The 139,684-nt window shown below is 46.7% G+C and overlaps 14 protein-coding genes across 16 annotated transcripts; 7 read left to right on the top strand and 7 right to left on the bottom strand.

Moving 5' to 3' along the window:
- The first annotated feature begins 2,890 nt into the window (after window positions 1–2,890).
- Window positions 2,891–12,841, top strand: LOC136501029 (protein gar2-like). Of its 2 annotated transcripts, none has more exons than XM_066496518.1 (9): window positions 2,891–3,284; window positions 5,371–5,471; window positions 7,802–8,174; window positions 9,092–9,985; window positions 10,602–10,653; window positions 11,062–11,129; window positions 11,212–11,318; window positions 12,113–12,200; window positions 12,447–12,841. In XM_066496518.1, exons 1-9 carry the CDS (start codon window positions 3,156–3,158, stop codon window positions 12,711–12,713), a joined length of 2,079 nt encoding a protein of 692 aa, XP_066352615.1. In that variant the 5' UTR covers window positions 2,891–3,155; the 3' UTR covers window positions 12,714–12,841. The 2 variants fall into 2 exon arrangements, with proteins under 2 accessions (XP_066352615.1, XP_066352616.1); XM_066496519.1 differs by having other exon boundaries at window positions 3,151–3,284; window positions 5,366–5,471.
- A 19,465-nt stretch (window positions 12,842–32,306) lies between these two features.
- On the bottom strand, window positions 32,307–33,665 carry LOC136500205 (uncharacterized). The gene is made up of 3 exons (XM_066495578.1): window positions 33,540–33,665; window positions 32,865–33,454; window positions 32,307–32,745 (listed from the first exon to the last, which is right to left on the bottom strand). The coding sequence occupies exons 1-3, from the start codon at window positions 33,663–33,665 to the stop codon at window positions 32,307–32,309; spliced, it is 1,155 nt and encodes a 384-aa protein (XP_066351675.1).
- Window positions 33,666–39,313: 5,648 nt separating this feature from the next.
- LOC136502102 (uncharacterized) lies at window positions 39,314–39,862 on the bottom strand. The gene has a single exon (XM_066497583.1). It carries the CDS (start codon window positions 39,860–39,862, stop codon window positions 39,314–39,316), a length of 549 nt encoding a protein of 182 aa, XP_066353680.1.
- Window positions 39,863–42,159: 2,297 nt separating this feature from the next.
- On the top strand, window positions 42,160–43,263 carry LOC136500768 (zinc finger A20 and AN1 domain-containing stress-associated protein 11-like). Its single transcript, XM_066496195.1, has one exon. It carries the CDS (start codon window positions 42,307–42,309, stop codon window positions 42,796–42,798), a length of 492 nt encoding a protein of 163 aa, XP_066352292.1. The 5' UTR covers window positions 42,160–42,306; the 3' UTR covers window positions 42,799–43,263.
- A 4,718-nt stretch (window positions 43,264–47,981) lies between these two features.
- LOC136500722 (rab escort protein 1-like) lies at window positions 47,982–52,164 on the bottom strand. Its single transcript, XM_066496135.1, has 10 exons — window positions 51,294–52,164; window positions 51,093–51,212; window positions 50,804–50,903; window positions 50,308–50,346; window positions 49,937–50,153; window positions 49,767–49,842; window positions 49,459–49,654; window positions 49,252–49,332; window positions 48,687–48,789; window positions 47,982–48,336 (listed from the first exon to the last, which is right to left on the bottom strand). Exons 1-9 carry the CDS (start codon window positions 51,980–51,982, stop codon window positions 48,700–48,702), a joined length of 1,608 nt encoding a protein of 535 aa, XP_066352232.1. The 5' UTR covers window positions 51,983–52,164; the 3' UTR covers window positions 47,982–48,336; window positions 48,687–48,699.
- Window positions 52,165–52,749: 585 nt separating this feature from the next.
- Window positions 52,750–57,119, bottom strand: LOC136501034 (uncharacterized). The gene is made up of 6 exons (XM_066496527.1): window positions 55,215–57,119; window positions 54,834–54,919; window positions 54,573–54,673; window positions 53,857–53,914; window positions 53,679–53,772; window positions 52,750–53,557 (listed from the first exon to the last, which is right to left on the bottom strand). Exons 1-5 carry the CDS (start codon window positions 55,406–55,408, stop codon window positions 53,753–53,755), a joined length of 459 nt encoding a protein of 152 aa, XP_066352624.1. The 5' UTR covers window positions 55,409–57,119; the 3' UTR covers window positions 52,750–53,557; window positions 53,679–53,752.
- Window positions 57,120–69,940: 12,821 nt separating this feature from the next.
- Window positions 69,941–70,627, top strand: LOC136501019 (uncharacterized). The gene is made up of 3 exons (XM_066496510.1): window positions 69,941–69,972; window positions 70,083–70,275; window positions 70,364–70,627. The coding sequence occupies exons 1-3, from the start codon at window positions 69,941–69,943 to the stop codon at window positions 70,625–70,627; spliced, it is 489 nt and encodes a 162-aa protein (XP_066352607.1).
- A 32,918-nt stretch (window positions 70,628–103,545) lies between these two features.
- LOC136501916 (serine/threonine-protein kinase UCN-like) lies at window positions 103,546–105,274 on the top strand. Its single transcript, XM_066497432.1, has one exon. It carries the CDS (start codon window positions 103,630–103,632, stop codon window positions 104,944–104,946), a length of 1,317 nt encoding a protein of 438 aa, XP_066353529.1. The 5' UTR covers window positions 103,546–103,629; the 3' UTR covers window positions 104,947–105,274.
- Window positions 105,275–108,525: 3,251 nt separating this feature from the next.
- On the bottom strand, window positions 108,526–111,882 carry LOC136499049 (leucine-rich repeat receptor-like protein kinase PEPR2). The gene is made up of 2 exons (XM_066494754.1): window positions 108,969–111,882; window positions 108,526–108,866 (listed from the first exon to the last, which is right to left on the bottom strand). Exons 1-2 carry the CDS (start codon window positions 111,880–111,882, stop codon window positions 108,526–108,528), a joined length of 3,255 nt encoding a protein of 1,084 aa, XP_066350851.1.
- Window positions 111,883–114,892: 3,010 nt separating this feature from the next.
- Window positions 114,893–117,907, bottom strand: LOC136501610 (probable monogalactosyldiacylglycerol synthase 2, chloroplastic). The gene is made up of 8 exons (XM_066497126.1): window positions 117,569–117,907; window positions 117,194–117,366; window positions 116,829–116,990; window positions 116,540–116,681; window positions 116,196–116,420; window positions 115,944–116,006; window positions 115,765–115,839; window positions 114,893–115,457 (listed from the first exon to the last, which is right to left on the bottom strand). The coding sequence occupies exons 1-8, from the start codon at window positions 117,905–117,907 to the stop codon at window positions 115,197–115,199; spliced, it is 1,440 nt and encodes a 479-aa protein (XP_066353223.1). The 3' UTR covers window positions 114,893–115,196.
- A 1,530-nt stretch (window positions 117,908–119,437) lies between these two features.
- LOC136501822 (uncharacterized) lies at window positions 119,438–120,358 on the top strand. Of its 2 annotated transcripts, XM_066497354.1 has the most exons (4): window positions 119,438–119,717; window positions 119,827–119,994; window positions 120,105–120,179; window positions 120,265–120,358. In XM_066497354.1, the coding sequence occupies exons 1-4, from the start codon at window positions 119,556–119,558 to the stop codon at window positions 120,319–120,321; spliced, it is 462 nt and encodes a 153-aa protein (XP_066353451.1). In that variant the 5' UTR covers window positions 119,438–119,555; the 3' UTR covers window positions 120,322–120,358. The 2 variants fall into 2 exon arrangements, 1 of the variants encoding a protein (XP_066353451.1); XR_010770378.1 differs by having other exon boundaries at window positions 119,438–119,754; window positions 119,827–120,179.
- Window positions 120,359–120,567: 209 nt separating this feature from the next.
- Window positions 120,568–123,142, top strand: LOC136501821 (uncharacterized). The gene is made up of 3 exons (XM_066497353.1): window positions 120,568–120,704; window positions 120,964–121,079; window positions 121,745–123,142. Exons 2-3 carry the CDS (start codon window positions 121,058–121,060, stop codon window positions 123,016–123,018), a joined length of 1,296 nt encoding a protein of 431 aa, XP_066353450.1. The 5' UTR covers window positions 120,568–120,704; window positions 120,964–121,057; the 3' UTR covers window positions 123,019–123,142.
- A 5,378-nt stretch (window positions 123,143–128,520) lies between these two features.
- On the top strand, window positions 128,521–130,067 carry LOC136499242 (large ribosomal subunit protein eL31). The gene is made up of 2 exons (XM_066494953.1): window positions 128,521–128,686; window positions 129,515–130,067. Exons 1-2 carry the CDS (start codon window positions 128,598–128,600, stop codon window positions 129,792–129,794), a joined length of 369 nt encoding a protein of 122 aa, XP_066351050.1. The 5' UTR covers window positions 128,521–128,597; the 3' UTR covers window positions 129,795–130,067.
- Window positions 130,068–130,446: 379 nt separating this feature from the next.
- LOC136499241 (uncharacterized) lies at window positions 130,447–135,502 on the bottom strand. The gene is made up of 8 exons (XM_066494952.1): window positions 135,259–135,502; window positions 132,886–133,682; window positions 132,501–132,795; window positions 132,112–132,318; window positions 131,847–132,020; window positions 131,462–131,650; window positions 131,248–131,361; window positions 130,447–131,166 (listed from the first exon to the last, which is right to left on the bottom strand). Exons 2-8 carry the CDS (start codon window positions 133,647–133,649, stop codon window positions 130,825–130,827), a joined length of 2,085 nt encoding a protein of 694 aa, XP_066351049.1. The 5' UTR covers window positions 133,650–133,682; window positions 135,259–135,502; the 3' UTR covers window positions 130,447–130,824.
- Window positions 135,503–139,684: the final 4,182 nt, after the last annotated feature.

The raw sequence follows: 139,684 nt of genomic DNA, 5'->3' as shown, positions 1-139,684 counted from the left end.
CGATGGTTTTTCCGATGCTTTCTTCAAGGCGGCCTGGAACATTGTAGGCGACGACGTTGTACGAGTCTTCCACGCGTTCTGGGACCTTGATTTCAGGAGCCTTATATCCTCCTAAACAAGGCTATGATGGTTTTGTTGCACAAAACTACCACCCCAGCTGGCCTCAGGGACTACAGGCCGATTAGCCTCATTCACTCCGTCGGCAAGTTGATCGCCAAAGGCCTCGCTCTACGGCTGGCACCCTTCATGCCCAGCATTGTCCGGTGCAACCAGTCTGTGTTCATCCACGGCCGGCAGATACACGAAAACTTCAGAGCCTGGCTCAACGCCCGTCGCCACCCCACGGTGCTACTCAAGGTGGACCTGGCCAAGGCCTTTGATACTGTGGCGTGGCCGTTCCTTCTCGAGGTCCTCGAACACATCGGCTTCCCACAACGGTGGCGCAATTGGATTTCAGCGCTTCTGGGCACGGCCAGCACCAGGGTGCTCGTGAACGGTCGCCCTGGACGTCGGATTTGCCATGCATGTGGTCTGTGTCAGGGAGACCCGCTATCGCCGCTCTTGTTCGTCATTGTCATGGATGTGCTCAATGGGCTGTTTGCCGAGGCCGATCGTCGTGGCGAGCTTTCCTCGCTGCTGGGGAACGTAATCAAGCACCGCGCCTCCGTCTACGTCGACGACCTCGTCATCTTCCTCTCCTCGACTGCCAGTGTGTCAGGCAGTTACTGGAGCTCTTCGCCGGAGCCTCCGGCCTATCTACTAACCTGGACAAGTGCACCATGTCGCCAATTCGCTGCTCACACGACATGCTCCAGGAGTTGCTGGCGGTCTTCCCCTGCCGTGTCCAAGAGTTCCCTACCGTCTACCTGGGGGCGCCTCTCTCGCTGGTCAAGCTGGGACGTGCGCAGGAATAGGCAATTGTTGATAAGGTTGCGGCCCAAATTCCTACCTGGAAGGCGGGGCTGCTCACGAATGCGGGCCGGGCGACGCTGACACAGTCCACACTGTCCGCGATCCCGGTTCATATCTCCGTTTGCTGCTGCCTGTCGGCCAAGGCGATCGAAGATGACATCGACAAACGCCGGCGTGCGTTTCTTTGGGCTGTCACGGAGTCGGTCGCGGCCGGCAAATGCTGTATCACGTGGCCTATTGTTTGCTCCCCCAAGGAGCTCGGAGGACTGGGCCTGCCGGACCTCACAATTCTCGGCTTCGCATTGCGCTAACGCTGGGAGTGGCGCCGTCGGACGCCTACTGGGCATCGCTGCCGTCTAGGCCTGAGCGCAAGGTGGACAGCATGTTCAGGGCATCCGTCTCCGTCGTAATCGGTGATGGCGCCTCGGCGCAGTTCTGGACGGACTCCTGGTTGCCGACCGGCCCCATCTGTATTTCTGCGCCACGACCACCGCTGGGCTAGGGACATTTCGGGGGCTCCGACGACTGCAGTGCTCTGCGAGTACGTTGACCTATGGGATACCTTGGAGAACGTCCAACTATCGCCGCTCGTCTCCGACCGTTTCGTCTGGAAGTGGACCGCTGATGGTGTCTACTCCGAGTCGTCTGCGTACCGAGCGTTCTTCTTCGGCACCATCGCGTTGCCGAGGGCCAGGCTGATCTGGCGGGCTGCCGTGCCGCCCAAGCTCAAGTGCTTCTTTTGGCTGGCCCTCCATGGCTGCCTATGGACAGAGGACCGCCGCAGACGCCACTGGCCGCCTACGCCCTCTGCGATCAGGCCGACGAGACGACGGACCACCTACTCACCGCCTGTCCGTTCACGCGCCTACGAACGACTCAACACTGACGGTGTGGTGGTTGACAGCTCGGGAACAGCTGCCGCCCGCGTTCAGGCGCGCCTTCGACTCTGTGGTACTCACCGTCGCCTGGGTCGTCTGGAAGGAACGCAACAACCGGACTTTCAACAACGTCGCCGCGACGTCCTCACAAGTGCTCAATTCGGTTCACGACGAAATCAAGGCTTTTCCTCCAGGCTGGGTTTGGCGGCCTTGCGCCGTTCGTCGTCGCCATTTCTTAGCCCACGCCTCGGCTGGTCCTCACGTCGCCAAATGATTTCCTTTTCAATACAACCATGTAGCTGCGCCGTCTAGCCGGCGATTTCTGTTTGAGAAAATTTTGTATTTGGCCCTATAAATAATGTTCCTTTTTTATTTGACATCGAAACTGAAAATCTTTCCTATATGTCCTGAACTCGAGTTTTTCTTTCCTATTTGACACTTCCGTCAGTTTGGGTTGTTAACGGTGTCAAGTCCTATGTGAAAAGTCTGTTTTACCCCTAGAGTTTTTTACTAATCCTGGCATTCCATGGTTAATATTGCTATCTTTTATGAATGTTTTTATCTTAAACTGCAATGTTTCATAAAAGATAGCAGTATTAATCATGGAATGCCAGGACTAGTAAAAAACTCTAGGGGTAAAATAGACTTTTCACATAGGACTTGACACTGTTAACAGCCCAAACTGACGGAGGTGTCAAATAGGAAAGAAAAACTCGAGTTCAGGACATATAGGAAAGATTTTCAGTTTCGATGTCAAATAAGAAAGGAGCATTATTTTTAGGGCCAAATACAAAATTTTCTCTTTCTGTTTTGTGTTCGTTGTGCGCCTCGTCATCTCGACACGCGCTACAACCATGTGCTGACAGTCTAGTTTCCTCTTAATGAAGGTTTCAAAAAAAAACTTAGTATTTTTCTTTCGTAACATTTTAATATAAACAGTAACATAAGCCTAATTTCAGCGAAATCACCGGGGCCAAAATGTCAGATAAGCAGATGAGCGACGCCCATCAAATCGTGCTCAGTTTCCTGGCCAAACCACCCGTCCTACCTGGCACACGCAACCCACGCAAAGGCAACAGAAACCCACGACAAGCCCAAACAAAAACCCAATAAAATCTCGCCTGCCCTCTCGCAGTCCCGCCAGCCCCGTCGTCCACCCCAATCTCCACGCGTCGCCGCCGCTTGCCGGCGAGTCTATTCCCCTCCGCCACGTCGCCGAAGCTTCCCGCACCCCGCAGCGGTTCGGATAAGGCTGCCGCCCGCCCGCCACCCGCCCTCCTTTCGCCCCCACTCCTCTCGGCCCCGGGACCGCTTCCTGGTGGATCTAGGGTTGCGTGGGGAGGGGTTCTGGAAGCCTCCGCCACGATGGACGAGGCGGACGATGACACCCTCACCTTCAAGGTCGGCTTCACCGCCGCCGGAGAGGAGCAGTTCCGGGAGCTCGTGAGGGAGAAGCTGCGCGGGTTCAAGAGGGACGTGGACGACACCCTCGTGGTACGACTTCCTTCTGTCATCTCCTACTCGCTAGCTTCTGGTCTTGGCGGTTGATTTCGGTTGTTTGGGGACTTGGGTTCTCTGTAGCTTCAGGATTTTGGTCGAACTATTAACACGTAACAGTATGTAGGACTGGCTAGAATTCGAGATGACTTCTGCAAGTTACGCGACTGTGCCCTGTGTTTTTGTTCAGTGTAGCCCCGCATACAACAGCTATTGCTGGAATCATTCAGTAGTCTAATGCCATTGGATCTCATGGGCCTGCAGCTTTGCTATGTGATGGATGCAGTTTTTGTTTGTTTAGGCTGACTGCTGTCTGTATTTTCCAACTTAGTGTGCTCACTATGTTCACTTAGCAGGATTTGCAAATCAGGATGAATATGAAGTGTTTGTCTAATTGAAGCATGCCTTAGTTTGTACTGGTTCAGTAACTGTCATATTACTTGATGACCATTTTTATCAAACTGTAGAATGGATATTATTTGTTGCTGCTTCACTAGTCAATATTTTTAGTTGGGCATGCAAACTTGTTTGTGAATTAGCTCTGCCTCAGGTGGACAAATGTACATTACAAATCAGAGTGGGCAATCGGTTTAAACCGATGCTTCGGTTCTGTTGTTCGGTGCATGCGAACTTCAGTTTGGAGAGGATCTGAAACTGATCGGTCTGAGGATAACAGAGAAACCGAGGAGTTCGGCTTCGGTTTGTTCGGTTTCGGGGTTCGGTTTTCACCAAAGTTCACCGAGATTCAGATGTTCACCTAGATTTCAAAATCGCCTACCTGGTGGGTGCTGCCGTTCCTTGCAGGCTCGTTGGCCGTAGCTTGCTTGCGTGGACGACACTCGCCACTTGCCCATGCAGTACACTTGTTGCACTTACTGGTTCCATAGCCCGCACTGTCACCGCTGCCGGCCACTACAGTATGCCCTTGAAACACGCCGCCGCTAGCCATCGAACGAACGTGCTGCTGCGTGCTGCAGGTATCCGCAGCCAGCAAGGCTGAGCCTTGCACTTCTGATTTGCTGCTCTGGAGTGATTTTGTCCACTTGTGGAGGGATCAAGATTTGAGAAAAGAGAGAGATGAGGAAGAACAGTAATACGAGATGGGAGACGGCGGACGGCCAGAGTGGTTCACGAGATTACTTTTTCGTTGCTCGACTGGCTGTCCACTTGATGGGCCTTGGGCCAGGCCTGGTGTCGGTTTGATCGGGTGTTCGGTTCTCATTGTGTAAAAACTGGCACCGAAGCCTGAACCAATCCAAACCTGTAACCGAAGCCAAAACTGAGAACTGAAAAAACCGTTCGGTTCGGGTTATGGTTCTCGGCTCAAAAGTGCCCAGCCTAATTGGTTATCCAGTTCACAAGTGTTGCATGTTATCTGCGGTGTTTTTGATGCAACCGAAATGTAATACTTGTTTCAAGCACGGTATACCATGATAAGGTTGAATGAGTTTACTATCCTTGCGTGTTAACATATGCTATTGCTATGAGTCTTTACTACCTTTTCTATTCATCACAGTTGCACTATTCATATACTTTTAGTCTTAAATTAATACTATTAGTGAAGAGCGCTCAAACTTCCCTAGAAAACAGTGTTGTATGCAGTTTCACTGTTGGAGCAAAGGGAACCTATGAAAAGTCTGCTGTTATGCTTTTCCCTGTCTTTAGTGAATGATGAAACAATCCAGGTCTGGTGTTTGTCTTTTCTGAAGAAGCATCACAATACATGGATTACATTATTTATGTGTATACTTCCTCTGATTGAAAACAGATGCCATTTTATTCTTCCTGGAACTTCTAGTTCTAGATATCTTTGCTCTTTTCGCCCTTTCTTGATTTCTCATAAATAAATGACCCCGTTTTCCAGTGTAGATAAAGGGCAACAAGGTCATTCTACTAACTTTCTTAATCCTTGTGCACAACTCTGAAATGGCATTGTATTTTGATTTACTGGGAGTAATACTTTTGATTGCCGTGTACCAACTTTTGCAATCGTCATCATTATCTTATCCTAGTATTCGTTTTATTATGTTGGGATATTTCAAGGAAAACAATAAGTGGACCTCTTTTGCTGTCTTAAGTGCAGGAATATGTTACTATCATGCTCAAGAATGGAAAACATAAGGATCTCGCCAGTAACGAACTCCATGTATTTCTAGGGGATGATACTGCTGCATTCATTTCCTGGTTAGTACTGATTGCACAAACTTGCATTGTTCTTGTATTCTTTGTTTGTCAACTGCCTGAACCAGTTCTTGATGTATTTCACATGCAAATACTTTTCGTATTGTAATTGATAACTCACTAATAAGAATGCTATAAATAATGGTAAAAGGTTAGTGTCGGGTTCATGAACCCAGGGTCCCTCGGGGACCGGCTTCCACGCCAGGGCTCGGCCCAGGAAAACAGCATGTAGCTCGTGGGCCGGCACAAGAGCCTAAAAACACAACGGGCCGGAAGGGCATTCCGGTCCCCCGACCGGAAGGTCTACCCAAAGAAACTCCCGCTCGTCAACTCCTTCGGCCCACCTCTCCGACCGGAGCACTTGCTTCGGGCACCAGCCGCCTCTAGGCGGTCTCTCCGATCGGGAGGCCTGGCCCAAAACACTGCTTCCTACTCCGACCCCACGACTCCGACCGGGGACCCGTGGGAAGCCTGCTTACCGCTGTTCTCCGACTGGCGCGGCCAGTGCCGACTGGGGCCATCCGACCGAAGGCGTCCACTCGGAAGGGACCAGGGGCGAACGGAGAAGGCAGCGCACAAGTCAAACCACGATACCGGGACCATACCCTACACGCCTGCGGGAACCGTGCTCCTCAACCGCCCTGACACAAACAGTATTGTAGGCGCCGACATTTGTGTCTACAGTATTGTAGGCGCCGTTGGGCTCCCATACGGCAAAAAGCCTCCCATGCCTCTGGGCATCGATAGTGGGCGCCAGGGTTCACCGTTCCTGGTACTCGTGGTAAGGGCTCCTCACACAACAATAGTATTTTGCAGGTACCGACATCCACCCTTCCTGAAGAAGCCAACACAACCTCCCATGTGCACTTGACATTCTACAGTGACGTCAACAGTATTGTGGGCGCCTACCATCGGCTGTCCTCATCGGCGTGGGCAACAAGGCTTAGTAACATCCGTAATCTCCCCCTCTCACCTGTAGAGCCATCCCCATCATCTATAAAAGGGATGCACTCCCTCCAACAAAGGAGATCGATTCCCCAGAAGTCGACTCCCCCAAGTTAAGATTCACTAGATCGATAGTTCGCAGCTCCTCAAGCACAAGCTTGAACACCCAGCTTGTAGCGGACTTCCGGTCGTCCTCGGCCCTTCCGGTCGGACCCGACCAGGTCTCTCGTACACCCCACCTTTCTCCTTCTCGTTTGTAACCCCACTACAGACTTCGAGCACCTGGGCTCGGGAATAAAGTCACCGACCGACCCCGACTGGACGTAGGGCATGTTGCCTGAACCAGTATAAATCCTGTGTCATTGAGTGCTAGGCCACCTCCGATCACAACGTACAACAAAACTACAAATATTCATTAGTTGGTCACTTTCTGTACCGACAGTTAGCAAATGGTCTCCGCAATTTTAGCGTAGATATGACAAGCAACATTGTATGTGCCCTAGTATTTGGTTCACTATCCGATGTTCAGACAAATATGTTTACATTGAGCAATAAAAAATAAAGCTCTGATGCACCTTTCGAGTATGTGAAATGGAACTAGCAACTAACTGTGGTGGCAGCAAAAGCAGAGGTTTTGGCAAAGTTGTGTTTGACTTCGCAGTAGATGTTCTATGGTATTGATATATTTGTGATGGCAGAAAGCAGAGGCTTTGACAATGTTGTGCTTGCTAAATACTTTGCTTTAGGTATTCTATGGTATTTTTATATTTGTGATGAGAAACATACATTTGCGCTACAAGGGCCTAGTGAACGTTGAATACATTTTAAAGCTAGGCCACATGAATGGCTCCTTATATGTACGTAGCTTGAAAGTTTAGTTGAATCTAGGTACCTTTGCCTTGTAAACACCTGTTATGTCGAATTTTGGATCAGTCCTTATAAGTTATAAGCGTGATTGCTATTGAGATAATTGATAAATCCACTCACGAGAAGTACATCAATCATGAGAACGAATCCCCCACCTCCACCCCACCCACCCACTGCAACCAAAAGAAATATTTTTTTTCACACATTTCTTCTGAATTCATGCAGTGTATTTATTGAAATCACATTGTGGAGACTGCTATAAGTTTTTAACAGCAAATGGAAATGAGAACATCAGAACTACTTTTACTTTCGAAACTTACATAAACACGGATAAATGTGTACTCTCATCTTTCCCTGGCAAACAGTCCACGGTAATGCATATCTCCCAAGTTGATTCAGCATCATATTTCATATGCATCAGCAAGAATGGCTAGAAGAGAGAAAGATATTCTTGGTTGGCTTTCATATCATCTCGTCACGTGTTAAACGAATCTGCGACTCATATCGTTTTGCTTTTGTAGGTTGTGGGACCATCTTTCTTTAAATATGCACTTATATGTGCAAGCACAAGAAACTCAGGAGGTTAAGGATGATGAAGCCCCCAAAGAAGTATCTGGAAGAGAAAAATCATCAGATGTGCTCCCGAGAAGCAAATGTCAAACTCATTCTGAGCACACAATTGAATCAAGTGCAGCCAGTACTAGGAGACGGAATAAACGGGAATGGAAAGGAATTGGTCGGGAGGGTAATGAAAAATTTCCACTTCGAAATGTACTAACTGATATTCTTCACGGGGAGGAGAAAAGATCACAAAAGTCCAATGAAATACGACACCCTCCAAAACAACAAAACGGCAGAAAGCGTGACAGGGATGACGAGCCACAGCAAACAAAGGTGTGATGTATTACCTATTACCTAGGTCACAACTGCAAACTACATAACATGTTATGTTGTTGACAGAGTTGACGGCAAAGTTGGCAACATTGTGCTTATCTTTATATATTTTTTACTTTACCAATATCTCTGTCTGTTCTGTTCTTTTATGTCCTGCCTTTGCTCACATATTATTTATGCACTATGCCTAAGTGTCCATCTATATTTCTCCACTTCGGACTTACCAAGACGCTCTTAGCTCTAAATTAGTTGCAACTTGCAAACATGAGGTGGAAACTATAGCATTACCATTTTCCCACAATTAAGTCCTTACCAATTATTTATTAATTACCATTTTCCAACAATTAATTCCCTACCAATATTTAATTATTTATTGGCAACTGACAGACCAAATATTGTTCATCATGAACGTGCAATGTGAGTTTCGACAGTTTATCTTCAGTATAAGTACGCTGGGGTTTCTTCGGTTAGAAACAACCGACAAAGCTACAGTTCTTGTTAGTTTGGAATTTTGGAGAACTCTGAGTAGGCAGTCCATTTAGTTTATCTTGTAGAATTTCTGTGAATATTTTGTACCCCTTCTGTTTTAAATTATAAGTCGTTCTGTTTTTTCTAGGTACATTGTTTTTGCTGTGTCTAGATTTATATGTTATGTCTAGATACATAATAGAAGTTATGTACTCAGAAATGCCAGAACGACTTATAATTTGGAGTACCAAGTTTGGATAAGGAAATTGCTTGTTTGAACTGCTGACCGCTTAGGGATGAGCATCACACTGATTCTCTCTAAGCCCTTTATTGGTCCACTCACATATTTTCTCCTCTACTGTATTCTATTGCTCCTTACTTCAAAATTTACTTATACTATTTTAGGTACTATGACCTCTACAATCAGCCTTGTTTTCTTTTGTTAACAGAGAGACATCTCATCACGCCCCATGCTTGGTGGTGGTGCTTCCCGTCGTCTTCTACAGTTTGCTGTTCGAGATGCAGTAAAAGCTGTACAGCCAACCAGCACCTCTGCTGAACCAGCATCCAAGCGTCTGCGGTCTGTAGTCGCCACTACTTCTACAGAGAACATGCGTGATAGGAGATCAGAAAGATCTCAGGACTACCTGAACGATAGAAGATCAGAAAGATCTCAAGACAACTTGAGTGACAGAAGATCAGAAAGAACTAGGCCGATGCTACAGGTACAAGGAGCTGCTTTAGCTCTTAGAGCTGCAGCGGAAGCTGCTGCAGATTCTACAAAGGTTAGATCTACTGGAAGTGTTTTCAAGCGATTGGGTCAAGGGAATGTTGTGAAACAGCCATCTCGTTCTCGTGAAGAGAGGAGAGATTATGAAGATTTTGAGCCAGTTACGACCGCAGATGAACATGATTCCGATCTATATGTTAATAATGTGGAATCTGAAGAGGAATCTGGAGAGCTGACCATGGCAGATAGGGTAGCTGGAATGAATGTTGATTCGAGCTCTGAAGATGATATGGACCAAGATGAGGGGATTACAAGATACCAAACTTCTCTTTCACATGAAGATACTTTCTCACCATTTGCAGAGAAGAAAACTGTATCGGCACAATGCAATGTTGAACCAGAGACTCGTGCAATAAGTCCCTCAAGTGTGAATGATGAGGTGCAACCTGTTCCTTCATCAACAAAAACCGCAAGTAAAGCTGTGGCTGTTTCTGTTGATGTAAATATGGTGGAACCTCCCAGTTATGAAACACCAAAAGATGTTCATGTTGTAGAGAAGCCTTATGTTACGCCCATGAATTCAAATGCCACCAGTGTGGCTACCAATGCCAAAGTAAGCAGCCTTGTATGTTGAAAAAACAAGTTTTATGTTTAAATTTCTTCCCACATCTTGAGTCACCCATTTTCTTGCATTTCAGTCAGGTTTGTATTATATATGCTTAAGATTTCTACCAGATGTCCTTTTGACTTTGGTGACTATAGATTTTTACAGTTCATAATCAAGTCCTAAGGCAAGGTTGAGCTTTTCCTTGGAACCTTTCCTTGCTAATTAGCAGTTGTATATGCTACTTCATGAAATGGCAGAGCAGTTGGGGCATGGGTAATCATGTAAATTCAGAATTGTTTATCTGATTTTCCAGTACATCTACTGAACTAAATTGGGGCATGTGAATGCTTGTTTTCATTTGCTTCCAGCAAAAGAAACATTGGATGGAAAAAAAGCAGTTGTTGGCATCTCCTATTAGTGTTGTATATGCTCTCAGCCATTAAACAAAATGGCATGTCATGTCATCTTCCATGCATATTGTTGACTATGATGTTCATTACTTTTCTTTTCTATTTCCTATGATCATTTTTCTTGTCTTGTGGGTATATGCCCTGGCAATTTATAGATGTATGGGCTAATCCTTGGGTAAATTTGCTTCTGACTGATGCCAACTTTCATTCAGGAATTAGGCCATGCAGAAGTTCAAAAGGATTCTCAGCGGTCTGCACCATCTGGTATGCCACATATATCTACTAATATAAGATCCACTTATGGTTTTTTTTCCTTTCATCTGCTGATCTGCTCATAATGACACATGCCAATCTTCCGTCTGGTTGACTGTATCTGATCGTTCCTGTTAGTTTTGTGTCAAACTGAAATGTGCGGTAATACACTATTTAGTCCACCATTTTTATTTTACCACATCCCAACTTGCATGGGATTAAAAACCCTTGTTGCTTTTCCTGCTGTAATATCACCTATGTTGCCCTTTCTCCATCATCTTACCTAAGAAAAAAAGTGCAGTTACTAGTACAGCAAAGTCTCTGCAAGTCATTGTTACGATCAATCATAAATAGGAATGGGTTAATCTGAAGACAGTGTCATTTTATCGCTTGGTATAATATATCTTGTCATCTTTGCAGTTCCGGTTTCCTATAGTACAGCGCATCCGACGGAGGATGCAGATTCGAGAACGCTTTATGTTAGCAATGTGGGTATTTATGTATTCTCATCACCCTTATATTATTTTGTGCCATTGGATTATTTTATTTACCTTGTCAAATTATTTGAAGGTTCACTTTGCTGCCACCAAGGACTCATTATCTCGCCATTTCAACAAGTTTGGTGCAGTGCTGAAAGTAGTCATTGTCACTAATGCTGCAACGGGCCAGCCAACAGGGTCAGTTTAATTTTAAATTTTAATGCTTATTATAGCTGAGGCTAGATTTGTATCATGCTATTTATTTTACCTGTACCAGAAGAAGATCTATAATTTTAGGAAAGTGAAATTACAAAAGATCTTAGCATAACTGATACATTATACAATCACCACACCCACCAATTCCTATGATGCTAACACCCTTGTTTCATGCTGAGATTAACTTAGTTCTAAGAGAATAATGTGCATTTTGTCTCTAGATAACCAAAAAAAATCTGATAAACAATAAAAGGAAAAGGGTCAAAACTCAAAACAAAATACTCCCTTTTTGGAAGTAATTTGTTTATTAGGACACTGGTAAGGTTTTCAATATGACACATTTGTATATTTGCAAGTTATAGCAGTAGATAATTTCCCAATGGCCAAAAATGCGAATATGATCTGTCAGGACATTTTATACCATACTACACTAAACTTCTGAGTGTTTCACAACAACAACAACAACAAAGCCTTTAAGTCCCAAACAAGTTGGGGTAGGCTAGAGTTGAAACCCAACAGAAGCAATCAAGGTTCAGGCTGAGTGTTTCAATGAGCATTAAATTTATAATAATTGATTATATTACATAAGCCCCTCTATTTGATTGCTCTTAGCAGATGTAATTTGTGCAGTTCAAGTTTGAATTCTTGAATTGATGTTTTTGAGCTGAATTATGGTTGAATGTCACTGCAAGGGACGTAATTGTGAACTCAGAAATATTTGTATATTTCTTGAAGAGAAGTAGAGAACTCAATGAGTCCTTTCTGCTATCATACAGGTCTGCCTATGTAGAGTTCTTACACAAAGAATCAGCTGAACGAGCGTTGTCGTTGAATGGCACCTCATTTATGACTCGTATTCTCAAGGTATGATTATTCTTTATCTTTTTGAACTATTTTTTAGACTGCCATTTGCACTTTTCTACCAATAGGCATGGCATTGTCTAACATGATATGCGGGTAGAGGTTTAAATTTTATATAGATGATAGTTCTCTTGATTGGTGAAGTTTTATGTTCTTATACTGACATCTTGTTGCTCCGCTCAGCGTAGTTTTAGATTCCCAGAAACTAATGACTAAGGTGATGTTTGGTTGCTTTTCCTTCTAATGTAGGTCGTCCGGCGAAGTTCTCATGAAGCAGCTCACTTTTATGGTTGGCCTGGCAGTGGACGGTCATCATTATATGGTAGGCATGGTAGGATGGCATACCCAAGAGCTGTTCTCCCCGGTGGTTCCTTTAGAGGGCGTGCTCCGATGAAAGCTGGCGCTAGAAGTTTACAGTGGAAACGGGAGCCTTCAGGCACTGATTCAAGTGCAGGTGCGAAAACTGACATGAGTGTGCCATTTTCCTCTGAACAGGTGCTCCCACCTGCAACATAGGGGAGCATATTATAGCTGGGCTGATATAATGAGAATCGAATGGTATCTTTTACTCATCGCCCCTAATGGCTGAATATGGACAGCAAGCTGAGAAGATTGTTCCTTCCTGCTGCTCTGTACAAAAGAAAGTCCAAAAAAAAGCATGAAAATGCAAAAAGCTAAAAATAAGAAAATGTGGGGGAGTTTGGCATCAGAATATGAAAAAAAAGGGGCAGACCCAATGCCGGAGGCTCCCACATGAGTGGGGTCTGGGAAAGGGAAAAACCGAGGCAAGCCTTCCCCCTGCAAAATCTGCGGAGAGGCTGCTTCGAACCCATGACTTGGTGACTCAGTAAGACAGCTCTCACCACTGCACCAGGCCTGCCCTTCTAGCATCAGAATATGACTATTCTGATAATTGGATTTGGTCCTCCCCATATGCAAGTAGACTGACAGCCTGAGCAATATTCTATGGACTCCAGCAATATGAAAGAGGATTCACATTCGAAATAATCACAACTTTTTGGTTGTGTTGGATGGAAGATGCTTATTAAGTAGAACAAGATGGGCAGATTTTGGACGAGGTATTTGGTGACAATCTGGGCATCATCGATGTATGCCTCAATTGTATAGAAGTAACCTATCTATTTGTACCCTTATCTGAATCAATTTCTTTCCCAACCAAAAAAGAAAAAAGAAAAAAAGGAAACACAAAAAATGTGGTGTTCTCTTTTTTTTTTTTTTTCTCTCAACATGAACTGTTTTATTTATTGTACTGATAGTTGATTTTTTAGTTGGACATTCATTTCTTGTCAAACGGTTTAACAATACTTTTTCTGTGTGGTCTATAATGACTATTGCATTTCCAACACTTCATGTTTTAAGTCACAAAATCCTGTGTCTGATGAATGCAGTTTAATCTCGTGATGTCGTGCCATGATTCTTATAGATTTATGGCTGGGCATACCAGTTCGAATCTTTCTTGCATATTATATGCTTTCATTCAAGATGCAGCTACTCATGTCATCAGTTGTATATAGCGAGCCATTAGTTGTTTACTGACTAGTGGCCCATGCTTGGGGAAAAGTAATTTGTTGGAGGTTTTATTATAACTTAAAAAGGCTGAAAATTATATTGATGGCCTTTTCTTCTTTCTTGTTTCTTTGGAATCACAAAGAGCGTTGTGTGGTGAACAGCTTTGGCTCTCGGATGGTGCGGGTATGGTTGCGTAAGAGCAACCGTTATGCATAATGCATTTCTGTACTCTCAAGTATTCGAGTCACTTTAGGTTTAAGTATATGGACACAGGATATATTTATATACTTGCTATGTAGTCCAGCTACGCCTAAGCCCCCGCGCCATGGAGCTGCAGTTATCATATCGTGCCTAATTAAAACCGTAGGAGAGACGCCGTCCACACGGTGTGACGCCCCCCCTCAGCTCTCGGCTTAGTGCTGCTGAACCGTGGAAAGTTCCTGCACTAAGCACGTGAAGCGTGTTGCGTCGTGCATTAGCGTCACCGTTCGGGGTTAAGGAAAAACAGCCCGCGGATAGTGGTTCTCCAACGCAGCCGAGCGTCACCGTTCTGTCATCACGGGAACATAGGTTATGCTGGGGGTGCCTTGTGGACGTCTTAAAGCTAATCCAGTTGCATCATGGGTGATAAGTCATGGACACGGCATCAAACCAGGCCTGACATTTTTTTGCCTTGAGGTTTGACGGGTACGCGTGCCAGGAAAAAATATCGAGGGTCAACTAACACCACTTCGTGAGTGAGGCTGTTCTCGGCTGGCTGTTAAACAGTCGCTGCGGCTAGCTACAGCCTCACTCGCGAAGGTGCTTTTGCAAATAAGCAGCTGTGTGAACGTGTGATACATGCCGGGACAATTCCGTCTGTTGGTTCATTTTCTTAAAAAACGCATGGTAAGTAGCAAGCAGTCGCTGTCGTGCACAGCACCAGGGCAACAAATTCAGAACCTAAATTAGGGCTATTCGCTGCTAATAAAAAAAGGGACCATGCTTAGCAGCTGATCTTTATTTTTCTGGCCAAAGGATTAGCAGCTGATCTCTCTGCACCCTCTCACTCCAATTATTTTGCACCGAGGGAAGTGAATGAAGCAAACAAAAAAAAAAAAGACGATTCTTTCTTCCCCCTTGTGGCGGCCGGCTAACATGGTGATAGCAGTAGACGCATGTGTCGCGGCTCCGGCGTGGCTGGGATACTGAAAACAATATCACCTTGGATTTGGTCTCGCTGGCGTGGGGCCCTCCTCACTCACCTCCCCTGAACCTTCTTGCATGCGTTGCGTGACACAGCTTAGCCTTTACTGTAGGTGCGATTTAAGGATGCGCTCTGCTGATAGAGAGACGCCTAAAAATCTCGCTGCTGCTACAAGTACCAGAAGAAGAAAAAGGTGGCGTCCATTTGAGGGGGTCACGTCGTCCCGTCCTTGGAGAAGACGAGAGATAAAATAAATAGACCCAAATTGTTTTTGCAGGTGAAGGATTGGATTGGATTGGATTTGGATTTGGATCCTGCTGTGCTGTGTGGGGGCAGCGGACAGCCCACTACGCCACGCCCGCTATAAACAACACACAAGCCAATCCCTACGCGGTGGTGAGTGGTGACTCGAATAAGCATTTGGAAGGGAATACTACGAATTAGTTTAGTCGGCACTCGGCAGGTTAATAAAGCTGAAGCTGAAGGAAGCGGCAGCGTGGGACTGTTTCTAGAAAAAAAAAAGCGTGTCACAAATACCAGGGCTCCAAGTGATGATCGAGTCGATTCTGATCACGAACCTGAAGATGCTGGGAGTGTTCAGGGAAGGAAGAGGAGTCGGAAGCCCAACCCACGCGTCTACAATTCTTATTTCCTAGGCCCATGTAACGGGCGAGAAGGAGACCAGCTGGCTCCTTATGTATTGCGTGTTTCCGAAGTTGAACCTTGAACTCGATCTGAGAACTGAAACCGCGCCGTTGGCGTTGGGCGTCGGCGGTGGCCGGAGTGTCGATCGTATCGAGTATCCCCAAACTAGTTATCCTGGTTCTCCTAGTTTGGTTACATAGTGCTGGGCCCGGGGCCTTACAGGGATGCAAATGAAGCTTGTTTATAACGTGGCACTAGTGTTTGCCGTCGTATATTACAAGAGAATGGGTGGCATCCTGTGCCGCAGTACTGTACATTCGACGTTTGCAGCCTCGTCATCGTCACCGTGTTTAACGCAGGACCGATTTCCGTGACTGAGTTGCGGCACGGCCGGCTCGGGAAACCAGTAGCACGGCTTCGATTCGACGTGCCGGAAAAACGGTATGATTTATTTCGTTGAAACGGTACGGCGAATAAGTTTGAGTGGACAGGTCGCCGACCGCTAATCACGCAACGCAACCGAGCAAAACATATGACTGCGATGCTGCTGCATATACACGGGACGGGACGGGGAGGGGAGGGCGCGGGACGGACCACACCACACGCGAGCCCAACCTAGGAGTTGTACGTAGAACGTAGCGTACTCCTACTAACCACCCATGGTAAACGTAAACCTGCCCGTGCCGACTGCGGACTGCTCAACCCAAAGCTTAATTAAAAAAACCACTACGAGGCTGTTCGGCTGGCTGGCTTAGGTCCTGTTTGGTAGGGCTTTTCTATCGATTTCAAGAGCCGTTTGGAGCCGTTTTCTATCAAACGGAGTAAAGTAAAATAGTTTTACTTATGAAGCCCCTAAAAACATGTTCTTACAGTGATTTGGGGTGGGATGGAGCAAAAATAAAGTGGTTTCTCCCGGCTCCTCCTTCAGGCCCCTAAAAATATGCTCTCACAGGGAAGCCATTTTGCCAAACGGAGCTGAAGCAAAAAAAAAAAATATCTTCACTAGTGAAGTGAAGCCCTGTTAAACGGGGCCCTATTCACTCACGAAATCACTGTTTACGTCCTGCCAGAACAGTATTTTTCTCTCACAACAATCAGCCGAAAGAGTATTTTTCAGTCCTGCCGAACAAGCGGTGTCAACTGTCAACAGCGGTGGTAATCACGTGCCTAGTTAGTGGCGTGCTGGCGCTAGCACGCACAAGGGACATGTGGGGTTACGAAGCAGCTGGGCTGCTGCTGCGCTGCGCCTAATGCTGATCCGTCAAGCCACAGCACGGGGCGGGTGGACAGCGACCGCGGTGCATCCGGGAGACCGGCTTCTCCCGTGCGGCCGCCTATGACAAGCGGGCGGGCGGCGGGGCCGATGGTTTTCGTTCGGCGCGGCTGCCTTTTTCTCCCTGCGGTTTTGTTTCGGGTGCGCCGGGGGCCGGCCGGCCGGTCAGCTTTGGGCGGCGGCTTGCTTGCTCGGCGGCTCGAGGGGAGGGGCACGGGACACGGGACACCAATCAGGCAAGGCGGACGGGACGTGGCGCCTCTACCGCCTCGCCGTATGACCGTAGATCTGCCCCCTGCCTGCTGCCCTACGTATACGGCGGCTCGAAGACGAAGAGGCGTGTACGGCCACCAGCAGCAGCCAGGGGATCGTTTGTTTTTTTTACAGCACTGCCGCCGATTACTGCAACGATGTCGACCGTGCCGCGCCATTTCCAGAAAGCCAAACGGCTTCTCGCGGCCGCGGCCTCTTTTTTGGCCGAATCTGTCTATAAAGGTGAAAACAGGTTGCTTCATCTAGCAGCAGCTGAAACTACAAGGCTCCGCTCCCTCCAACGTACCGGTATGGTCGTATGGACGGTGTCTCGCGAATGTTCGCTGCACAAGCACGACAGAACCAAGTAGGTGCGTGCGTCCGTACGTACTCCCTCCCTCCGTCCGTCCGTTATTCTCTGCTCTTATCGTTTTGCATTTTTGTCACAACTTTAACTAGATTTGTAAAAAATGCATGCAACATTTGTATCTCTAAATAAATTTATTAAAAAAATTAGATTCCAGGATCTATCTATTGATATCAATTATACATCATAAATATTAATATTTTTTATAAAAAAATTAATCGAAGTTATTTATCGGGAAACGAGGAAGACAGATATTTAGAGATGGAGAGAGAGTACCTCAGCGAGCTAAGAGCAAATATTATAAGGGGCTGACGTGGAGGAAAGAGGGAAGAGAGAATTGAAGCAGGTTGTAAGCTTACAGCCGGCTTATGCACAGAAAACAAGAAGTTCTATGAGACAGATAAGTAGGAACTATTGTAAGGAAAGATCACTGAACAAACCGGGAACCCGAGACTACTCTTGGCTCTCCAGAACAGTAGTACACTATGTTAGTTTCATATTCATTCATATTCATCAGATCGGGATACATCATAATAGGAATACATGTTCATGATTCACAGTATATACACAAATCCTAATACATGAACTACAGAGACATAAAAAGGAGAAAGGGGATAGGTGGAGTATGAAGTCGCAGACCATCGAAGGCCGTAGTGGTCGGAGCAGTCGGAGTGGTGGAAGCGCCGGCCGGGGTCTCGTTCGCAGATGCCATCTGCGCGCCGGCAGCGACGTTCGATGGAGAGAGGAGTCGGTGCAGTGAAGTGGTGGCGCAGTGGAGACGGTGGCGGCTTCCCGTCACTGGCTACGCCCCTCTCGGATCGGGATGGGGAATATCGGTGGGGAGTGGCGGCTCAGGTGAACCTCATATCAAGAGCCTGCTGGCTCCCATCTTTATTTATAGCGCAGTGTGACGGGGGCCCACCAACCATGTAGGGTTGGGCGCCCCCGATCAGGGCGCGAGAACCAGGCCCAAAAGGCCGTTGGGCCTAACTGGTGGGAGATCAAACCTAACATTCTCCCCCTTGATCTCTCATCTTTTCTTCGTTCTTTAATTTCATACTCAAAACTTTCAATTCATATTTTTCTTGCTTTTATCCTATTCCTTTATAGATTAGTGCATAGAGCTGTCTCATCGTCACAGCAATCAGAGCCGTTAGACTAACATCCACAACACCCCTCTCCGTATTGGAATGAAATTCTCTCTTGGGCCCTTCATATGTTCGGGAATCATAGGCTTTCCCTTAAACTCATGCCAGCTACGTGTTCTCTAAACACGTTGGATGGTAAGCCCTTTGTGAGCGGATCCACGAGTATTTTGTCTGTATTTATATGCTCAAGATTTATTATATGATCCCGAACTTTATCTTTCACAACATAGTACTTTATGTCAATGTGTTTGGCAGCACCACTTGACCTATTGTTGTGAGCATACTGTACTGCTGGGTTGTTATCACAATACAACCTCATAGGTTCATTTATGTTATCAATCACTTTCAATCCGGGTATAAATTTCTTCAGCCAATTCACCTGTCCCGTTGCCTCATAGCATGCTACAAACTCGGCATATATTATCGAGGATGTAGTTACGGTTTGTTTGAAGCTTTTCCACGATATAGCCCATCCTACGAGAGTAAATACATATCCTGACGTGGATTTTCTTTCTTCTCCCGCATAATCAGAATCTGAATATCTCTCTATCTGCAGGGAATCAGATCTTCTATACGTAAGCATGAGGCCTTTCGTACCCTGCAAATAACGTAGGACTTTCTTCACTAATTTCCAATATTCAATTCCTGGATTCTTTTGATATCTGCCAAGTAACCCGGTAACAAAAGCTAAGTCAGGCGTGTACACACTTGAGCATATTGTAAACTTCCAATAGCTGAAGCATACGGTACCGCTTTCGGTCAATTTCATATTGGTTTTTGGGACACTGATGTTCCCCAAATCTATCACCCTTGACTATAGGTGCAGGTGAAGAACTACACGCATGTATACTAAATTTCTTCAGGACCTTTTCTATGTATGCCTTTTGCGATAATCCTAGAACCCCTTTCTTCTGTCTCGGTGAATCTCTATTCTCAAAACGAACGAGGCCTCACCGAGATCTTTCATATCAAAGTTTGAGGACAAGAATTTCTTTGTTTCCATTAGTAGATTGATATCACTACTAGCAAGCAAGATATCATCCACATACAAAATTAGGAATATGTACTTTCCATTCTTGAACTTTGCGTAAACGCAATTGTCCTCAACATTTTCCTTAAACCCAAAACCTTTTATCGTTCTATCAAACTTCAAATACCACTGTCTTGAAGCTTGCTTCAATCCGTAGATTGATTTCTTTAGGCGGCATCCCATATTTCCTTTTTCTTTTACGACAAAACCTTTTGGTTGTGCCATATAAACATTTTCTTCCAAATCCCCGTTAAGGAAAGCCGTCCTTACATCCATTTGATGTAACTCTAAATTATAGTGGGCTACAAGTGCCATTATAATTCTGAAGGAATCTTTACATGAGACTGGAGAAAACATCTCATTGTAATCAATCCCTTCTCTTTACGTAAAGCCCTTCACCACAAGTCGCGCTTTAAATCTTTCTATATTCCCTTGGGAGTTATATTTTGTTTTGTAGATCCATTTACCACCTACTGTTTTGGCTCCTTTAGGAATAATTTCTAAGTCCCAAACTTTATTTGTACTCATTGACTTCATTTCATCTTCCATGGCCTTAAGCCACTCTGATGAGTGGTCGCTTCTCATGGCTTCTTCAAATGAGGTGGGATCATCCCCCATCTGAAATTCTTCTGTCTCATAAACTTCATAGTCATCAGTAATAGCTGATCTTCTTATTCTTTAAGACCTTCTAGGTGCCTCTGGCACTCGTTCCATGTTGGGCTGTTGCTGTTCTTCCTCATGTGCGACATTTGGTTTTATAGGTTCCTCAAGGACAGGTTCCTCATGTTCATTCATTGTCGCCACGGGAGAACTTGCAACAGGTGTTGGCACTATAGTGTCCTGCACTGTTGGCGCAACAGCAGCAGGTAGCGTGAAGAATGGTTCTTCAACCATCGGAGTGGGTACATGTACCCTTGTCGGGTACCTTAGAATGGGGTACCCCAAGCAAAACATCAAATGGGTCGCTAAAGTCCCATCTAAAAAAATAATAATAAAAGCTAGAAGGTAAGTCGTGGGCCCCTCACCCACCACGACCGAGCCCCCTGGGTCCTCCCCCTCCTCGCCTCGAGCCTCGAGCAGGAGGCCTCGGCATCCTGACGCAAACTCCGCTTCGTGCGAGGCTCCCTAGGGAAGGCCTCGGCAGGAGGCGCGTTCTCCGTATCGCGCGAGGCCTCTCGCGTGAGGCCTCGACAAGGAGCCTGATCTCTGTCTCGCGCGAGGCCTCATTCTCCGTGTCGCCCGAGGCTAGCTCGTCCGCAGCCCGTCGCCCCCCGCCTCGGTCAACCTCCCGATAGCACGTCACGTCTCATTAATACTTCAACCACTCCCGCAATCTTAGCCGGACGGTGGCTCAACGCCACAGAATGGCCGACGCGACCCGAGGTCGCATCAGCGCCATACCGGCCAGGACAGGGCACAGCGGGGGTTACCGCCCACTGTGTCCTAACTCTGTGTCTACGATCCGTGCCATACCGGCTGGGACAGGGTACGATAGGGGACAGGAATTACCGGCCACTGTGTCCTAACGCTGTACCCACGATCAGCCGCCTGCTCAAGGCCTCGGCACTGTACACTAGGGCCTCGGCGATCTTGGGGTTCGTGCCTGCCGAGACCTCCCCACCGCCGTGCAAGCCTCGGCACCAACTAAATCCCAGTCTCGAGCACAGTCTGTCCACAGTGGCTTGCACGTTCGCCGCCGTGTCCACTCCGAGGCATTCCCAGGGCTCCCACGACGCACAGGATCTGATGGGACAACCACGCCGCCCCCATACTCCAAGGACGAACCTCTCCTATGACCACGCCGCCACAGGAATAGGCCACAGGGCTCGGACGTGCCACCCCTATTGGCACGATGCTGCATAGTAATACATGTACTGTCCTTGTTCTCCCTTCAACTATAAAGGAGAGGACTTGGGCCACTTAGAAAGGGGAGACCGGGTAACACACAAACATGCACACATTCCAGCCGCTTGAGAGCAACGTCTCAGATAGCCCACACGACACCCCGCTGAAAGGTCCTAATGGCTAGAGGGGGGGGTGAATAGCCTAATAAAATTTCTACAACAACACTTAACCAAATGGTTAGACAATTATGAGGCGAAGCGAGTGTTGCGCTAGCCTACTCAAAATGCAAGCCACCTACCACAATTCTAGTTTAGATAGTGTCAATTCACACAAGATCAATGACACTACCCTATGTTAGTGTGCTCTCAAAGGCTAACTAAAGAGCCACACCAACCAAGCATGCAAGCTCTCACAATTAGCTACACTAAAGAGCTTATCAACTAGTTTGCGGTAAAGTAAAGAGAGTGATCAAGAGGGTTATACCGCAGTGTAGATGAATGAACCAATCAATAACGAAGATGAATAACAATGATGACCAATCACCTCGGAATCAATGATGAAGACAATGATTTTTTACCGAGGTTCACTTGCTTGCCGGCAAGCTAGTCCTCGTTGTGGCGATTCACTCACTTGGAGGTTCACGCGCTAATTGGCTTCACACGCCAAACCCTCAATAGAGTGCCACACAACCAACACAAGATGAGGATCACACAAGCCACGAGCATTCCACTAGAGTACCTTTTGGCGCTCCACCGGGGAAAGGTCAAGAACCCCTCACAATCACCACGATTGGAGCCGGAGACAATCACCACCTCCGCTCGACGATCCTCGCTGCTCCAAGCCGTCTAGGTGGCGGCAACCACCAAGAGTAACAAGCGAAATCCGCAGCAAACCACGATCACTAAGTGCCTCTAGATGCAATCACTCAAGCAATGCACTTGGATCACTCCCAATCTCACTATGATGATGAATCAATGATGTAGATGAGTGGGAGTCCTTTGGCTAGGCTCACAAGGTTGCTATGTCAATGAAAATGTGCAAGAGCTATCCCTTGAGCCAGCCATGGGGCTATAAATAGAGCCCCCATCAAATAGAGCCGTTATACCCCTTCACTGGGCAAAACGCGCTCTGACCGGACGCTTCGGTCAAACTGACCGGACGCTGGCCCTTAGCGTCCGGTTGCCCGATGGACGCCACGTGTCATCCCCTTCAAACGCTGTTCGTCAGATTCCAACGGCTACGAAGCTGACCGGACGCTTCGGTAAAACTGACCGGACGATGAAGCCCCAGCGTCCGGTCATTTCCAGTAAGCTCCCCGAGGCATGTTTTTTCGACCGGACGCGTCCGGTCCACCTTGACCGGACACAGACCAGCGTCCGGTGCTCAACCCTACCTACTGTGCCGTCTGATAGCTCGACCGGACGCAGCCTTTCAGCGTCCGGTCACTGAGTGACCCAGCGTCCGGTCAGTAGACCGACGCCAGCATCAATTCGATCAACTCCATTTCAACTCTAACTTCTTCACCCTTGCTCCAATGTGCCAACCACCAAGAATTTTGCATCCGGCGCAATAGAAAATAGACATTTCATTTTTCCAAACCCATCTCAACCCTGCAAACACCTTGTGCACATGTGTTAGCATATTTTCACAAATGTTATCAAGGGTGTTAGCACTCCACTAGATCCTAAATGCATATGCAATAAGTTAGAGCATCCAGTGGCACTTTGATAACCGCATTCCGATATGAGTTTCACCCCTCTTAATAGTACGGCTATCAAACCTAAATGTGATCACACTCTCTAAGTGTCTTGATCACCAAAACAAAATAGCTCCTATGGTTTATACCTTTGCCTTGAGCTTTTTATTTTTCTCTTTCTTCATTTCAAGTTTAAGCCCTTGATCATCGCCATGCCATCACCATTGTCATGCTATGATCTTCATTAGCTTCTTCTACTTGAAGTGCGCTACCTATGTCATGATCACTTGATAAACTAGGTTAGCACTTAGGGTTTCATCAATTCACCAAAACCAAACTAGAGCTTTCACCCGCCGAGACCTGGGACTAGTTCTCTCTCTCCCTTAGCTTGTAACCCCCTACTACGAGCACTTCGGTGCAAGGAATACAAGTTCGATCTCTCAGACTGGACGTAGGGCGCCGACTGAACCAGTATAAATCTTGTGTCTCTTTGCATCACCATCCGGAATCGGGAGCACGCAGAACAAATTCACTGGTCGGTTGAGGACCCCCCGGTCTGAAACACCAACAGTTGGTGCGCTAGGTAGGGGCCTCTGCGTGTCAGTTTCGTCATCCCAGTAGGTTCTGGATGACAGACCCCGTACGACCATTGCGTCTCGGCACCGTGGTTTGGTTCGAGAGCCTAGAGTTCATGTCTCTAGGGCACGAGTACGACATGGTACTCCTCGCTCCTTGAGCCCCACCATCCAATGATGAAGTTACACACCGGCAGCCCAGGCACAGGCGGCGCCTGGGCGGCCGCTCTCGCCGCGCTCACCAGGCACGACACGAGCAAGGCCACCCCGACGCTACGTGAACCCGGGGCGGCACGCCACTCCCCGCCGATATCCTACGACCAGTTGTTGGTATGGGGTCCCTAGCTGGGGACCTGTCTGGCCTGAGCTTGGACAAAGGAAAATCGCCGGTGGCTCACGGCGATGCCCAGTCGTCAAGCTCTGCTCCACCACTCCCTGAAGAACCGACCCCGGTGGAGCAGAATCTGGTGACGGCACCATCCCCATACCCCTTCGGGTTGAGAAATGCCGCCGCTTCTTACGCCTACGCATACGCTGCCGCTCATGAGGATCCCTCAGAGCGCTGCCAGCGCTTTGGTCTCGACCTAAGCACCCACGCCGACTCCTCAGATGAGGACAAGGCATGGCCCGGAGTGGATTTCTCTAGGCTCCACGACTCTGGGGCTTTGCGCCAGTTCTTGGCCGCAAGCGACTACTGCTTTGGTTACTCCGACTCCGACGACGAAGGCAATTACGATCCCACTCGCGAGTGTTTCCACGTCAGGCTCAGGATGCCGAGGGCAGGCGAAGAGGATGAGGGGGCAGGTAGCCGTTCCCCGCTTTGTCTAGGGGCGGGTGCCGCCACGCCCCCACACATTGCCCTGCCGGCCGCACGAAATGAGAACGTCGCTCTTGCACGACCTCAGCGCCCAGACCTAGAGCAGCTCCGTGAGCTCCAGGCCAAGGTCGAACAAGACCAACTCTTTCTGCAGCAGCTTCAAGACTCTCTCGAACAAGAACAGCGGGGCCGCGGCGAAGGCGGGGGAGCCCGACGGAGGGCCCGCGATGTACATCACCGCATCCACGCCGACGAAGGGAGTGAGAAAACCCCAGTCTTCAATTGCACTAGCCAGAACGTCGCGGCTGCGGCAATGCTAATCCGCGCAATGCCCGAGCCTTCTACCACGGAGGGGCAGCGGGTCCGCGGCGAGCTCCGCGATCTTCTAGAGACCGCTGCGGTTCAGCAGGTCAAGAGTTCCACCTCCTGATGGCACGGGGGCGCCTTGAACCTGCCCACGGCGCCGCCTCGGTAGGAGAGGGAAGCCCCGGCTCATCCCAAGCCCGACCGAGCGCCAATAGCCCACAGGGTCCCCATGCTTCTGGACCGCCTCGGTAATCGACGCGAGGTGCAGGGAGACCATGAGGTGGTCAGCAGGCGACGACGCCACGACAACGAGGGGCCTGCTCGGGGCTACCACCCACACCAAGGCGGTCACTACGACAGCGGGGAGGACCACAGTCCTTCCCCTGAACCGCCAGGCCCTGGGTCTTCAGCAGGGCCATCCGCGCTGCTCTTTTTCCCACCCGGTTCCGACAGCCGGCCAATCTCGCGAAGTACAGCGGCGAGACCAACCCAGAGCTCTGGCTTACCGATTACCGCCTGGCCTGCCAGCTGGGTGGCGTGGACAATGACCTGCTCATCATCTGCAATCTCCCCTTGCTCCTATCGGACTCGGCGCGAGCCTAGCTCGAGCACCTTCCTCCCTCGCAAATCCACGACTGGCGCGACTTGGTTAGGATCTTCGTCGGGAACTTCCAGGGCACATACGTGCACCCTGGGAACTCCTGGGACCTTAAGAACTGTCGCCAGAAGCCGGATGAGTCTCTCCGAGACTTCATCCGGCGCTTCTCCAAACAGTGCACCGAGTTGCCCAGCGTCGGCGATTCGGAGATCGTCCAAGCTTTCCTCTCCGGCACCACTTGTCGGGACTTGGTCCGAGAGTTAGGTCAAAATGTGCCGCGCTCTACTGCTACGCTTCTCGACATCGCCACCAGCTTCGCCTCAGGTGAAGAGGCTATCGGAGCCATCTTCCCCGACACCGACACCAAGGGTAAGCGGAGGGACAAGGCCCCCGAGGCCTCAGCCCCCCACCTCCCTAAGAGAAAGAAAAAGGGGTGCCTAGGGAAGCAGGAGGTCTTGGAGGCTGATCTGGTCACAGCCGCAGAACGCAAGAACCCCTGAGGCTTCAAAGGCCCCAGGCCCTTCGACGACATGCTCAAGAAACCCTGCCCTTACCACCAGGGCCCGGTCAAGCACGCTCTTGAGGATTGCACCATGCTGCGGTGGTACTACGCCAAGCTCGGGCTCCTCGACAACGCCAAGCAGAAGGGTGCCGGTGGCTAGGACGAAGACAAGGACGACGGGTTCCCCGAGGTATGCAATGCCTTCATGATCTTTGGTGGGCCCTCGGCCTGCCTTACGACGCGGCAGCGCAAGAGGGAACGCCGAGAAGTCTTCTTGGTCAAGGTGGCCACCCCCCAATACCTCGACTGGTCTCGAGAGGTGATCACCTTCGATCGAGATGACCACCCTGACCATATTCCAAATCCCGGGCAGTACCCACTGGTCGTCGACCCGATCATTGGCAACACCCGACTCTCCAAAGTGTTGATGGACGGAGGCAGCGGCCTCAACATCCTCTACGCCAACACCCTGGAGCTCTTGGAGATCGATCGGTCGAGGCTCCGAGGCGACGTCGCACCCTTCCACGGCATCATGCTAGGGAAGCACACACGACCCCTCGGGCGCATCGACCTTCCTGTCTGCTTTGGCACCCCCTCCAACTACATCAAGGAAGTCCTCACCTTCGAGGTAGTCGGGTTCGGGGGAGCCTACCATGCCATTCTGGGGCATCCGTGCTACGCCAAGTTCATGGTAGTGCCCAACTATACCTACCTCAAGCTCAAGATGCCAGGCCCTAGCGGTGTTATCACGATTGAATCCATGTACGAACATGCATACGACTACGACGTCGAATGCATCGAGTACGCTAAAGCTCTTGCAGAGGCCGAGACCCTCATCGCCCACCTCGACCAACTCAGTGGCGAGGTGCCAGACTCCAAGCATCGCACGGGGGCGTTCGAGCCCGCTGAAACCATCAAACTCATCCTAGTCGACCCCGCCTGCCCCGATGACCGAGCGCTGAGGATCAGCGCCACCCTCGACATCAAATAGGAAGCCGTGCTCGTTGACTTTCTCCGTGCGAACGCCGACATTTTTGCATGGAGTCCCTTAGACATACTGGGCATACCAAGGGAGGTCGCCGAGCATGCCCTGGACATTCGGGCTGGATCTAGACCGGCGAGGCAACGCCTGCGCCGCTTCGATGAGGAAAAGCGTAGGGCCATCGGTGAGGAGATATAGAAACTCTTGGCGGCCAGGTTCATCAAAGAAGTGTCCCATCCAGAGTGGTTGGCTAACCCCGTGTTAGTCAAGAAGAAAAATGGGAAATGAAGGATGTGCATAGACTACACCGGTTTGAACAAAGCCTGTCCAAAGGTCCCTTTCCCATTACCTCGAATCGATCAAATCGTTGATTCCACCGTAGGGTGCGAGACCTTGTCTTTCCTCGATGCGTATTCTAGTTACCATCAGATCAAGATGAAAGAGTCCGACTAGCTCGCGACTTCTTTCATCACACCCTTCGGCATGTACTGCTACGTGACGATGCCCTTCGGCCTTAGAAACGCAGGTGCCACGTACCAACGATGCATGACCTAGGTCTTTGGCGACAACATTGGGTGGACCATCGAGGCCTACGTAGACGACATCGTGGTCAAGACCAGAAAAGCCGAGGGTCTCGTCGACGACTTAAGAATAACCTTCAAATGCCTTAGAGAGAAGGGCATCAAGCTCAATCCTGAGAAGTGTGTGTTCGGGGTCCCCCGAGGCATGCTCTTGGGATTCATAGTCTCGGAACGCGGCATTGAAGCCAACCCAGAGAAGGTCTCGGCCATAACCAGCATGGGACCAATTAGAGACCTCAAGGGAGTGCAAAGGGTCATGGGATGCCTTGCAGCCCTGAGCCGCTTCATCTCATGCCTCGGCGAAAAAGGCTTGCCTCTGTACCGACTCTTGAGAAAGTTTGAGCGTTTTTCTTGGACCCTCGAGGCTGAGGAAGCCCTCGATAGACTCAAGAGGCTGCTCACCAATCCTCCCGTCCTGATACCCCCAGCCATGGATGAGGCCCTCTTACTCTACGTCGCCGCAACGACCCAAGTGGTCAGCGCCGCCGTAGTGGTAGAGAGGCAGGAAGAAGGGCATGCTCTGCCCACCCAACGACCTGTTTATTTCATCAGCGAGGTGCTCTCCAAGACCAAAGCACGCTACCCCCACATCCAGAAGCTGGTCTACGCCGTGGTCCTGGCCTGGCGCAAACTGCGCCACTACTTCGAGTCACACCTAGTGACTGTGGTATCATCCTTCCCCCTGGGCGAGATAGTTCATAACCGGGAGGCCTTGGGCAGGATAGCCAAGTGGGTTGTCGAGCTTATGGGGGAAACCTTGACCTTTGCGCCTCGAAAAGCGATCAAGTCTTAGGTCTTGGCCGATTTCGTGGCTGAATGGACAAATACCCAACTACCACTTGCTCAAATTCAGACGGAGTGCTAGACCCTGTACTTCGACGGATCCCTAATGAAGACCGGGGCAGGCACGGGCCTGCTCTTCATTTCGCCCCTCAGAGTACACATGCGCTACATGGTGCGGCTCCACTTCACCGCCTCTAACAATGTGGCCGAATACAAGGCCCTCATCAGCGGCTTACAAGTCGCCATCGAACTTGGGGCACGGCGCCTCGACGTCCGAGGCGACTCACGGCTCGTTATAGATCAAGTGATGAAGGAGTCAAACTGCCTCGACCCCAAAATGGAGGCTTACTGCAAGCTAGTACGATGCCTAGAAGACAGGTTCGACGGTCTCGAACTAAATCACGTCGCGTGAAAGTACAATGAGGCCGCCGACGAGCTGGCAAAGATGGCCTCGGCACGGGCCCCGGTCCCTCCGAACGTCTTCGCCAGAGACCTCCACAAACCATCCATTAGCCACACCTCGGCAACAGAGGAGGGTCCACCTGTGGAACCCACGATGAAGCTCGACGCTCCCTCTGCTGCCGAGACCCCCTCGACCGAGCCTGAGGTCATGGAAGTCAACGCCGAGCCTCCACAGACTGATCAGAACGTGGATTGGTGAGTCCTGTTCCTTGATTGGCTTGATCGAGGGGAGCTTCCTGACGACAGAACCGAGGCACGACGGCTTGCGTGCCGAGCCAAGACCTATGCCCTCTACAATGACGAATTGTACAGACAAAGTCCCTCAGGTGTCCTCCAACGGTGTATCAGTACCGAGGCGGGCCAAGCCCTACTTTGGGACTTACACGTAGGCGCTTGCGGGCACCATGCGGCGCCTCGGACGCTCGTAGGGAACGCTTTCCGCCAAGGATTCTACTAGCCAACGGCGATCGCTGACGCTACCAAGCTAGTACGCTCCTGCGAGGGATGCCAGTACTACGCCCAGCAGACACATCTCCTGGCCCTCGCCCTGCAAACCATCCCTATCACATGGCCGTTCACCGTGTGGGGGCTTGACATGGTCAGGCCTCTGTAAAAGGCCCCCGGGGCTACACCCATCTACTGGTATCAATCGACAAGTTCTCCAAATAGATCAAGGCTCGTCCAATCAATCGAATCAAATCCGAGCAGGCGGTGCTGTTCTTCACTGACATTATCCACAGGTTTGGGGTCCCCAACACTATCATCACCGACAACGGGATGCAGTTCACCGGCAAAAAGTTCCTGACGTTTTGCGACGACCACCACATTCGAGTGGCCTGGTTGGTCGTAGGACACCCAAGGACCAACGGCCAAGTGGAGCGTGCCAACGGCATGATCCTACAAGGCCTCAAGCCAAGGATTCACAACCGGTTGAAAAAGTTTGGCAAGAAATGGCTTGCCGAACTCCCGTCGGTCATCTAGAGCCTGAGGAACACTCCAAGCCGAGCCACGGGATTCACGCCTTTCTTCCTAGTCTATGGGGCTGAGGCCATCCTCCCCACCGACCTGGAATATGGTTCCCCGAGGCTGCAAGCCTATAACGAACAAAGTAATCGCACCACCCGAGAGGACGCCCTTGATCAGCTGGAGGAAGCCCGAGACGTCGCGCAACTACACTCGGCCAAATACCAGCAGAGCCTGCGACGCTATCAAGCCCGACACGTCCGAGGCCAAGACTTGAAGGTAGGCGACCTGGTGTTGAGGCTAGCACAGAGCAACAAGGGTCGCCACAAGCTGACCCTGCCATGGGAAGGACCGTACATCATCGCCCAAGTACTAAAGTCCGGGACCTACAAGCTGGCCAACGAGAAGGGCGAAATCTTCACCAACGCTTAGAACATAGAACAGCTACGTCGCTTTTATCCCTAAATTTCCAAGCATTGTATATGTCATTTCCCGAAATACAACTAAAAAGCGTTCTTTAGTTGGTCTTATTTTTCGAGGTCTCGGCAATACAATCAACACGACAAGGGAGACTCAGCTCTGCCTTGGCAGAACCAAGCCTCCCTCGGGGGCTAGATAGGGGACTCCCCCTAAGTCCCATGCACCATTCTTTAGTTGTTTTTCGCAAAAATTCCTACGCCAAGACTCTAGCAGGCTCTGACGAATCATTTATAAAGACTCCTCGGACCAAGGTCTGTTTCCTAAGCAAGAGGCCGGTAGAGTCGCGAGACGGCCTACGCCCCCGGGCTATGGCACTCCCTCACTACCTCTCACTCAAGGGACGGCTTAGGCCCCAAAGGGGTATTTTGCAAATGAAATCTGATCAGAAGCAACAGAGGACAAAGGCTCAGAAGCATGAGAAAAACAACTAAGAAACACAAATACTTCAGAAACAAGGGCCTCGATGGCCACAAACGTTATGATACAAAAATAACCCCTGTTCTATCTTTACATAGCCCCAGGGCCTAGATTAAGGCTCGGGGCCTTCAGCACCGGCAGATGGTAGGGGAGGAACCACCTCCTCTTCGAAGAGCGTTGCCAGCGCCGTGCCAGGGCCCTCCGCCGCCTCCATCAGCTTTGCGACCGCCGTGTTGGCCTCCTCGTCATCATCAGGTAGAACATAGCCATCACTGATGGCCGGGAGGTCGACGCCAAGGTAGTGAGAGGAGATGACGGCCATCGCCCGCTTGACACTCGTGTGCAGCGCCCCTCAGAGTCGCTCGCGCACCTGGCTGCTCAGCGCAATCAAGCGACTCCCAAGGGAGATGCCTGACTGAACCCCCTCGACTTCTAAGGCCTCGCAGGTAGAAAGGGTGGCACGTTTTAGTGCCTCGTGCTCCTTGATCTCATTGTCGAGCACTGTCTGCACCGTGCTGGAAGCCTCGGCGGCCCGAGTGAACTCCGCCTCTGACTCTGCACCGTGGAGACTAGAATGAGGTTGAGCCAAAGAAAAAACAACCCAAGTTAGGGATGGAAGCCCATGGGACTCACCTTGGCCTTCTGCTCCTAGCGTTGGGTCTCGGCCACCGCCCTGGAAACTTCACTCCCCAGCTCTGTGTCATACAAAGAAGTTAGGGAGCGAACATAAGGAGAAGGAAACGAAACAAGGGGACTGGAACTCACCCTCGACCGTCCCCCTCAAAACCATAGCCTTGATTTGTGAGGCCTCAACCAAAGCAAGGGCCTCATTCAAAGTGCCCTTGGTCAGCCGGTGCACACTCTCCTCTTCCCCCAGCTGCCCAGCGAGGGCCTTGCCCGAGGCCATTGCTTCTTCAGCTCAGGATCTGAAGGCATCCCGATCGCTGACAGCGCGGGTAAGCTCCTCCTCTAGCTCCTTGATCTGCACCGCCAAGGGGGCGAGCTGTGTCTGGGCTATAGCCGCCTCGACCTTCACGTCGGCACAGCGAAGGCGGAGGTCCTCCACCTCCACGCTTCGTGCCGATAGAAGCTCGTTAGCATCGGCAAGAAGGCCCCTCTGCCGCTGAAGCTGGTCCCAGACTCCCCTCTCCTGCCGGAGGAAGACCGACTTCCCAAGGGACCGAGTCTCGAGCTCCTGAGGAGGCAGAGCAGAGGTCATCGATTGCGACAAAACCGAGAAAAGAACAACGTCACGCGAGAAAGGAAAACACGAACCTGGGCGACTCTGGGCAATTCGTCGGCCACCACGGACAGCGCCGTCTATAGCGACTGCTTTGCCAGCTCGCGGTACTGCTTGAAGGTACTCCAGCACTCGCCCTCGGCCGTGTCCTTGAGGGCGAACAGAGGCTCCCCCTCAGGGTCATCCTGGCTCCGCCACAGTACCCGCGGGTGATCCCACCCGCGGGGCTCGGGTCGCACCCGTACGAGGGCCGAGCTTCCCTCGCCCAAGAGCGGCGCCAGCTGCTCCACGGCGTCGGTCTCCTCGGCGTCGACCACCTCCCGCGCCCGGGAAGTATCGTCGGAGGAGATCGGATAGACCTCCGTCTCCCGGGCGCTCTCCCGCAACAACGGCGGGCCCTAAGCCAAGGGCATGGCTGAGGCCTCCGCCGCCTACATCTCCGCCTCCTGCACAGACGGCCTCGCCGCCATCACAACGGCCATGGTGACCTCGGGGGCTCCGGCCTCTACAATCACGGCCTCGGTGGTCTTGGGGGCTCCGGCCTCCGCCATTGTGGCCTCGGCAGATGTAGAAATGCCGACCACGGACACTGTGGTCTCGGCGGTCGTAGGCACCGGGGCCTCCATCGCCTCAGCCTCCGAGGCCCCAGGAGCCTCAGCAACAAAGGGCACGATGGCCCCATCCGACCGTGTAGGGGCCGCCTCGGCAACCCCTCCTTGGGCGGCCGGTTCCTTTGGGTCAACCCTCGTCGATGCCGCGCCACGTTGGATGGCGGCTTGTGCCTCTGCCACCCAGTGGACGGAGGATCTAGGGCTCGCCTTAAGTGCCTTGAGGGGCGCCAAGGGGAGGTTGTCCATAGGCCGCTTCCAACTAAAGAAAATTAACCTACAGGGTCAGCGCGAGACCAAAAAAGCGAACGGAAGACACTATGACCCTGCCAAAAATACACTTACTTAGAACAGGGCGGCCCCCGCTTCGCCACAGCAAACCTCATCTGCAACAGCAGAGGCGGCGGCAGTGGCATCGCATCCATATCCATCGGTGCCGGTCGGTCCTCAGCGGACCTCGGCGCCCCTTCGGTCCTCTGTGGGGGCGGTGGCATTGCCTCCACCACCACCTGCTCCGCCACGGCCGCCGAGCCTACCGGGCTGACGGTGCGTTTGCCTAACGCTCGCGCCTCGGGCGTATCGGCCTCGGCCCCGGAGCGGGCAACCGCTGGCCCCGGGTCCGCTTCTTCTCCCCTTCCCAGGGGTGCCGGGCTGCTTGCCGACGCCCCGGGCACCACCTCCACGACATCAGGAAGGTGGTCTAGGGGACCTCGCCCTCCCTCACCCTTGTCATTCCCGTCCGAGGCCTCCGTCGACAATGATGTCGATGAGGATTCCTCCAACGGGAGACCATCCTTCCGTTGCTGACGGCGGTGCTTATCCAATGCCTCGCGCGCAAGGATGTGCTTCTTGCGCTTTGCCGCCTTAGCGTCCTTTCGCTTCTTCTGCGCGTCGGCGTGAGCACGATTGATCGCCCGCTGCCCCGCGTCCTTGGGAACGGGCGGTGGGGAGGAGCGCACGTCCCTCATCCCCTGAAGGAACGACAAACGCACATAAGGAAACAAGGGATAAAGGGAGATTGAGGAGGCTTAGAGGCCACAGCGGCACTCAACTTACCAGCGAAAGGAACCCCCGCGACGGTCGCATCGCGAAGGGGGTCAGGTTGCCGCCCCTCAACTTCGCATCTACCGTCTCCCCCACCCGACGGAGAATTTCCTCGTCGAAGAGGGCGGAGGAAGACATCCAGGTGCCTTCAACGGGCTCACCCGGCCTCATCTTGAACAACCGCCGCCGTCGAGCCATCAGCGGCAGCACCCTCCGGCGGTGGAAGGCAGCCACGACCACAGCGACCGTGAGGCCATGGCTCCACAGCCTCGCCAGCCCCTCTAGGAGCGGCTCCAGCTTGGGCTAGTCGACCTTCGGGACGCCCCACTTCCATTTCTCCGAGCAACTCCCCATAATCCGCCCAGTATAAGGGGGAAGTCCTCTATCATCGTTGCGGAGGTAAAACCAACTCGTGTACCACCGGCGGTTGGAGGACGCGAGTTGGGCCGGGATGTAGAGGTGCAGGCGGTCCTGACACACTTGGAGAGTGCAGCCTCCGGCCCTCGATGCCTTCCTCTTACCCAATGTGCCCATTGGCTTGGTAGTATGCCCCACCCGGAACAGGTGGAGCCACAAATCCCAATGGGGAGCGATTCCCAAATACCCCTCGTAGACGGCAACAAAGATAGCCGCCTGAGCGATGGAGTTGGGATTAAAATTATGGAGCTCCACGCTGTAATAGTGCGGGAGCGCCCGCATGAACCGGTCCGCTGGGACGCCGAGGCCGCGCTCATGGAAGGAGACGAAGCTCACGACGTAGCCGTCACGGGGCCTCGGCTCCGGCTCGCCGTACGGAGCAATGCACTCTGGCCTACTAGGGTCTGTCACCGGGCGGAGGAGTCCACCGTCGACAAGCGACTGGAGCATCTCCTCGGTGACGTCCGACGGATCCCAAGGGTCTGCCTCAACAACGACGACGTTGCCGGCCATGGGTGTGATGGAGGAATCAGGCGCGGCGGTGAGTTTTTCTCTCTCCCTCCCACACTCTCGCTTTTTCCTCGCTTTCTCCCTAGGCTCGCTCTTCTCTCTTCTTCTTCTCGGCACCCGCTGCTCTAGCGACGGCTCGATAGAGGCGGTGCTAATACAGGCAAGGTAAGACGAGGAGGGGCAAGATTCCTCAAGTATTTATGCAGGGAGGAGGCGAAATGAATGGGCGATGAAATCGGGGAGGTTTTCCCCCGTCCGGCACGATTAACCACGAGCCGATTTTGGCGGCCCACGTGCCCACGTCTCCCGCATTAAATGCGAGGACAGTTACGTCCCGTCCATCATGTCGCGCTCGGCCACTACGGCAGCAGGCGTCGTTTCGCCTCCCCATGAAACCGCCTCAAAAGGCGCCCCCCCATGGCCGAGCCAATAGGGAAGATATTTCCCGCGGCCTGTTCCTTTCATAGGAAGGAACCAGGCTCTGAGCCTATTACGATCCAGGGGTTCGAAAGCTAGACCCCAAAGGGTTTCGATAGCTGCCCCAGGATAACAGAGTCAGGGGCGACTGCGGGCGAGCCTATATGGGGACGAGACCCAAGCGAGCGAAATGCTTGGGACGCCCAAAGTCGTGTCCGAGACCAGTAGGAAAGTATCCGAATCGGATCCCACCGTAGGGAGGCACCGAGCCACCGAGGCCCAACGAACGGCCTCGGCACCCACTAGAGAAATCCTCTGGTACTCTTAGAGTGTGTCTCTAGACCGCTAGCCATCCCCTAACGAACAGGGTTCGGGCCTCCACTCGGACTACCCGATAACAGCTCACCGGAAGTGCCACCGCTCGTGCCCATTGAGGGTAGCGAGGCACATTCCACCCCTCCTTCCGAGCGAAAAGGAAGCGCGAGGGTCGCATAAAAAAGTCAGGGGAACCCCTGACGGCCTTCTCAGAGGCTAGGGGGCTCCTCCTACAAATATGCCGAGACCCCATGACCCAGGCTCGCGCCCAAAGGGGCCTCGGCAAACAAACCCTCATGCGCGAGGGGCGTATAAAAAGTCAGGAGAACTCCCGACGGCCCTCTCACGTAGAGGCTAGGGTCTCTTCCTGCAACCTTGCCAAGACCAGAATGGGCTCGGCAAACTAACCCTCCGTCCAAACGAAAAGGACATGTGAAGATCAGATGAAAGGGCCAGAACACCCAAGACAAAGACAAACAATCCAAAAACCGCGCTAGAGGTTTTGCTATAAACACGATAAAGGGCACCAAGCCCGTTACGGTCCAGGGGTTCAAAGGCTGGACCTCCAAAAAGTTTCGACAGCCGCCCTAGGGCAACAGAGTCAGGGACGACATCGGGGCGAGCCTACGAATGGCCCAGGCCCAAGCGAACGGTCGCTCGGGGCGTCCTAAGTCATGTCCGAGACCGGCGGGGAAGTATCTGAATGGGATCCCACCGTAGAGAGGCACCGAGCCACCGAGGCCCACGAACGGCCTCGGCACCCACTAGAGAAACCCCCTGGTACTCTTGGAGTGCGTCTTTGGACCGCTAGCCGTCCCCCAGCAAATGGAGCTCGGGCCTCCACTCAGACTACCCGCTAACAGCTCACCGGAAGTGTCCACGCTCATGCCCATCGAGGGTAGCCTGGCACATTCCACCCCTCCTTCCGAGCGAAAGGAAGCATGAGGATCATACCCAAAGTCAGGGGACCCCTGACGAACCTCTCGCTCTGTGCGGAGGCTAGAGGGCTTTCTTCCTGCAGCCTCGCCGAGACCCCCGCAACCCGAACTTGCGCTTGGGGGCTCGGCAAAATGCAATAAGAACTACTCGTTCAGACACGGAAACGAAGAAAGCCCCTGGAGGAGTAACTCCACTCCTCTAGGGGCTCGGGGGCTACACCCGGCGGGTGCGCTCGCGCGCACCCACCGGAACCTCAAAATACAAACCCCAATTCCTACGGGGCAGGTATGAACCAAGCCTCGGCAAAACCTCAGGGGGAGTGCACGCATTCCCCCCGAGGCCCAGGGGCTACTGTCAGGTACCTTAAAATGGGGTACCCCAAGCAAAACATCAAATGGGTCGCTAAAGTCCCATCTAAAAAAATAATAATAAAAGCTAGAAGGTAAGTTGTGGGCCCCTCACCCGCCACGACCGAGCCCCCTGGGTCCTCCCCCTCCTCGCCTTGAGCCTCGAGCAGGAGGCCTCGGCATCCTGATGCAAACTCCGCTTTGTGCAAGGCTCCCCAGGGAAGGCCTCGACAGGAGGCGCGTTCTCCATATCGCGGGAGGCCTCTCGCGCGAGGCCTCATTCTCCGTGTTGCCCGAGGCTGGCTTGTACGTGGCCCGTCGCCCCCCGCCTCGGTCAACCTCCCGACAGCACATCACGCCTCATTAATACTTCAACCACTCCCGCAATCTCAGCCGGACGGTGGCTCAATGCCACAGAATGGCCGACACGACCCGAGGTCGCATCAGCGCCATACCGGCCAGGACAGGGCACGGCGGGGGTTACCGGCCACTGTGTCCTAACTCTGTGTCTACGATCCGCGCCATACCAGCTGGGACAGGGTACGACGGGGGATGGGGATTACCGGCCACTGTGTCCTAACGCTGTACCCACGATCAGCCGTCCGCTCAAGGCCTCGGCACTATACACCAGGGCATCGGCGATCTTGGGGTTCGTGCCTACCGAGACCTCCCCACCGCCGTGCAAGCCTCGGCACCAACTAAATCCCGGTCTCGAGCATAGTCCATCCACAGTGGCTTGCACGTTCGCTGCCGCATCCACTCCGAGGCATTCCCGGGGCTCCCACGACGCATAGGATCTGATGGGACAACTACACCGCCCCCATACTCCAAGGATGGACCTCTCCTACGACCACGCCGCCATAGGAACAGGCCACAGGGCTCGGACGTGCCACCCCTATTGGCATGGCGCCGCATAGTAATACATGTACTGTCCTTGTTCTCCCTTCAACTATAACAGGAGAGGACTTGGGCCACTTAGAAAGGGGAGACCGGGTAACACACAGACACGCACACATTCCAGCCGCTTGAGAGCAATGTCTCAGACGGCCCACACGACACCCCGCCAAGACCTAGGACTAGTTCCCTCTCTCCCTTAGCTTGTAACCCCCTACTACGAGCACTTCAGTGCAAGGAATACAAGTTCGATCTCTCAGACTGGACGTAGGGCGCCGATTGCCTGAACCAGTATAAATCTTGTGTCTCTTTGCATCACCATCCGGAATCAGGAGCACGCAGAACAAATTCACTGGTCGGTTGAGGACCCCCCGGTCTGAAACACCGACAACCCTCTTCTCCTGTAGACTGATTTCTCGTGCTACCATGCTCCCCCTGATCATGTTATCCTTTAAGAACACAGCGTGTCTTGTTTCTACAATCTTCGTATGTCTGTCAGGACAATAGAAGTGATATCCTTTTGATCTTTCTAGATAGCCAATAAAATGACAGCTGACTGTCTTGGAGTCTAACTTTTCTATGTTTGGGTTAAACACTGTTGCCTTAGCCAGACAGCCCCACACACGCAAATGGTTAAGTGAGGGTTCCCTTCCTGTCCATAATTCATACGGTGTTTTAGGCACCGATTTGCTTGGTACTCGATTAAGTATGTGAATGGCGGTTTTCAGTGCCTCCATCCATAAACTAATCGGTAATGTGGAGTAACTTATCATGCTTCTTACCATATCCATTAAGGTACGGTTACGTCTTTCAGCCACTCCATTCTGCTGAGGCTCCCCCGGTGTGGAGTACTGAGCGACTATGCCATTTTCCTGTAGAAACTTTGCAAACGGTCCAGGAATTTGGCCATATGGGGTATGTCGCCCATAGTACTCTCCACCTCGGTCTGATCGTACTATCTTGATTTTCTTATTATGCTAATTTTCAACTTCAGCTTTAAATATTTTGAATTTATCCAATGCTTCTGATCTTTCTTTAATTGGATAAATATTGCCATAACGAGAGTAGTCGTCTGTGAATGTTATAAACGAATCATAACCATCCACACTTTTTACAGGAAAAGGACCACATATGTCTGTGTGGATTATTTCTAAAATTCTCATGCTTCGTTTGGCATCTTTCTTAATTTTTTTGACATACTTTCCTTTGATACAATCAACACATTGTTCTAAATCTGAAAATTCTAAGTGCGGGAGAATTGATTCCTTAACCAATCGTTCTATTCTACCCCTTGAAATATGGTCCAAGCGACAATGCCATAATTTTGAAGAGACAGTATCAATTCTCTTCTGCTTCTTAGTTACATTCGCAGATGGGGAATCATTCACATTCTCATTGCATACATTGTTCGGCAAGAGATAATAAATAAAGCTTGTCTTGTTAGAAGGCAAGACCAACACATTTATTATCAACCAGTATCTTACACTTGCCACCACCAAAATGGCAATCAATTCCATCATCATCAAGTTTTGAAACGCTTATCAAATTTCTACACAAAGAGAGAACATAAAGTACTTCTTTAAGTCTAAGTATAAAATCATTATTCAATTCTAAAGAAAAAACTCCAATGGCTTCAACATTGGCTTGCACTCCATTTGCAACTTTAATCGTTCTTTCTCCTCTTCGTAAGGTTCTCGTCCCACTTAACCCCTGTAAGGAATTTACAACATGAGTAGTTGCTCCTGAATCAACCCACTAAGTGGATTTATGATAACATAAATACAGGGCTTCATCTACAAATGTAATAAATTCATCACCTTTCTTTAGCAGAGATTTCAAGAAATCTAGACAATCCCTCTTGTAGTGTCCCTTCTTGAAGCAGTGCTTGCACTGATCTTTTTCAGCTCCACCATACCGCTGATTCTCAGAATCCTAGGGTTTCTTTCCCTATGAATTGGAGGAAGAGGCCTTATCCCACTTAGGTTTCCCTTGTGGTTTAGAATTCTTGCCATTAAAGTTCTTTCTTTTGTTATCCTTCACAAAATGAGCGGATTCACCCTGTGAGGACTTTATCCTCTCCTCTTCTTGAGCACATATTGAGATGAGTCTTTCTATGCTCCATCTTTTAGGCTGCATATTGTAGTTCACAATGAAGATGTCATATTCTTTTGGCAAAGAAGCAAAAATCAAATGAATCAAGAAATCATCCTCCTTCAAATTCATTTCCTTTAGCTTAGATGCCGTAGTGTTCATCTTTAAAATGTGCTCTCTTATGCTACCACCAGTGAATTTCTCATTCACAAGCTTCTTAATCAGTGAACTTGCTATGGCCTTGGTAGACCCAGTAAACTGACTCTTGATTTTCTCAAGATATTCTGTGGTAGTAGCACATTTAGGGATTGAGCCCCTTATCTGTTCTTCTATGGTGGCCTTGGCCACCAACAGACACTTGCGGTTGGAGAGAGTCCATTGCCTATGTTCAAGGTCATATTTCATTCTTATTTCAGCATGATCACGCTTTCAAGCAGCGAAATCAACGTCAGATTCATTTTCACCTCTCACTGGGTCCTCTAGCTCAGTAGAATACGGTGAGGTGATGGCAAAATCGACCTCTCCCAACTTAAGTTCCAATTCATACTTCTCCTGCCACACACGGTGATTGCTCCCATTGAGTGTCGGAATGTTGGCAATGTTCACAATGCATTTGCCTCCTAAAACCACACCAGAGCAAGTAAGAAACATTTATACATAAAATTTCATGCTTTAACTCAATGTTGGTCAAATTAAAACTTATAATTCATCCATGCAAACATTTTACATCACCGTTGGGCAGAAGTAAAATTAATGCATAATTTCTCATGGGTTAAAATTATAATATTGTTATTAACAATGTTGGTCAGAAAATAACAACATCATAATCTCATCAAAATTATCAGAAATTCATCACTTCTCTTAAAATTAAATTATCCCGTTGGTTCAAATTTAATCAAAGAGAACAATAATTATCATGCACAGCCGAAACTTAATAATCTTTCATATTATTATTTTCCAGAAGTACTAAAAATTCACTGTTTTCTGGGCAAAATATCATTGGATAAAAACTATGTCAAAGACTGCTTCTGAAAAAAAAACAAAAAAAGTTTCATCTTCTTCTTCAATTTTGGCCCGAAGGCCCATCTCGCGCACGCGGCCCATGCTCGCTCGCGCGCGCTGCGCAGGCTCCCCGCGCACCAGGCCCTAACCTGGGCCTGGGTTGGTATTTGGCGTGCCCACCTAGGCCATATTGAGCCCAGTAGCCGCGAGCACATCTGGTCCGTTCATCCCCATCGAACGGTTGTCCGTTTCCATCGCGGGATTAAAATCGCGTCGGCTGACACATTTCCAAAACCCTAACTCATTTTCTTTTCTCCCCCCCCCCGCCTCTCTCAGTGGCACAGCAGTGGCGGTGCCCATGGCGACCGGCCACCACCGGCAAGGAGGAAGGGCACCCACCGGAGCAAGGTACCCGCCGGAGTAGATCCGGTCACCCCGCCACTTCTTCTTCCCCCCCCTTCTCTGTTAGCCACGCACAGAGCAGCAGCAGGTGGCGGCCACCCATGGCGGCCGGAGGAGGGGAAACGGCGGCACCGCCGCAAAGCTTCTCGCCGGCGCGCGCGTTCGCCGAAGGCTGAGCGCGCCGTCGTCGAGTTGCCCTGCGTCGGTGCCCTGACCGGCGTCTGCGTTAGTCGGTCCGGGTTCCAGTCCCGCACGTCGGCGAGGGCCGACGGCTCGGTCTTTGTCCCGCGCGGTGGCGATGGCGCCAGCGGGATGAGGGCCCAGGTAGGACCCCATTCATCCATTCATGTTAGGGTTAGGGTTAGGGTTCGTTCATGTTCTTTTCGATCTGAAATTGGTTCAATCGTTCGATCTTTCTTTTCAATAAACCTGGCTCTGGTACCAATGTTAGTTTCATATTCATTCATATTCATCAGATCGGGATACATCATAATAGGAATACATGTTCATGATTCACAGTATATACACAAATCCTAATACATGAACTACAGAGACATAAAAAGGAGAAAGGAGATAGGTGGAGTATGAAGTCGCAGACCATCGAAGGCCGTAGTGGTCGGAGCAGTCGGAGTGGTGGAAGCGCCGGCCGGGTCCTCGTTCGCGGATGCCATCTGCGCGCCGGCAACGACGTTCGGTGGAGAGAGGAGTCGGTGCAGTGAAATGGTAGCGCAGTGTAACGGGAGCCCACCAACCATGTAGGGTTGGACGCCCCCGATCAAGGTGCGAGAACAAGGCCCAAAAGGCCGTTGGGCCGGAGATCAAACTAACACACTAAGCGTAGCATGGATCCAAACCCAAAAATCTAAAGGACACCAAATCCTCACCGTCCGTACCCAGGTCCACCTATGCACATCACGACGTACGTATCCCACACCCACACAAGGCAAGAAATACATGCGCACCCGCTTGCATCATTCACAGCAATCTCCTTAGGAGTACTTTCCAAGCAAAAGACCGCCTCCAACCAGTCCGGTTTTCACCCGGTAAGCACACGGGCCCAAAAGTCCGTTTGCTTAGCGGAGTCCACCCGTACGCCGTCCGTCCGTCCGTCCGCGACAGGCAACACACCGAGCCGAGACCCACAGGGGCAGCACCGCCGTTCCGTTCCGCGCCACGCCAAAGCCAGCGCGGGCACACCACACGTCGCTGTCGTGTCGCGCGTCGGCCCGGAGAACGCGTACGCCGCCCGTCTCCCTCCCTCTCCTCTCCCCGCGATAAAAGGGCCTCCCCTTCCCCCTCCTCCCCCACCCCATTTCCCACCCTCACCTCACCTGGTCGGCGGTAGCTTACCTGCCTCTCCGCACACAGGCTCCTTGCTGCCGCCTGCCGGGGCTTTACTCTGAACCACGCCGAGCCGCCGCGTCACAGCAACTTCTACTCCTCTCATGGCGCAGCGCGACAAGAAGGTGGAGGAGCCCACGGAGGTTCGCGCGCCGGAGCTCACGCTGTGCGCCAACAGCTGCGGCTTCCCGGGCAACCCGGCCACCAACAACCTCTGCCAGGCCTGCTTCCAGGCCGCCACGGCTTCCTCCGCCTCCGCCTCCGTCTCGCCGCCGGTGTTCCAGTTCGACGAGCAGCAGCAGCAGCAGGCGAGGCCGTCTGCGCCGGCGGTGTTCGCCGACCGGCCCGCGGAACCGTCTCCGTCCAGCCCGGCCCGGACGTCTCCGTCGTCGGCGTCGTCGTCCGTCAACCGGTGCCAGAGCTGCCGGAAGCGGGTCGGGCTCACGGGGTTCCGCTGCCGCTGCGGGGAGCTCTTCTGCGGCGCGCACCGCTACTCGGACCGCCACGACTGCTGCTTCGACTACAAGGCCGTCGGCCGGGACGCCATCGCAAGGGAGAACCCCGTCGTGCGCGCCGCTAAGATCGTCAGGTTCTGATCGGAGCGACAGCCAGCGGCGGCGTCTCCATCGGAGCCGGACGGACGGGCGCCGTACGGTGATCGGCGGTGATTCGGTGGATCGGTCCATCTCCCCTCTAGAATCCCTTCCTCTCTCTCTTTTTTACTTCCTTTGTTTTTCTTTTTCTATTGTTATTATTACAAGAAAAAAAAGATTAGAAGGTGATCGATCGAATCCATGGAGGGTGTTGAGAATTATTCCATCCATGACCCCCTGAGGTGGAAGAAAAGCGTTGGGAAAAAAAAAGAAAGAAAAGTCATGGGAGGCAGAGAAAGAAGGTGGGATGAAAAGAACAGTGCGATGATAATGTTATTGTAGCGGCGGTGGTTGGCCAGTTGGCGGGAAGCGATAGGGTTCGGTTTGGTGTGTTGTGCTGCTGCCTGCAATCACAAATCTCTCTCTCTAATATACATTTTTATACCTTGTATAATTATTTAAATTATATATGGTTGGCAAGTTGCCATATCGCCCAGCTCGAGCTACTAGTACAATATTCCATTCCATTGGTGGTGGTTTGTCATGACAGCTAAACCAACCATTCATGTGTTTGCGTTGTACCATTATGGTTGGATGGATGGGTTAGCTCACCAGCTGCTTGGTGGTGATTGGTACGTGCACCTGGACAGACAGTACACGGCCATCTAACCCCGTTCTTCTCCTCTGTTTCCGAGGCTTATCTTCGTCTCAGCTTGTGTGTAATCTAATCTAGTATCTAAAGGAGAAAAAGCTGTACTACTCGAGCTGGAAAAAGGTGCACCAGATCAATAATCTTGATGGGAAGTCTGATGAATATCCAGGCCAAGAACAGGAATCCTAAGTATACTTAGGTGCCGCGTGCGTCGATCGACGACGGCGACGGCGACCCCCCGCTTGCCGACCGGCGGTTGCGATTGCGAGTGAGAGAGTTCGCCCGACGCCCGCGGCCATGACGTCTCCGCGGTCGCAGAAAATCTGCATGCGCTCGCCTTTGTCTCCTCGCGGCCGGTGGTGGTGGTGGTGGTGGTGGTGGTGGAGGTGGAGAGGATATCTTCCGGTTCCGCCGCCGCGTCCACTTGCCGCGATGCGCAGGCATCATGGCGCACGGCAGTGGCACAGGTCGGCGGCCGCGCTCGGTGCTTTATTCTATTTTATCTTAGCGTCTCGTAGTGGTCGAGCAGCCACAACCCGCAATCAAAAATGCATGGCAGCGCCGGCCGTCGTGGACGCCACGCGGCCCAGGCTGGAACTGACCGCGACGGGACGCGAGGGATCTCTTTCGCTCGCCTTTCTCTTCTTCCGGGAGACGGAGACGGCGGCGCCGTGACGCTCGCGCCGCCTCCGGTCGGCCCGTCGTACTCGGTCGCGTCTGGCTGCTGCCGTTGCAGTGCTGCCCGAGGCTGGGCGAGCCGTGTCCGGGTTCACCGTCCTCTGCCTCCGTTTTCCGACGGTGATGACCTGTTCGGCCTCGCGACGGGTTTCAGGCCAGTATACATGAATGTGAATCTGCTGGAGTTGGACTTCCTCGTTTCTCGGCTCTTGGGCGCGCGCGGCTGTACCAGGGGTTAGAGGTGTGACATACAGGGTGTTTAGATACTAATCAAGGTTTTAAATCTCTGACTAAGGGTTTTAGCGGACGACCTATAAAACAGCTATAGTGGAGGCTAAATAGAGCTATAGCGGGCTATAGCCGCTAATTTATACATAAACACAAATAGCTTGATCAGCCTCAAACAGCAATAGCCGGCTATAGCGGGAGATTTAAAACCTTGATACTCATAAAAAAATAAATTACATAATACGTCAGTGATCCATGAGATAAATTTATTAAGTCTAATTATCAAATCATTGACTAATTAGGCTTAAAAAATCCGTCATTAGCACATGTTTACTGTAGCAACATGTTATCAAATCATATAGGCTCGGTCAACTGGAATGTGTATTATCTATATGGGAGATCTTCCAATCGAGAAGATCCATCGATCTGAGACGAAGAGAAAGGGCCAATGAGTACTAATTAGGTTTAAAAAATTCGTCTTGCAAAATAGTCTCAATATGTGCATTTAGTTTCGTAAATAGTCTATATTTAATACTCCATGCATATGTCCAAACATCCGATAAGACAGCGACTAAAGTTTAGAAGGTGGAACCAAACATCCCCCCATAGTTATACCTTATGCTAGAATAGATCCTACTCCGTACTATCTATCTTAAACTAACTAGAGTTTAACAATCCCGCTATTCCAAATTATAAGATGTTTGCTATGTACTCCCTCTATCCTTAAATATCTATCGTTTGCGCTTCCCAAGAAACAACTTTGATTAAATATATATTAAAACAATATTAATATTTATAGTACATAATTAGTATCATTAGAAAGATCTTTGAATCTAGTTTTTAATAAATTTATTTGGAGATACAAATGTTGCACTTATTTTTAATAAATCGAGTCAAACTTATGGCACGCACACCAACTATGATAAATAAAACGGGACGGAGAGAGTATATAAATATACACTATATTGTAGGAAAGTCAAAATATCCTATAATTGAGAACTGATGAAGTATTTAGCTAAGTTCATACAAAAGTACTAATCCTTATGACATTAAATAAGTATTGTTATTTTTTTTATAAAACATTTTTTATATTATACCTATTTAATGATATCATAAATACAATATTTTTCTATACTCTCTTTGCCCAGAACAAATTTCGACCATTAATTTCTCTTACAATATGCTGTCATTTACCAAAAGATGAAACTTATATCAGAGACACTTTGAAAATAAGTGTATTGATGCAAATTAAAGCTTATGTCAAACTTGTATGTAATTTGGCTAATTGTTGATCGAACTTTATAAAATTTGACATTTTCTTTGTCAGGTAAACTTTTTTTTTTCCATTATGAGATGGTGGCTCTACGTTCCACTGCTACGCGTTTTCACCGAACATCGTATTCAACGGTTAGCCAAATTTGTACGTTCCTTAAATCCTTACAGTATGTCACATTTTTTCGTATACAGTAATAAAATTTGACTCCTCGTGTAAAATAGCTTTGGTTAGAATTAGTTTGGTTTTACTTACTTAGGCGAAACCTAAAACAAGGGACCTGTCTAGTTTAAACTCGAGTGTTTTAAAGGCAACCAGCACACGGGTGTTTTGTGCAAAGAAAACACATGAATTCTAGGAACCAAAAAACCGTGTGTTTTATTGGAAAGTAACACACGATTTTGGGCAGCCTATGCAACAGAAGAGTGCCAGCAGAGAAAGGAAAAATCATTTATTTTTTTTCTAAACTAGCACACGAAATCCATCCAGAGAGAAAAACCGTGTGTTTTAGGAGGAAGTAGCACACGGATTTTGTTATAGTTGTAATTGTGCAAGTCAGCCCAGAAACCAGAAAACGAAAAGGCCCTTGTTATCAAGTCACAGGCCCATCAGCCCAGCAACAAAAGCACCTACTTAGGAAAGAAGCAAACCCCACGCACAACAGATCGACAGATCTGTTCGTGAGGAAGACCTATGCTCTGCTCACGCAGAGCAGGGGAAAAGGGGGGAAAATCACCAGATCCAAAGAGACTAGGCTCACCTCAACATCATCCAAGGTTAGTACACCCCAGATCCAAGGATTACATGTGTTAGATCCCTGCAATATGTCCTCATCAACAGACAAATAGAACTCATTAGTTTGCAAACCAACATACAAAGAGCACAATGCTGCTTAGATTTCCCTACTAAATAACAAAGAGTACAATGCTGCTTAGATTTCCCTACTAAATAACTGGTGGAGGAAGAATTTGTTAAAACAAGTAGTAAATTAGTGCTGGAGAACCTCCAGGAAAACAACAGAACAAACAGAACCCAATCTCTACAAGCACTTTTGCCGGCAAAACACAGATATATCTTATGCATCTGCTATATTTTCAAGTAACAATTTACAATATGGATGGGCACTCAGTACCAAATTTTGACCTGACAACATCAGAAGGGATCAAGAAATGGCAAGAAGCCATACAGTTCATGTACCAGACTACCTAGGTACTAGTTACTTTAAATAATAATTTACCCAGTGCAAGTAGACATATGTCAATGAGTATATATGTTAAAATAGATGCAGGCGGGACAGTATGCATTTCCAAATGCTATGTTCACAAATCTATCAGAGATCAGTTACAATGACACAAATGAGCAATTACTTGAGGTAAAAAATCACAATTCATAGATGCATTCAAAAATTAATAATATCTCATAAAAAGCAAAATAAGTACTCAGATGCTACCTCTTTTTTAATGAAGCAGAATAGTATGTATATGATAACAAGCAGAGTTGATGATTATCCAACATCAATGAACATGGCTAATTCATATTGTAAGGTTCATAAGTCAACCACCAGTCTACCATGGACAGGGCTAAAACGGGATATCCTATGCGGATAAAAACGGGATATCCCAATAAATATGGAAAAATGAAAATAGTAAAAAAAATTCGTCATGCATGTTTTCAGAATTACCAAAAACAGCAAAATTGAAAGCAGTCGGAATGATTGTCAATACGAAATCGAGCGAGTTAAATGTAGAAATTGCTATGGGATGGACCAGGATTTATCCCTACCACTTTTACCCCTATCTCCAACTGAGTGCATCACGGGGCTATGAACAATTGAGCCCGCCGCCGCCGCCGCCACAGAAGCAGAGTAGGTGGGTGGAGACAATGGCGACGCAAACCTAGAAGAGCAGCCCCTGGACAGCGCCGCCAGCATCGTGCACGTACGACCACGACGCGCAGAGCGGCGCGGACTCAGCGCGACATCTCCATCGGCAGCCGGGGAGCCGGGACGGATGCGGCTACACTAGCAGGAAGCTGAGGCGAGGCGAGGCATTTGGAAGGAGAAGCAGGCGGTTGCGTCCGGACACTGCAAGCCAGCACCGGACCTTTCAGGTCTAGGATGTGACATGTCTCATACACCAAGCGAATTCATGATTTACGCATAGAACCCAGATTCTTATTTGACATTCAATTCTATTCTCAACAAATTTAAAAGGTGGCTGGCAGTTTCCAGATCTCAACAAGCCTGTACTCGGGCAGTCGAGCATCAGGCATTTAGATAATTAGATGAACCGTGCTAGGAGAAAATACTACAGGCCAAGAAAAAACACCCGAGCCGAAGACTGGAAACACCCAAGATGAATAATTTCAGCATTTTAACTCCAGGAAAAGACATGAATGTTGAGTGTACATTTTCGTTCTCGACTGTACAATGATTTAGGATGTTTGCCGTAAAACATCATTGCCTGTAACTCCATACACAGCAAGTGCTGAGGCACTAGTAGTAGCCCATTTGCACAGCGCATGTGTAGGGATGCATTTACCAAATGTTAAACGCCGGGAACAACCGCATTCCTGCCTGTAAAAGTTTTTCCTACTGATGCCAGCAGCCACTTCAACGTTTTAAATCCAGCACGACGGTTCAGAGGACGCTAAAAGGCACACTGTAAACAGATGATGATGCCTTCGTTCACATTCGGTACCGTAGAAGTTGCTGTCCAGCAAAAGCGAAAGCAACAAATGGTTAGTCCACATAGATATGATTCCTACAAATGGTGTGTGCGCTTTATTTTGTCAAGCTCTTGTTGTAAACAGTTAAGCACACTGGCTTTCTTATTTTGTACTGGTTATGGACTTGTTATCAAGAAATTATGAAAGACGGTAAACAGTAAATATCTCTAGAATTTGGAGTTTTATATGTAGCCAGATAGCTCCTATCTCTATTTTCCCCTCAACAATCAAAAGAGTACAGGTTCATTTGCAATGATTTTGATAGTTTTTCATTTGCAATGAGTTAAAACATGAGCAAAGTAGTGCAGCTTCCATATGTAAAGATTTCCATACCTAATGAATGATCTTACTCAGCAGAATCAGAGTCATCATCAGCATATACAGCAGCTGACTTTTTAGGCAAGAATTCTTCATTAGGACAAATATCTGCGAATAACTACAACAAAGGAACCATAAAACGAATTAGTCAGATCAAGGACAAATCATATTCGATGTTATGTGACATCTCAATATATCATGCTACCATAGCCGTAGGTAGTGACTAAAAGAAACATTAAATATATACTAAAGCTATTTACAACATAGTGTACAAAGAAAAAGTTGGTTGTTACAATCATGGATGGAACTTGCACCAAAACAAAATGTATATAAAAGTTGCTCCTTCAACGTGAAAGCAGATAAAATAAGCCATCTGATACTAATAAGAACAATTCTGAAAGATCCATGGTGATTTTTGTCCTACTCCCACCGTATTTTTTCTTGTCGTTAGGAACTTAGGACAAGCTGCTTAGCTCAAGTTAGTATTGAGCATCTTGTTCTAACGACAAGAAAAAATGTCTGGAGGTAGTACTTTTGATGCAGGTACATTCAAAAGAAAATGCAACATGCAATGCAATACCTTTTTTGATGAATCCAGTATACTCCGGTAGTCCAGATGTTCATCAGGTGTAGGGCACGACAATAAAGAACTAGATGTTCCCTGATTTGTAAGACAGGACAGTGAACTTTTAAGGGAAAAAAATGCATATACACCAGGACAAGATAGGTGTTCTTCAGTACTCAGACTACATGAATCCAGCCTATAATGGTGATAAAAGAAATTCACCTCCGTGATCTCTTGAACATACACACAGCTCCAAATTACTGTCGGCTTCAAGTCCTCATTATTTTCACTAGTTTCCTCCAAGTGGCCTTCCAAAGAATCTGAAGCCTGTGGAGCGAATAGAGCATCTATTGCCTTTTTTATGCATTGTTTTCCAGTAGAGGTATCAGCACACGGGGTAGACAGATACACCATAAACCTAAAAGCGAGATTGACTTGTAAGGTAAGCTATTAGTCCTGGGGGTAGACATAGCATGTGCATGCTAAAACTGACATTGTTGAATGATATGATGATAGAATAAATAACTTACATTCCAGGAGGGCATACTGCTAGATTGCTGCTCAACTGAAGACCCCGTATAGCTGCAATCTGCTGCTCTTCTAATGCTAAATGAAGAGAGGGAGTCATGTACTCAAAACAGATATACATTGCTACATCAAAGAAATATGGCACAAACAGGTAATGAGTATCAGTTCTTACATTTCGGTGGGAAAACAATTAGAAGATTTGATGAATCCTGTTTCACAGATTTGCTAATTATGCATATACCCCTCGCAACTTTTCTCAGCAAGTTTGAGTCTGAACCATCAGATGGGGCATCCAGAATAGGGACTTTGTATGACGGGTCAAGTATCAACTGCTGGCACAAAATATCCTGACCGGATGTTAATCTGGCACCTAAACAATTCTTCCTTTCCTGATCCAGGGAAATAAACAATTTCAATTTATCGATGAAGAAGTGGAGTAACAAAACAAAATGGTTACACAACTTTCACAAATAAAGTATGCATCCTCTGACGTGTGAAATAAATAATGAAGTATGAGAAAAATAGCACAAGTTTGTATCATACCTCATCCATAAGAAGTGCAGATATTGGCATCCGCAACACCTGAACAGATATTGGTAAGGCTACGTATGAGAAATGACACAAGTTACTTAAAAGAAAGAGGACATAGGTTCCGTTTGGTATTGCGATGTCTTTTCAAAAGTGATTATTTATTTTATTTCTCATTTTGGTTGTTAGTTTTATATGAGAGCATCTTTCAAGGATCAATTACAACAGAAATCACACTAGGAATGACAAATATTCCTCTTACTAGATTCCACAGCACAGCAACCACGCAACCGCAAACAGAGCCATAAAGAAGGTGCAGCAGCCATTCAGTCAGAGACTTGCCGAACACATGGAATATTACATCGCCATTACCACACGTTTTCGTCCCAATCAGATTGCAAGTAAGACTATTGGGATTAAAGATGCTACAATCACATGACTGTCGACGAAAACAATAGCAAGAGCTAGAAGACAAAAATCATTGCGCAAATGTTTGTGAAGATCATCTTACATATAGTGCACCCTTAACAGCAGCGCAACGACAGAAAGCTTGAGTCAGTTCACCATGCCCATACATCGGATAAATGAAAGCACGTTGTGCATTAGCAAACCTGGTACAACAGAACAAGCAGATGTAACATTTCAGCAGCATAGCAAGGTACTTTAAACTTACATGCTTGACTACATACATCTCTGCAAATAAATGAAAGTTGATTGGTTGCTCAATAAGGCATTTACATAATAATAGAATATAATGCTTTCCAAAGTGGAGAAGGAAAGGTTCAGGCAAGCAAAGTGACCTCCCAATGGACGAGGAGTATAGAGCAATGGTCTGGATTCCCTCTCTCGTAGTCAGCAATTTCTCGCAACAGTCAGTGTCTTGATCATAATCTGCCATTGCAATTGCATAGAGCACAACCCTGTAAACAAGGCACAGATGTCAATCTTAGTAGTCATATTACTATAATAACTAGAGTAATCTCAGTTACGGACGCCCTTACGCTCTCATCTTGGGTGGAAGCTGCTGTTTCTTGAGATACTCAACGAAGGGGAGGTCCAGATCTTCCTCGGATATCTTATCAGAAGCTTCTTCACCCTCAACGTCCTCATCGGCAGCAGCAATGTGTGCCCGCACAAGCTCGAAGAACCTAAACAGGACGGTCTTCTCTGTAAGCTTGAGGGTGGCGGCGTCAAGGAAGATGGCCTGCCGCGAGTCCGGCACCGGGTAGAGCTGGCCCTCCCAGTAGAGGAGACTGCGCCCCTCCACGCTCTTGAACTCCACATGGTGGCTTCCCCCCGACCTCAGGAGAAGGTCCACGGCCTCGTCAGCGCAGTACAGCACCCTGGGGCCGACCAGGTCGACGGTGAATCGCCTCGACGGCTCCGGTGCCACCCCCGAGGTCTCGATCTCCGAGTAGATGTTGCGGCGGTGGAGATCGACAACGGTATGCGAATCGTCGCCGGAGGGGGAAAGGGGAACGGAGGAGGGGTCAGGGGAGAGGAAGGAGGGCAGCGGGACGGAGGAGTAGAGGGAGCCGTAGAATGGGTTGGGGTCGACGTGGAGGACGGTCTTCCCGGCGGCGGCGCAGGCAGCGGCGAGCACGGATTCCGGGAGGCCCGTGCCGCAGATGACCACGTCGAAGGAGGTGGGCTCGATGGTGGGGTAGTCGTGTGCCGGAGCTTCCGCCATGTTCTCCGATGAATCTGGCTGGGGATCCCACACGGAGGGCTGCTATCCCGTGCAAACACGGAGGCGCTTGGTAAGGAAGGTGAGGATTTGCCGCCTTCGCTCGCAAGCAAGCAGGAGAGATTTGCTGCAACGCGACTTCGGTGGGCAGGCGGCGGGGAGATTTTCGGATCTACTGCCTCCGTCCAAAGAATGTAAATCTCCTTTTTCTTAGGGTAAGTGTGAAACTACATATTTATTCCTCCTTCAACGTTCTCTTAATAAGTAGAAATTATAAAATAATCAATGCATTCTAAAATGTTATTCTCATGGATAGATAAAGTAATGGTATTTTAACATGTGGGTCCTATTAGAAAAGTTAGTCTCATGTCTATAATTCTATTCTTTTTTAGACAAGATTTGAATTGCAAGATTACGTTCTTTTCGAGACGGAGGGAGTACGGCCGTGGAGCGACATGTTGCTTGTGAATTGACGTGCTGGACTCTTAATTTCCTTCCGGATTTTTTTTATGTTCTAAAAAAAATTGATGAACTATGCTACATATACTACACCAACTGGTCAGGGTAAATAATAGGATCGTATTAATGAAGGAAATCAAGTGACTATACTAATGTTGATACTACATCTGTTCAGAAATGTAAATGTCACTTGATTTGGTGTTAAGTTTTTCAATCTTAAAATTCACATGATAAAAATAATGCTATTAAATATTCATCGTAAACCATATATCATTTTATTTCAAATAATTCATTTTTACAGATATCGATGGTAATAAAACTTGAAAAATGGGCTTCAAACAAACTCAAAAAATTTGAGAAAACACATCACAATTCACACTGCCAAAATATATTTACTTATGTTTCCAATAATCAATTGTAATAGTTTGGCGACGTATATCACTTTGAAAACCATATCCAACAGGGAACAACGGATCGTAGTCAGCATCTCTAGCATTTATAGGCAACTGATCCATAGACCTAAGCCATGTCACAGGCAATGTGCCCACAAAATCATGATCTCCAAAATGGCAATCGGCGATTCCCATGCCCTCAGTTCCAGGTAGCCCGGCATCAACTAGTGCATCATCTATCTTCTCCAGAACTTGTGGCTCGATAAGCAAGGGCCTTCCAGATATAACAATCACTAAGGTTGGGATTTTGCTTGCAACACGGGTGATAAGGGTGGAGCCATCAAATGGAATGCTGAGATCAGTCCTGTCTCCTAATAACCCTTCAACGTATGGAACCTCTCCAACCACAACAACTGCATAGGAAAAGTCCCCGCTTTCAATTGTAGCTTCTGTTGGGTATTCCTCATACACCAACTTCTGTTTCCACTCCCAAATATTCTTTTATGGCCTCCAATATGCTCGTACCAAGAGTTATTTTTCCATTGCCGCCACTCCATTTTATCGTCCATCCACCGCACTGATATCTAATATTATCAGCATGTGTTCATGCAACGAGTATTCTTTTTACATTCTTCGCCAATGGAGGGAATAGTTCTGTCTGAGTCTTGCCATTTTTCAGAAGAACCAAAGACTTTCGAACAGCCTCACGTGCTAGCAGCCGATGTTCCTGAAAGGTTAACGACCTAATTAAGATATAGTGTGTTGTGCGGTTGATGATCTTCACTGCAAGATAATTCCAACAGAGTAATGTGAACTATTGGCGGAAACAACATGGAACGACATGTTACCTTGCATCCAACAACGTTCAGTAGAGATGGGTCAGAAAATGGATGCTCAAAAACTCTAGAAATGAACTTGACCCTCAGAATGTGCTCCACAGCGCTGTGACAGTATGTATTTGATTACCAGATGTTCCATAGATGGTGAAATGAAAAGGACAGTGAAAGTCATATTTGGCTGACTTACATCTAGATAGGTATTCAATCAGCCGCCTGTCAAGATCAAAGTGCTGGCATAGAAGTTTCTGCAGAAATATATAAGCATGCTATTAACCATCTCTGACAAAAGCAATAACACATAGTACGAACACGTCAGCGGTACTTGATGTAGCCGAGTTTTATGCTGAGCCACTTAGGAAGACAAGATTGTTAACTGAAGTTTCAGAGGTTCTATCATTGATGCCTCAATCACTTAATATGTTCTCTCATCAATCACTCAATAAGTTTATCTCAATCCCAGATGTTGTCAGGCTGCAGTGAAAGTGAATTAGAGTGTCAGGCTGTATTTGGTATTGTCTCCTTCGAGGGCCATGTTTCATTACTTCACTTTCACTCATTGATCTAATGTTTAATAAAGCTCACCAGATAAGCTTATCTTTTCCATTTCAGGCACATGGTCATCTGTTAACCATCAGTCAGATCTCCAGTCACACCAACAGTATACACTGCAAATCTTTTTTGAATAAAAAGCTCTCCAAAAGTAACAAACATACACTACAAAGTCTTACTATGCTTACGAGCAAAATAATTAATATTTTTACAAATATGCACATAATTTTTAAATTGCGCCAATAATATTGAAGTCTGCTAACGAGCATGTTGATCAAAACAACATAATCCATAAAAAAGAGGAAATGTAAGACACTTATCTAAACCATAAGCATGATGAGTGAGGAAAATAACCTTAGTCACTTTTGGCACAAATACTTTTGATTCACTTGTGATTTCAGGGAACCGAGCAACTTCAGTCGTCTTGTCAAATAATATATAAGCGGGAAGATGATCTGTTCAATGAAATCCGGCAGATGGAATGTAACACATTTTAGAAGGAAAAGAACTCAGAATATGGTCAGTGCAATCAAAACTGAAATGCAGAACTCTAAACCACCAATCCACACAGATAACAACATACGTAGATAAGAAAAAAGGTTAAAAGAAATTTACCCCACATGGATATCCCAAACTTTGCTGCAGCATTTGGAAAGTGCCCAAGGTCAATTATTCCAAAAGAGATGTTCTTGTTGGAGTATCTGCATTAATAAAATAATAATAAACATGAGCTACCTGTTTATTAGGATAAAATGAAGATACATGGTAGTTCCTTGAAGTGATTTGAAGATATTTATTGGGAAACGTTAGTGGCTTAATCAGCACAACAGTGTAGGGGCATGAAAGGGTTTAGGACAAAATGGAAGAATGGCATGAACTATTGCCCAACCTCTAGAACACAAAGAGAATTTGTGGTAAAATGCTACGCAAGATACATTACAAAGCATGGAAACTTCACAACGGAGTAAACATTCAACATATTTAACAATTTCTTACATATTAGAGAGTTCAGGCAGAACACTGCTTGCTTGTATACATGTCGCTGAAAATGAAGTTTGGAATTCAACCTGTTTACATAAAAATAGCAATATAAAGTCATATACATTAATATAAACGACTGATAAGATTAAAATCACCCTCCTCACTCTATGAGCTAGAAATTTAGAGGGCAGGACTTCTGAAGAACTCATAGAAAACTCGCACCCTAATTGAAAGGAAAAGAGGAGTGATCAAATATTGATATTAACTCAATAAAAATTACAAACTATATTTCATTCGTATACACTATAGAGTTATGTTCTAAACAGTATTTCATTCAGCTGCACATTTGTAATAGCTATTCAGCTGGTTGTTGTCAAACTGCATGCAAATTCTGCACAGGATCCTACTTGTTTTGAGGAATGTACAACAAAGAGAGTACTGCAGAAAGGGGAGGGGCACCATGGCCCCAGAAAACCACTGAATGAAAAATAGACTACGTAAACAAAGCAGGCTAGTTATCTGTACAATTTTTTTTCTTGAACAAATCTGTACAATTTTAAGAGGCTTAGAAACTGACACAGGACCCCATTCATTTCAAATACATTAGAGTGGCACACAATTATAGCTGAAGGTAACTCAAATCTTGCACAAACGACAAATTACGCAGGAATTTGCTGGTGAGTGAAAGTGGGCAAAGGCAAACAATGAAATTCGATAACACATCTCTACTATAAGAGACCAATCCGAAATACGCTTAGTCCACTCAGAAATTTGCCCCCACAGAGATGAATTTTCCTACATCTACCCTAGTTCATGCATCCAAAACATCCCATCCTATAGAAATAAATGGGTCAGATCTATTTTTACGGAGCTTTGCCATCATCCCATGGCCAAAGTTGTTTCGGTGGCGAAGCCAGGCTTCAACGCACCCGCCTGCGGGCTTCGGCCACGTACAGTCACAGCACGCAAAACCAAATCAGCGCCCCTCCCAAATTTGCTGCATGCAAAATCAATGCACTCCCAAATTGGCGGCACCCTTTCCATCTTTTCTTTTCTTTCAGCAGCTCTCGCCGCCCATCAAATCGCATCGTCGCCGTGGACGCCAGCCTCGAGAACCCATGCACGTCGCTTCGTCTCGCTGGTACGGCTCCGAGCTCCTCGGCATCACCGCGTCGCTTTTCCGGGCCGCACCATCGCCGTCTCCGGAGGGGGACGCTGCCAGTGACGTAAAGGCCAGGAGACGCGGCAGCGGGGGACCTGGACCAAGCGAGCGCGACGGCCGCCGCAGTCGGGACCTCCCCTCCTCCATGGCCGGTGGAACTCAGGAGCAGGAGCCCGAGACGGACCTCCTCCCACGCGCGAGCAGGCGGCTTGGAAGACAGCGAGGAAGTCGTGGCCGCGGGCGTCGAGGATTTCGTTGCGGACGCCGGCGGGCGCGTGGGCCTCATCCTGCCCACGTCCTCTCCTCCCCCGCGGCCCCGCCTTTGTCCTCCGCCGCGACCCCCAGGCGTGCCGCCCCATGCGACCACGAGGATGGATGCCCCCCGGGCCATCCTCCGCCAGTCCGCCCTCACCATCCTCCATGGCAGCCACCAGATCCACCCGACCTCCATCATTCACACCATCAAAGAGGGAAGTGTTGCAGCTGCGATGGCCACGGCAGAGGCGCAAACCCTAGCGCCGTCACAGCGCCCAGAGGTGGAGCCCCTCACGCAGCTACCATCTCTCGTGAACGCGCTGCCGCCTCTGTACCTTTGGCTTCCTCTCTCTTCTCCAAGATCATTACGGTGATTGAGTTCATTAGCTTCTTTCTGGTGTTGCTGTATTCTGGTAAGAAGCTTATGAGTGTACTAACTTCCTTTTCTTTTCCGATAGGCTACATAATGACAGTAATCTGTTTTACTTTCGTCGTAGATATATGGGCACCGTGGTGGATTCACAGGTTGGTCAAGAATCAAGATAGTGAGTTTAATTTATACCTGTGTAGCTATGCTGGCATTCAGGATGGTGTCCCTACCTAATTGCTGGATTCAATTTATTTATGTTTACTACACTATATGATGGAATTGTCTAATTCATGATTTAGAGTCTTTGCCGGGAGCAAGTAGTACATGTCATTATCATGTTCTGTGGGATGTGAACAAATTTCCTGCTGATGGTGCTTAAAAAATTCAAGCAAATTTTGTTTGCATGTTGCAGGTAATTTTCGGCAGCTGTGATCCCCTTAATTTTCAGACAAGTTAACTTGTTAATTCCTTTTGAACTATCTTTGAGTGTGGCTGCAATTACTTGGCTATAGATCAATTTTAAATTTATATTTTTTAATTTATGAACTGTGCACTGAATGTTGCTACCTGAATGCCAATTAATATGGTGACTTTATAGGTGTGATGTTAAAAAAAAGTTGAGCAATAAACAACCTTATATCTTTATCCCTTTTCTTTGATGGGTTTGTGAACGAAACCCTTTGCACCATCAACAACTCTTCAAGTTGGGTGTATGTGTCAACAAATTAGCTAAAAGTCTTTGGTTATTAGCTTGCTAGCTTCTACAGGATGTAAGTTTTCTTTCTTTCAGAAAATGATTTTTTTCATATTAGAGCAGTAAGTAGATAAGTTTCTCGGTATCTTGAAAAAGATTGTTTGATTATCGTTGGAAGAAAGATGGTATGATTCTAATGCTTCTATAAAACTGCTGTAGGTATTTATCTGTTGTAGTTGTAGGTATTGATCTGCTATAGTTGTAGGTATCATTAGTTAAGAACTCTACGTTACTTGTCTATTCTGGTTTTGCACTTTGTTATTGCTAGACAATAAAATCTGCAAGTGACTTTAGTTATGCTTGGTCCTTTTGTATAGTGGCAGCTCTTTTTTTTAAGGGAAACAGGAGGGGTTGCAAGGTAGTGGCAGCTCTTCTACATCTCGATTTCTCTGAAGCAAAACTTCCTCTGCGCCCCCGCCTCACGAAACCGAAGCGGCATCCTCTGAGAACCCACGGGGATGTTGAACCGGCGAGGGCGGCGATGCTGGAGCACGTTGACGGCGAGGCGGAGCAGGACGCGGCGGCGTTGCACTTCAAGGGCGGCGCGACGAGGACGAGCTCGGCGAGGGCAGCCAAGGCGCTGCAGAACCGCGCGTATCGGTTTCGCGTACAAAAATATTGTCTTTTTACTTTTATCGTAGCATTAGCACGGGCATACTACTAGCGCAAAATAAAGTACCAGCCAAAATCGTGATGTAGGCTCTTCAGTTACCAAGGCTTTCCACTGCAATGGGGTCAAATGATTTGAGTGGCCTAAGAAAACAAACCGTGCAGTTGAGAGCTTGAGATTAACACTAACATCACAGCCATGGAGAATCATAAATATTAAATCCTACCTGAGTAAACGGAGGAGGATGCAGTACATTAGATGTTTACGAATGTCAGACCTAACAATAACCAAAATACTAACAAACCTATGACTACAACAGGATTAGGAAAACAAGGAGGGGCAAGTAGTAGTTCACATCCAGCATGTCGCATATCTCAGCCCTACGGAAGCTGTATTATTGTGCTTTCATGTTTTGCATAAGGGCGCGTATAGCCAGTATTGACCGCTGGAGTGTTCACCTGATAAGCCTCAAACTTCTTCTCAGAGTATGATCTACAGATGTTGCAGGACAAAAAATGACAATGCTTCCTGCATACACGGTGATCGCTCTTCCTGCCTATAGAGGAGCCCTAATCAGGGAACTACCCTTATCGGACTCCATACATTACAGATACACAACACAAATAATGATGAATAATTTGAGAAAACGACGGGCCAAACTTACAGTAGAACTAACACACCTTACATAGTCCGGACTAACAATTACCTGACTAACAATTAGTCAGCTAACAATTAGCTTGATTTTTGTTTAGAGCCTAAACTAATTGTTTGTCCGGATTGTCGAGAAAAACCTATTTTGCCCCTGATTAAAATTAGGGGAGGTGGGAAAGGAAAGAAATAAGGGGTATTCTAATCATTGCACGATGTGTTGGATCTACCGGTCCTGTTAGTTTGGTTCCCCTGACTAATAGGAAAACAACTAATCCACCGGTTGGCTAATAATTACTCCTCATGTTTGGATGGAGAGCATCTCCAAGAGTTCTCTATTTCTTCTTTTAATCCTTGGTTTTTAGAAAGACCAGAAAAGACTCATAATCCATCTGACTTGGGAAATCACTTCCGCACCCGCGTAACTTTACGCGCTCGTCCGCTCGCGCGGATCCGCCTCCCTCCGCGCGATTTCTTTCTTGGCGCCGTCATTTGCCGCGGCTGGGAGGACCAGAGGGCCGAGCCCATGCATCGTCTAGCGCTACTACTCGTGTGGCAGTCCATAATCATAGATTGGGCACTACAATGCAACCTGCGCTGCTGCAGCTGCACGAACCGAGGCGCAGCGAATGCTTGTTCCGTCTATCTGCGTCCCACAGCGTGCCTCTGCCTCTTCTCAGAGATGACTCTGAGCACCGGCACATGGCTGGCACCAAAATTTACTGTGCGCGAAAAAAAGAGATCGCGAAAAAAAACCAAATGAGACCCATTTTTTATTTTTAGAAATGAAAAATTAGGTACTATTGGAGAAAGCCTTCTTTTTTTTCTCCCAAAAACTTTTTAGGAGTTAAAAATATAGAGTTTTAGAAGAAAAATTTAGGAAACTGTTGGAGATGCTCAAATCAGTGAGCTAACAATTAGTTCCATGGATCTAAAGAGGGCCTAATTTTTAGGAATGAACGACACCCTCCCCTGGACGAACCATCCTAGGATTTAAATTTGATAAATCCACCGATGCAGGACAAGATTTTAGCAATATCACAGTGTACGAGTAATTCAGATATGTTGAGCAAGGGTATAGTAGTTACATAGAGAGTTAATATCTATAGATACCATCCATGTAACTAGGAAAACCTTCTTCTTTAAAACATTGTTCCATTAGTATCTGCAATTAGTAACTCAATGAAGCTGATCAAAGTACAACTCATTCGGCATGGATAGCCTTGACAATTCTTAAAGTCACAGGGAAAAAAAGGTCAACACAAGATTAGAGAACATGGCAGCCATCCCCAAGCTCCAGACAGTACGAATTTCGCAAGGAATGAAAAAGAATACAACCTAACCAAACTACCTAAAGGAATTTCAGATTGATCAGCCACCGGCAAGGCGCGGAGGCCTCCACTCTCCTGCAGGCTCTAGATTTGGCGCTCTACGACGGCAAGAACCACAACCCAGCGACCCAGTTCCGGCCCCGCAATAATAAGTCAGTAACTGGCCGGGAAACCACCCCTAGAGAACAGATCACAAGCAACTCATGACCGCACAAAACCATAAATCAGAGCAAAGGCGAAGCCTTTGGGGAGCAAGGGCGCGAGGGGGAGCCGAATCCGGTGTCAAGATCGCACCTTTGCGTGTCCCGGCGGCTGCGGCGACGGAGGAGGGAGGGAGACGACGCCGGAGAGAAGGATGCACGAGTGCTGCGTTACCAGGCAGACGCGAGTGCCACAACGTTTGTGCTCGCCGACCTAGCACGGCCATTCAGGGCTAGATCGCCGCGCTCGATCTGACGCGGCGACACCCCTCCCCCAACTTTAGCAGGCACCGTGGTGACGGGGATCACCTCGAGGCCACCCGGCACCTCAACTCCCCCCCCCCCCGGTGGCACCTCACCCTCCCCCCCCCCCCCCACCCCCCCCCCCCCCCGCCCATTCGGCGCTAGATTGCCACCGCCGTCCGATCCATCGCAGCGACGCCCCTCCCCCGGCACCCCACCTCTTGTTTTTTCGGAAGAAGAAAATGGGGTGAGGGATTGGAATCAAACCTGTGCGGTGTGGTGTGCGGGGTGCGTGCAGGGGCGGAGGGCGTGCGTGGGGATGGCATGTCGTGCGTGAGATGCAGCCAAGAAAGGGAAAACATAATACCACAATAATATATGTATGAGTGTGTGTTGTATTGTCATCACATATATTACAAAGAACTTGATAGCAATTTAAACATAAATGTTTCTTACTCCAACAAATTATATATGCACATATTTGGGCATCTCAGGCATTGTAGCAGTGATAGTTTAGTGCTTCTTATGCACAGACAAGGGGCTATTTAGGTGCCAATGTGCAATGGCATTAACCTTAGCCTGACCTGAAATAGAATGTACAGACATTAGGATAATGGGGCTTCCGAAATACTGTAGTATCCCAACAAATGTTTTAGGTATGTACAGAAAGTCCAAAACAAGTACAGAATTTAATACACTAAAGAGTATGTATTAACAGAGTGCTAGAGGATGGCTGAAAATTCTACAACACTAAAACTACACTGTATCTTGAAAAGAGATTGCACCAACACAGAAAACCAAAATCACTCCAATCTCTAGTAGTTTTCAAGCAACACAAAAAATGCAGATAGTGTTGACACTGTACTAAACCAAGTCCATCACTCTAATCTTCACTATAATCAATTAGGAGTGGCCTGACTAATCCTAATTCCCTTTTGACCAAATGGCCTGACTAATCAATTAGGAATTCCAATTCCCTTTTCAGACATTTCGCAGCAGTTCAAAAACAAAATCAGACTTAACAATCAAGCAATTAGGACATTGGTTAACAGGGAAGCAATTGGGACATTGGATTTACGGGCAAACAATTAAGGATAAACATGGAACAAAGCCATGGTGACACTGATAGCAATTGTGCTCCTCAATAAGTGATCCCTAAGAGCAACCAAAACAACATCCTAATCTGGAACTAGCAGAACAACAAGCAATGCATCAAAACGAGATCTACAAACAAACCATATCTGCTCTAAATCGACAGGTACAGACACAAGGACCTGACCAACATGAAAAGGAGGACAATCTCACCCACAGCTCATCGGAATGCAGGACGAAGAAGCTTCGCCCCACCCACCGCCTGAGCGAGGCACCACAGCACAGTGGGAAGCGAAGCGCAAGGAAAGCGCCCCCACCCACAACTCCGCCCCACCCGTTCCCTGCCGCGGACAACCTCCAACCCACCCGCCGCCTGCCATACAACCTCCGCCCCACCCACCGCCTACGCGCGGTGTAAAAGCTCAGCACCGGCGAGGAAACTGCCAGCGCCACCGTGCGATGCGGAGAGGATTCGGCTGCAACCTAATCCTCAACCACATCCGCCGCCGCAACCAAATTGACAAACACAACCCAAAAAAACCCTAAACCCAAACCAAATCGGAACGGAATCCAACAGATTTGAGACCCAGCAATCTTACCAACACAGAAACGGGATCGAATATGAACCTCAACAACGAGTCCGAGACGAAGAAGAACGAGCCGGAGCAACTGCCGCTTTCGCCGATCAAATCGCCTCCAGCGCACCGGGAAGCAGCTAGTCGACAGGTCACCGAGCAGATCAACAGGAGGAGGCGCCGCTGCCGCCGATACACCGCCTGGTCACCGCGCCGGGAGGGAGAGGGTTGCCGTCGCCGCGATGTGAGCGAGAGAAATGGGACGCGACCCCTCGGCTACCGCCGGGAGGAAGGCGATGTGAGCGAGAGAAATGGGGGAGCCACGCGACCCATCGGATACCCGGCGCGACTTCCAAAATACAAACAGTAGCAGTGGGACCCACGCATCAGCCAGACAACGAAAGGGCACCTCACTCTCCACCAAAACTAGCGCTCCCAGCCCTCTATCGCTAGATGAACGCAGCAAAAAATCGTGTGCTGCCAACAAAAGACACACGGGCATCAGATAGCAATTCCGAAAACAAGCGGTATTCTAGAACTGAGTAAGCACGCGGTGTCGCCACTGCCAGCGTGCCACCAGTGTTTTACAGCGATGAGCGAGGGAGGACCACGTGACACTGGTTTACATTATTTATTCTCCAGTTTCAGGAACCAGGAACATACGTGGTCTGGTCCTAGGCTCCTAGCACACTGGTTTAGCGGAGGCTCTGCCTCTGCGATTAGTCTGTGAGGCGATAATGACCCAGGATGGGAGAGAGGGGCCTAACCTAATGGTACGGCTAACTATTCGTGGGCACAGCCGCACAATCGCAAGCACAAGCTTTCTACTGATCCTTATCTTTTGCTCGCTCGCATGTCAAGGACGATGATGGGTGACAGAAAATAAAACAAATACCTGAGTCCACCTTGACGAGTTCAATGATTTGGACCCATGGAGGGATGCTCAGGGCCAGGGGAAGCCTTTGGGACAGCCCGAAAGGGCAGGTTCCGTGAACCTTTGCTGTTGCTCCACATCTTTCCAATTGCCATCGCACCCCCCCCCCCCCCCCCCCCCCCCCCCCCCCCCCCTTCTCTGATTTGATGTGGCTGTTCCATTCCACTTCCATGCGTTTTCCCTGGTAGTATGCTACTGCTACTTGCTAGTAGCAGGAGACTAGATTGGGCCACTGGAAAAGGCTTAGATGCTGCTAGAAACAGCATAAAATTAAGCTACTAGGTACTGGCACTTGTGAAAGAAGCGGCCGCGGAGTGGAAACGGACTACGACTTTGCGAGAGCTCCCTTCTCACACTGTGTCTTTCAAGTTCCAGTGCGGCCATTCGTAGCCGACTGGCTCGGTCAGTGAACCATCGGTGCCTCCTGCCGTCCTGCGGTATATGCATCTTTTTTATTTTTTAAAGAGAGGCAGCCCCCATCTGTTTTAAAGCACAATTGAAGGGACCGAACGAGAACCATGAGAACTAAGGGGCCTGGTGAATGTATACGCATAACAGAGGAACGGAAAACACACGAATTTAAAAGGATTTGGTGTTTGAAATAAAGGAATACGAGTAGCATAGAAATTTAGGGGTTAGTGATAAACATGATTACTTAGACTAAACAAGAACTTTTGACAAATATTTTTCTTAAACAAAGGAATATGTGAGCACGAGTGTCTTCGACTTCGTGAAGGAATGAAAAACAAGACATAGTAGTGGATGTTTTCATTCCTGTGTAATGTTTTCCAGGTGAAAAGAAGACTTTCTTTTGGAACGGTACAGCTCGTTTCTTTGATCCAAACGCCACATGAGGACGGTCACCATATTGTGGCGTGACGAGACTTAAATTTCAAAAAAATAGAAAACCCTTCAATACGATGTCGGATGAAGATAATTTTTATATGTAAATTGTAGACCTCGATGATATCTACAACTTTATAGTTTTAATTTTTTTTTTCATTTGAGGACAGTAAGATGCTCGAAAAAATAATATAAAATTTCAGCACCATAATAATCGCCTACTAGCGCTTGCCGCATTAGAGCACTAATATATTATTTATATAGAGTTAAATAAAAATACTTTTTATACCAAAGTTGTAGCTCTCAATGAGATCTACAATTTTGTAGTTTTGAGTTTTTTTATTTGAGGACGTTAAGATGCTCAAAAAAATAATATAAAATTTCGGCGCCTCCGGAAAATAGAAAACCGCTTTTGAAACCAGCCGAGGACCAAATTTGTCCGGTTTTGATAGTTGGAGGGTGTTTCTTAACCGGTTTCGTAGTTGAAGGTTGAAAATCGAACTTCGGCGCGAGTTGAGGGTTGTAAAGTGTACTTTACCCTAAAATAAATGTTGAAACTTGACTGTTTTTTGCATCGAAAAATCCTTCAAACCCTGCTCCTCCGCCCTCACTTGCTCTTGCACTGCCCCAGAGGATAGGAGAGGAGAACCCAGCCCAGCAGCACGTCTCACGGACCCAAGGCGATCCGACTCATTACGGGCTCTCGAGTCTCGGCCCAAAATAAAAACTCTTTTTCTAGAACCAAACCCAATTCGTCGTCTCGTCACGGACGCCAGTGCAGTTGCAACGGCGCCCACACCCCGGCCCGGCCTTGTCAACAACTTTCTCCAGAGGCTAGCTTCACTAGCAGGACGCGTGGGGACTGGGGAGCCGCACGGGCGCCAGCACCGGCCAACGGTCCACGGCAAAGCATTTTGCTCGGTTCGCCCGCTCGCACCGTCGCACGTCACTCCCCGGCGAGTAGCGACTGGTCCTCCTGTCCTACCTAGGCAAACGCCACGGCGCTGCATCAGAACGAAGATGCAGGCGTGCAGACGCCCTTGAGCCGAGGCATGGCGCCTGGCTGCACAGCAGACGTCCCTGCCCATCTTACGGCACGCGCGACCGGCTCTCGAGGAATCATCAATCGCCGGCAGTGCATTGCAGAGTGCTGCCGCTCACTGGGCCACAGATCGATCGAGGAACTGATTGATGTTCACAGCACAGGAGACAGGAGGTTCGTCATCCCACTGTGAAATCGACACGAACATGCGACGGACGGACACATGGACTGCAATGCATGCACGTAGTACTTACTCCTATGGTGGGCGGCCGCGTGCGGGTGCATGGGAATGCGAGAGGGATCTATCATTCGTGGCGCCGGCCGTCGCGTCGAAACGAGCTGGTGCTTCATCATAACCAGTTCATGTCATATGGTGATGCAAGATGGAAACACGATGCAACGATGCATGCATCCAACTCATCACCAAGTGCAATGCATTTCGTGTCGCTGTAACAGTGACAGCGACAGGCACCGTGCACGTACGAACACATGATCCGAGGGTATGTAAGCACCACTGCACCAGCTAGCACGATCCGTTGTACGGTCTTGATAGAAGAGCTGATTGCTAACTGCTCTCTCCTCCGCAAAAGAATGCAATTCTTGTTTTTTTTTTTGAAAAGTTAAACAATTTAAACTTTGACTAAATCAGGGTGATAGAGAAGACACGTGTGCCCTCAATAATCAACCACCTAAATCACAAATGATGCAATCAACCGATGTCCATGAATATGAAAGTGTTAAATCCTGCAGATTCAGACGGAGAAAAGAACAACTGTTTATGATTGTAGATGGATGGAGTATAGAACTCTTTATTTTCCTCTAAAAGCATCGTATTCTTTATTTTTATAGGTATATATAAATAAAAACTTCGACTTCGGACAAATTTATACTTGTGATTGATGAGATTGGAGGAAGTACGAGAACGTATCCAGTGTGCTCCCACCCCATGCTCCTGTGCTCCCATTTAAAAAACATCTAAATGTGTCAAAGAAAATCTAATAAAAATATGAATGGATACATGATGAAAATAAAATTATGTATTCATGTAAAGTTTGAGATGCAACAAAAATATGTACAATGAAGTAAAAAAATGAAACCAACACTTGAATAGCTGTGAACAAGTGTTGATTTCATTTTCTTACCTTTACCTCCTTGCATAATTTTTTTTGTCATGCCTTAACTTTTTTCATGAACACAGAATTTTGCAACATCTATGTATTCAAATTTTTGTGGAATTTTTCGGATACATTTGGGTGGCTCCCCCCCCCCCCCCCCCCCCCCCCCCCCCCCCCCCCCCCCCCCCCACCACCACCACCACCACCACAAATGGTAGCATGGGGTGGGAGCACCGGATACGTTCTCTGAGGAAGTACATCGGCTAAAATCTGCAGTACCGACTCCAGACGGTTAGATGGGTTCTCTAAACAAGTGCTGGTTAGTGGCACAGATGGGCAATCACCACCGTCTTTTCCCAGTTGCAAATAAAAGGCCCTAGCTAGCTAGACCACAGGCACACACAGCCTAGCCCTCAAAAGATAATCCTCATTACCAAAAGATAACAAAAAGGGAAAGAATGCACACTGAACCAAAACACACAGGTGTGCAGTGTGGTGTGCTCTGATCAGCTCATCAACACCTTTAGCACTCACTCATGTCCCCCATTACATGGCCAAAGAGGATTATTCAAATAGCGCCCAGTTACTAAGCACCGGCTTTGGCGATGAACGGTCGCATGGGCTGTTTCTGCAGTGGCCGACCGAGCCACCCATACAAAAATCTGAAATTTGGTCACTATTGCTTAGGCTTTAGGCCTTTTTGCACTGCTGGGCTAACATGCTTGCAACCATGCTAGTATACTACACTACAGTGCTACTAGCTTTAGGCCTTTTTGCATGTCACTTGGGAGTTGGCAATTGCATGCAGCAGCGACTGATGCTGTATGAGCAAATGATGTCCAACTGCAACCTAAGCAGGGGTCCTACCGAAACACTCATAAGAAAATAGACGAAAAATGCTTAACGAGTATTGCCAAAAAAAAAAATCCTGTTTAGTTGTTTTCGCTTTTTCAGATTGTTGGCGATCAGTAGGAATGTAGCACTACTACTTGATTACTGAAGTGACTGTGGTGAGTTTATTGTTTTAATTGCAGAGGGTAATAAAATATGTCAGGCCATTGTCCTCTGCGTTGCGCCGTTGCCTAGCATGTTAGAACCAGAGGTTTACTTTGCTAACTGATGATACCCAGGCACATGCATGTCTCATGTCCCCGTCGCTACCTCGCTTAGCAACAAATCCTACAAGTCTGTGTTTTGTTTTTGACACGGATAATGCCACGAGAAGAACCTTTTCTGACGCAAGAACTTGTCAACTTTCGTCACTCTGTGGCGAGTAAAAAATACTCACACTATCTACACTAACCTGTGGCTATGTTGGACAAGCTCAGAGTGATATGGAGAAGCACATGTCCAACCTTTGTCAAGGAAAACATATAAATGGTTGGTTGGTTCAAGCAATATGATCGATGCTTCATGCGTGTGGTGATGTTTTCGTTTTTCTACCCCTTTTCACCTTTCAGTTATCTCTCTAACCAACTATATTTTTGGCCGTTATCCGTTATATAAAACAAATTCATCAACGGTATAAGTACGTGCTCAAACGTGGCAGAAACGTACGTGCGTGCACTTGCACACAGAATCCAGAGCAATCATATGGGGGAGAATGTTTGGTTGGTGCAAAATCTTGTAGACGGCGGCCTGCACTGAAACATGCCTCCAATAACGACCGTGCGATCGGACATTCACGTCGTGGATCAACCAACAGCAACAGTCTTCTTCTCAAGGATGCCAAATTGCTAATAATACCATTCTTTTTCATAAACATACTTTGCAGATTCTAATTTTTAAGAAAGTCAGGATATTTATTTATATATTTATGTTGTAATATTAGATTAAATATATGATGACGACCACAGATACGTTATGTTATGTTACGTTGGTTCCTGTATTTGTAATGTCCGGGGACTGTCTTGCCCCGCGAGCTAAGTTTTTTTTTTGTTCTTGTATTTGTAATGTCTATCGGACAGAGCTTTTGAGTTTTTTTTTATTTTTTATTTATTTGGGATATGAGTTTTTTTTTGTGACTATTTGGGATATGAGCTTTTGAGTTTAAACTTCTTTTTTCTTCGTCTCTTTCGTAATACAGAGATGTGGAGATGTTTTTTTTTTCATTCAGGTTATCTTGGTGAAACCATCCATATTATATTTTTCGCCGTTATATAAGCAGCCATTATAAAACAAAATCCACCAACAGTAGTACGTGCTCAAACGTGGCAGATGTTGGGAAACCATAACCCTAACATAATTGTAGGCTCATATCAAATATACCCCTGAAGGGTTAAGACTATATAAAGGAACCTGTATCCATCTATAATGAAGAAGAGATACGAGTTCCACGATATTTGCTCTCCTGTGTGTTCATTTGATGTGCTGTTGGGAAGGGATACGGGAGATCATTTACAACTTCCTCACGTCTTATCTGCTGCGGGGAGGGAAGGGAACCGAATCAGGGATCCACAACACCGCCGTTACTTAACACGTCATCAGTACGCTCTACCGCTACTCATCAACGACGGTATGCTGTTCTTGATCCCGGTTGGATCTATCTGCTCGCAGATCAGTTTTACTTTTCAATCTAGATCGTTTTCCCCTGGCTAGTTTACTTGTTCTAGATTGAACTTTACAGTTTACCACGCGTAGTTCACCTTTGCCGCTGCCCTGATGGCAGTCATCACCATGTACGTGAACACTACTATGGTAAATTAGTAGATTTTTTTTCTAGCAACTAGATTATGACATCTAGAAGATGTAGATTAGTTCTGCTAGCTATCTAGACGAGCTCTAGATTTTTTTTCCTGTGTAGCAGATTCAATCTTGATGAGGTTTTCCTGTTCGGATACTACTTTTTAGAACTCAAGTAGATTGGTTTGTTTATTGCTAGTTTCCGTAATAGATTGGATCTTGTTTTTCCGATGATATTTTTTTACCATCGGTCTGGCACCTCTGACGTCGGCCAACCCGTCATGCTATGCTTGCACGCCGGCGTACCCCCCATAGTTGCCCAATCTAACATGACACGCATGCACGCTAGAGTATTTTCTTGCCCGTCTTTTTTGTTTTTTTTCTTTTTTCGAAAGATTTTCTCAAATATGTCTCTGGCAGAAAGATTTCAAAAAATAGACCCTGTTTTTGGCGCCATCGTCGTCGGCGCCAAGATATAACGGCATGGCGCCAGGATCATTGGCGCCAAGCCACTGGAGTCATGTGCTGACGTGGCAGGGCGCTTGGCGCCAGGCTCATTGGCGCCAAGCCTTACGCCATAGATCTTGGCGCCAAGACTCTATTCTTAAAACACCACCACTCTTCCTCCCCGAGCTATCCTCATTTTCTTCCTCCTTCCTCTCGGGTTTTCCCTTTCTCCACTTCTCCCAACCTCTTGAATCGACATATTGGACCGTAGAAAGTTGGATTTGATCCGTCGATCTTCGAGAGCCAGGTATCCTCTCACCCTTCCTTATTTATTTCGAACCAATTTGCTAAAGTCAATTCGTATTCTTAACCTATGAATCTTCACTTGTTATTGCTTCATGCACTTTTTAAAATTCGTATGTATTATACAACCGTAGGATGCCTAGGCGTGGAAAAGCTAGAAAACAAAGGTATGCGTCGATCTTTTTCATTACATGTTAAACCCTGGGTTTTAGGGTTTATTGTTATATGTTTTGTTATATTAGAACGAAATTTGTTAAACCGGAGGTATTGGATGTAGTTACGGATGGATGACCGAGAGTCCCTACGTCCCAAAGCCGCTCCCTAGCGGTGTGCCAATACACATGTGCTTCTGTGGTGATCCTTGCAAGATAGACATTTCTGAAGATGTGGCAACATATAAGCAGAGGTATTGGATGTGTTCCAATTTTGCATGGGAGCCTACACAGCGTCAGTGCCGCAGTACATTTATTGTGAGAATTTGTTATTGTTTATTAATTATTTTGTGTCATATGAAGTCTTGCATATTTATTGGTTTTGTAACAATTGCTCGTGCTGCAGACCCCTCCACTGCTCTGTGATTTTGAGCAGTGTATTGACACTGAGATCAAGGAGGATGACAAGCGGCTTCTACAAGGCCTGAAGGAGTGGGATGCAGAGCGTCCGGAGATATTAGAGAAGAGACGCGGAGAGGAGGCAGCAGAAAAGGAGCACAAGGAAGAGGAGGAAAGGAGACGTGTTGCTGCGTACAGGGAGGAGGGGGAGAAGAAGCTTGAGCGCGTGCGCCGAGCGAAGGCAACGATGGAGGAGAATCTTGATGCCTAGAAAAAGGGAAAGTGGCCTCGTTGCACTCAGTAGTTGGCTAGTTGTATGGTTTAATCATAGACAATGTGGTCTATGTAGTATGCATGTGTTTAATGTAATGTACTTTAGGTTAATCATGTACCTAGGGCATGTTCTGTGTTATTTAGTTTGTCGTCTTGTTATTCATACGTACTTTAGATAGATAATTTATGTATTTTGCTATTTTGAATACCAAAACTCAAGCAGTGCTAATTTGCTAATCCAAGCCTTATCAATAATACCAACACGCCGACTGATCCAAGATTAGCAACCTCTCTTTCTCTCATAGAGAGAACCTCACTGACGCATTCAGGGCTCCGCAGTTGAAGCGCTCCTACCATCCATATATAGGGAATACACACCGTCGGCTTGTCGATTTCATAGTATTGTCGCTTTTTTTGCTTGTGGTCAGTGTATTAGGTTTAATGTTGTTGAGGTAATAAAACTAGCTCTCAAAGTGCACATAAAACACAAGGAAGTACTGGATTTCACAATTGAACACGCATAACATAGAGCATGGCATGTCAGAACATGTACCAAACTAGGGCACATATGTCCTGTACTAAACCTAACATGCCTTAGGTAATTGAAGCGAACAACACGCACATTACATGGCATGTGAGAAACATGTATGAAACAAGTGTACATAGTTTCTTGGACTAAACCTAACATGCCTTAGGTAATTAAACCGAACAATAAACCTAACATGGATGTGGCACGTGAACATAATAGATTTGTTTTATCTAGTAGTGCGGCTGAAAGTGCATCTAGCCCTTTAGTGAGTTTTGGATGATTGAATGACAACACGATTAAAGGTCTAACATGTTTACTAAGTGTTCGACAGGAAATTGATTATCTCACAGATACTTGATGAAATTGTATAAAGCCAAAAATGATGTATTGTTGTATAAACAATCTAGTTCAAGCATAAGACAACAATGCAAATGGAATTCATGTGAAGGCTTATTTATTGTGGGATTTCAATGATCTATGTGAAAGCAAGCACGATAAAAGTTAATTAATGAGACATGAGGGATTGCATATGGAATGGTCTTATATTTGAAGCTTGCTAAATTGAAAAGAAAAAGACAACAATACAAATGAATGGATGATTCAACACAAGATGTGACTTGATGGCTTGAGATGGTGAAGATAGCAAGGAAAGGCTTCGAGGTACTAAGCAAGGGTGAAGGGCAAGCGACGGCTTGGCGGCCGAAGAACCTAGCTAGGGTGAAGAAGGAAGTACTTGCATTTAGTTGAGGTACTAATCAAGCTGCGACGGTCATATTGTTGTGGAGGATCAAACCTATATTGGACAAAGCATTGGAAGTGACTTGATGCATTTAGAGTTATTCATATTTGATGAATGGAATCAAGTCACGTGCTCAAGATGGCTATGCTCAAGTGAAAAGATCAATATCAACATGATTGGCACCCTCACTTGATGAAGATTGGAAAACACGGCTTTGGTTCAAAGAGATCAACTCAAAAGGTTTAATTTCCTTCTACTTTTAAATTTGAGTTAATAGGAATGCCGTACTATTAAGAGGGATGCAAGTTTAGGTGGTCTGAGGAAGATAGAGTGCTCAAGCATAATAACTAAATCAATAATGAGACACTCTAGCACTTCACGAGCACATAGAATAATTTTCTGTGACTGTCGGTGTCGGAAGTCCTGACGTAAGCCGGAACTCCTGACAGTCGGAAGTCATGACTCTTGCCGGAAGTGCTGACTCTCAGTCACAGCCTGGGTGGTGACTGTGGATGTCGGAAGTCCCAACGTGTGTCGGAACTCCCGACAGTCGGAAGTCCCGACGTGTGTCGGAAGTCCCGACAGTCAGAAGTCCCGACCCAAGCCAGCAGTCCCAGCAGCGATGGTTCTTTTGACTGCTCGCTGTCTGTGCACGTCGGAAGTCCCGACGTTCGCCGGGAGTTCCGACCGTCGGAAGTCCCGACGTTCGCCGGAAGTTCCGACACTGACCTGACCCAAGCCGGGAGTCCCGGCCTCAGCGGTGTTGGCTGTTTGTTTAACTGTGCACGTCGGAAGTTCCGACGTACGTCGGAAGTGATGACCGTCGGAAGTCCCGACGTTTGTCAGAAGTTCCGACACTGACTTGCACACACGGACTTCTGACCTGTTGTGAACAGTGTTTTCTTCATACATCGGAAGTCCCGGGATCTACGTCGGAACTTCCGACGTAGATCTGAATGGTTCGATTTTCACTTGGGGTATAAATACCCCTCTCCTCACTTCTAACCGTTGCCCACTCATTTCATTGCGACAAACACTCGGCCAAACAGCCCCCAAGCATTCTAGGCTCCCCTCTCTTCACTCCCTTACTTCCAACTTTGATTCCCAAAGGGTTTGAGTGATTGGAGAGTGGATTGAGTGAGAAAAACACTTGAAGCAAGCTTAAGCACTTGATTTCTTCGTCAAGCCGGTTTGATTTGCATTTGTTACTCTTGGGGATTTTCCCCTAGCCGGCTAGGCGTCGCCCAAGAGCTTCCATCTTGTGGAAGAGCCTTGGGAAGTTTGTATTACCCTTGTTTTCTAGTGGAGAAACTCAAGTGACCTTTGTGGTATCCTTGAGTGAGGCAAGGAGGTGGAAGAGACTCCGACCTAAGTGGTCACCTCAACAACGAGGACGTAGGAACTCCTTTGTGGGGCTACCGAACCTTGGGATAAATTCTTGTCTCCCGCGTGCTTGTTGTTGTTGTGATTTGCTTGAAATTACTTGTATTTGGTTGTCTCCCTCTCTCTAGCTATTTCTTAGGGTTTGGGACTCGATCTACGGAGTGGTGGCTTATCAACGTCAAGAGAGTAACCCAACACCTTACCTTACCACTAAGAAGTGGGTTTGTAAGTTATCAACATCACAAAGTTCATTTTAGCACTTGTAGTTTATTTCCCGTAAGGGTCGGAAGTGCTGACAGTTTGCGTCGGAAGTTCTGACCCAAACTGTCGGGACTTCTGACACGTCGGAAGTTCTGACCCAAACGTCGAGACTTCCGACATTAACTGACTAGTGCATTTTGATTCAACTCTTTGGTTGCAGCTGTTTGGCTCCCTTGGTTTATCTAGTATATTTTATATACTTTGTGGCTAACTTGTGAGGGGTTGTATTACTTTGATTTGGAGTTTCCATTTTAGAAACTCCTATTACTAATCGTTTCCGCATTTAAAGGTGTTGATTTTTTAGAAACGCCTATTCACCCCCCTCTAGGCGACATCCTAGATCCTTTCAATTGGTATCAGAGCGAGGTTCTCACCCAAAGCTTCACCGCCGTGAGAAAAGGATGTCGACGCCTATCGAGTTGGAGCCGATGCTTCTCCAAAATGATGGTTCAAACTTTCTATCTTGGTCAATTCATGTACTCAATGCTTTTAGAGATATTAGTCCTCTTGTTGAGCATATTGTGTTTGCAAGCATACCTCTTCCTATAGTTGATTGGAGCAACTATAAGAATTTATCAAAAGAGGAAGAGATATGCGTGCAACTAAATGCTCAAGCTATTAATATCATTTTGAGTACATTGAGTGCAGAGGTTCAAGATGAGGCAATATTCAATGGACAACCACCTCCGGAGAGTGCTCATCTCATTTGGACCAAACTCATTGAGTTATATGGAAAATCCAAATGCGATGATGCACTTGAGGTCGAGTCAATGGAAAATATGTCCATTATGTCTTCATGCAGTGAAGAAGCCTCACAAGATCTCAAGAGCGCCGAGCCGGAGCAAGAGGTGCAAGCCGAGGTGACTGCGCTGTCTGCAAGCGCATGCCGGACGTGTCCGGTATCCCTACCAGACGCGTTCGGTATGGCTGAGGCAGCCGGACAGCAGGCAGTCTATGATGATGAGGCTCAAGCCCGGTGGCGGCCAAGTGATGAGTCAACCTCAGTATCTCATGATACTCATCACTTGTGTCTCATGGCCAAGAAAAGCAAGAAGAAGGCTAGCAAGAAAGATCAAGCCAAGGAGATAGCACGAGTAGATGATCAAGAAGAGAGTGATATTGAAATTGAAGATAGCTACACTCTTGATCATCTAAGCTACAAAGACAAGCTCATTCTCATGAAGCTAGTTGAGAAGAATGATGAGCTAGAGGAAGAAAATGAGAAACAAGAGCAATCACTTCAAAATCAAGAAAAGTTTCTCATCTCCAAATTGCAAGAGCTAAAGGCCATAAATGAGAGGTATGAAAAATTATCAGTTGAGCATGCTTTAGTTACTAACTCCTCTTCTAGTGTTTCACAACTAGAGAAGGAAAACTTTGAGCTCAAGGCAAAATTAGATGAACTCTCAAGCAAATATAATGTGCTACAAGCAAACTATGTTCATCTCAAGTGCTCTCATGAAGAATTAGTAGAATCAAGCATCATGCTTGAGGTGGCTCATGAGGTTGTGATTACAACGGTAAAATCATCTCAACCTCCCACTCACACACTCACTTGTACACAATCTCAATTGAATATTTCTTGTGCTAATGAGTGTGCTTCTCAAGCAAGCCAATCTTCGATTGAGCAAAAATTTATAGAAAACATAGAGCTCAAAGAAGAGGTGAAAAGATTAAAGAAAGATGTGATTCGATTGAAGGGTAAGGAGAAAGCACAACCTTCTCAAGATAACTGTGATAACATGGTGAAGAAGCTTGAGAAGGGTTCAAACCTTGCTTCCTCCAAAACCCAACAAAAGAATCACATTTCAAGCAAGGCCAACACAACCAAGAGCAAGAAATATGAAAAAAAGATGTGCTATGGTTGTGGATTGTATGGACATGAGTGGGCTACGTGTCCACATAAGAATTGGGCCGACAAGGTTGAAGCCGCCACTCAAAAGGTTTCAATCAAGGAGGCCAAGCAAGTGAAGAGTGATGGACAAAGCGCTTGTCTCATGAGCAAGAAATTGGGGCATCCTACCAAGAAATGCCCTATATATCAAGAGTCAAGAAAGGAAGCCCAAGTTGCAACAAGAAGATGCTATGGATGCAATGAGATGGGCCACAAGGTTGATGGATGTCCATACAAGCAAAACAAGCATAGAGCAAACAAAGGTCGCATATGCTATGCTTGTGGAAGAAAGGGGCATCTAAGCTATGATTGCCCAAAAGGTAACGTCCCTAAGCCGAACACATTTGTTTATAATAATATGCTTAGGAAGACCTCAAATGGAGTTAGCACTAGCAAGGTGATGTGTTCACCACAAACTAGTACTAAGGCCATTTGGGTGCCTAAGCACTTGTTGACTAACCCAAAAGGACCCAACAAGAGTTGGGTACCAAAATGTGCTTAGGTTGATAATGTAGGTACTTGGTGGTGAGATGAAAGCTTCGGGGTGGTTGAGCAAACAATTTGACAATATTCACTCAATCTATCAATCAATTCTTATCATAATCTCATATATGGTTGACCCAAAGATAAATCAATGACCATATCATTTACTTCATCTCTACCATTAATAACAAGTACCTAAAAACCTTATAGGATAGCCACTTTGTGTTTAGTGCTCAATGGCTCACAAATAAGCATATTTGTGAAATAATTGGAAGTGGCTAATTAGTTTCATTTAATAATTATCATGTTTGTCATGTGATGCTTTTAATGGCTCTCTAGTAGAGCAATGCATTTGTTCAGATGCAGTCATATAAGAAGTACTAGAGCTAAAACGAAGAATCACAAGCAACGCTTCAATTGTTTCTGTCCTGCACCTACCGGACGTGTCCGGTATGTCTACCGGACGTGTCCGGTATGGCAGGAACCAGAGCACTAATTGGGATGCAATTGAGGTTTGATCCATATGATTTCATATATCCTTAATTTGCTCAGAAGCTTGTGATCTATCAAACCTAAGTGGGTTGTGAGTATGTCTCAACGAAATTTAAATATGGCAAATTACTTTGTGTTGGTCAAAATAGAAAATTGACTCCCAAATTCTTAAAAGAATAAAGTGCTTGTTGAAAGTCATTCAAATTACTTGTGGTACTTATTTAGGGGGAGCTCAGTTTCTATTTTGCACCATTGTGGACTAACAAATTTATCTAGTATTATTTGTAGTCCTTTGGATGAAAATTGATTTCATATATGGTATGATTATTTGACAAGTGAGGTCAACATGATGTTGTCATGCCATGTATTATCTCAGTGGTGATATTGTGGGCTCAAGACAAAGGTATGTATTTACATACATGCATTGTAAGTGCATCTAAGGCCCTTTATATGCTAGTGTGTGCATTTGTGTGATATAGGATAGATGTTTTTCAAAATCCCTAACTAGCATGTGTAGGTGGTGTGGTTTTTGAAAATCATGTGGTTTTTGGGTCTTTGTGACCTAGTCATGTCATATTGTGATTATTGCTACCCTTGGTTGATTATTTGCCTAATCACATGTGACATGGTTCTCTCAAGTCCATAAAAATCCCTATGTCCGTCTAAAATCTCTCTCAAGTTTTTGAAAATCATAAATTTGCCAAATATTCGAAAAAGAGAAAATCAATTCTTGGCTAATTCATGTCCCCTAAGTGAGAATCCTAAGCCTATTTCAATTGATGCAAATATTATGCCTAGGAAGGTTTGTTATTGTACCTTATTGGTTAGTATTGCAAAAATTCCGCTATTCATACTAAGGCTATGCCTAAGTATGTTGCGTCTAACATGAGAGGACCCAAACTAGTTTGGGTACCATCGAAAAGTGGATGATCGTTTGTAGGTACTATGGCATTGGAGATTTGATTCAATGAAATTATTATTGTTCATCTTATGTTGAGTCAAGTATTAAAACCTAGTGCAATTCTATCCCAATGCCAAGTCAAAATTGAGTGAAGTCCATATGCTATCAACATACAAGTGTCATATTTAAGTTATGGGAATTTATTGATATATTTGAATGCCTGCAAATAAGTGGAGTTGAAGCTTGCAAAGATGATCATAAGCTATCAAGGTATATCTCTTGTTGATCAAAGTTTATTTGGGTGCATATGAGTTAATTGAATTGGATATATATGCATATGTTGCTTGCTATGAGATGTTTGAATGGATTAAATGCTTAAGTAATCAAGTTTGAAGTTGGTTTGATTGGATATGTTCATAAGATTTCTTCTAGTAAGTGGTTTGAATGGACATATGTCTTGTGAGAGTATTCAAACAAGTTGATTTCAAGTTTGGTTCAATTTGGAGAAAAATAGCTCAATTATTGAAATCTGTCCAATATTGAAAATCTGAGCTAGCAATGATCATTGATATGTTTGAGCAACCAAATCTATTTGTATTGGCTTGAAATTTGGTCTGCATGCTCTACACTTATGGTATTAGTTGCTGTGCAAATTTTATGAGATTTGGATAAGTGATACTTCAGATTTGGAGTAGATCTTGTCAGCTATAGTGCAGCAGTTTTCAGCATGTAGCAGTGTGGAAAGATATGAAATCTGGTAGCAATATAGCAGTCAAAAGAAGCTCAAATTTTTACAGCTACTAGAAGACTTAGTGTGTCATATCTTCACCAAATTTCGTGGTTTTTGGATATGTACTTTGGGAGATATGATTTATTCTTTGAAGAGTACAGAATCTGTTAGGAAAGTGACAATTATTGGATTGATCAAAAGTCACTTAGATTCAAAGGTCCTCAAATTAGAATCATATCTATAAGTGATTGAAGTACCTATGTTTTGGTTTTGGTTTGAGATAGAAGCATGACAAATGATGAGTACAAGACAATTTGTTTGAAGAGTGTATCTGGTACACATTTGGTACTCAAGCTAGAGATCAAGACCAAGATGAAGATGAAGATGGAGTTTAAGTTCTAGTGATAATTGGAGATCTTTTGATAGAAAGAAAAGGACTTAAATAAGTAGAAAGAAAAGGACTTAAAGAAGGATTCAAAGTTATTCATCAAATTAAGTCCAACAATATGGATCAATCAAACAAAATCCTTCAAGTGGATCAAGTGATTTTCTTTCAAGTTATTTCAAGTGAGCATCAAGGATGGTTCTTTGGAGAGAGGTCACTTCACCCTAGGCTTGGATGGCTAAAATCGAAGTGGTAATCTAAAGGAATATTTGAGGTACTTGGTTGAAGAAAATCAAGAGATTGGTCTAGAAAGCAAGCAACACCCAAAAGAGAACAAGTCATGAAATTTCAAGTGGTATTACAAGTGGTGCATCTTTTAGTTCTCTCAAGCAAGCAATGATCAAAGAAGAAGCAAGCCAACCACAACAAGAAGAGTGCACTTGATCATTAGTGATTCTCAATTCATAAGGGTGAAGAATAGGAATTTAAAGAATTGGTATCTATTGGTCTTTACCAAGCTTATAATTGGACTTCATGGTGCTATTGGAGAAATGAATTGAAATCTATATGACTATCTTCCTCTCCAATATAGCAAAGGTATCATTGTATTGTGCATGATCATTTTTCATCCCTTACTAGTATGCGGTTAGTGCATATAGTACATGCTTATAGGATCATGCATTACAAATGAAAATTTTTTAGATTCATAGACTACCACTGTTGCTTGAATGGTTATATAATCTAGTGGTTAGTGTATGAGTTTGTTCATGAGCTAGTAAACCCATGTACTTGATCTATTTTAAATTGCAAACAAGTGTCAAGTACAACCTCTTTAAGATGACAAAGGGGGAGAGGTTAATACAAAGAGGGAGAGATTAGTACAAAGTTTGTACCTTAAGCACCCTTTATGCTTTGTGTGACCCTTTTTGGCGATAGATGACAAAGGGGGAGAGATATGATTAAATCTTAAGGAGGAGAGAGAGATGAAAGCTTAAGGGGAGAGATATGTTTAAAGCTTCAGGAATGCAACCTTGTGTCTAGCTATGAAAGGGAGAGTAGCTATGACAAGGGGAGAGATATGACTTGAGAAATCTTTGTGATGAGTGCTATGTGTGAATTACATGTGTTATATTTATTTTCATAAGGACTATGCATGCTAGAATGAAAATATTTGATGTGATGTCTTTATATTTATTCTTGTGTGATATATCTTGTCATATGCATCACGGTTTCACTTTGTCACACACACTTGCACCCCACGGATGCAATGATTTAAGAGGGGTCTCCTATGTGCTTTAGTATGTGCAAATTGACATTTGAGGTCATTTATGAATTCAATTCATATTGCACACATTAAGGGGGAGCCTCTCATATATCATTGAATCCAAAAGCCTAATTGTTTATATCTTTTTGTAAGCTTTAATCGGGTTGTCATCAATCACCAAAAAGGGGGAGATTGAAAGTGCATCTAGCCCTTTAGTGAGTTTTGGATGATTGAATGACAACACGATTAAAGGTCTAACATGTTTACGAAGTGTTCGACAGGAAATTGATTATCTCACAGATACTTGATGAAATTGTATAAAGCCAAAAATGATGTATTGTTGTATAAACAATCTAGTTCAAGCATAAGACAACAATGCAAATGGAATTCATGTGAAGGCTTATTTATTGTGGGATTTCAATGATCTATGTGAAAGCAAGCACGATAAAAGTTAATTAATGAGACATGAGGGATTGCATATGGAATGGTCTTATATTTGAAGCTTGCTAAATTGAAAAGAAAAAGACAACAATACAAATGAATGGATGATTCAACATAAGATGTGACTTGATGGCTTGAGATGGTGAAGATAGCAAGGAAAGGCTTCGAGGTACTAAGCAAGGGTGAAGGGCAAGCGACGGCTTGGCGGCCGAAGAACCTAGCTAGGGTGAAGAAGGAAGTACTTGCATTTAGTTGAGGTACTAATCAAGCTGCGACGGTCATATTGTTGTGGAGGATCAAACCTATATTGGACAAAGCATTGGAAGTGACTTGATGCATTTAGAGTTATTCATATTTGATGAATGGAATCAAGTCACGTGCTCAAGATGGCTATGCTCAAGTGAAAAGATCAATATCAACATGATTGGCACCCTCACTTGATGAAGATTGGAAAACACGGCTTCGGTTCAAAGAGATCAACTCAAAAGGTTTAATTTCCTTCTACTTTTAAATTTGAGTTAATAGGAATGCCGTACTATTAAGAGGGATGCAAGTTTAGGTGGTCTGAGGAAGATAGAGTGCTCAAGCATAATAACTAAATCAATAATGAGACACTCTAGCACTTCACGAGCACATAGAATAATTTTCTATGACTGTCGGTGTCGGAAGTCCCGACGTAAGCCGGAACTCCCGACAGTCGGAAGTCATGACTCTTGCCGGAAGTGCTGACTCTCAGTCACAGCCTGGGCGGTGACTGTGGACGTCGGAAGTCCCAACGTGTGTCGGAACTCTCGACAGTCGGAAGTCCCGACGTGTGTCGGAAGTCCCGACAGTCAGAAGTCCCGACCCAAGCCAGCAGTCCCAGCAGCGATGGTTCTTTTGACTGCTCGCTGTCTGTGCACGTCGGAAGTCCCGACGTTCGTCGGGAGTTCCGACCGTCGGAAGTCCCGACGTTCGCCGGGAGTTCCGACACTGACCTGACCCAAGCCGGGAGTCCCGGCCTCAGCGGTGTTGGCTGTTTGTTTAACTGTGCACGTCGGAAGTTCCGACGTACGTCGGAAGTGATGACCGTCGGAAGTCCCGACGTTTGTCAGAAGTTCCGACACTGACTTGCACACACGGACTTCTGACCTGTTGTGAACAGTGTTTTCTTCATACGTTGGAAGTCCCAGGATCTACGTCGGAACTTCCGACGTAGATCTGAATGGTTCGATTTTCACTTGGGGTATAAATACCCCTCTCCTCACTTCTAACCGTTGCCCACTCATTTCATTGCGACAAACACTCGGCCAAACAGCCCCCAAGCATTCTAGGCTCCCCTCTCTTCACTCCCTTACTTCCAACTTTGATTCCCAAAGGGTTTGAGTGATTGGAGAGTGGATTGAGTGAGAAAAACACTTGGAGCAAGCTTGAGCACTTGATTTCTTCGTCAAGCCAGTTTGATTTGCATTTGTTACTCTTGGGGATTTTCCCCTAGCCGGCTAGGCGTCGCCCAAGAGCTTCCATCTTGTGGAAGAGCCTTGGGAAGTTTGTATTACCCTTGTTTTCTAGTGGAGAAACTCAAGTGACCTTTGTGGTATCCTTGAGTGAGGCAAGGAGGTGGAAGAGACTCCGACCTAAGTGGTCACCTCAACAACGAGGACATAGGAACTCCTTTGTGGGGCTACCGAACCTCGGGATAAATTCTTGTCTCCCGCGTGCTTGTTGTTGTTGTGATTTGCTTGAAATTACTTGTATTTGGTTGTCTCCCTCTCTCTAGCTATTTCTTAGGGTTTGGGACTCGATCTACGGAGTGGTGGCTTATCAACGTCAAGAGAGTAACCCAACACCTTACCTTACCACTAAGAAGTGGGTTTGTAAGTTATCAACATCACAAAGTTCATTTTAGCACTTGTAGTTCGTTTCCCGTAAGGGTCAGAAGTGCTGACAGTTTGCGTCGGAAGTTCTGACCCAAACTGTCGGGACTTCTGACACGTCGGAAGTTCTGACCCAAACGTCGGGACTTCCGACATTAACTGACTAGTGCATTTTGATTCAACTCTTTGGTTGCAGCTGTTTGGCTCCCTAGGTTTATCTAGTATATTTTATATACTTTGTGGCTAACTTGTGAGGGGTTGTATTACTTTGATTTGGAGTTTCCATTTTGGAAACTCCTATTACTAATCGTTTCCGCATTTAAAGGTGTTGATTTTTTAGAAACGCCTATTCACCCCCCTCTAGGCGACATCCTAGATCCTTTCAGCGGCCACATAGCAAATTGTGTTGCCCCTTCTCCACAGTACCTCCCATTGTTGGAGGTGGAGGTGGCAGGGGATCGTTGTTCTTGTGATTAGGGCAGGTGCAATATGGATCATGGCACAGTCCCTCCTGTGAAACACCACCACTGTTGTTATCGTCGGCTTCATCATCCTTGTAACCGCTGCTAACTTTCCTTTCTAGTTCAAAGATATGGTCTTGCAAGTAATAGATGTACTCTGCGTGCGGATTGATTGGTCTCGGATCAACCCACCTAGTGAAGCCATAGTTGTTTTTGGACTCCGAACACTGCATTTAAAAGATTTGAGTGAACAATGCAGTGAGTATGGCCTATTAGATGCAAAGCATTGGAGAAACAAATTTTAGTAAAGAATGTTAAAACCAATTACCTCTGCTCGCGGACATTTGAAGAAACGACGGCCTCCATCCAAACCCTCCACGAACATCTGCACTAAGCAGTCCTCTCCATGCCTACATTTTGGCCAATCTTCTTTCCGGTCATCGTATCCTCGGAGAGGGCAGTCTTTGGTGAAATCTCTCTTGCTCTTGACCGAAAAATGATACACTAGTTCATCAAAGTCTTCTGGACCTAGAGACCCCTCCCACACAATGGGAGTTCTCTTCTTCCCCCCCCCCCTTTCCTTCCCTCTAGATGACCCTCCAGACATTACTACTCGCACACAACCAGCTACTAGTTTCAAGTGAGTTGCATCGTGTGAATGAAGGTGTATATATAGGCAGCAGTGGAGCGGGAAGCCGTTGTAGTGTGGCTTCAATGGTCCTGAAAAGCCTACTACGTATCACTAAAAAGTCTATTTTGTAGGACACTGTAATGGCCTAGATGCCATCCCCGAAAAGCCTATTTAGAAAACTGAAAAGCCTATTTGAAAACTCATCTGAAAAGGCTAGATTCCTTTGATCAATCAATTCATCTATAAAAGGCGATGTACGATAGGACAATGACATGATAAATCACTGAAAAGGCTACATGCTATCGGTATACTGCACGACTTGACATGTGGCAGAAAATTTTGGTAGAGTTTTTCCTGTTTTTCTATTCAATCCAAACACAAATATCACATTAACATATGTAATCAACAAATATATATGACATTCATCTCAAACAATATACATGAGAAGACTAAAAGTGCATATATGCCACATAATAATAGTCCATAATAATAAGCTAGAACAGTCCATAATAATAGTCCGTACAGTCCATAATAATACATAATAAACGTCCACCACAATCCATGAAAACATCTAACTCAACATCAACCAAAGCCCTCACTGCCTCCTAGACTTACCCTTGCCCTTGTGTCCAAGAGCGTGGGTGCCTGGAGTGTAAGGGTCGGGTGGTCGGCGTCGCCTGGTACCTAGCTGTTGCGTAGGCTGAGTCGAGGGAGCATCCTCTAGCTGAGACGGTCCAAGCTCCTCGTGCCCCTGGTCCATGTCCTCATGGTCATCGTCCTCTTCCTCATCCTTAGTGGCAATGCCTCATGACCCTATAGGTGCGTGGCTAGATGAACCTACGCCACCTCTGGCTACAGAAGGCACATGCACGTCCTGAGCCATGGCTGTCCTGCAACCACAGCGCGCAGAGCACAGCGTAGCCGACGTGCCGGTCTCTGGTGCACAAAAAGTCATGTCAACTAAATGTATTGAACGTGTTAGTAATCTACTGATTGCATATTTATAGAAACTTATGTCAAGGAAGCTACGCGTATCGTCGTCCATCACCCTCGGTGGAAAGCGCTCTATCTCTTCGAACGACACTCTGAGGGTGTTGCCCTACAACAAACTTCAAAGTTATAATTCAATGTTACGCGAATAGATATAGAAAAATAGTGGAAATGACATACCACTCTATCCAAGATGGGTCCTGCATCCACCTGGCGACCAACATGAGTAGAGTGGTCGTACGCCGTGTCCTCGTCCTCGGATGACTCAATGTCCACATAGTCATCTTGTGACCACTGTAGCCTAAGCCTCGGACGAGTTGCTCGGTGGTACCAAGCTTGGTACCGTCTGTACTCACTGTTTGTGTGTGGCTCATCGTTCTCGTCCATGTTTTCGTCGAACGACTCCCACTCTTCAATGTAGGTGTGGTGGTGCAGAGCCCAATCAAAGATCTTCCTGTTTTTCTTACAATCGAGCCTGCAAAACACATACACCAAAGTTAGTGAATATAATATGAGTATAACATACATGTATGGCAAAGTTAAAAATTTTGACAGAGTTTCCTTTGTTTATTGATGCAAACCACACATAATATAACATGACTATATGCATTCCATACACATACAAACATACCAACAATTATTTCATCGATCTCATTTGACATTCATGTGATAATAACAGAAGTGCAAGTCTAGGAGAACGGTTCAATTGAAAGAAGAGAAAACTTACTTGTGCAAGTCAACACCGGTCGACTATGGAGACGGTGGCCATAGCTACCTCGCTCCAAACTGGCATGCAACTCTACGTGGAAGGTGGTACTCAACAGCATAGAAGCAGATAAGAGGACACATCACCCTATAGAGCTTGCTGTCGCTGTCACACACGTTGCTCACCAGAAAAGGAAGTGCCCCCTCGTTCTCGTAAGGCTCCCAAGTCACTTGCAACATGTTCAAACAAGATGTTAGATAGCATAATAAACAATTTATTGAATCCACCATGTGTAATAATTTATACTTACACTAGAGGTCGTGAGCCTATCTAGCTCGTCCGTATACTCTTTGTACGCCCGCTCCATCCTCACATGAGGAACTGTCACCTGGTCCCACTGGTATGCCCACGTTGGCTGTCAACGTGCGTGCTGACCTGGGAACCAGTCACGAGGAGCCAGCACCATGTGACGAGCAACTAGAAGCCATGACCACATCTAGAGCTAGAGTAGGTACACCCACCCACCAAGTGAGGTTGACTGTGAAGACCGCCGACAAGCCTCACAAAGCTAGGGGGGTAAAGGAAAGCCAAAATTGCAGAGCCACAGTTGTAGTAACCCACCTGGTCCCAGTCAGTGAGGCAGTGGATCCACATCCATGACATAGTGTCCCCCGTTTCGTCGGAGAAGAGAATATAGCTGAACAAGTGTAGGATCCACGCCCTGCAGTAGTACTAAACTATCTGGTCGTCTACCCCTAGAGGACACTATGCGAACTCTGCCCGGAGCCAAGAGAGTAAAACACCAGAAGTACGCGCCCCTTGCTCACCCACCTCTTGTCCAAGGAAGGCCTCCACCCGAGCTCTCCAACCCTCTGACCTACACTGCCCTGTCATTGCCCTCCCATGAATGCTCAGACCTAGCATCTTTTGACAGTCCTCTAGCGCGACTGTCATCTCCCCAAACGCCATGTGAAAGCTGTGAGTCTCAGGCCGCCACCTATAATTTTAGCAAAACAAAAATCCAAGTCAAAAAGGTAAGCACATGAACAAATGAATATGAATAGAACCTATGTGTTTAGGAAATACCTATCAACCAGCGAAGTCAAGCCCGCTGAGTTGAACATGGGTAGCCCACGACGAACCTGGAAAGAGATGACATCTAGGCCAGCTCTCGCCAGGTAAGGTGTGTACCTGTCGTCGTACTGTATGTCCAAGAACCCTCCATGGGCTCTAGGACGAAGGAGCGGAAGGTCCTGCATGGAAACAAAAGACAATCAACAAATGTTACTTGGCACACATATGTGCTTATAATTCGAAGTATGTGATATGAAAGTTTAAAATCTTACCTGCCCCGCCGCTATGAGACGTCCGGTGGGTCTCGTCGTACACCGGGTCCAGAAGGTGGAATTGCGCCATCCTACAAAATGAAGATAGTCAGTACATTATAAATTAAATATGCATTGAAACATAAAACAATAAATGTACAAGTAATACGATAGGTATTAAATAATAGAAACAACTACAAGTCCCACCTCACTAATTTGCCAACGGCAACTGCGTGAATTGTGGCCAAGTCTACCACACTTGCCACACTCGTACTGCTCGGGGTCAGTAAGAAATGGGGTCACTCTCCCACATTGCGTTCCACCAGGTATCTGATCCATAACCATCCTGTACCTCATCCTCTTTCTAGAGCCCCGCTTGTCCCAATGGTAAGCTAGATCCACAACGTACTTTGGACCATCATATGGAGGCCACTCTCTAGGGTCCCAAAAAGGCACGAAGTGGGGACTCCATGTTTGGACAAGCATGTCCACACTGAACTCGTGAGGTATCCTGGCCTTGATATCATAGTTGCGATGCCTAGCAACTGCCACAAGATGAGAACATACAAAGTGATACTGCCTTGGTTTACCACAATTGCATGAGAAATGTTGGAGGACTACCACATGAATCCTTTACTCTTGGACCTCTCTGTCAGACGTGGTACCGCCGGTATGCTTCACCTCATATCTCCCCGTGGCGTGGTCAAAACATGTGACCTCATGTGTGCCAGCCCTCTCCTTCGCCTTCTCTAGATGTGCCTGTGGTGTTGGAGCCCAAATCTTACCATCACTCTACAACTGCAATGCATGGGCGTGTCTATCGTTGAACCAGGCAACAATCTTGTAGAAGGTGAATTGCACAATAGCGTTCACAGGCATACCACGAATCCCTAGCAGCAACTTATTGAAAGACTCAGCCATGTTGCTGCACTGAAACTCGTACATCCAACCACCGGCATCATTAGCTCTTGTCCATTTCTCCACATCTCCCATCAAACCTGTCAGCCATTGTCTACCTTCTGCATTTGATGTGGTTCTAACCTCCTCTAACTTCCTCTGGAAGTACCTGTCCTCAAGCTGTCGAGCTGCCTCCTGGAAAAGATCAAAATTATCCTTGACACCATCCTTTCAGAGTAGATTCTCGGCAAGGTGACGAGTACACCAACGATGGTGCAAAGGTGCATACCCCTCTATCTGCTCTTGCACGACATTAAGTATGCCCTAGTGCCTATTAGATATGACGCCCACCTCCCTGTCGGGCCCAACCACATGTATTTGGACTAGCCTCAAGAACCATCCCCAGCTGTCATTGTTCTCCCTCTCAACCAAAGCAAATGCCAAAGGAATAAGCATGTTGTTTGCGTCACACGATATGGCTATGAGAAGTGTGCCACGGTACTTGCCAATCAAGAATGTACCATCAATGGAGAAGACTGGACGGCAGTGCCTAAAGGCCTCGACACACTAAGGGAAGCACTAGAAAGCATGGAAGAATATCTACCTACCATCTTTCCATGCATCTGGTGTAGGGATGTACTCATAATGCATGTCTGTATTCATCGCTTTAATTGCATTAACAAGTACTGGAAGCTGCTCGTAGCCATCTTCCCAGTCCCCATATATCATCTTCTACGCCCGCTGCTTAGCCCTCTAGGCTTTACCATAAGTTATGTCATAACCTCCATGGACCTCATTAACTATTTTGATAATTGTCTTGACCTTCATGTTCGGCTCTCCCTGCAATACTTTCATCAACCGCTTGGCAATGAGGGTAGATGTCAACTATCGATGCTTCGTGTTGAGGTCATGTGAAGCACAAGTATGTGGCCTGACAATTCTTGTGATCTTCCACTTTCCGGAGACCTTCTACTTCCTTGCACAAACCCTCCATGGGCAGTGATCCTTGTCACGCACAACCGTGTAATGCCGCTCCGTATAGGAATGCAGGACCTTGTAAGGTCTCTTGCATATCACTGCAAATGCCTGCAACCACCTCTTCAATGCAGGAAGGTCATTGAAAACCCTCCCCTTCTCAATCTACATGCTAGGACTAGCCTCTATAGCTTCCTGCAGCTCATCATCATGTTCTTCTACAAACGCCTAATCTAAATGAGTAAGATCACTGAACTCATGAACCATAGGATCACGGTGGCCAGGAAAGATATGCCTCAGCATCTCAACATCACTCTCCGTGAGCTCTCCAATGGGATGATCATCGTCAGAATCAACAGCCCTTGCGATCTCATATGGCTCTCAATCATTCATAATTTCAACACTAATGGAGGCATGGATTCCATCTCCAAACTAGACTTGAGCATCAGCAGGAGGAGCGCCCTCATTGTCGGGAACGTCTCCTACAACATAGCCACAAATAGGGGGACATGATGAGAAAAATGGATGAAAAGAAGAGAGTAAGCTACAAAGAAAGAACGATGCCTAATTGACACTTACTCGGATGATTCTGTGTCAAAGGGATCTCCTGAGGAGGATTCGCCACATCATTGGGGCAGATTGGGCATCGGGAATAGTAGGCAGAACCTCTGCATCCACATCACATTCCGGGACGGGAGGGTCAAAGTATGCCTACTCACCCATTGGTGGGGAAACCCCAAGAGGGATGGGATCAACTAGCACCCGATGCACAACCACGTCCAAACTTTGGAACTGGCTCTTCATAGCCGATTTCACATAGTTCTCCCATTGATCTGCACACCCAATTGGGATCATCTTCCTTAGCATGTTGGGAGGGGAACCTAGGTGAAGTACACCCTCGACTACGATGCCATCATCTCCATGGCAATGTACCTCCTCCCGAGCCCTTGCAACCAACTCACTAAATGATGGCTTCTCATTGAATAGCACATGCACCCTTTGCATCTCAATAAACTCAACATATCCATAGCGATCTCGTTCCACAGTGCCTCCATGATATATGCTCACTAGGCTGTCCATCTAAAAGTTCATACACAAATTCAAACACACTAAGTTTGGTCCAAACTAGTTTTCAAAAAATATGTATCTAACTAAATCCTAATTAAATAAACTAACCCTAAGTCTTAATCTTAATCTTAACCTAAGCCTTAATCTTAACCTAACTATCTATATATACATAGATATCTAGCTAAATCTTAATCTTAACAAAATAACTAGTGCGCCAACTACATATGTAACTACACCTATATACCTAACTATATATATATACATACTAGTGAATAATCTACCAAAATCATCACATATACTACTAACTAACAAATAAATACTACCAATTCACTATTTAACATCAATTTAACAATCTAAATCAACAACTAAATTATATCAATTTAACAATCTACATCATTAACTAACTACTGCTACTAACAAAAAATTATGTAACTAATCACACCTTGAAGCGCGGGTGGGACGGCGGCTCGACGACGACGTGCGGTGGCCGGCGGCCGAGTGGCGAGCGGGGACGGCATGGGCGGCCGAGGCACGGTGGGAACGGCCGGGAGCCGCACAAATGGCCGCGTGGGCAGGCGCAAGGTGCCGTGCGCCGACGGTCCTCCTCCGTGGCACGAACGGCCCTCCTCCGCGGCCGGCGACGCGATAGGGCGCGACGGCTTGGGCCGGCGGCCGGCGGCGCGAGCGGCGACAACGAATGGGCGCGGCCGGCCCTGCTCGGGCGGGCAAGCGGCCGCGGTGGCGCGGGGCGCGACCGACCCTGCTCGACGGGTCTGCCGGCGTGCCTCCTCGCCGGTGGACGGCTGGCGCGCCTCCTCGACGACGGACGGGACGGCCGGTGGACGGCCAAGACTAACGGCGGCGGGAGGGGCTGGGCGGGGCGGGGGCGGGGCCGGCGCAGCGCGGGTGCGGCGGGGCAGTGCGGGCGCAAGCACGGCCGGTCCTCCTTCTCCTCCGGCACGAGCGTGGTGGGCAGCTACGGCGGCACGGGCGCAGGCGTGGTGGGCAGCTACGGTGGCGCGGGCGCAGGCGCGGTGGGCAGCCATGGCGGCGCGCGAGGAATGAGAAAGAAAGAGAGAAAGAGAAGAACGGGCCCATATCATTTTACTTGACGCCAAGATGTATGGCGCTAAGGCTTGGCGCTAATGAGACTGGCGCCAAGCGCCCTGCCACGTCAGCGCATGACTCCAGTGGCTTGGCGCCAATGACCCTGGCGCCATGCCATTATATCTTGGCGTCGACGATGATGGCGCCGTCGACGCCAAGAACAGGGTCTATTTTTTGAAATCTTTTCGCTAGGAGCATATTTGAGAGAATCTTTCAAAAAAGGGCAAAAAAACAAAAAAGACGGATTTTCTTGCACATGCTGACATGCACTTAAGCTAGCAAGCTTCCGTGCATTGTGCTCCCTGACGTTGCACATTAACTTTTCATCTCGTATTCCTACGGGATGCAGGCATCGTTGCCCTGCAGGCTATTGCAACTTGCGACACCATCATGGCCCTGATGGCTATCTTGCGATGTCGGCGGCTGCAGACCGCCGCTGTATGTCTTGCATGTTTTTTTTATATATCGCTTTTTCTTTTGCGTTGATAATTCATTCATGGCTATAAGTACTATTTCATGCTTATTTACCGAAAGTTAATTTGCATGGATTGATAGGCAATGGCTTCGATCAACAAGACGGAGTTCAAGGTTCTTGCGCTGAACGGCAATAACTATCAAACCTGGGTGCTCAACTGTGAGTTCCATTTGCAGGCGATGCAGCTGACTACCACGGTCGCCAGGCCTGCTGTGGTGTTCCTGCTCCACCACCCCATGATAAGGCAAAAGCTTGCATCTTCCTGAGGCATCACATCCACGAAGACCTGAAGATGGAGTACCTGGAGGTGAAAGATCCTCTGGTACTATGGACAAAGCTTCAGGAACGCTTTGGCAAGCAGAAGGTAGTGCTTCTCCCACATGCTAGGCGTGATTGGGCACAACTCCGCTTCCTTGACTTCAAGACAGTTGAGGCATATAATATTGTGATTCATCGTATCGTGGCTCAGCTTCGCTTTTGTGGCCAAGTTGTCACTGAACTCGAGATGATTGAGAAAACTCTCCAGACTTTCCACCCCACCAACATGGTACTCCAGCAGTAGTACCGCAACAACAAGTACATGAAGTACTGTGATCTCATCAATGTGTTGCTTGCCGCTGAGGCTCAGAATGAACTCTTGATGAAGAATTTCCAAATGCGCCCATGCCAGTTTCTGTAATAGCAACGGTAAAGGTTCTTTCATAAATAAGGGCCAAAAGTTTCATGGTCACCGGGGGCCAAAAGGGGGAAAGTTTAAGAAGCACGTGAATGGAGGCCAGAAGTCTGATGGCAATGGCAAAGGCCAGAAGTTCAATGGCAATGGCAAAGGCTAGAAGTCCGATGGCAATGGCAAAGGCCAGAAGTTCAATGGCAATGGCAAAGGCAAGTCCCTGAAGGACTCAAAGGACGAGGCAAGTGGTGGGAAACACTCAAATGAGGGTTGTTTCCGCTGTGGATCCCAGAAGCATTGGTCTCGTACTTGCACTACCGACCCACACTTGATTGAGCTATATCAAGAGTGGAAGAAGCATCAAAACCTTGAGGTACACTTCATCCAGGCATGTATATGTGCCGATATCACCACCCAGCGTACAACTATGGGACCTCACCGGAAGTTGGGGATATATGTAGGTTATGACTCTCCGTCCATAATTAAATATTTGTAGCCTAAAACCGAGGATCTGTTTACGGCTCGGTACGCTAATAGCATCTTCGATGAAGAGTATTTTCTGGCATTAGGGGGAGGATTGTACCTTAATAATAAAGAATGCCGAGAAATAGATTGGACTGCAAGCAGCATTCAATCGCTTGATCCACGCACTAAAGATACTGAACTTGAAGTTCGAAGAATAATAAACCTGCAACAATTAGCGAATAATCTACCAGACATGTTTACTGATATAAGAGGAGTGTCAAAATCATATATTCCTGCGGTTAATGCACCGGAGAGAGTGGAGATACCCCTGGAGGGCATGAACTCTACCCAAATCCCCAATCCTAGGAAAGGGGGAGAGATCCAGATGACTCAGCACAAGCAAGCGGGGACGCCCACAAAGGCAAGTTGTTAGAGAAAACGCATTATGCTCCCATTCAGTCGTCCTAGCAGTGATACATCCTGAAGATGAAAGTCCTAGTGCAAATGTGCACACAAATACAAATAATAGCACAAGGACGATGGAACAATCAGGCTCGAGTAATTTGAGAAATCATGACGAGCTGGATGATTCAATTGAAGAAATTGCCACAAATTATGTTGAATATGGAGAACTATATAACAGAAAGAATACATACGTTGACATTAATTTCGTCTCTAAGATCGCAGAAGCGATTAATGAGGATCCTAAACCAAAGTCCATGGCAGAGTGCCGAAAGCGCTCAGATTGGGTCAAATGGAAAGAAGCAATAGAGACGGAATTGTGCTCGCTTTTTAAGAGGCAAGTTTCCGGGCCTGTCGCCCGTATGCCCCCTAAAGTATTCCCTGTAGGATACAAATGGGAGTTTGTTCGAAAGAGAGATGAGAACAATGTGGTGGTGAGATACAAAGCGAGGTTCGTAGCACAAGGGTTCACGCAGAGACCCGGCATAGATTATGATGAAACATATTCTCCAGTTATGAGTGGCATAACGTTCCGATATTTAATATCTATGGTAGTAGGCTTACACTTGAAAATGCAGATGATGGACGTAGTGACCGCATATCTGTATGGGTCGCTAGATTCAAATGTATATATGAAAGTCCCAGACGGACTAAGAATTCTGGATTCTAAAACAAATCGCAACATGTACAGTGTTAAGTTGCAGAGAGCATTGTACGGGCTTAAACAGTCTGGCCGGATGTGGTACAATCGGCTAAATGAGTTCCTCCTGAAGAAGGGTTATGTTAATGATACTGATTCTTCGTGTGTATTTATTAGAAAATCCTAGAAGGGTTTTTGTATTATTTCAGTCTATGCTGATGACTTAAATATCATAGGCAGTAAAGATGATATTGAGGAGGCAAGCACCTACCTCAAGACGGAGTTTGAAATGAAAGACTTGGGTAGAACCAAGTTTTGCTTGGGCCTGCAGATCGAGCATCTCCCTAGAGGAATTTTTGTACACCAATCTACCTACACGAAAAAGGTTTTAGAAAGAATTAATATGCCAAAGGCTCATCCGTGAAAATCCCGATGGTTGTCAGATCACTTGAGGAGGACAAAGACCCGTTTAGACTGAAAAGTGATGATGAAAAGCCTTTAGGGCCCGAAGTTCCCTATTTGAGCGCTATTGGAGCACTGATGTACCTCGCGAATTGCACTAGGCCTGATATTGCATTCGCGGTGAATTTACTAGCTCATCACAGTGCAAACCCGACCAGAAGACATTAGGTAGGCGTTAAGACAATACTTAGATACCTGAATAGCACCCAAGATCTTGGCTTGTATTTTCCGAAGAATCGGGATCTAAGATTGGTTGGCTATGCAGATGCTGGATATCTGTCTGATCCACATAATGCAAGATCTCAAACTGGTTTCGCGTTTCTCTGTGGTGGTACGGCTATATCCTGGAAATCTTACAAACAAACCTTGGTAGCAACGTCTACAAACCACTCAGAGATTATTGCATTATATGAAGCCGCACGTGAATGTTCTTGGCTACGAAGGATGACTAACCATATCCAGAAGTCATATGGTCTTAGTACCGTTGATACCCCCACTATTATCTATGAGGATAATGCAGCGTGTGTTGCACAAATGCAAATGGGCTATATTAAGAATAATATGACTAAGCATATTTCTCCTAAATTTTTCTATACTCACGAACTCCAGAAGTAGGGTGAGGTGAATATCTTGAAAGTCCAATCCTATGACAATGTAGCAGATTTGTTCACTAAGTCTTTACCAGCTACTACATTCAGGAAATGTATTCATGATATTGGTCTAAGACGACTGAGAGACCTGTAGAGTTCAGGGGAGATCGCCCTAGAATTGCCCTAATTACTGGGTCCAGAAGATCCTGAAATTTATAGTTCTGAAGATTATATAATGTCCTGAAGACAATCGTTGTACTCTTTTTCTCATAAATGAGTTTTCCAGAAGTTTCTCATAATGGTTTTTAACGAGGCAACGAGTGGAATACATCTAGCGGCACTATGTACTCTTTCTCCATATTTTTCCCACTGGGTTTTTAGGAGTTTTAATGAGGCATGAGTTGATCGCGGTATTCGCCCAAAGGGGAGTGTTGGGAAACCATAACCCTAACATAATTGTAGGCTCATACCAAATATACCCCTGAAGGGTTAAGACTATATAAAGTAACATGTACCCATCTATAATGAAGAAGAGATACGAGTTCCACGATATTTGCTCTTCTGTGTGTTCATCTGGTGTGCTGTTGGGAAGGGATACGGGAGATCATCTACAACTTACTCACATCTCATCTGCTGCAGGAAGGGAAAGGAATGCAAGGTGCTTCAGAGGATCAAGCACCCAGCTGCCATAGCTGCTAGCAGTGCTAAAGCACAGCGCAGCGCTCTAGGTTTGTTTATTAGCGCGAGTAATACATTAGTGTCATTGTTCAGTGGACATGAACTGAGTTGCAAACCTTGTACAGACCGTGATCGTGTAAACAAACTCTTTTCTATCTTAATATAGAGATGCACAAACCTTTTGCATGATCGAGAAAAAAAGAAAAGCCAAAACATCTTACAATTTGCAATGGAGGGAGTACATATACTTCATCCATTCTAGAATACATTGCATTATGACTCCTACAATTTCTAATGAAATGGAAGACATTCTATATATTGTGTTGGTACTCAGATTTAGCAAAATTGTCTTAAAATTTTTAGAATGCGTTTTATTACAGGACGGGATGGGAATAACTAATCTTGTTACTTTTCTCAAGGAAGCCAAGTTGCCAATCCTAACTTTTTTTTGCATTCCTGTAACAATGCAATGATGCTTTGCTGATTATAGTTTTTTTTAAAAGAAAGTCAATCCTCTCTGTTGCATTACAATGATTAGGTAGATCAGCAACACATACAGTTAATCTAAAAAAATATAATACATACGGTTCTCTTCATTTCTCCTAATATCTTTTTTAAATTTCTGAAGTACTAAGTAGGAAAAAACAAGAAGTCTAGAAGTAAGAGAACCACTCATTGATATTACTTTTATATATGCATTCTTTATTTTCTATCAGTCTGGATACAATTATATGCCCTGCCGCACGTGTACTTCTGGAGCCTCAAAATGCATCCACAGATCGGATCAGCTGATCGGCCTCAGAAATTTCGGTCAGAAATTTAATGGATTTGGATTAAATAATGGCATTTAAGGTGGTTGCGCTGAGCTGAAGAGTTGTCTTGATGAATTGCATCCTTCCAACTGTAGGCAAAGAATTCATCCTTCCAACTTGATGAATTGCATCCTTCTTGTCCTGCAACTCATAAGCATTCGAGTTTAAACTTGTTTGTCTCATATCTTTCACTATACAAACATGCATGTTTCTTATTACTCTTTGAATAAAAAATAATTTCAGAACTACTTCAAATAAGTTCACCCAAATTTGGGCTAGAATCCAGCATAATTACTGCACAAGAGGCCATTAGTATCATTTTGCGAAGCAGACGGAGCACGCTATAAACTGAAGTTCTATGGAAATTAAACTAACTACTACATGGTTGTTCTTGTGAAATTTCTGCATTCCAAACGATGCCATTTTCATTGAAATCAATCCATGATGCTAACAATATTCATGTGTTGCAACTTGATATACATCTCAGGCATACTAGCAACTACCTGAAAACTGCACAAGTGGGAGTATAATACACAGAGCCTACCCTACCTATCTAATCCCCTACCGCGATTAGGTGTCAGGCACCAATGCAGCGAATAAGGGCTTCTCCAGTGGGCTTCCCAGAACCGACTCATGGGCTGACATGGCATGCCATGAGTCGACTCGCAGCCACTGGACTCATCGCTTGTGTCAGGAATCGGTTCAAACAGATGAGCCGACTCATGAAGATTAAAAAAATATTTTCACACAGTGCAAACCAAAGGTCAACCTGCCAACCACCCAACCGTTACCCACAACTAGCCGTTGTTTCATTGATTCACTGCTCTATACTCCCTCCGTATCCTAATTAGCGGTCGTTCCGGAGCCGAGCGCGTTCGCGGCAAAGGATGTCGTCCGCGTCCACGAAGCCTGTTTTGGACGCGATTGCCCCTGGGGCCACGCGGCGCCGCCCGGCCGCACGTCCGCACGCGCCTCCCTCGCGTCTCCTCGACTCGCCTCCCACGCGCGCCGCCGGTCCGCATGCACGCCCCCTCGGGACTCCTGGACTGGCCTCCATTAATCGACACGAACTCGCGCCGGCCGCATGGACGAGTCCAAGCGATTCCAAACGACTGGATGTCTCTACTACACAAAAGCTAACAAGCATTCGGTTTGCAGATACCCGCGAAAGCCGTGGTGACGCCGACCGACGAAACCACACGAATCCACCTCGCCTACGCCTACCACGCCCGGTCGCGGCGTCGTGGGGCGCCTCGCCTGCACGACCCGTCTTCTTTGACCCCGCCGCCCACAGCACGCTCGCCATCAGCACGCTCGCCATGGAGCCCGGCGGCGCGCGGGTGCTGCTTGCCGCGGACGACGTCTGGCCGGAGTCGGAGGAGGTCGCCGCGGTGGACGTCGGGCTGGACTCGCAGGAGGTCACCACCGAGGACGTCTTCGAGGCACTGGACTCCGTCGACCCGCTGCAGTCCGTTGAAGGACTGGAGTCCGTCGTCGCGCAGGATTCCGTGATCGCGCAGGACTCCGTCGAGGCGCTGCTGGTGGTGCCGGACTCCGTCGAGATGGTTGCGGACCCCGTCGACATCGTGCCGGACTCTGTCGATATGGTGCCGGAGTACTTGCCGCCGGGCGCTTTCGTTTGCGGTCGCTGCCATCTCGTCCATGAGGACCGCGAAGCGTGGAACCGTGCGCACTCGCGGTTCTACCCATGCCCTCGCTGCGGTCTTGTCCACGCGGACTACTCCATCGACGCCATGCTCGGCCACATCAACGTGGACTGCGAGCTTTTCATGGAGCACTACAAGGGCTTGCTGCCGACAAAGGACGACGCCAAAGCATCGGTAAGATAACTTAGAAAGGATGATTTAGTTCATGCAGCATTACAAATTTAGTTCATGCAACAATCGGCATTACAAGAAAGGATGATGTCTCTACTACACAAAAGCTAACAAGCATCGTTATAATTTTTTCATGCAGCAAGAGTAGCCCCGGCTTCATGTAGCAATGATGGATCATAAGGGATACAAGATGGCAACCGATCCTCTCTTTCTAATGTTTCTTTGTTCATGTGAGGTATCTTGAATTTGTTGCTCCATAACCTCTGAACTGTCCGTATATGAAGCCCAAATTGCTCGGCAACAATTGCAGTGTCCTTGCGTAGTTTGCATTGTTCCTTCTAGTCAACAAAACTTGATAAACTCGTTTACGGAGTTGTTCTGGTCTTCGGTGGGGTTGTCCAACCTGTACTTCCACGGTTGGGTTGTCCACTGCATGTTCTGTTAAAGAAAACAATGCTTAGTCATAGTAACACTTGTTCACGGCAAGTTCTACAAATGCATGAAAAAAATACTTCTTCTCGGCAGAGCTTAGCCATGGCATTTTCTATTTATAGGGAACAAAAAATACCAGCAAGGTTCATTCATAGTAACACTTGTTCACGGCAAGTTCATAATACTACTCCTTCACAGCAAGTTGGAGCTAATGGAACAAGCAAGTTCATAGTACTACTTCATGGCAAGAATAAAAAAGTTACCAGCAAGGTTCTCTTCGTGATCGAAGTCGACGGCACCAAATTCATCTAGTGGTAAGTTCAAATCGAAACCTTAAAAAAAAACTGCATTCTTAGAACGAGAAGATTGAAGGCTCATAGTATAAAAGGAAACAATGACATGGTACGTTACCGCCGTGGTGATCTTCTTGTTCGTCAACATCAAGGAAGTCGTTGCCGACGTCGTGGTCTTCTTGCTCGTCGTCAACATCAAGGACGTCGTTGCCGTCGTCATCTTCTAGCTCGCCGAATTGAAACACGTCGTCGGCGTCGGCGTGTTCACTCACAGCAAGATCTAATTAAACGGGAAAAAAAGAAGCATATTCATGTCATGGATTATATTAGGAAAGGCAAACACATATCCATTGATTTTCTAAAAAAAAAGAACAGGCCATTCAGCCGGACGTGTCACATGCAACAAACAGAGAAGTTTGAAAAAAACATTGTTGCTTACCATTGTTGTTGACGTCCTCCGGTAATGGTGCGTTGAGATCAAAGGGCAGATTGCCGTCGTCATCTTCTTCTAATGGCACGTTGAGATCAAAGGCAGGGATGTAATCACTCATCGCATTGTTAAGTGGAAAGAAATGAGGTAGAAAGAGCACTGGAGCTAGCAGTCCAAGCGCCGGTTAAATAGGAAGGGGTAGCTGGACAGCCAGCCGAACAGAACGAGCGTGCACTGTGCGAAAAATCAAAAAAAAACCCGCGCGCGGCGAAATCCCGCGGACGACCAAAACACGCGCGCGCGTGAGCAGCTCAGAGGGCAAAGCGGAGGGCCAAAACGCGCGCAAGCACAGTACCATGCAAATCCATGCAAACGAGCACTTTTCCATGCAAATACAAAAAAAATACCGCGGCTGCCAGCACTCGAACAGTGGAGCTCCGGCCTTAGGCTGCGCAGCCTTGGCCAACCGAGCTATGGTAGATTGCTGTACAAGTAGCACCCGCAGCTCTATTTAATAGGGGCAAGACAGAAAAATTACCCCCAATTAATCACCCCTTGGTAACCAAACTCATGTCCTAAATGACTTCTAATTAGAATACGGAGGGAGTATATGAATGGCACCTGTATGAGTATTTCCACAAAATACAAGCACATATAAATGCTCCCTCCTCTCTCCTCTCCAGTTCATAGAACACAAGCTTGATGACCCTTCCCATTTCAAAAAACAAGCAAATATACAAATCAGCTCTCCTCTCCATTTGAGAGAACACGAGCATGGACCCATCCTCAAGTGGTAGCTTCACGAGTTTGTTGAACTCGCCGCGTGGACGGGTCCTCGCGCGCCGCCGCAGACAGGTCCCCCACGCGCCTGCTTCATGATTCTCCTCGCATGCGGCTCATCACTCCGAGCAGCCAATGCAATGTTGCTTGGATTAAACAATCGGAAATGATATACGCAGGGCAGGGCCGTCCCACAAATTTCATGGGCCCTTGGGCCAGTAAGACACTAAGGGTCCGGCAATGTAATATTTGAATAGGACGATTAAAGTATATAACTTGTAGCATATATTTAATTTTTCTTGAAAAGGTAATAGTACATCAAAGAAGATAAAAAAACGACAAAATAACTATGATGGTTACCTCAAATAAAACTACGGTGCTTCAGTGCTTTTTAAAAAAGCGTCTTCGGGCATTTCTTGATACAAAATCTTCAAGAACACTTACAAAATCAATTGTATCTAAAATATCCTTCTCAATGCTGCACATAGCCAAGCCATTTAATCTTTCTTGTAGCATAGTTGACCTCAAACACGCACTCACGATCGAGAACGAGTATACGAGCGGCCGCCGCCAATTGATACACAAGCCTGTTGGTACGCACTGTTGTCTTGCCGACGTATGGGCTGATAGCATCTACTATACAGTATACTATACATATGGGTATCCTCATGGGCCCCCAGCTTCATAGGCCCATGGGCATCGCACAGGCTCCCCCCCCCCCCCCCCACCCCCACCCCCCCCCACCCGCTCGCTGTCCCCAGATTATCCACTCGCTCGCTGCCTTTCTTTCTTCTTCCTCGCTTTCTCTGTCCTGCGCGCGCCCGCACACGCGCTGCTCCTGCACCGCGCCCCTGCTGCTCCTCCTCCTGCGCCGGAAACAATGGGCGCGGCACGGTGGTGATTCTGATTCATCAGAGGAATGAAAGGTTGCACGGGCAGCTGCTGCTGCTACTGCTACTGCTGCTAGCTGTATTATTCAGGATAGTGAGCTGCTGAACCACTGACAACTGATCATTTGTTATTTCCAGCGTAGTAGTGCTTTGTACTTAACAAATCCTTGCAGACTCTGCACCTGTGTGCCTGTGCATCCAGGGCAGCTAAGCTAGCTGCTTCCAGGCAGCTGCGGTGGCTGCCGAGTGCTTAGAATCACTCGATCGATTTGCAACGAGCTCTGACAAATTGCAATCGTCCAAGATAATAATAAGCATTGTAATTTATATTAGTTTTCAGAACCGAGGCAGCTGAAAGGATCAGGTTGGTGTTATCACCGATGCCAACGAGTTGAGGCCTCGCGAGTCACCATCGTCGACGCATTTGTAAGAACCTGTTTGCGATAGATACCCACTAGTAACGTCTTGGACTCGCTCTTGGCATTAGCATCAGCTGCTTGCATTGGCTCGCGTGTACACAAGTGACGGCCAAACGAAATATAATCCACGTCTGCATGCTTCAATTAACAATGGAATTCCATCTCAGTTCGTCTGAACTCGCATTGTGCAGGTCTGCAACGTACTTATCATATACTATATCCATCGGCCTGAAAAAAAAAAACATCTCCGTGGCCTTATTATTCGACAGGGACAATCCGTTTCAGATGCTTCAGGATGGGACAGGACGCATAGAAAATTTGAGATCGAGACAAGCGGCGACCCGCACGCCCCGGGAGATTACTGCACGACGAATCCCGTCAGATCTCTGTATATTTTGTCATTTTGGCGTTCTTTCAGCAAAAAACTCGTCAGTTGCGATTGCAACATGAACACATACTAGTAGCTCCTAGAGTAGATAGCAACTGTGCCAATGGCGTCCAAATTGCCGCCACTGTTTCTTTTCTTCCTTCTGATCCGTCGCAGCTTGCATGCATCCATATGATTGATGGGTTTTATTCGATTCCTGCTGCCTTCCACACGTGGAAACCCCGCTTTTGCCTCCTCGAGCTTCACGCCCGGCGAGTTCTTTTTTCTCTGCATCCCTAATTTATCGGGTAGCTACTGCACATAGCACCAGTCTCTTGCTTTGTTTTTGCGAGATCGAAACTCGTCACAGGATTACGGGAGGAGTTCACGCCAAAAGACTAGCAGTTCCATTCGCAAAATACTAGTAGTCCCAGTTTCCACGTTCATTCGCGTTGGTGCAAGTGTAAAGTTAACTTGTAGTAAGGCCACTTTGCTTGCAAACAAAAACTGTGTTCGAAACTTCTGGAGTTATAACAAGTCTGAAACATACAATCAAGTCAAATCATCATTTGAAATCTGATCAGTAAGCCAAATAAGTGTTATTAGATTCGTCAATCGTCATGACATGTATTTTCATAGTATAATTATTTTGTCAATCATCATTTTAAATCTGATCACTACACCTTTTTCTATAAATTTGATTAAACTTTAGAAAATTTAACTAAAGATAAAGCTGGGATTGCATATTTTTCAAGACAGAGAGGCAGTATATTGCAGTAACAGTCGAGAAAAGATGTGACCAAGGTCTACAGCCTTCTTTGGAAAATGCAGGAATATAAAAAAAAACGTAAATATAGAATGCCCTGGTATCATACTAGGGATTAAAACACACAGAAATATGTAAGACTGAACGTTTGGATACAACGTAGAAAAACACATGAATCTGATGAGAGATTGGCACAAAGGAAACTTTACATGAGATTCAATCTCTTGGTAAAATTCTTCCAATTAAAATTCCTATGAAATAAGAAATTCCAAAGAAAAATTGTATAGAATGTATAAGAACCCAATCTTTTATTCCAAAGGGCTTCATGAAAATTTTTCCTATTACATTTGATCCTCTAGAATTCCTATTGGTGGTTGGAGTTTGATAGAGGTAATCGCTTGAAAGTTTGTTTTTAGTCTTATTCCTTTGTTTGAGTTATTGATGGAATTAAGAGAGGGATATGTACTTTGTGTTGGTGTGAGTTTGATAGAGGTAATCGCTTGAAAGTTTGTTTTTAGTCTTATTCCTTTGTTTGAGTTATTGATGGAATTAAGAGAGGGATATGTACTTTGTGTTGGTGTGAGTGTTTTTTAGAGTGAAAAATATGTATCATAAGTTATGATAAATGATGTGGATGCATCCATCTTTCATTCGGATTGTAATTCTATTCCAATTACCGTGGCTCCATGTGACTAGTGGAAATTACCTCCCTCCCTCTTAAACTCTTATTTCTCATCCCGTCAAAACTCACTCCCACCCCACCAAACAAACCACATATTTAAAAACCTATATCTCTAAACTCCTATTACCTCCCACCAATTCTCTCAAACCAAATGAATCGCGGAGGTAGAAAGATGAATCCAAGTCATTGAATCTTGATGTAAGGGCATTAGTAATGCTTGAGGACGACCTCGGTCTTAAGATGGGTCCCACTGAGCATGAGCGAGGCCGTCCATGTATGTTTAAGACTTGGATTGGTCTTTGGGTGGATAAGTTGTACCAATTTCCGCCCGCCACCGTCACCTTCCCATGTCCCCAGCGTTCCTAACATCTTAAGTAAGAGTCATCGCCCTGCTTGCTACTTCCTTGATGACATAGAGGGTCGTAGGCATAATCCACGACATCTCAACGACATAGCCGCAAATTGGGGAAGACGAGGGAGCCAAAGTCTCCTCCTTCTCCAGCGATCAGTCAGCAACGTGGGGTCAGGGGTCGACGAAGACATCAGAGTCAAAGCTCCCTCTTCCTCAGCCCTCGGCCAGCCTTGCCAACGATGCCTTGCAAAGACAAAATTTTAATATGTAAGGCCAGGTCTTAAGGTTGAGGTTTGTCCTATATCTCTCTTCTCCTGCTAAGGTCGTCCCTCAAGTTGAGTCTGCAACGTAGGGTCGACCCTATAAATTCCTCGAGGCCTCCTTATTTCCAGCAATGCAAAAAAGAAATATGGCGGTAAGAGGTTCATGGGTGGAACATACAACCCTAATGATATAATTATACTCAAATATATAAGAGATTCTAGAGACATGAAATATTTTTTTGCATAAAATACTTTTCATCTATCAACATTTTATCCTTACCTGATGATATTGTCTGATTAGAAAATAAAGTGTGGATGTATGTATCTTTTCGTTCTCTTTTAATGTCAAAAATTTATACAATGCACTACGAGAGGAGTAAACTAAAAACAACTTGTTAGACGTAGAAGAAGAAGAAGAAGAAGAAGAAGAAGAAGAAGAAGAAGAAGAAGAAGAAGAAGAAGAAGAAGAAGAAGACAATTTTAAAAAGCAGAAGAAGGGCGCTGTTAGTGTTTCCCTGGCCGCGCCTCCTATATCTTCCCTCCAAACCCTCCTCGCCTCTCCATTAGTTAGCTAGTGCCTCCATTCCACGGTTGCTCCTGCTCGCTATTCTTAGCCCAGAGAGCGCGCCACCACAACACGTCCCCGCCGCGCGCGGCTTGCAGACACACGGCTGCCCCGGCCCGCGCACCCGTACGTGCCGTGCCGGCCAGCAGCCATGGACATCGACCTCGACCGGGCTCGCGCGCTGCGTGTCCTCGGCCGCGGCGCCATGGGCACGGTGTTCCTCGTCGCGGAGGGGGGGCCCTCGGCCTTGCGCCACAGCCGGTACGCCCTCAAGGTCTTCGACAAGCGCTCCGCCGCCGCCGACCGCCGCGCGCGGTGGGAGATCAACGTGCTGTCCCGCCTCGCGCACCCACACCTCCCCTCCCTCCTCGGCTTCACCGAGACGGACGACCTCCTGGCCTGGGCCGTCCCGTACTGCTCCGGCGGCGACCTCAACGAGCTCCGCTACTCGCTCCCCGACCGCGTCTTCTCCCCCGCGGCCATCCGCTTCTACATTGCCGAGATCGTCTCCGCGGTTGCTGAGCTCCACGCCGCGGGCGTCGTGTACCGCGATCTCAAGCCCGAGAACGTGCTCCTCCGCGCCGACGGCCACGTCACGCTCACCGACTTCGACCTGTCCCGCCTCCTCCAGCCCAGCAGGTCCGCGGACTCGTCGTCATCGCCACCGCCCCCGCCGCCAGCGTCGTCCCGCGGTGGCCACAACCGACGGTCGCGCGTCCCCGCGCGGAGCGACTCGGTTCTCGGCCAGGCCAAGTCGTACTCCAACTCCAAGCCCCCTCATCAGCCGTGGTCCGCGGCGGCGTCGCCGCGGCAGCAGCTCCAGAGCCTGGTCCGGTACATCATGGGCAGCGGCGGCGACGGAGGCGGGGTGGGCAGCAGGAAGAGCAAGTCGTCGCGGGTGTCGCCGGTGAGCCGGAAGCCCGCGAGCTTCGGCGGCTGCGGCTCCGGCGCGTCCATCGCCGCCGCCGCGTGGGGCAAGTCCTACTCCTTCGTGGGCACCGAGGAGTACGTGGCGCCGGAGATGGTGCGCGGCGAGGGCCACGGCTTCGCCGTCGACTGGTGGGCCGTCGGCGTGCTGGTCTACGAGATGGCGTTCGGCCGGACGCCGTTCAAGGGCCAGAACCGCAAGGAGACGTTCCGGAACGTGCTGCAGAAGGAGGTCGAGTTCCCGGGGGACAGCCGGCGACGGACGCCGGAGCTCGCGGACCTCATCTCGGGCCTGCTGGAGCGGGACCCGAGGAGGAGGCTCGGGTACGCCGGCGGCGCCGACGAGATCCGCGCCCACCCGTTCTTCGCCGGCGTGGCGTGGGACATGCTCACGGAGGTGTCCCGGCCGCCCTACATCCCTCCGCCGGCCGACGAGGACCTCGCGGACGGCGACGGGTTCGACGTGAGGGGCCACTTCAAGGACCTTCACCAGCCACCGCCTCCGAAGTCCGCGTCGGAGTCGTTCTCGACGGAGTTCTGAGCTCTGTTCGGACTAGCTCCTTTTGCGCTTTTATCCTCCGTAGATTACTGTATTGTAACCAAAGGATCGAGGGTGCCTGTACATACATGGAGACGGGGTTGGTGCTGTAAATTTGACGTAGAGTTGGTGGGGTTGTGCAAACATTTTGGGAAGGGCAACAAGGGCTGGCTCTGGCTGGCGCACGTGTGGGCTCGCGCGCTGCGCTCGAGGCATTTTTCTTCGTGTGATTTTTTTCACGAGAGAATTCTGATGCGAATTAAAGTAGTAATTCTAGTTTCAGAGAACGTGCAATGTACAGTGCTCTGATCATCATAATACACAATCTTTAGTGGAGCTAATTAAACCTTTCTCCTTTTGTTTAGTTCTTTTTATTTTTTATTAACATAAGAGAAGAAAACGAAAGAACTATTGTTGCTACTACCAGGCTCCCAGCCACAAGGCCAAAGCTAAAGACAAAAACTAAGGTGCGAGGTAATCACAAAATATACAATAAGCACACCAAAACAAAAAAGGCCAAGCAAATAAGCAATAATAAATACAAAACCGCAAATTAAAAGAAGTTGCATAGTGGAGAACCAAGCAATAACATAACTGAAACGGTCAGTAGTTTTTTTTAAGGTGATTGTACCATCAATATATCAATCATAACTAAACTCCTAAGTTCAATTTACCGGTGGACCTGAATCGATATCAGAATTCGTCAACAATGGTTGGCTTTTTTCATATATACAGGGGTGATTCCATTGTATATGACAGAGTTTTATGGCTTAGTTACAGCTTACAAGCTTTAACTAATGTGGCCTGAGACAGACACATTTTTTCTCTCTCTTTTTGCGAGCAACACATACTCTCAATAATTGTTGATTCACCATGGCCGTTGCTTATATTAAACATGGCCATCGGATTCGTACAGATGCTGTGCTGTTCCGAGCTGTTGGTTGTTGAGACAAACCACGTCAATGGCTCAAATGCCCCCTCTCCCACAGTCCCACGGCGCCAAAAATTTTAAATGACATGCGGAAAATTATTTTTGTGTCAGAATTGAACAAATCAACGTTTAAAAAAATTCAGAATCTCTGACACTCTGTGCACGGGTGAACGATCCAGTCTGATGGACTGACCTACAGCATGTTCGTTTCGGCTGAATTGGCTTATAAGCCATGGCTGAAAGTACTGCTGGCTGGTTTGGTGTGAGAGAAAAACACTATTTAAACCATGGATTATAAGCCAGATACGAGCGAATAAGTCGAAACGAACAGGCTGCTATATTATTTAAGCTCCTTATTTGTTACTATGTGCATATCGATCTTATTTAGTTCAGAAATCAGAAAACACTATTATCAGCGGTTGGCAATTATTCTGATGCATTGGACATGATAACTTAACGCTCGTGTATTATCCATAACCAATCGGTGGTCTATGCAGTACGTGTGAGCTTGCAAATGCAACCCCTGCATGCATGACACTAGCAGCTGGCTGGCTGGTGCGCCATTACACATCTTGTTAGCTGCCTGCCTAAAGAGTGTTTTAGTTTGACCAAATCTTGTTGGGCAGGCGCCTCATAACACGCAGCAGTCCTAACCTTTTCTGATCTCATTGCTTGTTTTTGCAACGTTGCCAATACAGGTTTTTAAACGTACGGGTTTTGTGTATGTTGCTTCTGACTACCGCTGTCTATGTTTAAGTGTGAAGTTTAATACTAGTAGTAGGGCACTTGGCTTATTTAAGAGAAGTTCCTGGAGAATGTTCAACGATTAGGAGACATATGGCCCTTGCTTTATGCGCAAATTTGGGGACTGGTAACCACATCCAAAAAGCTCTTTGCTTGTTAATTCGGTAGTCCTATCAAGATAAGGAAATTGCTTGTCACTATGTAAGACGAAACCAGGCGGTAGTGATTGTTCAAGACACTAGCTGGTTCTTCTCTAAGTACACTGAATCTTCTGCTTCTTTGGATCATTGGATGATGATGTTTGTAGCGGTGGCCCAGATCATCTCGAATTTTTCATTTGAGGTTACGTATCATCATAGATGCATTAGTGATTTGTGACGAAGAATGTTTTGCAGCTTATTGCCGTCTGGGTTCCAAAATAGCTGCACACCTCCTTTTCCGAGAGCCTACAAATCTATAATATTTTACAAAGGAAAATCATCGTAGAAGCGCTTATCTTGACCCACCAATACTGCACGGCGTTGATGTATTCAATAATGGACCGTGCGGCTCCACTAATCAGCAGTAGAGGGCTAGATGCAACAGGGGTCTGGGCCGGGGTGGGGGTTGGGGGCAGGGGTGAGACCCGCAGCTTGATGGGCCTTTCTCAGTCTGAAGCTTCGCCGGCGGTGCTCCATGGACTCGCTTTCTCCGTCGACGCCGTCGGTCCTCAGGAGTCAGGATGCTATGCTCGCTGATGACACCCGCCCAAGCTCGTAAGCACTCATCAGCTCAAGCAATAGTGCAGGAAAAGAAAACAAGGGATTGGAGTGGATTCCTTTTTTTTTCCTGTCTCTTTGGATTGCAGGAATGTAAAACTCAGGAAAAGGAAAAATGTAGGAATAGAATAGGAATACAAGTGAAAGACAGAGAAAATTCAAAACATAGGAATTTTTGATACCTAGGTGTTTGGATAGGCAAAGGAGAAACACAGGAATCTTAAAGGATTTTTAGGAACAAAGCGTGATTGATTTCTTAATCAAGCTAATTTATTCTATTCCACTCTCATGGTTAGACGTCTCATAAATTCACTGTTTGCCTTGTTCCTTGTGCATAGGAATTTTTGCATGAGGTCTAGGTGGATTGTTTTTTTCCTATGGAATTGAAGGGGAAGGAAAGTTTCCTACGGAATTCCTAGGACCAATTCCTACGGACCAAAGGCTACTACAGTTATTCTAATCCTATGGAATCTCAATCCTATATTTTTCCTTTGTTCCACCTCCATTCCAAAGGGGCCCTAAAATTGGCGTTTCAGCTTCCTTTCCTCTATTTCTTCTTGATTCCTGCGATTTTCCTTGGGAATTCCTCTCTTTAACCGGTTTGATTTCTGCACTACACACGTTCTTTTTAAGATTAGGATCCATTGGTCGAGCTGAAAAGGACAAATGCTGGAAATTAAACCCCGGTTTATCAGCTTGCGTTGATCAGTAATAATTTTACACAGTATGTGTTGTCCACTTGCCCACCACATTTATTTTACATGCAATTTTTATCTATAATATTGTCTTCCACTACAGGTCCAGTTATGCTTCAGGTTATGGCATTTTGAACCCTTGAGTTGGTTTGTGTAATTTTCTTCCTCTTATGCAGACTCCTCTCAGAATCGCATTTGTTTTTCGCTGATTTCTCTACACTAGATTAGCTGTTCAGCGCCCATGATACAATGGTTTGGTTAGTTAATCTGCAGTTACACTAAAGGCCTGCCCACTGCAATTTGTGGGACTAGTTTGCCACTGTTTTTCTAAATCTTCATGATAACAATCAGGATACCTTAATCTGCAACAAAACTTTACCATTGCGCTTTCCACTTCACTTTGTAATATATATATTCATCATTGGAAGATGCTCCATCTGTTGAGAACTTCTCTTTATCTGTTATACTGATCATCTATCCTCATCAAGGTGCTCACCACCTCCCTCATGGAAAGCCTAGATTCGAAAGCCACCTGAGTGCAGGAAATCGCCAGGTCCAACAAGTCCAGCGCCTTTGCCTTCTCATCTTCAGGCCAGTACATGATCTCCTCATCTAGAAAGCTCATCACGCTGCAGTAATCAGCATGCTTCAGGTTCAGTCTCATCCATGCCACAATGTCAACGCCGTCTCCGAAAGCAGGATCGAGAGGCATCTTCCTACACAGGAGCTCGAGCAGCACCACACCGTAGCTGTAGACGTCACTCTTCTCGGTCAGTCTTGTGTTGTATCCATGCTCTGAAAAAATTTCCGACAACACAAGTGTAACTAACATAGGAGCAAACGATACGGCATTGGAATACTGTGAATTTTTGAAACAAGGAAATGATGAAATTTTACCTGGAGCAATGTAGCCAAGGGTGCCAATAACAACTGACACCGTTGCATCTGCATCCTCGTCACCTACGATCTTCCCCATACCAAAGTCTGCGATCTTAGGCACCAAATCCGCATCCATCAGTATGTTGCTTGACTTGACATCTCTATGAACAATCATCGGCACACAGTCATGGTGCAGGTAGGACAAGCCCTGCGCTGCGCCAAGGGCGATCTGATGCCGGACCTTCCAGTCGAGAGGCACTTGAGGTTTTCTTCCATGCAATAGCTCAAAGAGTGTTCCTTCAGGCATGTAGTCGGAGAGAATCACACCAAAGTTGCCACGGATGCAGTAGCCCTCCATCTTGACGATGTTCCGGTGCTTCACCATGTTAAGAATCTTCATCTCGATGGGGAATTTGATCTGGGACAGATCAACTGTCTTGACTGCCCACTGCCTTCCGGGAGCAAGCTCTGTCCGGTAGACCGTGCCATGCCGGCCTCTCCCGATCACATACTTCTCGCTCCAGTTGTCAGTGGCACGAAGGATGTCATCATAGGTCAGGTCTTCAGGCAATTCCTCTGTCGTGTCCAGGCCACGCACCGAGACATGTTTCGCCAACAGGCGACGCCGTGACCACTTCACCATGTAGTGAATTGCACACAGCCCAGAAACCATGACAGCCAGAGATGACAGTAGCAATGCTATAATGATCCGTGTGTTCCTTCTTATACGCCTCCTGGACTGGTTCTTGGAGCAAGGTGAATTTTCAGACTGTATGCATAGCTGAGGGTTTCCTAGAAACCCCTTGGGTGAATGTTCTGCAAGCTTAACCCAGCCAGCAGGGAGCAGACCAGAGAGCTGGTTGAACGACACATTCACCGCAGAGAGTGAGATCATGTTGCTCAGTTGCGATGGAATTGGGCCAGACAAGGAGTTCTTTGACAGGTCAAGCATTTCCAACATCTGAAGATTGCCAAGGTTGCTTGGGATCGTGCCGCTCAGCATGTTGCTGCTGATGTTTATGATCTGAGAGATGAACTGAAGCTTGCCTAAGCTCCAAGGGATAGCTCCTTCCAAAGAGTTGCTGCCGAGCTGCAGCTGAAGGAGGCCCTGTGTTGAGGTGAAGGCGTCTGGAATCTCTCCGCTGAGCTTGTTTCCACTGAGTACCAGATGCTGCAGGCTACTGAGTGATATGATCTCTGCAGGTATGGTTCCGTTGAGAAGGTTGTTCTGAAGATCCAAACGGACAAGTCTCCTGCAGTTTCCCAACTCATGTGGTATTGGTCCAGACAACTTGTTCGACGACAGGTTCAGGTTGCCAAGAAGGGTTAGAGCGCCGAGCTCGGGTGGTATGGGACCAGAGAAGCTGTTCCGAGACAGATCAAGCACTGTGAGGTTCTGCCATGAACCGAGCACACTTGGTATCTTCCCCTCAAACTGATTGCCACCCAATTCCACGTATGACCATCCAGTGTCGATCCCCAAATCTGAAGGTAAGCTCCCGTTGAACATGTTGTTTCCCAGACGGGCTCTCCACAGAGACTGGCACTTGATGATCTCACTTGGAATGCTCCCACTGAATCTGTTCAATGCAAGGTCAAGAATGGCGAGCTGACCTCCAGTGCAAAGACCTGGTGGGATTTTGCCATGGAAGTGGTTCCCCATGACGTCGACCCAAACAAGTCCATGCGTCGTGTTCAACCCCAGGTCTTGTGGGAGCTCGCCGGTGAAGTTGTTGAATGCCAGGAGGAGATCTCTCAGGCTGCTCATGTGGTTTATCTCTGCAGGGATCTCTCCACTTAGGCTGTTGTTGTAGAGCGCCAGCCTCTCCAGCTGCGGCATCTGCCACAGTGCTGCAGGCACAGGTCCGTGGAGCATATTGCGGTACAGGGACAGCCATTGCAGCTTCTTGAGCTCGGCGATCTCCGGTGGTATCACCCCTGTAAGGTTGTTGTTCTGCAGGTCAAGGATGACCAGCTCCTGGCATTTCCCTATCTCCGGTGGAATTTCGCCGGTGACGAACGTGTCCTTGATAGTGAGCCACTGCAGTCTGCTGAGGTTGCTGATGACCGCCGGAATTGTCCCGGTGAACTGGTTATTGTGCAGGCGCAGCGTTGTCAGAGACCCACATCTCCCGATGGACTCAGGGATGGAGCCATTGAAGCCATTCATCGAGGCCACAAAGTTCTCCAGATTCCCGAGCTCGCCGATGCTCTCCGGCAGCTCTCCGGTGAACAAGTTGCTGTTGAGGAAGAGCTTCTGCAGCTTGGTCAGGGAGCCGAAGAAATCGGGCAGGGTGCCCTCGATCTTGTTGGAGGATAGGAACAAGACGGTGAGGTTGTCGCAGTTGCCGAGGCTCCACGGGAGCTCGCCGGTGATCTGGTTGCCGTAGAGGCTCAGGTACTGGAGCCCGCAATGCAGAGGAAACTCCGGGACCGGCCCAGAGAGGCCGTTCCCGCTGAGGCTCAGGTAGGTGAGCACCGGGAGCGCGGCGACCTCGGGCGGGATGGCGCCCGAGAGGGAGTTGTTGCTGAGTTCGAGCGTGGCGAGCGCGGAGCACGCGGCGAGCGCGGCGGGCACGGCGCCCGTGAAGCTGTTCAGGCTCAGGTCGAGCGTCGCGAGCGCCGGCAGAGCGCAGAGCCGAGGCGCGGATGCCGCGAGCTCGCCGGACAGCCCCTGCCCGGAGAGGTTCACCGCCACGACCGCGCCCGTGGCGGTGCACTGGACGCCGAGGAACGCGCAGTGGCTCGGCCCGGTGTCACTGGTGTTGGTGGTGGTGGCGTTCCACGATGGAAGGAGGACACGCTGGGAGGCTGGCGGCAGGGAAGTGAGGAAGGCGCGCAGGACGGCCGCGTCGCCGGCTCCCTGGGACGCCGCCGGCGTAACAGAGGCGGCGAGCGTGAGGAGGAGCGAGAATGCGGCGGCACACGACATCGGAGGGAGCTAGCTGCTGTCTTGAGGAGGAGAAGGCGGCGGCGGAGGAGGCTGTCTGCTGCCGGCGCGCGCTCTGAACTCTGAATGGAGGAATGGCAACAGAGAGATGGGCGGATGGCCATGGTGAACCATGAAAGCATATGCATATATATAGCTCTGACCTCTGAGAGCGATCACCATGGCGCGCGTAATTTAAAATTACTGTTGGGTCTAAATTTTGTGTGTTGCTACATTGCAGATTTGCAGGCTGCACCATCTGTGGAAATTTTTTAAATTGAATATAGTTTCTGAATCCACTTTCTAGAGCCTGACTGTGACGATCAGGCTATCCGAGACCAAGTTGCTGATGGTGGTTGAGCTTTCGGCTAATATTCCAAGCACAGATGCTAGGTAACAAGAACTGGTGAGGGTGCAGGTGATATCCACAGGAGGAATTCATCTGTGCGAGTTGGATTTTTTCTAGGGTTCAGAATCTTTGCCCTGCCTTTGTGACCGCTGATAATCTGTGGAGGCAACGAGATTTTGCAGTGGGCTTAGGTGCAGCTGTGCAGGATCCTCTTGTTGCAAGTTGGTGTAATTATATTATTATCTGGTTCATTCTTTGTGTCAGCAGTATTTGACTGCTTATCAGACCCATTTAGTACAGTATAAGCTGTTTATAGCTAAAATAAACTTAAACTTAAGTAAATGGCACATTTTTCGTATTCTGTTTTTTTTTTGCAATGCTTCTTTTCACAGCTCTCGTTTGTACTAAAAACATAAAAGTTAAGTCATACTACTAGCTTTTTTTACCGTACTTTTCCACTATTTGTGTAATTTCTCAGGAAGTGCTTCTCCTCACATGCACATCTACAAAACAGAGCCATTATTTTGAGTCTCTCATCCACTCGACAGCCATCTCTATTTTCTTTTACGTTAGGCTTAGTTTTATGGCGTTGTTTTCAAGACCGCCATGTCATATAGAATAAAATAAAACTTGGATGAAACATCCACTCTCAATGCAAAGTTTCATTCTATAGTTTAATAGACATTTAATTTCATGACTCATAGAGAGTTGGTAATAGTACCAAGAGAGTTTCATCTTCTTATCTCTATTTTTAAGCACACTGTCATGTCATCAAAAGTGCCTATATGAAACTTATTTAATGCAAATGAAACACATGAAACTTCCACTGAGACAGACCTTAGGATCGACTTTTAATAGTAGTAGTTTTGACCATGTTCTTATTCTGCAAATTGTTTTTCATATTTCCAATATGGCAATATCCATATCGTATGAGTTATGATCAAGTATACTTTAATAATTTTACGTACTCTAAACTATAAATATTTTTATTAAAAAAAAGGAAGCTCAAAGTTGCTACAACAAATTGTGGACCATGTAAATGGAGGAATGTAGTTCTGCTTGATGGTCATCTGACTGTTTTTTTAACATGAAATCCCCAAAAGGTTGGTCATCATGTGTGTATGGGCACTACCCTTTGTGTCAGCCTAGCCTACCGCACCTCACCATAGATCTAGTGGGGGTGCCCAAAGTTGCTGCTGGTAATCTGCAATAGACCTGCATGCCTGCTGATTAAGGTTTGCATCAGTGCAGCTAATAAGCTATCCTATGACCAAAAGCATGTGCCGACTGGTTCATCAATCATCACCGTCGTCGTCATTCAGCACTAGACACTTAGGACAAGTGCACTCTGCTCGTAGAGGGTGGCAGAGGCAAATGTTGGTGGTGTTGCGGTGGGGGTGGTTGTGAAGGAGGGCTAGTGCTCAAATGGGCCTACTAGTAGTACTGGCATGCCGGGCCTACAGCAGAATTGGTGAGAGTTTGTTTGTTTCTTGCTTTCTTTTTCTGAAAAATTCTTTGATGCATGCTTTCTAGATGACAGAAACAGTGCTGCAAGCGCTGCTTCTATGTATGATCCCCTGGCAAACCGCACTGAATGTGCTCAAATAACTAACGCATATGAGATTCTTTTAATTTGCATTGTGTGCTGTTGTTCTAATTCAAATAACTAATCCAACTGCTCATCTAATGGCACCATCAAACGACCCAAATGGCAAAAGTAGTCCACCCCAAGCCCGCGCACGACTCAGCTTGGCTTGGCTTGTGCGCGCGCATGGCACGTCCTTCACATCTCTTAACTTGACAAAGGTACACACACAAGCCACCTATTTGAGTTGAGACAACATTTAGTCAAATCACATATGTGATTAAAATGTTAATGCACCTAGCATTTAATATGGTTCTTAGGATGTATTCGATTTTAACTAAATTAAAATGGGCCATGCCCAATTAAAATCCAACATTTTCTAAATGACTTCACATGAAACTTTCAACAAAATCTGACTCATCGAAATTTACCCCCTTCGTTGCAAACAATGAACCCACCTCAAAACGTCTTAAGCTTATTTGATGTTCGGTATTCTTGGAGAGATAAAATGTTATGATCCTTTTTACTTATCGGTTAATTTAGATAACAAGGAATGGGATTGTTTTTTCACAAATGCCGATCCAAATCTCTTTTGCATGTTCTATTCAAGAGAGCTCGTTAACTTTGATTTTGGGCTCAATTGCAACAATGTAAGGATCAGCAAGCAATGAGGCTCTTTGCTTCCTATGGATGGCCTTCGAGATTTAGAATTGGGTTCTATCTTGAATTTGTTTAAAACTTTTTTGGTTGAGTTGTGGAGTTAAGTTTATAATAAGTTGGTCCGATTCCTCTTTGATGTCTAACCATTATCTTAGAAAATGCATGCAACTTCTTTACTTGCATGGAAAGTACAAAGCAACCAGAAACTCAACTCCAGAATCGGAATATCAAGCTTGATAAATGATAGAAATATAACAGTCTTCGTCACAATATGTAACTTCTTTCCAAATATTATTCAGTAGTGAGAAATACATTGCACATCTCCATCCCCATCACCAAATACTACTACATAATAACAAGAACCGACATAAAGGATCAAATTAGCTATATAGCTAGTTGATAGTTCTTTATGGGACTTACACAAAGATCACTTATATATATCACTATAGAGTATAGACCACATGCGCCCTCTAGGAATTTCTATTCTAAGATACCAAACCCTTAAGTCAGCAGATTACAAGGTTCAGGAAGCTAGCTCAATAACATCAATCCTTATATATTGAGTTGACATATATGAACACAAGTGAGAGCTACTCCAAGCTAGGCTAAGGAATGCCAATCTTATATATATATATACAGGTTATTCAGTAGGTTAGGCATATAAGTTTTCAACACATAATATCCACTGTGGCAGAATATGTAACTGTAACACTTTTCTTGAATTCATATATGGTACGGAAACGATGAGGTCAACAAGTAGGGGATCCGGGTAACCGCAGCTGGTTGTTGCTGGAGCTTGTGGATGTCCTTGACGATATGGAACACGGCTTCGGGTTGTGCTAGCTTCAGCGCGTTATGTGAGTATCTCTTGAGCTCATCCTCATCTGTACTGAACCAGCGGGCAACCTGTCTTGCAGCCTCCCTTGGGTCCTTGGAGAACACACCGGCACCGTTGTCCACGACATAAGGCACGTTTCCAACTTCCTGCATGATAAGAGCCAAAGTTGCTGATTTGCAATGCTTATACACCATAAAAGGAACAAATTTACTGTGCTATGGGCTTATAGTGAGTGAACAGTTTTGGGCAAGGTAAAAGAAAACATTAGTAGGCAACAAAAAAACAGAAACAGCTTTCACTCTCAAGTGACCTACATACTGTAGAAGTAGTCAGCCCACCTAGCTTAGGAGTAATTTCAGTAAACCAAATTAGTGATACTGCTGCTTGATGGAGTAGTAGAGGATGGCTGAAAATTCCACGATATATACTGAAACAGCAGACAGAGGCACTGACCTGTCCAGGGATGAAGTCGTTCAGGATAATAGGAAGTCCTCTTATAAGTGCCTCTGCAATTGTACCAGGACCAGCCTGCAACGCAAATGCCAGAAAAGCATGCATTATTCAGTGCTAATTGCTAAAGAGTAACAGTGCATCATTCAGATAGCTTAAAGCACCACAGGCAAAGGACAAACTTTTGTGATGATGCAGTCGCAGGCGGCCATCCACTTCTCCATCTGTGTTTCGAACCCTCTGATCTGATGAATGAAGACAAAAAGAGCTTGAGACGTCAGGCAACCACAACCAGCAGTTCCAATTCCATCCAAACCGTAAAAATGCAGAGGTATCCATCCATCTGAAATGCGCATCTAAACATGGCATCGTGCTTTGATACGGCATATTCATTCTCATGCACAGTGCACACATGCATCATGCATGGTACCTACCTTGACAGGGACCTTCCATCTGAGGGACTGCAGGGTGGACCGCAGCGCCTGGTTCCTGCCGCATATGACAACGACCTGCCCCACCCGGCGCTGTCTCCGGTGGTCGTAGAGCTCCTCACCGAGGGCCCTCGCGGTCTCCTCTACCGGACCCATCCCCTCGCCGCCTCCCATCAGTAGAACCGCCGGCAGCTGAGGATCCAGTCCAAGCTCTTTCCTCACCTCATCCTGTGAAGTGTGAACCATGCCAGCCAGCCAGCAGAGGTAAGGTAAGGTAAGGTAAGGTAAGCCGCCGGCCGCCGGCGTCCCAGGCAAGCAAGGCAATGCAGCTCGATCAGAATTCGGACCTTGTCGAGCACGGCGCGGCAGAAGGAGGGCCGGATGGGCAGCCCGAAGACGCGGACCTGGGACGGCCCGAGACCCCGGAGCAGGGCCCTGTTTGCCACCTCGGCGGACGGGCAGTAGCACCTTGTCACGCCGTGGTGGAACCTGAACCAAACCCAGTATTGAATTATTGATCGATGGTATTCATGTCAGCAAGACTAGCGAGGCTGCTGATGCACAGCACTGCACAGGACGATGAGGAGGAGAAGCAAGCAAGCAAGCACGGTGGTGATTAGTGGTTAGCATGCATACCATGTCGGGTGGCAGGTGTTGAGGTCGGTGATGACGGTGACGAAGGGCACCTTGGGGTGTAGGCTCTGCCACTTGAGCACCCACAGCGGGATGTGCTGCATCAGCGGGTGCACGCTGATGATGATGTCCGGATCGTACTTCATGATCCCAGCCACCACCTCGCTGCATCCGTTTGCATTGCGTCGATAAGAACATGTGTATATATATACAGCTCAACAATCAAGGATGAATTAAATCAGTGAGAAAATTAAACTAAACAAGAAGATCAGCAGATGCAGCAACAACAACAGCAACAATGATGCTCAGAGTTAGTATGATCAGGCAATGCATTCAATGCTGCGCAAGGGCCGTGGAATTGAGCGTACTTGGCGTAGTAGTAGGCAAGCGCGGCCAGGTACATGCCGTGCACCCATCGCGGGGAGGTGCCGTGGAACGCCACCTTCCAGAGCCGCACGTGTCGGAGCATGAACTTGTACGACCGCTCCATGTCATTGAGCGGCCACCCGCCGTACTCCTTCCCCAAATCCGTCACGAACACCTGCGCCAAGCAATCCAACCAGCAAATCAATCTATCGACTTCATATTCCATCCATCTATTATTTGTTTTGTTAAGGGAAAACCCCCAAAATGTTCGCTGAAGAATTTGGAGGGAGCTCGATCGATTCCTTCCTGTCGAAGAAAGAATTCGAAAGAGTTCTCGAAAGGACAAAGGGAGCATTGGGCTGGCAGAGACGACGAACCTTGTAGGCGTTGCCGAACTCGATGCGGAAGGCGTCTCGCAGGGCCTCGGCCGAGGCGCGGTGGCCGCCGCCGGTGTCGCTCATCAGGATCAGCACGTTCCTCGCCGCCTGCTTCTTCTTGCCGCCGCCGGTGGAGACGCGGGCGGCATCGGCGGTGGGATCCTCGGAGAGCGCGGCGGCCAGGCCGTCCCCGGGCAATCCAAAGCCACCAGCCGCTCCGTCGTAGAAGGCGCAGCGGAGGGGCTGGTACAGCTGGCGACCGCCGCTGCCTAGCACGCCGCCCAGCACGGCGTCGCGTATGGAGGTGGAGCGGCGGGGAGTGGCCACCGAGATCACCATGGCGCGCGCGGGTTGCGGGGCTGGCCTAGGTCTACGAGCTCGTCGTCGACGGAGCCTTCGCTAGCTCAAGGCGCGCGTAGAGAAGGTGGCGAGGCGTGGGAAGCAGAGGGAGACACTGCTGAGATGGATTACTTCTTTCACTTTGGTACCTCATTATCTTGCTTATTATTTCTTTCTGGCGAACGGTCCTGGAATCAAATGCGTAATATTCCCTCCTAGATACTGGAATTATCCTCCAAGGCTATGGCATAACGTGACTTCAAGAAATATTTGATATTTCCATTTCACAAGCACGAAAATGTTATTTCGTAACGAAACATGGCGTTTTGTTTCTCATTTTGAATGAGGAAATATCTTTGGAGTGTTCGGCTGGACTGAATTCCGCTTGTTCGACTTATTTTTTTAACTGGAGCAGTATTTTTTTCTCATAATATTCCAGTATAAACAGTATTTCCAGCATAAACAGTAACATTTTCAGTGCAGCCGAACACTCTCTTTATCAGTATGATAAAATTTTGTGTTGCTAGCCGAAACCAGTACATGCCATTTTTTAAATATATATTTGGTACTTCATTCCGTTTCACAAGAACAAATAAAAATATTATTTAGTAACGAAACACGGTGTTTTATTTCTCATTTCAAATGAAAATCCTTTCACGATACGATAAAATTTTGTGTTGCTAGCCTAAACCAGTACATACACTTAAGTCCGCCTTCGGAACGCAGAGGTGAGGAAACACATGAATATGGTAGAAATGCACGTGCAAACCTAAAGAGTTGTGTAAGATTGTGTGTTTGGGTGGGTACTGAAAAAACTAAGAAATTTTAAAGAAATCTTAAGAACAAATTCATGTTACTTCTTTATTCAACCCTACTACTTGATTAGGCTAAATAAGAAGTAACAGAAATTTCCTTTAGAACATGATACCTTAAGAACAATTTTTGTAAAATTATGTGTGTGAGCTTACGATGACTTTTTCGTAAGGAACTTGACGTCGAGCGAAGTGGAAGCACTGGACGTGCTGTTCCCGGCGACCAATGCTACGACTGGTACAAGACTCTTTTCGGACGACGGAGCAGAGTCGCGCGGCCGCTAGCGGAGACGCCCAGCTCCGTAGCTAACTGTGCTGTTCGTAGTTCGGTTGTTATTTTTATGTAATATCTAGGAAGGTCCAGTCACAACTGTAAGACCTCCTAAGGCGCTCATTAGAAACGTATCGTATGAATGGTTAAACTCTTCATCTTCTTAATTACAATGATACGCAAATCTTTTTGTGTATCTGAGAAAAAAATAAACTAAAAAATTCTATAGGAATCTTAAGAATAAACCTTGTTTAAGAACAAAAACACAGGGATATGCTATCTTGCCGCAATGCAGCCCACTTTCTTTTTTCTTTTTGGCTGACAGTGGTCACCGCCCATCATCGTCATCTCGTCGGTGATCGGCTCATCGCTCACTCCACTCGACCTTGCATAAATGATAGTTGCATCGCATTGGATTTGGTTTCGTTTTGGTTGGAGGAAGTTCGTTTTGGCGGGTAGCGTAGCAGTGGCAGGCGAGCACAGAGGGGATCGGAGAGCATCAATTCCATCCACCTTGCCGGGGTGAGTTGGCCAAGAAGGCCGGCAGCAAGAAAGAGGAGGGGAGATGGTGCCCTGCGCCCAGCAGCTGCAGCCGCCCACCGCTCCAGTCCACATTCTCCGTCAAGCGGGCCGTAGGGTTATTCCGCTTCCTCGTCCGCATCGCTGCAGCCGCCGTACCATCGCCGCCATGGCCTCCGCCTCCTCCGGCACCCCCAGCCCCGTCGTGGTACGGTGCTGACTCCCTTCCCTTCCCATAAGGCTAGGTTCGTCTCCCTCTTCCTCCGCCATGTCTCAGCCCCTCCTGCTCGTCTCCCGTTTGCAATGTGCTGCTGCAGCTCGGGTGCGGCGGCATCTCCGTCGACTACCTGGCCACGGTGGCGTCCTTCCCCAACCCCGATGATAAGATCCGCAACCTCGCCCTCAAGGCGCAGGGGGACGGCAACACTGGCAACGCGCTCACTGCAGCTGCGCGCCTCGGCCTCCGTCCCAGGATCATTTCCAAGGTCCATTCTTGATTTCCCCCTCCCTTCCCTTCCCTTCATCTGGATGCAGCGAGTCAACGCATGACCTTGCTCTAATGCATACAAGAATCCATCCATCCCGTCCGGATCAGGTAGCCAACGATGGTCAAGGAAGAAGCATCCTCAACGAGCTCCAATCTGATGGCATCGACACATCCTACATCCTGGTGCGAATTACTAGCCCTCAACGATTCAGTGACAATCACTCGGTGCTGTCCTCAAGAATGCAATGTATACATCCCTTTTTTTCAGGTGTCAGAGCACGGGAATTCACCCTTCACCTACATAATAGTTGATGAGCAGACGTGAGTTCACTTGACACGCTCCCTCTCTTGTGAGTTGTGAACGTTCCCTACTTTTCATCCTGGAACAGGGATGCCTTTTTATTTAGCCCAATTATCTTACTGAATTATACGGCCTGGCTTATCAGCCAGCCAATAGTGTTTTCCTCTCACAACAAACCAGCACCAACCAGGTTTATCAGCCCAGAAACCAACCAGCGAACAGAGCCTATATTCGAACATCCCCTTTTGACTTTCAGGAAAACTCGTACATGTCTACACACTCCTGGTTCTCCGCCCATGGTACCAGAAGAACTCACAAAGGCAAACTTGTCATCCCCTTTAGACGGCGCGGACATCGTCTACTTTGATGTACGATTGCATGACACTGCTTTGCTTATTGCAGAAGAGGTAATTTCTTCCAGGCACAATCTCTCTTAGTGCATTGGAACAAAACAAAACAAAATATAGTCCCCTATTTCTGCAGTTTTGATTGCAAATAGCTTATAAATCATAGACATGGCTCCGAATAGGAAAGTTGTTTTTATTTTCTCCATGTTGTCAGCCTACAACTTCTGTTGCATTAATGCCACACATAAGCCTTTTTATGGTTAGTTTTCTCCTTTCTGCACTGCTACTAAGACTGACCTGTGTTTATGAAAAAATCCAGTGCAGGTAAGTCAAAGAAAAATCCCTATTTTGATTGATGCCGAAAGAAAGAGGGAGGGGCTGGACGAGCTTCTTAATTTTGCATCTTATGTTGTATGCTCTGCAAAGTTTCCTCAGGTAAGCTGTTGGATTGCAGAAGAGCATAAATGCATAATCCTGCTCAGACATGCCCAGTTTATTGTTGTCAAGTTTTACTATAAAAACATTGTTTTTTACCGGCTTCTCCTTGTAGCATTGAAAACCACTTACATTTCCTCTAGATGAGGCAAGAATTTTCTTTATATACTTCTCATGGTGTATGGCCAGCTTTCATATTATTTGTGATGCAAAAGTGTGTTGGCTTTGCTTTACTGTAGTCTAGCTTAGAGTGGTAACTGTAGTTGGATTAGCATAATCAAATCAGGTGGTTGCCAAAAAAATTTCATTGTGCTGGATATTTTAGATTTTTAGTACACTAAGGCTTTGGCCTTTGGCATATGTTTATCACTTTCAGTTCTCTGGTATCTTGTTGATTAGTGATTACATTCTCTCCACCTGATCTAAATTTGTAGGCTTGAACAGGAGCCTCATCAACACCTGTTGCTTTAGTATCCATGCTTTCAAGGTTACCAAACATCAAATGCTTTAGTATCCATGCTTTCAAGGTTACCAAACATCAAATTTGTTATTGTAACTCTGGGGGAGAAAGGTTGCTTAATGCTTGAGAGAAGCACGACGGGTTAGTTTACCGTAGCTCTGTGTGTTAATGTTAGCTAAGTATATTAGATAAGACGTGGATACAGGGAACATCTCGGCGACATCGACATGGCTTCCAACCAAGATCGCAGCCCCACCGGCAATAAGGCTTCCATCGCCCTCCTGCGCCGGAGGCGGCGACGACGTCCACTTCGTCCACCGCGTCGACGTCTGCGCTGCTCCTCCCGAGGTTCTCGTCGCTGATCTGGAGCCGGTGCCGGGAACCGGTCTCGAAGACGACGGCTACAGCAGCATCTGGTACTTCTACCACGCCAAGAAATACAAGAACACCCGAGGCGACACCAGCGGGCACAGGCATGGCGCGGTCACCGGAAGCGACGGCACGTCCTGGCACTCGGAGATAAGCCGCAGGGACGTCCAGGGATCCGGTGACGGCACGTTCTGCACCTTCTCCTACGGCCGCAAGACGGAGCCCTCCTCTCGATCGATCGACAGGATGGGGTGGTGCATGGTGGAATACGACATCGTCGCCGCCGACAAGAAACAAGCCGCCGCGGACAGCAGCAACTACGTGCTCTGCAAGGTCTACCGCTCGCCTCGCGCGAAAGGGAAGTCGGCGTCAGCGTCGGCGTCATCCTCTAGCAAGAAAGCCTCGTCCAAGCAGACACCCAAGAAAAGGAAGGCCGGTGGCGGTGAGCACCCCGAGGCGCCGCCAACCAAGTCGATCCAGCGGCTAGAACAGGTGCAGCAGGAAACCGCCTATTATCCGGTGGCCAACTATCGGTATCAGCCACAAGCAGACGTGCAGGAGGTTGCCGTGCAGCAGCCAGCAGGCCCAGGCGGCGACTTCAACTTCAGCATCGAAGAAATCAACTTGTACGTCGACGACGAGTGCATGTTGCGAGTTGATGAGTCGGAGCAGGGACGACGACGGGGACTGCAGCAGCACCCAATCTCCGAGCCGAAGCACGACGTCGAGTTCATCCGGCTACCGTGTGGTCCGGTGGTGCCCGTGGTGGCCGAAGCCACCGTTGAAGATATGCTCGCCCTGGAGACGACGACGATCGATGTACAGCGATTGCAGCGGCGGCATGAGCAAGGCGGCGAGTTCATCCAGATGCCGTGCGGTCAGGTGGTGCCCGTGGTGGCGGAAGCCACGTTCGAGGATATGCTCGGGCTCGGCCCCGGCCCAGAGACGACGTACTGCGGCGAGTGGAGCGGCGGCATGGCAACCGCACGTATTCCATTTCCATGGAGCAGCTACACGCGCCGACGAGTTCGTCGTACACAGCATGCAGCGGTCTTCTTCAAGGATCAGATCCTCTCCTCCAGCTTCCGGCCTCCGTATCTTATGTGTTGACAAGGGCTAGTAGCTAGAACTAGCTAGCTGCCGTGTGTGTTCTGGTTAAAGCTGCACGCAAGTTTTTGTGCAACGAGGCCAATATTGTATTGCTGTCGAAAAAACAAGATGCAACAACTTTAAATGAATATAGACCAATAAGCCTCATCAATAGCATGGTTAAAATCATCACTAAGATGCTGGCAAACATATTGGCGCCACACTTGAATGAGTTGGTGTCGTATGCCCAAAATGCTTTCATCAGGAAAAGGTGTATTCACGATAATTTCATTTATGTACAAAGGGTCATCCAGCTCCTACACAAGAACAAGAAGCCAACTTTGTTTACCAAATTGGACATTTCGAAAGCTTTCGACTCAATAGAATGGCCCTATCTCCTTGAAGTGCTTAAAGCACTCGGTTTTAGCAGGAAGTGGCGCAACTGGATATCAGCAATTCTCGGCACTTCATCATCCAAAATTCTCGTTAATGGTAGACCGACTCAAAATATTCCTCACGCGAGGGTCTTAGGCAGGGTGATCCATTGTCACCTTTATTGTTCATCATCGCCATAGACCCGTTACAACGTATCATCTAACATGCAGCTCAGCGGGGTATTCTACACCCGGTTTTGCCCAAGGCCGCAAACTTGCGATGCTCTTTATATGCGGACGATGCAGCCATATTTGCAAACCCGAACGTTACAGAGTTGAAGAATTTTCAAAAAATACTAAAGTTCTTCGGAGAATGCTCGGGGCTAAAAATTAACATGGAAAAGACAGAGATCTTTCTGATAAGGGTAGCGCCCAACTTAATACCTTCACTCATCCAGAATTTCCCTTGGAAAATTGGAACTTTTCCAGGAAAATATCTTGGGCTACCACTTCACACAAGGAAGCTAAGGAAAATTGAATTCCAGCCGCTAGTAGATAAGATAGGAGCCAGGCTGCCGGGATGGAAAGGAAAATTATTGTCAACCTCTGGAAGAGAAACATTAGTAAAAACAATTCTTTCCTCCATTCCAATCTACCACTTCATAGTTTTCCAGGCGCAAAAAGGGGTGCTCAAAAGGATTGACAGATTACACCGCAGTTTCCTTTGGCGCGGTGAAACTCTAGAGAACGTTACCGGGGGACATTCACTTATAAACTGGCCAACCACCTGCCTCCCAAAGGAAAAAGGGGGGATTGGTATCATAGATTTAGAGAGATTCACAAGAGCTTTGAGGTTGAGATGGCTACGGTTCAAGTGGAAACAAAAGGAAAGAACATGGACAAACCTGGAAGTCCCATGCAACAAGACCAATCATGAGCTTTTCAACGCATCAACCGTAGTAAATATTGGCAATGGAAAAACAACTTTGTTTTGGACTTCGTCATGGATTAACGGCGCTTCGGCAAAAACAATCGTGCCTAGCTTGTTTAAGAAGACACACAGGAAGAAGATTACAGTGCAAAAGGCTCTAGAAAATAACAGATGGATTGACCACATATATCCTCCGAATTCACAGGCAGAGGTCTCTAAATTTGCCGACCTTTGGGAGGACATCAAGGATACGCAGTTGATCAACAATATGGAAGACCATATAAGATGGTGTTGGACAGAAAGTGGAGAGTACACAACAAAAAGCACTTATGAAATTCAGTTCCAGGGGACCTTTTCCAAGCTCAGAATTATGCCAATTTGGAAGGCCAAGACAGAACCGAAATGCAGATTCTTCGCATGGACACTAATGCACAAAAAAATTCTGACCGTAAACAACTTGATGAAGCGAGGATGGACGGATGACCCCATATGTAAACTATGTGCAAATGATCAAGAGACACCAATGCACCTGTGTAAAGATTGCCCTTTCACTAAGGAAGTGTGGGAGTTGATCAAGATATGGTTCAGTTTAACTGACCTCATCTCCATAAACACAACTGGGCCACTTCATAATTACCGTCGAAGATGTGGGAGAAAAGTTGACAAAAATCAAAGACGGCGCTTCGATGGGATCATAATCTATTTTTGGTGTTATATCTGGAAAGAGAGGAATATGTGAACTTTCCAACAAAAAAGTTTGAGCCCAAGACAAGTCGCAAGTTTGTGCAAAGATGATATAAGTCAGTTTTCTTTGGCGACGGCTCCAATTCATAATACGACTGAACTAGCAGTAGACCTCTTCTCCAGTTTGGGCCAGGGTTCTTGTTTTCTGAGTGTCCCTAGTCTTAGTCTTTTTACCTGTTTTCTTTCGTGCAGTTGTTTTTTCTGCCGTTTTGCTGGTTCCGTTTTGATTAGCAGGGGACGCTATGTGTAAATATGGAGTTGTATTTGCTCTTTTTTTTTCTTTTTATATCGTCTAATAAAATCCGCGGCAAAGCTTTTGCCGTCCTTTCGAAAAAAAAAGTTTTTGTGCATCAGTGTGTAGCTAGCTTAATTTCCCTAGCTGTAGAGATTTACCAATCACCATGTATGCATCAGACGGTGACAAGTAGTTCATCTATCGTCTAGATCTGCTTGTAAAGCTGACAACCATCAAGGCATCATGGATGTTAATGTAATGTTCATGCATCTGCTTAAATTCATGCACTGCGTGAGCTAATCGTTTCCTTTGCTTCATTGCTTATAATAATAAAAGTTATGGTGATTCAGCGAGCATGTCGTCTTGTGTTCGAGCCCCAAGCTGCAGCTGCCTGGCAGTCCACCACCGGCATCTGTGTGCTTTGCTGACTAAGTGTAGCTTCGCTTAGCTTTGTGTACGTACTAGAGATTTTACCATGAATCAGGTGATGACAAGTCAATTCATCTTATGGTCACTGCTTGTACAATATTTTTTTATATAAAACTGGAGGGAGGTTTGCACCCCTACAGGAATTTTATTGTAATAAAAAAAGGATCAGTAATGTAACCGATCTGTTTCTACAGCAGTTGCCTGCACTACCTGTGCTTGTGTAAAACAATCGTGACCTTTGCTTACATATGGGCTAGCTATATATCCCATCCTATCGAACAAGTACGTGTGCTTAGTTCGTTACCACCACACGGTGCATGAGTCATTAATAAATAGTTCTCTGGTTTGTCAATATATATGGCATTGATGTTCTAGCTATCCTGTTTCATTACCAAAGTATTCTATCTTATCTTATAATAATGAGAAAAATGTTCATGACATTAATTAGAGAAAAAGCTACACATAGATAGGGATGAAAACGATCGGAAAAGATCGATAGGAGACCAAATCACTTTTATTTTCATATTTTTTTTCAAAAACAAAATCGATACGATATTGTCGGAAATGAATACGGCACCGATATTCCGGTAATTTCAAAAACGATCATAGTCGATCAGAAAATACATCGATAATGATCGGAATCCATGAGAACGATATCGTCAAAAACAATAGACATGTCAAACTGTAGCATACGAGAAGAGCTATAAAACTCGACCTATCTCACATGACAATAGTTATAAATTAATAAAGCCACAATTGACAAGACTACAAGCTAAAACCATAGTTCACACCATCTTAGGTTTCAAACAAGCTAAACCTCAGAGTTAGGGTGCAGTACGTGATTGACTTATTGCATTCTTATTCATATACGGATGAAATATTTGTCGTATAGTTCCTCAAAAAAATATTTGCTTTATGTGCTTGTGTGTGCAGATGGGATGCCTAAATGTGGGCCAACAAGACCTAAAGTATATGCATTATATAGTCTATAAATAACTTAGGATTCAAGGCCTTTGAATCGGTAACTATCGACGGTAAATTACCCGCTAAATATGACAATCTTCGAAAATGGTCGGAAGATGGCAAAATTGTTTTCGCTTTCGTTTCCGATTATTTTTATCGTTTTCATTTTTTCGATTATCACTATCATATCCATTTAGGCTTGAAAACAAGAAAAAACACGAAAATGATTTCCGAAAATCAGAAGTTATCATTTTCGTTTTCATCCCTACACATAGAGAAAGAAAAGTACTTCCTCCATTCTAAATTATAAGTCGCTCCGACTTTTCTAGATATATAGACATAGAGAAAGAAAAGGTACTTCCTCCATTTCAAATTAATAAATTGTTTTATCTTTTTTAGCTACATAGATTTTATTATATACGTAGGAAAAACTAGAATGACTTATACTCCCTCCGTTTTCAAATTGTAAGACGTTTTGATTTTTGTAGAAATATTGCTTTTACTATCTACCTAGACATAGTATATATCTAAGCGCACAACAAAAACTACATGTATAAGAAAAATAAATTGTCTTCTAGTTTAGAATGTGAAGAGGATGGAGTAGCTTTTAGTGGTAAGGCAAGCAAAACAAAAAGGAAAGTAAAGCTAGGCCCAAAACCAACCCAGACCACTCCAACCTATAAAGATGTAGAGTGATTCAACCTGACATGGGCCATTCGTTATCCTTTGGAAAACCATTCCCACTCAAAAAACAAATCAGCCCAAATGGAAAAAGAAATCCAATAAGCCTTTTTTATAATAAAAAAAATATTTCGATGATTTAGGCGGCTGGGATGATTTTTTTTAGGCGGCTGGGATGATTTTTTTTCGCGATCATGTCGTGGCACGTTTTTCATTAAACAGGAGTAGAATAGTTTGTGACAACGCTTTGCGGTTACGGTAATCCGTTGATGACCGAAACCCACAGCTCAACCTCTCGCACGTGGTTGTGATTACATAGTAAACTCGTAAACTCTTTTGCGACTAACGTTGTACGAACAGCCCCGTGGTCGATCAAAGCAGCGAGCCGAGTTCCCGCTCGCTCCTGTGCGAGGAATTCCCTAAACGACATTACAACGTGCGCGACCATTAAGTCCCCGCGCGTTCCACACTAAGCAGCTAGGTGGCCGCGACATCGGAGCAGCCCCCTGGCCGATCAAAGCAGCGAGCCGAGTGCCCGCTCGCTCCTGTGCGGGGAACTCCCTAACGACGTTTCGACGTGCGCGACCATTGAGACCACGCACGTTCAATGCCAAAATCTGACAGATTTACAATGCCAAAATCTGTCAGATTTTCAATACACGGGTAAAGATCAACAAAGATCCAAAACCTGTCACTACGTCAGATATGATTTTCAAGGACGGTTAATGGGCATTTGTAGGGACGGTTCGGTCAGTCGCACCTATTATACCGTCTATACAAATCATGCATTTATAGGGGCGGTTCCCAGACCGCCTCTCCAAATCAATTTGCAGGGGCGGAGTGCATTTTTCCACAAAACTATATATATCTAGTTTTACAGTAAAAGTTATATAAAAAACCCAGAGCGACTTTTTTTTTTTTGAATCAATGGAGGGAGTATAAAATAAACTTTCCCAGAACTTGTTCTTTTTTAGCAAAAAAAAAAGGGCTTGTCAGAGCCTGGGTAGCATGGTTGGCCCAGTACCGACAAGGAGGTGGCATTTAAGGCACATACAGCCCACGCGGACGGAGCAATAGGCACATGAATGGGCTGGCACACCACCCAGCCCATGTAGCCACGTCGTTCTGCGTGCAGCTCATATAAAAGGCAACCCCCGACTCCGGTAGGGTTTTCCTCTCGCGCCGCCGCGGAACACCACACTGCCGAATCCCCCACCCGTACCCGGAGCAGAGGAGAGGAGAGATGGCGGAGAGGAAGGGAGGAGCGGCGAGGAAGGAGGAGGTGGTCACCAGGGAGTACACCATCAACCTCCACAAGCGCCTCCACGGCTGGTACCTCTCCCCCCTCTGGCCACCTTGCTGCGCGATGCACACTGTTCTCGCTGCGAGATCCGCCTCGCTTGCGAGATTTTCGTTTCGCTACTGATAGTATTTAGGCGCGGTAGCAGGTGGTATTTTTCTATTCGATACTACTCGTAGACAAGATCTCCCGGTTCCGCAGGCCCTGAGGCTCAACTAGTGTATGTCCTATGTGATCAGTTATATCGTCTTCGTACTTTGCATATGAGCACGAGATGAAACAATTCGATGGCCTTTCTGCTTGTGCTTTGTATATTTTTGTAGTGGCATTCGTTTGATATTTTCTTAATTTCATTTGCTAATTACTTGAAAGGTAAATGTAATAAGCATCTAGCGCCACCCTTTATTTCCACTTGGAATTGCAAATTTTGCTACCAGTTAGGAATTGATGGACCTATCTTAAGAAAATATAGCCCGTATATGCTCAATTAACACTCTTATCAGGTAAAGTTTTAGTGACTGTTGGTGCTTTTACCAAACCTATGAACCATGCAAACCTCATGAGACAGTATAAGTTCATTGATTTTTGTCGAGTATAGACTCAAATACTTAAGCATGAATAGAAATTTAGCTGCTTTGATTGCTTGTTAAGCTCATTTGTCTAGAATCAAAATCATCTGTATCCAATGTGTTCGTACATTGTAATATTCATTTCAGTTGCTGAATGCCTATCCAAGTGTCTTCTGATATCTGAATGACCTATTCTTATTTCTGCTTAACCTTGTACTGTTATTGGAACTGAAGGTTACTGAATGCCATGATCCCACTTTCTTCTTACCAACATTTTCTTATGTTTTGCAGCACATTCAAGAAGAAGGCACCCAATGCCATCAAGGAGATCAGGAAGTTTGCACAGAAGGCTATGGGCACCACCGACGTCAGGATTGATGTGAAGCTCAACAAGCACATCTGGAGCAGCGGAATCAGGAGCGTGCCACGGAGGGTTCGTGTGAGGATTGCCCGCAAGAGGAACGACGAGGAGGATGCCAAGGAGGAACTCTACTCCCTTGTCACCGTCGCTGAGATCCCTGCCGAGGGCTTGAAAGGGCTGGGAACCAAGGTCATTGACGAAGCCGATTAAGCTATCACATTGTCTACATCTTTAGAGAGTTCTTAGTTTGTATTTGCAACACCAAACCTTTTGTATCCAAAGAAGTTTTGTACTCTGGTACTGTGATCGACATCACAAAGTTGTCTATTTCCTCAATCGAATTACGTGGCTAGTTCTTTTGTTTGTGTTTACATTCTCAGTTGTGTTCCTTGGATATATGTAAATCGTGAGTATGGTTTAGCAACTTCGTGGCTAGGAATCTCCCATTTCAATGACAGGGTGACTTGGAATCTCCCATTTAAATGAAGGGTGAATTCTCTTTTTAGCTGAAACATATGTCCGACAAGCTTGACTAAATTCTTGAGCTGTGTTGTGAAAGATTGAGGACCATTTGTTCACTAGTATTTGTGATGGGAATGCTAATTGATCAGCCATCACAATCCTGGCAGCTGGCTGCAAATGTTGTGGGTTTTTGGTTGGGGGAGAAGACACCTGCAGGAACTTGATCAGGGCACTATTGTATGATCAAACGCCAAGCTCCACATCAAGTTGCATAATGGATCGGCGCAATCCAAAGTAGCATCTGCAGATGGGGAGTCACCGTCGGCGGCCGCCGTCCGACTCGATTGGTTTCCGTTGGACAGTCACCATACAATGATATGTTAAGAATAGTGGAGACAGCTCAAAGGTAATTGTCTCAAGTGCACATCAAATTGTTAGGTGAGGAGAATGTCATATCATTATACAATTGTTGCTCAATACTGCGTCAGTATCTTTGTCGACACCCTAGAGGCCTACACAACAGTGGCCTGGTAAACATACTTTCATTTCACAAACTTGCACCGTCCATAGTGTTATTCGTATGTATCTGAATTGCTGACTTGCTGCTATACTACAAAAGAGCTACATATATTGGGATTGTGGGAATGTACTGTACAAGAAAGTGTTGCACTATACTGTAAGGACTGCTGAAGGGCCTACCGCCTACGCAAATAGGCCTTCTTTTGCTCTCACAATGGGGCAGCTGTAGAAGAGATTTTAGGTTTTACAGGTTCATCCATCACCGTTGCTCCAACCATACTTCTCTTAGGAGCGTGTATCTTGTATTCTCCATGGAAACTCCTCTCTGAGAACTGAAATGTGCGAAACTGTTTGATGGCGAAGGTGGAGCACTCCTGTCCATTAGGGATGCAAGGGGAGAATCCAGGTCATCAAGGTCATCGTCACTGGTATACCCTCTCCTCTGCACCATTGAGGCTTTCCTGTCCAGCTTTGCGCCACCTCCTATGTCTGCCACTTTCTCTGCCGCATCCAATGTTGAAGGTGCGTGGTACACTATAGGAGCAGCGATGCATGGAAACACACTGATCACGTCTTTGTTGGTGTGACGATCCAACAAGCTCTGCATAGCAATGCATTTGAGTGATATTGTCAGCAAGATAATATGTGTAAGGCTGGAGTAGAAAACCAGAGTGGAACAAACCTCAGAATTCAGCTCTTCTAACACCGTGCTTGGAACCGCATCAGGGCAAAACTCATCTGGGGTGAAGTTGCACAGGATTCTGGTCACTAATTGAAGGCCAATTGAAGGACAGACCTAAGAAAGACATCAAAAGGTTAACCACAACGGAATTGGTGGTTACATACAAAAGGAGACAGTAATGATAATTTGCCAGCTGCTATGCACAAACACTGACCTCTTTCCTGAAAGATTTTTCAAGAAGCATGTCCTTTGGGAGCATCAGGAGATCACTTAGTTCATTAAGCAGTTGAAACGATTTTGTTTCAGCTGCGCCTCTTCTTTCATCTTCAACATCTCCTATGTCCTCAGAATCATCGTCATCCATGCCAAGCTTATCTGTCAGCCATCTGGACCAGTTTCCAGTCTGCATAGTCATTTTATTTCATATAAATTCGTTGTTTGAGGCGAGGTGTAATAGCAAGATCCAACTACATTTGTATCTAGTTTTGCTCCTTAGCAAGCTACATCCAGACAAACAACTACATAACAATTACAACAACAACAACAACAAAAAAGGAACTGGTAGTAATGCACAAAAAGCGAGTGAATCAGGCACGTACAGAGTTCTTCAGCTGCGCGCCTGACCCAAAGCTTAGATCACCAGCTGGAATTGGTAGGACTTTTGGGTCAACAATTGGGTCAGATATAGGGTCTGTCGGTATCTCACTTGCTGATTCACGAAGGATGGCATTAAACATGGCAACATCCAAACGGGCTACACATTGCTCCATCACCTAATAATGAAGAACTCGTGAAGTTCAGAAATATATTTGCAGTAACAAATAAAATGCTTATTCTTTGAAATTAAGGATGTTAAAAAAATACCAGTTTTGCTAATACTGGTAAACAGCCACACTCATGTCCGCCAGCACGAAGGGGGCACATTCTGCTGAATGCATCGTGAAACGCAGCCTTCCACAGATTAACAGAAAAGGTGCCCTGCTGCTGATCACCCAAAGCAGGACCTAACACTCTACCAGCCTTTGGAGTTGATGATCCTTCCGCCCGTTTTTGCATGTGAGGAGTTAGTGCCTGGAAGAGAAACATCCTTAAGAAAACTGACAACATGAAGAATTAGAACATATTCAGAGAACAAGTAGCCATAAGAGACAGTGACCTCTTTTTTCTAAAAAAAAAAACACCAGACTAGGACAGGATGTTCCCAGCTTCATGAAAGTGTCAGTAAGAATGTATTGTCTAAGACAGACATTTACCTGCCACCATACTGTCTCAACAATGCGAGAAAACATCCAAGATTCGATCTTCTCTAATGCAGCCAAAAGTGTACTTGTTTCCTGCCAATCATTTGGCATCTGCATTGTAGCAAGTTTGGCTTGCTTGCCATTGGAGTTGTTTCTCCACAGCATTGTCATAGATTTCCCATCAAGTTTTTTGGCACCACCATTCATGTTCATAGTCGTCATGGATGGAGCAAACTGATGTGAGATGCCAAAAGTTTGTACAATTATCTCCCTGAGGACAACTGTGTTGGATAGCCAGAATGTCAGCCTATAACAAGAGTAGTTTGTTAGTTAAGAGGATTTTTTAGGGTAATGTTATGTGGAGCTAAAATTCAGATTAAGCATAGCTAAGTTATACCTCGAAGCATCATTGCTACTGGACTTTGCAACAAGAACAAGACCAGAAGAAATGGTTTTTGCTGCCGAAGCTCTCTTATCTTCAGACCAAAACTTGGATGCATGGATATATAGCCTAGAAAGACGCCGAGCTGGGGTGTGCAACTTATGTGCTGAACTTCCATGCTCGGGCACTACAGAGTACAGAGAAACTTCAAGAGCAGCAACTTCACGAAGTTCCTGTTCCAACTTGTCAATTTTCGACACTAATTCCCCATTGCCTTGACCTACAACTGATTTTTCATGATCAACTACCTTGTCTTCATTATCAGGAGTTTCATCATCAGTACCGGTACTCTGATCACAGTGTGGAGCTTCATCTAACACATCGATCTCCTTAGCCTCCTCAGTCCCTTTATCATCAACAGTTCCAGCATCACTGATTATATCATCTGTTTCCTCAGACAATTCTGACGGAGGGCAGGAAGAAATTCTTGTAATCTCTGGTTTTCTAACTTCAACAGCCTTAGCAGCACTAACTGTTTTCTTTTGTTTCTGAGACTTGTTCTGTACATTGTTTAATCCTTTATGTTGCAGCTTGTTTTGAGGTTGACGGCTGGCGCTGCTTTTGGTCGTTCTGGGGCTATTATCTTTTGTCTCCTTTTTACTGAGCTTCCTTGGAACCCGAGACTCACCTTGTGATGAAAAGGAGTCTCTAGTAGGTACATAATCTGATCCAGTCCCCTTCTTCTCATCTCTTCCCTCCCCATTATCTCTTGCGCCCATTTCAGGTACTTCAAATTGTTAGAAACTTGATGCCTGCAGAAATAACAAGCACAGATGGTTAAATTGTTCTAGCAACTTTTGCAAACTGATCAGGCTTACAAAAGCATGCATGTTCAAAAAAATATAACGCTGATGACACTTGGATCAGAATTAAGAAGAAACAGGAGATCCAGAAAAAGTGCTCATGCTAAAAGGAGAAACCTTCATCAGTAAAGAAAAATGTTACCAACCAAGGAGAATCAGGTGGTTTTTTTATTAAGAAGAAAATAGGTACCTAAATTCTAGTTGAAGAGGACTCAAACCTGGGTGGTTGGGTGCATATGACCACACCTCCAACCCAACCCGTTAAGAAGATTGACGACGGACACACTAAGAAGTAAAGAAGTGAGAATGCACACCTTAAAAGCGTGGTTACCGATCTGAATTCAGATCAAGCTCACTCTTGCTTCCATCAGATTGAACTCTTGGAACCTTATCAAGGTGCCGACTGCCTAAGGACACGACTGCTAAGAGTTATGGCCCCGTTCGCTTGGAGGAATTATGGTGGAATTTGTGTGAGGAAAAGACTGTTCCGGATGAAAAAAGAAGCGGATCGAGCCCGGTTTAAGGGCACGTGTACTTGATCAAGATTGAGCTGCACTTTGGTGATCCAAGCAGCTCTACAAAATTTAGTGCTAGCTAATGAACAGCAAGATCATCGAATTCAAAAGCTTATCTTAAACATGACTACCAATCAAAATTGCCAAAAGATGGTTACCATAGTAGAGATACGATAAAGTGGGAAAGTGATTAAATTCCCACCTAAATAGGAAAACGCACCACCAAACCACTCTAGTAGGAGTAAAGACAGTAGCATCATAGAAAAATTGCCAAACATGCATCAGAAGCCACTCCCTAGACCTTCTTTCCCACACCAATCATGAAACAATAACAGCTGCTGGAAATCACCAATCACAACCCAAAGCGGGGTAGGCTGGCCCAGGGCAGGGCCTCCTATAGCGGCAAGGAGCAGGCAATTCAATACTCCGAGTACACGAACAGCTTAAAAGTAGGAGAACATTCCTTCATAAATGCGGACGGAACAGCATCACCAATCCAACCAAACCGCCGCCACGAAATTCTATGGCCGCAACCACCTTGCCGGTCGTACGAGAGCGGATCCGAAGAAGGGAATAGTAGCAAGGCAACCAGGAAGCACCGAGGCACCTCGGCTAGGCGCCGGGATTCAGAAATGCGGATCGCGGACTAGCGCCCGTCAGGCGTGATCGTGTCCCCACGCGCGCCCGATCCATCGCAAGGAAAAAAAAAAAAAAAAAAAAAAACCTCACGGGACAAGCAGATCATCAATGCTGCTGTCGCGGAACACACAAAGGTCCCCAACTAAGGTGGAGCGGCAGAGCTGCCGGCAGAACCCCTCCCCGAAATCGAGAACCCAAGCAAGGGAAAACTTCGAAACAATTTCAAATCCAGCGGGAGCCAGTAACCGCGGCCTAACAGAGATCCGGCGGAGGCTTCCGTTCCCCACATAACACGGGAGAGCGAAACCGCTGAGGGGGGCAGTGTGGAGATAAGGCAAGGGAGGGGCGAGAAGCGAAGAGCAGCGCCTCACCGTCTCCGCGTCGGCCGGCTAGGCGCAATCACCAGCAGCAGACCACACCAAGTTGCCAACCGCCGCGTGATCCAATGCGGGAGCGAGGACGAGCGAGCAGCAGGCCGCCGGCTCAGGAGGCGATGCCGACGCCCGCGGCCGGCCGACGCGCTTCGGTTCGCGGCTGCCCGTGCGGCGTGCGGAGGGGAGATCGTGGTGGGCGGGGGGCGAGAGGGCGGTTGCTCCTCTGCTCTCTGCTCTGCTTAAATCCAGCGTCAGGGAGGCGACTGTGTTGTGTGTACTTTCTTTTTCTTTTTTTCTTTTTCGGCTTGGGACTTGGCCTGCTCCGGTCACCGCGTGGTGAGGTGCACGCCGGTCATCGCAAGAAAAAAAAAATTGTTTTCCCTATCTAGGACCGCTTCAAGTTTTTTTCCTATCCAGCATTTTTGTCAGATTTTAGAGTATATCCTGTTAGGATTCCGTCAAGTATATATTATTTTAACCAAAATACTCTTATAGTAAGACTCTATCTTAGAAAAGTTATATCTTTTTTATATAATGGCAGATGAAAATGATTTTTATATAAAAATTGTCTACAATAGTTTTGAGTTTTTTATTTGGGGCCGTAAGATGTTAAAAAAATAATATACTTTTTCAACACGTATTAATCACGTACAAGAGCATATCATCTTAGAAAAATTATATCTTTCTTGTATGGTGTCATGTAAAGATACTTTTTATATTAAAATTATTGCTCCTGACGAGATCTATAACTTTTGAGTTTTAATTTTTTATTTGGGGTTATTAAGATGCTAAAAAGTTGATATAAATTTTCAGCAGTATATTAATCGACTTGTCTTCTTAGAAAATATTATCTTTCTTGTATGGTGTTAAATAAAGATATTTTTTCTGTGAAAGTTGTAGCTTTTGATAAGATCTATAACTTTCTAGTTTTAAGTTTTTTTATTTAAAGTCATTTAAATTTAAAAAATGCTAAAAAATTTTAGTAGCATTTTAATCACGTAACGGGGCTTGCTATAAGCACTAGTAAGCGCTCAAACTTTATATTATTTTTTTAGCATCTTAACGACCTCACATGAAAAAAAAACTCAAAATTAAAAAGTATAATTGGTCATACACAAACATAATATTAACAACTCATTAAATTGTTGTTAAGTGTGGAGACAATGTCAAATAACAATATGGGCAAACGTCTTGTTACATGGCACTTAACGTTAGGATGGACTGAAATGCTACATAGGGAACTAAAACTTAAGAGTCTGTCTACTACACAACTATGTATTTTATATAATTTCAACATATGAATTTTTTTGCACCATAGGATTAAAGATCCAACAGCCTCCACTCTTCTTCTACCTCTAGCCTCCACAGATCACAGATCATATATCACAATTTTTTTTTCTATGGAAGGACAAATCACAAATCCGCCGCCGCCGCCACCGCCACTGCCATGGCCGGCGCGGGCGCGGGGAGGTGTGCCAGGCGCGGGCACCAGGGCGAGCTCGCCGATTGATTTGTTGTGAGAGGAAAACACTGTTCGGGCTTAAAAAACAAGCTGAAAAGTACGGATTATAAGAGAAACCAACATTGCCTTATTCTGCTTCCAAAGTTTCCCAGTGGTGACAGCACTTTCTTCGTGAATCCTTCCTTACACACATGAACCATGTACCAAATATTTCCACTCAAAACATGAATAATAGCCTCTTCGTTCGTTTATTATGCTTTGTTGATCACAGATCCTTTTTGTTCAGAGTGTGCATGCGTATATTTGTAGAAATAAATGTACATATGTGTATGTAAGCATCTACGTCTGTACTGGGTTAAAAAAAAACAAGTCGTATTTAGATGATGCACGAGAAGACATTCCCTCAAACATGCTCAGCTGCTCACCTAATTACCTAAGTCGATCTACCACCCTGTAGGTGGAAGATGTTTCTCTTCTCCCACTTGCTCCTGTCATGACCTCACGAAACACGACATATTCTCACACCGTCACACGCCGCTCGTGGTCTGACACGGCGTTGACGAAATGACTCACTTGACAACCTGGGAGTCTTGATCCCTGTAGTATGTGCTGTGCTAGCTGCAGACTTCAGAGGTCAACATCTCAGCACCCCGTAGAAATCTGCATTTTCACTGTATAAATTGGGAGAAAGTGGAGCTAGCTCTCTGTTGGTCAAGCCTGTAGATATATACCTAGGATCACCTAGGTTAAGTTCTCATTGAGTGCCTATTTTCTTCTTCTTGATAATAATAATGTTAATATCACCAAATTCCTCATAGGTTGCTCAAGTTTTTTTGCAATACAAGTTACATGTATCTAACTATCATCTCATATAGAAAAAAAGGTTACATATTATGAGAATGTTTTTATAATTGGGGCTTGTTTGATACATATGGCTAGTTACTGGTTGAAGCTAAAAATTAGCGTAAATTAGCTGTGATTGGCTAACAACTAGTTGAACATTTGGTTAAAAAATTAGCCCCCCTGTTTGATGTATTAGAGCTAATTTTACTTAATTTTCAGCTAGCTAGCAATTAGTTCGTGTATCCCAACAGGCTCTTGGTATTTATATGGCAGTCTTATATTTTGAAAGAGTAGTCGTAGGTAAAATTGTTTGACTTAGGACAAACAATCTAGATGCACTGTATTTTTTTATCTCACAAAATAACTACAATTGTTTGTAATTCCTAAAAAACTTTATTATTTGTACATAATCACTCGGTATGGCGTCTCTGGTCTCCACATGCATGGCGATTGGCATGGCCTCTGTCTCCCTATAAATCGCTAGGGGTGGAGCTGGACAACACTTGTACACTATTGTTATCATCACTCACTCCATGTTCCATGCTACCCTTGTGCAGCAAACATGCGTGCTCCATTGGCACCCTATCAAGAACCGAAGATCCCCAATCATGTCGCCGAAAGAAACCAAACAAAAGAACGTATTGTCACTTGTGCTGTTGTGCAAATGAAAAACAAAAAAAAACAAACAAGAAAGAATAAAAAAGCGAGCCTTCCCCTTTCCTTCTCCAAGCATCTTTCATTTCGTTTTATATATATATACATTGCATATATATAATAAAAAGAGCGGTGGCCTGACTCCCCGATGCGACCAAAGTGGCAAAAGTGCCGTGCCGGATGCAACCGGGAGAAGCTGTCGGTGGTGGTACAAGCCACCGGCCACCTCCGGTAGCTGTGCGTATCAGAGAATTTGGCTTATGTTCGAGTGCTGAGACATGGCAAGCTGGCCTTGCCTTGGCCTTGTTCTCTCGCCCAAAGTTGCCATCAGATGGCATGGCGCCATGGCACCTGCTCGATAGGACACTGACTTGGGTTTATGACGGAAACGAGCTCTCGAGAAACAAATCCATGCCCAATGAAACAAAGCGTCGTCCTTATTTCACTTGAGCACCAGGAAAGTACGCCCAACAACCAAGCTATCGTGTCTCGTTAAGGATGTAAGGTCGCCAGCAATGCTGCTCAGAGTCGACCGGATTGTGCCACGTGGGCCCCCTGCAAATAGACCATTTGTATGCTTCGTGTGCCAACAAACCCCACACGACAGATCGTCTATGCTGACGGTCGGTGAGAGGGCCTTTTCAGTTCTCATTATCATAGTCTGAAATTAAAACATGGCGTCCATCCATCATTCCATCCTGACAAAAGATGAGGCTTTGGAAAGAAAAAAGAAGAAGAAGAAGCATTGTTTAGATGCTTGGAATCATACGTGCACCGAGCAAGCACAAGCACAAGCACAGAAATGGTGGTGTCTGGTGAATGGTCGCACTTACAAGTTACTGCCACAGAAACTTTGTGCCCAAACAGCTCGCCTGTGATGATCAGCCATGTCGCTGCTGGATACAAAGACAGCAACAGGAGTAGGTAACTGGGTACTGACTGACTTGGAGTCACGTTTCAGTAACGTTTGGAAGGTGAAGGCAAACGCACGGGCTGACAAGGCCACCGCATGCGCCTGCGCAAACACAGCAGCAGAATTATGGCTAGGAAAGCAATGTTTCGTTTACCTCCATCAGGGAGATGAGCAGAGACGAGCTATACTACATGTACATATCCGTTGGAGCACCATCATGACGGATCCACAAGTGAGTGCATGCAGTAGGATGGGGCACAAAATTGAAGGGAAAGTACAGGTAGCACATAAGAAGATGGAACAGCAAGACGGCTAGTGATGATTCTACCCACCCTTTAGTTTCAAGTATATGTTACTTTGAGAATACATGACCAGCCAACGGGCAAGACTAGCAGTAGCCAGTAAACCGAGAACTGTCATCATATCTGCACCTGCATGCATTTTGCAGGATACATCCCCCATCCCATTTGCTTATGCTGAAATTTGGCTTAATTATGCTGATGCTTATGCTGAAATGTTGTGAGAGCAAAACACTGTTTGTTCGCTGAAAA

The sequence above is a fragment of the Miscanthus floridulus genome, chromosome 13 (assembly GCF_019320115.1).
Source record: "Miscanthus floridulus cultivar M001 chromosome 13, ASM1932011v1, whole genome shotgun sequence".
Taxonomy (NCBI): Eukaryota; Viridiplantae; Streptophyta; class Magnoliopsida; order Poales; family Poaceae; genus Miscanthus; species Miscanthus floridulus.
This window is presented reverse-complemented; position numbering and strand designations above follow the sequence as displayed.

Excerpts from the sequence above, each read along its gene's own strand:
- LOC136501029 (XM_066496518.1), top strand. The coding sequence starts at position 3,156 with ATGGACGAGGCGGACGATGACACCCTCACCTTCAAGGTCGGCTTCACC. Across the intron at positions 10,654-11,061 it reads TCAGCGGTCTGCACCATCTG|TTCCGGTTTCCTATAGTACA; the intron begins GTATGCCACATA and ends TCATCTTTGCAG. Across the intron at positions 12,201-12,446 it reads TTATGACTCGTATTCTCAAG|GTCGTCCGGCGAAGTTCTCA; the intron begins GTATGATTATTC and ends CTTCTAATGTAG.
- LOC136500205 (XM_066495578.1), bottom strand. The coding sequence starts at position 33,665 with ATGTCTTCCTCCGCCCTCTTCGACGAGGAAATTCTCCGTCGGGTGGGG. Across the intron at positions 33,455-33,539 it reads CGCGGGGGTTCCTTTCGCTG|GGGATGAGGGACGTGCGCTC; the intron begins GTAAGTTGAGTG and ends TCGTTCCTTCAG. Across the intron at positions 32,746-32,864 it reads CCTCTGCTGTTGCAGATGAG|TTGGAAGCGGCCTATGGACA; the intron begins GTTTGCTGTGGC and ends AATTTTCTTTAG.
- LOC136502102 (XM_066497583.1), bottom strand. The coding sequence starts at position 39,862 with ATGAAATATGACCTTGAACATAGGCAATGGACTCTCTCCAACCGCAAG.
- LOC136500768 (XM_066496195.1), top strand. The coding sequence starts at position 42,307 with ATGGCGCAGCGCGACAAGAAGGTGGAGGAGCCCACGGAGGTTCGCGCG.
- LOC136500722 (XM_066496135.1), bottom strand. The coding sequence starts at position 51,982 with ATGGCGGAAGCTCCGGCACACGACTACCCCACCATCGAGCCCACCTCC. Across the intron at positions 49,655-49,766 it reads GCAGTATGCCCTCCTGGAAT|GTTTATGGTGTATCTGTCTA; the intron begins GTAAGTTATTTA and ends TCTCGCTTTTAG. Across the intron at positions 48,790-49,251 it reads TACTGGATTCATCAAAAAAG|TTATTCGCAGATATTTGTCC; the intron begins GTATTGCATTGC and ends CCTTTGTTGTAG.
- LOC136501034 (XM_066496527.1), bottom strand. The coding sequence starts at position 55,408 with ATGAGTTCTTCAGAAGTCCTGCCCTCTAAATTTCTAGCTCATAGAGTG. Across the intron at positions 54,674-54,833 it reads GTTTGGGATATCCATGTGGG|ATCATCTTCCCGCTTATATA; the intron begins GTAAATTTCTTT and ends TTCATTGAACAG. Across the intron at positions 53,773-53,856 it reads GATTGAATACCTATCTAGAT|CGCTGTGGAGCACATTCTGA; the intron begins GTAAGTCAGCCA and ends ATACTGTCACAG.
- LOC136501019 (XM_066496510.1), top strand. The coding sequence starts at position 69,941 with ATGCCTAGGCGTGGAAAAGCTAGAAAACAAAG. Across the intron at positions 69,973-70,082 it reads GGAAAAGCTAGAAAACAAAG|TTACGGATGGATGACCGAGA; the intron begins GTATGCGTCGAT and ends TATTGGATGTAG. Across the intron at positions 70,276-70,363 it reads AGTGCCGCAGTACATTTATT|ACCCCTCCACTGCTCTGTGA; the intron begins GTGAGAATTTGT and ends CTCGTGCTGCAG.
- LOC136501916 (XM_066497432.1), top strand. The coding sequence starts at position 103,630 with ATGGACATCGACCTCGACCGGGCTCGCGCGCTGCGTGTCCTCGGCCGC.
- LOC136499049 (XM_066494754.1), bottom strand. The coding sequence starts at position 111,882 with ATGTCGTGTGCCGCCGCATTCTCGCTCCTCCTCACGCTCGCCGCCTCT. Across the intron at positions 108,867-108,968 it reads CCTTGGCTACATTGCTCCAG|AGCATGGATACAACACAAGA; the intron begins GTAAAATTTCAT and ends AAATTTTTTCAG.
- LOC136501610 (XM_066497126.1), bottom strand. The coding sequence starts at position 117,907 with ATGGTGATCTCGGTGGCCACTCCCCGCCGCTCCACCTCCATACGCGAC. Across the intron at positions 116,421-116,539 it reads GCCGCGCCGTGCTCGACAAG|GATGAGGTGAGGAAAGAGCT; the intron begins GTCCGAATTCTG and ends CACACTTCACAG. Across the intron at positions 116,007-116,195 it reads GATGGAAGGTCCCTGTCAAG|ATCAGAGGGTTCGAAACACA; the intron begins GTAGGTACCATG and ends TTCATTCATCAG.
- LOC136501822 (XM_066497354.1), top strand. The coding sequence starts at position 119,556 with ATGGTGCCCTGCGCCCAGCAGCTGCAGCCGCCCACCGCTCCAGTCCAC. Across the intron at positions 119,718-119,826 it reads GCACCCCCAGCCCCGTCGTG|CTCGGGTGCGGCGGCATCTC; the intron begins GTACGGTGCTGA and ends GTGCTGCTGCAG. Across the intron at positions 120,180-120,264 it reads TCGACACATCCTACATCCTG|GTGTCAGAGCACGGGAATTC; the intron begins GTGCGAATTACT and ends CCTTTTTTTCAG.
- LOC136501821 (XM_066497353.1), top strand. The coding sequence starts at position 121,058 with ATGCTCTGCAAAGTTTCCTCAG. Across the intron at positions 121,080-121,744 it reads GCTCTGCAAAGTTTCCTCAG|GGAACATCTCGGCGACATCG; the intron begins GTAAGCTGTTGG and ends ACGTGGATACAG.
- LOC136499242 (XM_066494953.1), top strand. The coding sequence starts at position 128,598 with ATGGCGGAGAGGAAGGGAGGAGCGGCGAGGAAGGAGGAGGTGGTCACC. Across the intron at positions 128,687-129,514 it reads CACAAGCGCCTCCACGGCTG|CACATTCAAGAAGAAGGCAC; the intron begins GTACCTCTCCCC and ends TATGTTTTGCAG.
- LOC136499241 (XM_066494952.1), bottom strand. The coding sequence starts at position 133,649 with ATGGGCGCAAGAGATAATGGGGAGGGAAGAGATGAGAAGAAGGGGACT. Across the intron at positions 131,651-131,846 it reads GCGCGCAGCTGAAGAACTCT|ACTGGAAACTGGTCCAGATG; the intron begins GTACGTGCCTGA and ends ATGACTATGCAG. Across the intron at positions 131,167-131,247 it reads TAGAAGAGCTGAATTCTGAG|AGCTTGTTGGATCGTCACAC; the intron begins GTTTGTTCCACT and ends ATTGCTATGCAG.